General features: G+C 47.0%; 5 protein-coding genes across 6 annotated transcripts; all 5 read left to right on the forward strand.

Moving 5' to 3' along the window:
- Window positions 1–528: 528 nt before the first annotated feature.
- Window positions 529–62703, forward strand: LOC133361791 (zinc finger protein 180-like). Of its 2 annotated transcripts, XM_061580787.1 has the most exons (8): window positions 529–1238; window positions 4212–4818; window positions 11455–11883; window positions 18499–18892; window positions 31976–32981; window positions 41525–41860; window positions 49182–50203; window positions 60730–62703. In XM_061580787.1, the coding sequence occupies exons 1-8, from the start codon at window positions 588–590 to the stop codon at window positions 62027–62029; spliced, it is 5745 nt and encodes a 1914-aa protein (XP_061436771.1). In that variant the 5' UTR covers window positions 529–587; the 3' UTR covers window positions 62030–62703. The 2 variants fall into 2 exon arrangements, with proteins under 2 accessions (XP_061436771.1, XP_061436772.1); XM_061580788.1 differs by lacking the exons at window positions 529–1238; window positions 4212–4818; window positions 11455–11883; ... (2 more) ...; window positions 41525–41860; window positions 49182–50203 and adding exons at window positions 52154–52210; window positions 52975–53059 and having other exon boundaries at window positions 60652–62690.
- An 11536-nt stretch (window positions 62704–74239) lies between these two features.
- On the forward strand, window positions 74240–87780 carry LOC133361788 (zinc finger protein 93-like). Its single transcript, XM_061580784.1, has 2 exons — window positions 74240–74736; window positions 87777–87780. The coding sequence occupies exons 1-2, from the start codon at window positions 74240–74242 to the stop codon at window positions 87778–87780; spliced, it is 501 nt and encodes a 166-aa protein (XP_061436768.1).
- On the forward strand, window positions 87750–94714 carry LOC133361789 (zinc finger protein ZFP2-like). The gene is made up of 2 exons (XM_061580785.1): window positions 87750–88980; window positions 94709–94714. Exons 1-2 carry the CDS (start codon window positions 87805–87807, stop codon window positions 94712–94714), a joined length of 1182 nt encoding a protein of 393 aa, XP_061436769.1. The 5' UTR covers window positions 87750–87804.
- LOC133361785 (zinc finger protein 260-like) lies at window positions 91240–106661 on the forward strand. Its single transcript, XM_061580778.1, has 3 exons — window positions 91240–91308; window positions 94709–95655; window positions 105046–106661. Exons 2-3 carry the CDS (start codon window positions 94739–94741, stop codon window positions 106160–106162), a joined length of 2034 nt encoding a protein of 677 aa, XP_061436762.1. The 5' UTR covers window positions 91240–91308; window positions 94709–94738; the 3' UTR covers window positions 106163–106661.
- Window positions 106662–127065: 20404 nt separating this feature from the next.
- On the forward strand, window positions 127066–130504 carry LOC133361790 (E3 ubiquitin/ISG15 ligase TRIM25-like; the record flags this gene model as incomplete). Its single annotated transcript, XM_061580786.1, has 2 exons — window positions 127066–127677; window positions 130402–130504. Coding segments are annotated over exons 1-2 (661 nt in total), but the record flags the coding sequence as incomplete, so codon positions are not given.
- Between the last annotated feature and the right edge of the window lie 1717 nt (window positions 130505–132221).

Genomic DNA, 132221 nt, shown 5'->3' on the forward strand with positions numbered 1-132221 from the left:
TTGTATTTGCTGTAAAGTATATTAACTCGATTGAACACAGAGGTTAAATCAAAACAATAGTTTATTTTAGTTTTCCTTTGGAACTTTTTACGAGAATGGAAACAGGAAATTAACACAGCACATATGCAGCTGAAATTAGATCTGTTCATCCCAGCATTCAAGGAAATCGGAGCCTGGCTTCACACCTTTACGTTGTGATTGAACATTAATTTATGCATTTCTGCATAATACAAATAGTATTATTTTCAACACCCTTTATGACGTTAGCTGCATTTTGCTTTCATAAATATTCCTTTTGTAGCCAGACAACTGAAATTGTGTGCTTGGAGTTTTAGGTTAACAGTCATTTTTAAGATACTAGGGCTTCCAGGCTGTCATTTGCCCTCATTGTGTGCCCATGTGATGAATTTGGGAATCTTTTTCACTCTTATCATGAATATATGAATGAGTATAGACGTGCAAGTCATGTGTGACTGTGTATATATGCATTCTTTTGTGCCTCTATACTGACATAGATGGTCTGGATATTATTTTTTTCTGTCTGCAGCTGATGCTTCTTCTGGCACTTCCTCTGCAGAATTGGTCTGATGGAGCAAAGGCACTCAGCACAGCTCGGTGCAAAAAGGCAACAATGCAACCAGTGTGCATACAGCACGGATCATGTTCAACATCTGATACAGCACCAGAGAACTCACGCAGGAGAGAAACCCTTCAAGTGCAGTCTGTTGCGGAAGGCGTTTTCACAGTCATCTGCTCTTGTATTATATCAGATAACTCACACGGGAGAGAAACCCTTCAGTTGCACTTTGTGTGGGAAGGCGATTGCACAATCATCACATCTTCAAGCACACCAGAGAACACACACGGGAGAGAAACCCTTCAGTTGCACTCTGTGTGGGAAGGCGTTTGCACAATCACCATATCTTAAATTACACCAGAGAACACCCACGGGAGAGAAACCCTTCAAGTGCACTGTGTGTGGGAAGGCGTTTGCACATTCACAACATCTTCAATTACACCAGAGAACACACACGGGAGAGAAACCCTTCAAGTGCACTGTGTGTGACAAGGCATTTTCATATCCATCAGTTCTAAGGAACCACCAGAGAACACACACAGGAGAAAAACCCTTCAAGTGCAGTGTGTGTGGGAAGGCATTTTCACATTCATCTGCTCTTAAAAAACACCGGAGAACACACACAGGAGATAAACCCTTCAAGTGCAGTCTGTGCGGTGTTGTATGTGTTGGTATGGTGAAATTTTGATAAAAAGAATAAATATTAATATTTTTTCCAAAAATGCGCAAATCGCATCAATTATGTTAATGCGTGTAATTATATGCATAAATTATGATAATCACGGAGATAATCATAGTAATTTATGCGGAGGCTTGCGATTATGTTAATGTGTGCAGTTATGATAATTTGCTTAGTTTCGTTTATCCAGAGTTATCAATCAGGATAACACGATTATCATGGATTCATTTACCGATTATCCTAGTGTGTGTTATAATATTTTAGGTCTCCATTTTCATATCTCATCGCAGGTAACAGCTCTTATGAATAAGACAGTTTTGCATGGACTTGGAAGGAACACTCGATATGCTTCTGTGATAACAATTTTATTCTAACAAGCACGTGACATTCTATCATGTAGGTCAAACATGCGTCAATAAATTCATGAGCAAGATTATGCCATCACAATCGGCGACTGGCCGAGTTTGAAAACAAGCATGACACACTTCATTTTGCGGTAATAAAAAGCACTTATTATACCCAAGAGGCGAAAGTATATGTCAATAGATTCATCGGCAAGTGTAAAATCCTTTTAACGGAATCTTTGAGTCAATGGTGGGTGAGGCGTGTGTGGGGGAGAGCGAATTTGGCTCTGTTTTAATTAATTCTTCGGCGAGACTCTATAACAAAGGAAACTGGTTTGACAAGATTTTCTCTGTTCTTCCTTGAGTCTGTATGTGGGGAGCGATACGACCTCTGTCCGTGCGGGTTGCAGCCGAGACTTTCTCCGCGGTGAGGTGAGCGGCGGCGCTCGGCGGCGCTCGGTGGCGATCGTTGTCGCTCGTTGTCGCTCGGTGTCGCTTGACGGCGCTCGGTGGCGCTCGACGGTGCTCGGCGGCGCTCGGCGGCGATCGTTGTCGCTCGTTGTCGCTCGGTGTCGCTCGACGGCGCTCGGTGGCGCTCGGCGGCGCTCGGCGGCGCTCGGCGGCGCTCGGCGGCGCTCGGCGGCGCTCGGCGGCGATCGTTGTCGCTCGTTGTCACTCGGTGTCGCTCGACGGCGCTCGGTGGCGCTCGACGGCGCTCGGTGGCGCTCGGCGGCGCTCGGTGGCGCTCGTTCGGAAGACTTTGACTCTCTGCTTTGCTCGCTTGGCGATCTCCGCCTTTCCTGCGGGTTGTTCGCTGGTCGTCACTCTGACGAGGAGCGATGCTTCGTTCGTGGCAGGGTGGACGTTGGCGTCTTTGTTGGCTTCACTCGCAGCTCGGCGACACAGGGTAGCGATTCTTCTCAGGTGGTGCAGACCTCGGCTTGTAGCTGCGCGTCGCTACTCCGCGAACCTCGTCATTCTGGATGACGAAAACTTCTTCGTTGTCGGCGTTGATATGAGATGGGGCCCATGGCCCGGACGATCTCTGGTGGGGCCCGTGGCCCGGACGATCTGTGGTGGAGTCGAAGCCCTGGCGACGAGATGGGGCTCAGAGTCCTGGCGATCTGCTTTGAATGGATTTTCCTTCGGTTTATATCTGGACATTCCACTCAGTTTCCCGAGTTGTTCAAAGTCTGTCATAAAACATTCCTGTGGGTGTGAACCATCTGCGTTCGTGTGTGTGTGTGTGCGTGTCCGTCCGTGTGTTTCGCGTGCGTGTTTGTCCGTGTGTTTATTAGCTTTGAAGACACAGCTGTGTGTCGTTCTGGAAGAAAGGGGTGGGGGGGGGGGCCTTGTGACGGCGCCACCTAAGTTTATCCATTAACCAGACCGATGATTCGCGTTCGCATTGAGTTATATATAAAAAAAAGTATTCGAATCCATGTTTTTGTTACTGAATAATATTTCTCGCGAAAACCTATGTGTTAAGCGAGCTTAATTATTCCCTCCCTTGCTCGGGGATCATATCTTTTGTCTCACACAGCTTAAGTTGTTTTTGGTTTGGAAGTTGAAATGCGACTTATTTCCATTATGCCCAGTTATGCCGAAACCGTGTTCACGATGTTTCATCGTGACCCGATCTCCCATGGAAATGTTATTTCCTCGCGTGTGCAATTTTTGCTGTCCGTGTTGTGGGGAGACAAAGACGGTTGTTTCCACGGTGGGAGCACCCGGCGCATGCGCCTATTTATTTATTTCCGAAGACGTGTTAATTCCCTTTGAGCCATTGCCCCAACCTTTATGGGTGTCATTTCCTGGCTTTGTGCCTGCGTGTGGAGATCCTCTCGGAAAGACAAAGGCGGCCGTGTTGCTCGCTTCCCATGGGGTGTTGTGTTTGGTTAATTTTGAGAGCCTTCTCTGCCCTTGATTCCTCTTCTACTTTAATTCCGTACTTATTATTTGACTTCTTGTGATTATTTAATCTGATATCCCGGCTAGGGATCTTTGTTTTGGAGCGAAATAGATGCCATAATTATTCTTCGATGCTTCGGCCCGGCCGTGTAGAAATTCTTTAAAGGTAAATAATGTCAGTATTTAATTAACAATGATGAGTCGCGATTCTGGTGCAGACTGTAGTCTGATTTCCAATTGGAGTGAGGATGGATACTGTTTGCTTAATCTTCATGGCTAAGTTGGTAACTTTGTGCATCTAACATGGTTCAAATACCCGTATGTGCTTTTTGTCGTCAATGCTGTTTCTTTGTTAAGAATATAATTATCTCTTCCTCCGTGGTGCCTGGTTTTGTATTTATCAAAGGGTTTTTTTTTTAACAAAAGGATGTCCTCCTGACCCCCCCCCCGCTTGCAATTCCCCCCTCCCTTGTTCCTCTTGTGTGAAATTCGGGGAGTTTTATGACCTTGATTGCTCTCTTTCATGCCCTCTTTCCTTTGAAATGAGGTATGACCGCATCTGTGGAAGTGTGGGGGCGTGTTCGTTCCACGTTGCCCCGTGTCTATTAAAAAAAACGATTATATATGTTGGCAGAATAATTCTTAAAAAAATTAATATTACAAATATTAAAAAAGGGGGTACATACACAACAGCGGGAAGGCGTTTTCACAGTCATCTGCTCTTGTATCACACCACAGAACACACACAGGAGAAAAACCCTTCAGTTGCACTGTGTGTGGGAAGGCGTTTGCACATTCACAACATCTTAAAATACACCAGAGAACTCACACGGGAGAGAAACCCTTCAAGTGCACTGTGTGTGACAAGGCATTTTCACATTCATCAGATCTTAGGAACCACCAGAGAACACACACTGGAAATAAACCCTTCAAGTGCAGTGTGTGTGGGAAGGCATTTTCAGATTCATCTACTCTTAAACAACACCGGAGAACACACACAGGAGAAAAACCCTTCAAGTGCAGTCTGTGCGGGAAGGCGTTTTTACAGTCATCTGGTCTTGTATCACACCAGAGAACACACACGGGAGAAAAACCCTTCAAGTGCACTGTGTGTGACAAGGCATTTGCATGGTCATTAGGTCTTCATAGACACCAGAGAACACACACAGGAGAGAAACTCTTCAGGTGCAGTCTGTGCGGGAAGGCGTTTTCACAGTCATCTGGTCTTGTATCACACCGGAGAACACACACGGGAGAGAAACCCTTCAGTTGCACTCTGTGTGGGAAGGCGTTTGCACAGTCATCAAATCTTAAAAGACACCAGAGGACACACAATCATCAGAAGATCCCCAAGAAATGGAGTCTGAAATCGGCTTGTGAAAGTCAAAGTGCTGCAATGAGCCCATCCCTCATGAAACCAGAAGTGAATCCCAGCTTGGACACTTTTAAAGGTATCAAGGTGAAATGTGAAGAAATGATGAAGAGCGAAGAAGTAAAGGTGAAATGTGAGAAAGTGATGGTGAAAAGCGAAAAAGTGACGGTAAACTGTGAAGATGAAGATTCAACTCCAAAATCGTACCTTCACATCGATGGAGGCAACGTGAAGCAGGAGGAGAATTCAGACTTCGAGGCAGAGCTAGGCAACTCCCAGCAGTTTGTGGAAGTGGAGGTGTGGGTGGACTTCTTAGACAATACAAAGTCAAATGGAGACCCGGTAGATGGGTAGGCTTGAGATAATGAAGCTCCAATAGATGCACCTTTGTCACAGGCCTTTAATGAAAAGAACGTGAATTTGAACACTGAATTCCTGGGTTCAACCTGCAGAGTAAGAGCGGCGAGTATTTGTTGACCTGTGGTTGGGTAGATGAATAATCAGGAGCAAGACCCAATAAGCTTCCAAGTATTCCACTGTTATATTTATATTTGCATTGATATGGTGCTTGCTTAATTGCCTCAGCAACTCAGTTTCATATTTCATCACAAACACTCGAAGAGCACCTTCAAGTGGCAGCTGCCTCTGTGTCATAAGGTGACACTGCTGTCAACTGCATGTGGGCATGAGTCTGTCAGTAGGGGGTGATGATTGATGTGTAGTCTTCATTATGTAATTTCTGGATAATGTTTGAAATTGCCCAAATATTGACCATGACACCAACATGCAATGACCTATGCGTTTTGAATGACACAATCGTATGTTTTACATCCACTGTTAAGCAGACGGTGCATATTTTGTTTAATGTTACTGAAGTAGCCAGACGTGCCTGTCGGATTTGAACCTTGAACCTCTGCAATAAATAGAGAATGTGCTTCTTCTTGGATTCCCTCAATCTGAGTGTAGGCATGACAGCCTGAATGTTTCTAACTGGCGCAGATGTTCCATTTAGAGGGGTCCACGTTTCACATGCCTACAGAAGGGAGGGCAAAACTGGCCGAGAAGAACCGAAGCTTCATGCGGAGCGACAGACCAGGTAGCTTCCACAGCATAGCGCAGCCGATGTAAAGATAATGCCACCCGACTGATTCGGACCACCCACACACTGTACACACGCAGTGTACCGACAAGGTCTACACAAACCATGTACACAGCGTACACACAGTTTACCCACACAGTATACAGTCTGTACACGCACAGTGTATACACACACAGTAACAACCGTCATTCGCCACTAAGTGGCGGTGATGTCACCACGGCGCTTGTGCCAGGCTATGTGCACGGGGCAGATCCAGGTGTCATGGGTCGACTGACTTAAATGACTGGCCAATGCACCACCTGTGCCCCCGACTGCGCCAACAAACAGTGTCCACACACAATGTTCACGTTGTTGTTGAGCTCACGCACCCAATGGGTTTCTGTTCAAGAGAGGGAGCCACAGAAATGGAATCTAAATAAACTTGAACTCTAACCCTGGTCTCTCTCTCTGACGTCACCCCTCATTAACTCGGCGTAATATGCGAGGGGGAGGTGTCCCCCACTAGTGACGTCATGTCACCGAGGTAATTACCCCCCCACCGGGATTTTGTGCGTGACGTCACGTCTACCGATTTCCGTTCCAGTAAAATGCTTATTTGGGACCGGGACAGCAGCCAAGCACCATCACCTGACATGGGCCCCTCTCATTAACATAATTTATTCAGTTAACCTGCTGCTCGTTGGGGGAGGGGATTGTGTGAACCCCGCAAGTGACGTCATGTCACCTCATGCTGCCGCATGACGTCACGAGTTACCAGGTCGCTTCTGCTTCGCGCACGCTCGCTCACTGAGATCCGAGGTGAGAAGTTTACATCGTGGTGGTTGTTGTGGTGGTTGTTGTTGTAAGCCCAGGTAGAGCCTCGCTCCTTCTCCCTCGTAGGGATATCAATTGAGTAGCAGCGAGTATGGAATCGATGTCCAGGTTGGAACATTACAACGCGGGGCCTAGCCATGTGGGGCCTTGCCTCCTGCCCTCGCCTGATTGCATTTGCTTTAATTCTCTGCTTAAGTTTAATTTGTCTTCACCTGGCTCACTACTTTGAAACTTTGTTTTACTTTAAATATTTCTACGTTTTTTTTATTTTACCAGGCATAGGCCACTTGAGCTACACCGCTCGTTTTCAGAAGCGACCTGCCCACAACACAGTGGGCTTATCAACGTGTGGAAATCGTCTTGGTTCTTTCGGTAAAGTCACGTAGAAGGGAAGTAATAAAATAATAAAAATAAAACATAATAAAATAATTCTCACGACGTTTCGGCCACAACGCAAGCAGCCGTTCTCAGGTGAAAACCAGGTCTGTCGACACCTGGTTTTCACCTGAGGGACGGGTGCTTGCGTTGCGGCCGAAACGTCGTGAGAATTATTTTATTATGTTTTATTTTGATTAGTTTATTACTTCCCTTCTATGTGACTTTACCGAAAGAACCAAGAAGATGAATCCCTGCAGTCACGAAAGCTTTAAATCGAAATTTAACGTGTGGAAATGTTTATCGGTCAAATACTCTAAATGCGTAGTGATGTTGACTCTAAATGTGCAGGGAAAACCGCAGGATCCGGAGGAGAATCCACGCGACCACGGAGAGAGAGGAACACGCAAACTCCAAATATACAGGCATAAAACAGGTTTGTTTGTGTGAGATCGCGTAAATAAATAAATGCGTCGTTCACCCCGCCACCACCCGACACAGCCAATTAGTAAGGGGTTTGTCACGTAAACAGAACGTGGCCAATGCGTCACTAGTACAGCACTAGTGTGTAGTTTATAGTGTAGTGTATAGTAGTGTATAGTGTAGTGTACTAGTACAGCACATCGGTGTGTTGAAGAGCCAAGCCACAACATTTACAATCTGAGTACAACGTTTTGACACTAATTCCAACCAGCTTCATCAGACGACAGCCAAATGTTGTGGCTTGGCTCTGTGGGAATATAAATCGGCTCGCTGGGTTAATAGCGCAGCACGCTAACCGTTGCACTACCGCTCCCCACTCACGCACAAACTTTATCGGAAGTATAGTATCCAGTAATAACTAAGTTTCCCGGCTAAGCTCAGGTCTCGGTAATCAAACATTAAAAGTAATGTCTTGCCATGCTGGCTTTATTAGAATAATTTAATTCTGCCAAAGAAAGCTGTAAATGTGTATATTGTCACGGTTTTGTGGTTGTGTTATACAATAGCGGGGCTTGTTTGTTTCATGAGGACAGCTTTTAAATACGTTGCCCTTGGATAGCTTCAGGATAGACAATGTTGGATTTTTGCCATCTGGTGGTGTTGGCACAATTTGGTTCCCAAAAAAACGTTCATGTGCACAAAGTTTGCTTTATTTATATAGATTTTTCCCATATTTTGTCTTGTGTATGGTTTCTCAATGTTCATTTTAATTGTTTAGTTTTTTTATTTTCCTTTTACCTCATGCCATTATTTAGGTAAGGCTTAAGTATTGAATATCGCACTTTTGGCTTTGCGAGGCACTTTCCCAGATCGTAACCTCTATATTCAAGGGGCTGAGGAGTGCCGATTTTCAGCAGAAACTATATCTCTGCTTTATTGATGCAATTAAGGCATATAGTACCATATAGAGGCTTGGGGCTTTGGGTTCTTTGTTTTTTACGTCTCTGCCTCTGCTCACATTCTTTGATGATTTTTATGATTTTGGGAAAGCCCGTCTAAAGCTGCGTGACCAGGAGTCGGAGTCATTTCCTGTTCAACTTGGCTTGTGACAAAAATTCACTCTGGCCACATGCATTACATTACAGAGCATCTTAAATAATTATGTCGTTTGAGAAGCTCTCAATGGCCATAGAAATAAATAGCATTTGTTACGGTTAAAATGATACGCGCATCGATGCCTGGTTATAGTTAAGGGATCGTTCCCTGGTCAACCATGTTATATCTGCTGATGATCTGGAAATGGCTACTCAATGAGATCGGGTTAGATAATCTCGTTCTGTGCCCGGATAATTCCATCATGAAAGGTGGCCTTGCGTATGTTCCACCAAAATAAATCACCTGCCTGGGAATTTCATGTCATACAACAACTGTACCTGCTCAACTTTCCATGAGTAATCAGGCAGTTCTGCAAGTAATGGAGGAGCTCCCATACCTGGTTAATGTGTTCACGACCAGCTCTGGTTTGGCAGCCAAAGTCTCACTTTAAATTTGTCTAGCAGCATTCTTTCATTAGACTGTGTAACACTGTGTGGAAGCTGCCTGGACTTTTGCGCCATACAAAGCTGTGAGTGTCCATCACCAAGGTCTAGTCTGTCTGAGACCATCCCTCTCCCTGCCATACTGGCATCGCACCCGCCTCTCACTCTTCGTACTGTGGATGGTGGGCGCACAGGACGGTGCCACGCAGCCATTCCAGGCTGGGTCCAAATGGGTTACGTGGGTCACCGAGCCACCAGGCCTCATTCCACGAGTGATATCAATATACAATATCTGTAACGAGGCCCCCCAATAGACTGCCCCTGGAACTCTATCGGGCACGTCCCACTGAGGGAAGTCCCCGGGGCCCGGGCCTGGACTTGCTGGTGGGAATATGCCGCTTGGCTGATTTGGGAATGCCTGGGAATTCCCCAGGAAGATCCAGAGTCTGTCGCCAGGGAAAGGGAAGTCTGGACTGCCCTACTAAATCTGCTGCCGCTACAACCCTCACCAAGACAAGAGGATTTAGAAATAAACGAACAAACAAAGCTGCGAGTCTTCTTGGCCACAGATATTACTCCTTTCTCTGTAGATGCAAAATATTAACTTATTTAAAGGACCGTCTGTTCTGGCTTATAATTAAGACTGGCCAGCCTATGATCCCCTCTATTGAACCAAACAAGATTGTATTATAACCTTACAGAGCCCTAAAATATCAGTACAGAATATAATCTGAGACTTTGGCAGGGGAGGCTGCATTGGTTGGGTCATGAATTCCGCATAAACAGACAGCATGCACAATCATCTTCTGTTAGTCCAGATGTTACGGGCTAAACGGGCATGGCATTGGCTAGAGAAGAGATTGGAGGATGTGGAGTTGATCAGACCTGCTGTCAAGATCGGCCTCTCGAAGAGGCCCATGACGTATGCTGCAGGGGAGTTGGAGGTATTTGCTCTGCAACAACAATGAGGTTGGAGTAGCAACGATCACATGAATGGGTGGAACGCTGGGTGCCTCAAATGCAGCAAGACAGCAGGAAGCACAGCTGGTGCGTCTGTTAATCATCTCAGTCAGTCATCCCTTGACACCTGGATCATTCTCATGACATGCTGACAAGTGATCCACACTTACATGGCATTCATGTGAAATATATGTGTATGTAAGAGTTTATCTATGTGGGGAGCGGTGGCGCAGTTTTTCCACTGTGTAACAAAAAAAATGTCTTGTTCCTGTATGTGTTATTTCCTAATTGCTTTTGCCTCTTAAGTACAAAAAATGGCTATTCCCCACAAACTTTGCTTTTGTGACCAGGACAGTGATATTTAGAAATGTACCTCTTTTCAATGAAAAAACAGGTGAATTTGTTATTTTCGTTCATGTACAATTCTGGTCACAAAAGCAAAATTTGTGGGGAATAATAGCCAATTTCTAGACTCTTAGGCATAAGCAATAAAAAAAATAACACTTAGTACCCAGGAACAAAAATTGTGTTACATAGTGTTATCACAATTAAAGTTTGATTATCTCTGACAACAAACGTGATTGATTCATGAAAACTTAACTTATTGTGGGGAAGCATTAATAATGAGCATATGAAGGTGGCCAGGCATGATTCTGAACACACCACCACCTTTTTTCCATGCCAGTGTGTGTTACAGTGTCAAGTTTGTATTTGCAGTAAAGTATATTAACTCGATTGAACACGGAGGTTAAATCAAAACAATAGTATATACTTTTTTTCCTCTGGAAATTTTTAGGAGAATGGAAACAGGAAATTAACACTGCACATATGCAGCTGAAGTTAGATCTGTTCATCCCAGCATTCAAGGAAATCTGAGCCTGGCTTCATGCCTCTAAGTTAGCGATTGAACATTAATTTATGCATTTCTGTATAATAAAAATAGTATTATTTTCAACACCATTTTCTATGTTAGCTGCATTTTTCTTTTATAAATATTCTTTTTGTAGCCAGAAAACTGAAATTGTGTGCTTGGAGTTTTAGGTTAACATTCATTTTGAAGATACTAGGGCTTCCAGGTTGACCATTGGCCCTCTGATTGTGTGCCCGTGTGATGAATTTGGGAATTTTTTCATATTATCATGAATATATGAATGAGTATAGACATGCAAGTCATGTGTGACTGTATATATGCATTCCTTTGTGCCTCAATACTGACGTAGATATTGTGGATATTCTCTTTTTTCTGTCTGCAGCTGACGCTTCCTCTGCAGAATTGGTTTGATGGAGCAAAGGCACTCAGCGCAGCTCGGTACAAAAAGGCAACAACGCGACCAGCGTGCATACAGCACGGATCGTGTTGGACATTTAACACAGCACCAGAGAACTCACACAGGAGAGAAACCCTTCAAGTGCACTGTGTGTGACAAGGCATTTTCATATCCATCATTTCTAAGGAACCACCAGAGAACACACACTGGAGAGAAACCCTTCAAGTGCACTGTGTGTGGGAAGGCGTTTGCACATTCACAACATCTTCAATTACACCAGAGAACACACACGGGAGAGAAACCCTTCAAGTGCTTTTTGTGTGACAAGGCATTTGCACAGTCATCAGGTCTTCATAGACACCAGAGAACTCACACGGGAGAGAAACCCTTCAGTTGCACTTTGTGTGGGAAGGCGTTTGCCCAATCATCACATCTTCAAGTACACCAGAGAACACACACGGGAGAGAAACCCTTCAGTTGCACTCTGTGTGGGAAGGCGTTTGCACAGTCATCAATTTTTAAACATCACCAGAAGACACACAAGCATCAGAATATCCCCAAGAAATGGAGTCTGAAATCGGCTTGTGAAAGTCAAAGTGCTGCAATGAGCCCATCCCTCATGAAACCAGAAGTGAATCCCAGCTTGGACACTTTTAAAGGTATCAAGGTGAAATGTGAAGAGGCGAAGGTGAAAAGTGAAGAAGTGATGAAGAGCGAAGAAGTGAAGGTGAAATGTGAAGTGATGGTGAAGAGCGAAAAAGTGACGGTAAACTGTGAAGATGAAGATTCAACTCCAAAATCGTACCTTCACATCGATGGAGTCAACGTGAAGCAGGAGAATTCTGACTTTGAGGCAGAGCTAGGCAACTCCCAGCAGTTTGTGGAAGTGGAGGTGTGGGTGGACTTCTTAGACAATACAAATTAAAATGGAGACCCGGTAGATGTGTAAGCTTAATAAAGCTCCAATAGATTCACCTTTGTCATTGGCCTTTAATGAAAAGAACGTGAATTCGACCACTCAAATTCCTGGGTTCAACCTGCAGAGTAAGAGCGGCGAGTATTTGTGGACCTGTGGGTTGGGTAGATGAATAATCAGGAGCAAGAGCCAATAAGCTTCCAAGTATTCCACTGTTATATTTATATTTGCATTGATTTGGTGCTTGCTTAATTGCCTCAGCAACTCAGTTTCATATCTCATCACAAACGTTCGAAGAGCACCTTCAAGTGGCAGCTGCCTCTGTGTCATAAGGTGACACTGCTGTCACCTGTGTAGAGGTGTTACATAGGGGGTGTTATAGAGTTGATACGGATGGGAAACAAACACACTGGGCGTGGCTATGTCTGTACGCGAGCAGGTGCTTATATTGACGTCCGCGCCGTTTAGCCTGGGAGGCTAATACGGCGCTGGGATCCCCCACGGCCCCACCCCTCAGGGGGGAATTGCTATATAAGGCGGTTAGCCAGAGGGCTCGGGGTTGAGTGTTCAGCTTTAACCAGAGACGCAAGAAGACCTGCTAGATAAGCCCTGGGACTCCCTTGGATCGCTGTCCTTCTCAGGACCGACCAAGGCCAGCCAGTGGCGTGGCCCCAAGAGCCCAGAGCCGATGCTCTTGTAAGAGCCGGTCTGGGAACTCAGGGTGCCGTAATCCCAGCTTAACCAGGGCTGGGTTAGCTAGCCTCCCCTAGCCCGATAGTGGAGGACCTAGGAATAGGCTAGCTGTAACATAGGTTGTCGATCTCCCAGTTAGACGGGTGGAGGGGCCGATACCTCTCCGAGTGTTGTATATCTCGGCCTGTAGATACAACTGTGTTGAATAAATAAGTGTGCCTCCGACTACGTCGTCCAAGCCTCCTTGAACCACATTACACCTGCATGTGGGCATGAGTCTGTCAATAGGGGGTGATGATTGATGTGTAATCTTCATTATGTAATTTCTGGATCATGTTTGAAATTGCCCAAATATTGACCATGACACCAACATGCAATGACCTATGCGTTTTGAATGACACAATCGTATGTTTTACGTCCACTGTTAAGCAGACGGTGCATATTTTGTTTAATGTTACTGGAGTAGCCAGACGTGCCTGTCGGATTTGAACCTTGAACCTCTGCAATAAATAGAGAATGTGCTACCACATTGCTTCCCTCAATCTGAGTGTAGGCATGACAGCCTGAATGTTTCTAACTGGCGCAGATGTTCCATTTAGAGGGGTCCACGTTTCACATGCCTACAGAAGGGAGGGCAAAACTGGCCGAGAAGAACCGAAGCTTCATGCGGAGCGGCAGACCAAGTAGCTTCCACACAGCATAGCGCAGCCGATGAAAAGATATTGCCGCCCGACTGATTCGGACCACCCACACACAGTGTACCCATGCAGTGTACCCACAAGGTCTACACACGCCATGTACACAGCATACACACAGTTTACCCACACAGTATACAAACAGTCTGTACACGCACAGTGTATACACACAGTAACAACCGCCATTCGCCACTAAGTGGCGGTGACGTTACCACGGCGCTTATGCCAGGCTATGTGCACGGGGCAGATCCAGGTGTCATGGGTCGACTGACAGATGACTGGCCAATGCTCCACCTGTGCCCGCGACTGCGCCAACAGACAGTGTACACACAATGTTAACGCACACAATAATGTTCACGTTGTTGTTGTTGAGCTCACGCACCCAAGGGGTCTCTGTTCAAGAGAGGGAGCCATCGAAATGGAATCTAAATAAACTTAAACTCTAACCCTGATTTCGCTCTGACGTCACCACTCATTAACTCGGCGTGATGCGCGAGGGGGAGTTGGCCCCCACTAGTGACGTCATGTCACCGAGGTATATACCCCCCCAAATCCCCCTCCACCGGGATTTTGGGCGTGACGTCACGTCTGCCTATTTCCGTTCCAGTAAAGTGCTTATTTGGGACGGGGTCAGCAGCCAAGCACCATCATCTGACATGGGCCCCTCTCATTAACATAATATATTCAGTTTCCCTGCTGCTCGTTGGGGGAGAGATTGTGTGAACCTCGCAAGTGACGTCATGTCACCTCCTGCTGCCGCATGACGTCACGAGTTACCAGGTAGCTGCTGCTCCGCGCACGCTCGCTCACTGAGATCGGAGGTGAGAAGTTTACATCGTGGTGGTCGTTGTCGTGGTGGTTGTTGTGGTGATTGTTGTTGTGAACCCAGGTAGAGCCTCGCTCCTTCTCCCTCGTAGGGATATCAATTGAGTAGCAGCGAGTATGGAATGGATGTCCAGATTGGAACATTACAACGCGGGGACTTGCCTCCTGCCCTCGCCTGATTGCATTTGCTTTAATTCTCTGCTTAAGTTTAATTTGTCTTCACCTGGCTCACTACTTTGAAACTTTGTTTTACTTTAAATATTTCTACGTTTTTTTTATTTTACCAGGCATAGCCCACTTGAGCTACACCGCTCGTTTTCAGAAGCGACCTGCCCACAACGCAGTGGGCTTATCAACGTGTGGAAATGTTTATCGGTCAAATACTCTAAACGCGTGGTGATGTTGACTCTAAATGTGCAGGGAAAACCGCAGGATCCGGAGGAGAATCCACGCGACCACGGAGAGAGAGGGACACGCAAACTCCAAATATACAGCCATAATACAGGTTTGTTTGGGATTGATCGCGTAAATAAATCGGTGTCGTTAACCCCGCCACCACCCGACACAGCCATTTAGTAAGAGGTTTGTCACGTAAACAGAACGTGGCCAATGCGTCACTAGTACAGCACTTGTAGTGCATAGTAGTGTATAGTGTAGTGTATAGTGTAGTGTATAGTGTAGTGTATAATGCAGTGTATAGTTGTGTATAGTGTAGTGTATAGTTGTGTATAGTGTAGTGTATAATGTAGTGTATAGTTGTGTATAGTGTAGTATATAATGTAGTGTATAGTGTAGTGTACTAGTACAGCACATCGGTGTGTTGAAGAGCCAAGCCACAACATTTACAATCTGAGTACAACGTTTTGACACTAATTCCAACCAGCTTCATCAGACGACAGCCACATGTTGTTGCTTGGCTCTGTGGGAATAGAAATCGGCTCGCTGGGTTCATAGCGCAGCACGCTAACCGTTGCACTACCGCTCCCCGCTCACGCACAAACTTCATCGGATGTATAGTATTTATCCAGAAATAACTAAGTTTCCCGGCTTAGCTCAGGTCTCAGTAATCAAACATTAAGAGTAATGTCTCTGCTTTTTTATGTAATTAAGGTCTATCGTACCATATCGAGGCTTGGGGCTTTGGGTTGTTATTTGTTTTTTATGTCTGCCTCTGCTCACATTCATTGACGATTTTTATGATTTTGGGCAAGCCCGTCTAAAGCTGCGTGACCAGGAGTTGGAGCCATTTGCTGTTCAATTTGGCTTGTGACAGAAATTCACTCTGCCCCCATGCATTACATTACATAGCAGCTTCATTAATTATGTAGTTTGAGAAGCTTACAATAGCCATATAAATAATTGCATTCGTTACAGTTAAAATGATACGCGCATCGATGCCTGGTTATAGTTAAGGGATCGTTCCCTAGTCAACCATGTTATATCTGCTGATGATCTGGAAATGGCTACTCAATGAGATCGGGTTAGATAATCTCGTTCTGTGCCTGGATAATTCCATCATGAAAGGTGGCCTTGCGTATGTTCCACCAAAATAAATCACCTGCCTGGGAATTTCATGTCATACAACACTGTACCTGCTCAACTCTCCATGAGTAATCAGGCAGTTCTACAAGTAATGGAGGAGCTCCCATACCTGGTTAATGTGTTCACGACCAGCGCTGGTTTGGCAGCCAAAGTCTCACTTTAAATTTGTCTAGCAGCATTCTTTCATTAGGCTGTGTAACACTGTGTGAAAGCTGCCTGGACTTTTGCTCCATACAAAGCTGTGAGTGTCCATCACCAAGGTCTAGTCTGTCTGAGATCATCCCCTCTCCCTGTCATATTGGCATCGCACCCGCCTCTCACCCTTCGTCCTGTGGATGGTGGGCACACAGGACGGTGCCACGGAGCCATTCCAGGTTGAGCCCAAATGGGTTACGTGGGTCACCTAGCCACCAGGCCTCATTCCACGAGTGATATAAATATATAATATCTGTAAGGAGGCCCCCCAATAGACTGTCCCTGGAACTCTACCAGGCACGTCCCACTGGGGGACTTCCTAGGGGCCTGGCCCAGGACATTCTGGTGGGAATACGTCGCTTGGCTGGCTTTGGGAACGCCTGGGAATTCCCCAGGAAGAGCTCGTCTGTCGCCAGGGAAAGGGAGGTCTGGACTGCCCTACTGAATGTGCTGCCACCACAAACCTCACCAAGACAAGAGGATTTAGAAATAAATGAATAAAGCTGTGAGTCTTCTTGGCCACAGATATTACTCCTTTGTAGATGCAAAATATGAACTTATTTTAAGGACTGTACTGGCTTTTTATTAAGGCTGGCCTCCCTATGATCCCCTCTATTGAACCAAACAAGATTGTATTATAACCTTACAGAGCCCTAAAATGTCAGTACAGAATATAATCTGAGACTTTGGCAGGCGAGGCTGCATTGGTTGGGTCATGAATTCCGCATTAACAGACAGCATGCACAATCATCTTCTGTTAGTCCAGATGTTATGGGCTAAACGGGCATGGCTTTGGCTAGAGAAGAGATTGGAGGATGTGGAGTTGATCAGACCTGCCTCTGGAAGAGGCCCGTGATGTATGCTGCAGGGCAGTTGGAGGTATTTGCTCTGCAACAACAATGAGGTAGGTGTAGCAACGCTCACATGAATGGGTGGAGCGCTGGGTGCCTGAAATGCAGCAAGACAGCAGGAAGCACAGCTGGTGCATCTGTTAATCATGTCAGTCATCCCTTGACACCTGGATCATTCCCATGACCTGCTGACAAGTGATCCACACTTACATGGGGCATTCATGAGACATATATGTGTATGTAAGAGTTTATCTATGTGGGGAGCGGTGGCGCAGTTATTCCACTGTGTAAAAAAAAAAAAAAAAATTGTTCCTGAGTAGTATGTGTTATTTCCTAATTTCTTTTGCCTCTAAAGTACAAAAATTGGCTATTCTCCACAAACTTTGCTTTTGTGACCAGGACAGTGATATTTAGAAATGTACCTCTTTTCAATGAGAAAACAGGTCAATTTGTTATTTTCGTTAACGTAAAATGATGGTCACAAAAGCAAAGTTTGTGGGGAATAATAGCCATTTTCTAGACTCTTAGAAATAAGAAATAAAAAAAATAACACTAAGTACCCAGGAACAAAATTTGTGTTACATAGTGTTATCACAATTAAAGTTTGATTATCGCCGACAACAAACGTGATTGATTCGTGAAAACTTAACTCATTGTGGGGAAGCATTAATACGTAGCATATGAAGGTGGCCAGGCATGGTTCTGAACACACCACCTTTTTACCATGCCAGTGTGTATTACAGTGTCAAGTTTGTATTTACAGTAAAGTATATTAACTCGATTGAACACGGAGGTTAAATCAAAACAATAGTTTATTTTTGTTTTTCTCTGGAACTTTTTATGAGAATGGAAACAGGAAATTAACACTGCACATATGCAGCTGAAGTTAGATCTGTTCATCCCAGCATTCAAGGAAATCTGAGCCCGGCTTCACACCTTTAAGTCGTGATTGAACATTAATTTATGCATTTCTGCATAATTCAAATAGTATTATTTTCAACACACTTTGCTATGTTAGCTGAATTTTGCTTTCATAAATATTCCTTTTGTAGCCAGACAACCGAAATTGTGTACTGGGAGTTTTAGGTTAACATTCATTTTGAAGATACTAGGGCTTCCATTTGCCCTCTCATTTTGTACCCGTGTGATGAATGTGGGAATCTTTTTCACTCTATCATGAATATATGAGTGAGTATAGACGTGCAAGTCATGTGTGACTGTGTATATATGCATTCCTTTGTGCCTCGATACTGACGTAGATGGTCTGGATATTGTTTTTTTCTGTCTGCTGCTGACGCTTCCTCTGACACTTCCTCTGCAGAATTGGTCTGATGTAGCAAAGGCACTCAGCACAGCTCGGTACAAAAAGGCAACAATGCAACCAGTGTGCATACAGCACGGATCATGTTAAATATCTGATACAGCACCAGAGAACTCACACAGGAGAGAAACCCTTCAAGTGCAGTCTGTGCGGGAAGGCGTTTTCACAGTCATCTGGTCTTGTATCACACCAGAGAACACACACGGGAGATAAACCCTTCAAGTGCAGTGTGTGTGGGAAGGCATTTTCACCTAAATCTACTCTTAAAAAACACCGGATAACACACACAGGAGAAAAACCCTTCAGTTGCACTCTGTGTGAGAAGGCATTTGCACATTCACAACATCTTAAAATACACCAGAGAACTCACACGGGAGAGAAACCCTTCAGTTGCACTTTGTGTGGGAAGGCGTTTGCACAATCATCACATCTTCAAGCACATCAGAGAACACACACGGGAGAGAAACCCTTCAGTTGCACTCTGTGTGGGAAGGCGTTTGCACAGTCATCAATTCTTAAACATCACCAGAAGACACACAAGCATCAGAAGATCCCCAAGAAATGGAGTCTGAAATCGGCTTGTGAAAGTCAAAGTGCTGCAATGAGCCCATCCCTCATGAAACCAGAAGTGAATCCCAGCTTGGACACTTTTAAAGGTATCAAGGTGAAATGTGAAGAGGCGAATGTGAAATGTGAAGAAGTGATGAAGAGCGAAGAAGTGAAGGTGAAATGTGAAGTGATGGTGAAGAGCGAAAAAGTGACGGTAAACTGTGAAGATGAAGATTCAACTCCAAAATCGTACCTTCACATCGATGGAGGCAACGTGAAGCAGGAGGAGAATTCTGACTTTGAGGCAGAGCGAGGCAACTCCCAGCAGTTTGTGGAAGTGGAGGTGTGGGTGGACTTCTTAGACAATTCAAATTAAAATGGAGACCCGGTAGATGTGTAAGCTTAATAACGCTCCAATAGATTCACCTTTGTCATTGGCCTTTAATGAAAAGAACGTGAATTCGACCACTCAAATTCCTGGGTTCAACCTGCAGAGTAAGAGCGGCGAGTATTTGTGGACCTGTGGGTTGGGTAGATGAATAATCAGGAGCAAGAGCCAATAAGCTTCCAAGTATTCCACTGTTATATTTATATTTGCATTGATATGGTGCTTGCTTAATTGCCTCAGCAACTCAGTTTTCTATCTCATCACAAACGTTCGAAGAGCACCTTCAAGTGGCGGCTGCCTTTGTGTCATAAGGTGACACTGCTGTCACCTGCATGTGGGCATGAGTCTGTCAGTAGGGGGTGATGATTGATGTCTAATCTTCATTATGTAATTTCTGGATCATGTTTGAAATTGCCCAAATATTGACCATGACACCAACATGCAATGACCTATGCGTTTTGAATGACACAATCAAATGTTTTACATCCACTGTTAAGCAGACGGTGCATATTTTGTTTAATGTTACTGGAGTAGCCAGACGTGCCTGTCGGATTTGAACCTTGAACCTCTGCAATAAATAGAGAATGTGCTACCACTTGGCTTCCATCAATCTGAGTGTAGGCATGACAGCCTGAATGTTTCTAACTGGCGCAGATGTTCCATTTAGAGGGGTCCACGTTTCACATGTCTACAGAAGGCAGGGCAAAACTGGCCGAGAAGAACCAAAGCTTCATGCGGAGCGACAAACCAGGTAGCTTCCACACAGCATAGCGCAGCCGATGAAAAGATGTTGCCGCCCGACTGATTCGGACCACCCACACACTGTACACACGCAGTGTACCCACAAGGTCTACACACACCATGTACACAGCGTACACAGTTTACCCACACAGTATACAAATAGTCTGTACACGCACAGTGTATATGTAGTGGGTTCCAGGGAGACTGACGACGGAGTCGAGGCACACTCTTTTATTAACCTCAAGGGCAGTACAATACTTGAAGGGGTAACGGCCCCTTCACCCGTACTAAATGGAAAAATACCCCTAGCACTATTCCCCCTGTCCTGTTCCCAGTCCTCTAATAGTGCTATGGGAGGCTGTCTGATCCGGCCCTGGTAAAGCACATCCCGGCACCCAGCTAACCCGGCCTTGCTCTTACAAGAGCAGAGGTCCGGAAGCTCTTGGGGCCGCGCCACTGGCTTGCCCAGCTCAGCCCTGACAAGGGCAGCGAGACAGGGGAGTCCCAGGGCCTATTCTGCCGGTCTTCAGACTTCACTGCTTCTTCCACACTGGCCCCGAGCTTTCTGGCTCCCCGCCTTTTATAGGAATTCCCTCCGAGGGGCGGAGTTATGGGGGATCACAGAGCCCCCATGGCCCCCCAGTGGTTAACGGATGCGGACGTGGATGTAGACACCCGTGTGTGGGTGCAGACACCCTGTGTTTTCTGTCCGCCCTTCTCCCCGTAATAACCCCTACATCACCCCCCCTATACAGCCCGCAGCCGTCCCGGCTGCAACAAAACCCCTCAAAAACCAACAATAAAGACTTAACACAGTCAACATGCGTGTGCCCCATAACAATAACAAGAGTAACAAACAACCGACGGTCCCCTATAAATACCCCAGCCCCAACATGCAACATATGTACAGAGTGTGATTCACTCCCCCCAAAAAAGAACGGTGAGCGAGCCCCACGGCAGCGGAACACGCGCGGGAAGCAATTCATAACAACCAGCGCGTTTTGGCGCGTGTCCGTGCAGCGGGCCCGTCACAAGGGCCCGACCCGGTCGGGCCGGCGGCGGGTGTTGACAGTTCAGGCGCACGGCCCTCCGGCTTCCCGGACGAGTCTGCGCCGACCCCCTCGGGAGAGGCTGGCGGCCGAGAGGGCGTTAATCCTTGGACCCCTGAAGGCGGAACAGCTAGCAGCGGATCAGAGGCTGGTGGTGAACCCACCCTCCAGGAGTCAGTGGACCCCCCACATGTTCGGCCATAGTTGTGAGAGGAAGCATGTGGCGCAAAGAACGGCTTCAACCGTGAAGGGTGGACGAACCACCGACGCTTCCCCCATTTAATGCGAACACATTGGGGTCGCACAACCTGCACAATTTCCATGGGGCCTCTCCATGGTCGCAACAGTTTAGACGAGGTAGCCAATGGCACCTGGGGACAGTGTAGCCACGCTCTGTTGCCCGGGTGCCATTCGTCCGTGTGTGACCGGCGCAATCGCAACCTTTCATTCGCCTTCTGGCGAGAGTCAGAGTTTTGAATAGCCGCCTCCCGCACCTCAGCCAACTTGAGGATATTAAATTTAACATTGTCAGCCAACTTGGACTTAGCGTGTGGAGTGGAAATTCTCAGCTGGGCCGCGACAGGCGGGTCAACTTCGCGGCCATACATAAAAAAAATGGCGAGAATCCGGTCGCTGTGTGAGGAGCCATCCTGTAAGCTGCCAGAACTCCTGGGATCTGAAGGTCCCAATCAGTTTGGGACTCAGATACCTGGTGTGATAGCATGGACGTAATAGTCCTATGCAGGCGTTCTACCATCCCATCCGTTTGTGGGTGGTAAGGGGAAGTACGAATTTTCTTCGTACCGAGAAGCTCACACACCTCGTGTAAAAGGGAACTAGTGAAGTTCTTTCCCTGATCGGTCAACAACCGTTCCGGAGCGCCCTTGTCGAGGACATAGCCCTGGACAAAAGCCTCCGCAACGGCTGCTGCCGACTGGTTGGCGAGGGGCCAAGCCATAGGCCATCGCGTGAAATATTCCACGCCAACCAGTAGGTACTTATTACCCCTAGGCGTGGAGGGAAACGGCCCCCAAATATCAAGAGCGACCAGCTCATTAACCCGGGAGACCGAAATAGACTGGAACGGTGGGCTGGCTCCCCTTGCTGGCGGCTTCCGTTGAGCACACTGGGTACAAGACTGCAAGAGATCGTCCACATCCCTTGCCATGCCCGGCCAAAAGAAATTAAGCTGGAGCATGGCAAGGGTTTTGTGGGTGCCCAGGTGCAGGGGCCGCTCATGAGCAGCCCATACAGCCCTACACCTCAACGTGGAAAGCACTACCAGCCTGTGGCGGCGGATCGTCCCGTTTCAATGCATGAGGAGGCCCTGGCACAACCTCCATGAGTCAACGCCCGACTTTTCCTGACCGGATCCTTCCGCACGACGCCGTAGCACCAGGAGGGAAGTATCCTCCAATTGGAGGCGCCCCCACTCCGCACCTGACAAGCCCAGTAGGGAATCCTTCCCTCCCATATCAATAGGGCCAACGCCCGAAGGAGCCTCAACGGCGGCCGCAAGGACCCGATCCTGGCCGTCGCTCGCCGATTTGCAACGCCCCGAGCCCAAGAAACAAGTGCAATCTGAAGTGGCCGGCAGGCGCGACAGGGCATCGGCATTAGTGTGGCGAATCCCCTTGCGATATGTTGTTTCGAAATCGAAATCCTGAATGATCTCCAGCCATCGGGACAACTGCCCCGACAACTGCCCCGATGGCTGGTGAATACGCAGGGCATACTGCAATGCCGCATGATCTGTACGGACGGTGAAATGCCGGCCGTACAGATATGGCCGGTACTGTTGAATAAAGAAAACAATAGCCAACAGTTCACGGCGGGTGACGCAGTATCTTTGCTCGGCAGGAGACAATACTCTACTACCGTAAGACACAACGTGCTCCACGCCACCAACAACTTGGGAAAGCACGCCCCCAATCCCTGTGTTGCTCGCGTCAGTGTCGAGCACGAAAGGTAGTGAAAAATCGGGGTAACTCAACGGCGGGGCCCCCACCAAGGCATCACGAAGAGAGTTAAATGCGGCCTCCTCTTCCGGCCCCCAATGAAACTTCACCCCCTTCGCCGTTAAGGCATGTAACGGCTTAGCGATGGAAGCGAACTCCGCGACAAACCGCCGGTAATATGAAGCAAAACCGATGAAGCTCCTAACCTCCCCCACCGAGGTGGGAGTCGGCCAGGAGCTGACACAACGCGTTTTGGCGGGATCGGTTGAGATACCTGACCGTCCGACGATGTGACCCAAATATCTCACAGATTCGTGGAGCAAATGGCACTTTTGCGGTTTAAATTTCAAATTAGCTGTGCGCATTTTGAGAAAGACGGCCCGAAGCCTATCAAGATGTTCCTCCAATGTCCTACTAAATACGATCACGTCGTCCAGGTAAATCAAACAGACCTCCCATTGCAAGCCAGCGAGAACCAATTCCATTAGGCGCTGGAACGTTGCGGGAGCTGAGTGGAGCCCCATAGGCAAACGATTGAATTGGAAGAGGCTGTGCGGCGTTCGAAAAGCCGTTTTGGGCTTCGATTCGTCATCCAAAGGAAGTTTCCAAAACCCTGACAGCAAATCCAAGGTGGAGAAGAATCGTGATCCAGCCAGGGCATCCAGAGATTCGTCCATTCGAGGAAGCGGGTAAGCATCGGCCACAGAGATTTTATTCAAACGCCGAAAATCAACGCAGAACCTTAGGGACCCATCCTGCTTTTTAACCAACACTATGGGTGCACCCCAAGGGCTGGTTGAGGGAGAAATAATGTCAGAAACCAGCATGTAATCTACAGCCAATTTGACATGATCCTTTTCGGCGGGACTTAACCGAAAAGGATTTTGGCGGATAGGAGCGTTGTCACCGGTGTCAATATGGTGGCGCAGCAATTTCGTACATCCGATATCATATTTGTGCTTACTAAAGACGTCGGAAAATTCTCGCAAAAGGGTACGCAATTTAGCACGTTGTGAGTCAGATAGGTCAGGTGTCTCAGCACAAAGCGCCTCTAGCCAACCCTCGTCATGGTCTGACTGCAGTTGCGGCTGAGAAGCGGTGGCCACCTGGCCAATGATCGGCGTTTCCGCAGGTACCGGAATCGCATGTGCGAACACGGTTCCCTGGGAAACCACCGCCGTCCGTGTCCCGACATTGAGGACCGCGATAAACGGGTCCTCATCCCCTTTAACAATTGTCTGGGCCGTCACCAAATCTGGCCCATTCACCCCGGCCCTAGACGGCCCCAGCAAAATACCCTGGTCTAAGACCCCTTTAGCGAACGGTCGACGCAACCGCAGGGGCATGAGCATCTGTGCCCCCGGGGGTACGCGCACCGTTCGAGCAATGAGCGCCTGTACCATTGCACAGGCTGTACGCAAGGCAGGGGTGGAGGGCAAGAACGTTATACGTCGGCCCAATGGAAGTTCGATGCATCCCTGGTCAATAAAAATTTTGACAGGCATTTTGGCCAAAAAGTCTGTCCCCAACAGGCACGGAATTGCCAGAGAGGAGGAGACCAACACCGGCCCAGATAATTTAATGTCCCCGATAGAAATTTGCTGTCGAATTTGGCCGACGATACCTAACGAGCCCCCGTTTGCAGCGTAACAAGGTATGTCGACGGGGAGCAACGGCCGACTTTGAACGGGCAGGATATTATAAATTAAATCGGAAATGATAGTCGCCGATGCTCCTGTGTCGATCAATACCCGTACTTCCACCCCATCAATGTGCCCCGTGACAACGGACGACCCCGCCGACGCAGCCACAATCCGGTGAGCCAACTAGGACCATTGGCCCGGTTGGAGCGCTCCCCATCAAGCCGCGACCTGACGCACCAGCACCCGAACCCTGAGAATCGTGTGTCGGGGCATGTGAAAAAGAAGTGGGTGTGCGTGCAGGCCGAACATGTGGGGTGCCACGACTTGCCGGAGGATGTTGTGTGGAGGCTTTTGAAGAGGGCCGTCCTCAGTCCCAGTTCTTGCTCCACGCTGTCGAGGAACCCGGCATCCCGATGCCACGTGGCCCCGGAGGCCACAGTTGTAGCACACGACGAGTGCTCCAGAAGACTTGGGCTGCTCTCGATGGCTCGGCGCGTCCCGAGCCGGTCGCCCGCCAGACCGCCATCCCGCAGAACGCCCCGCAGCGAAGACCCCCTCGGATTCGGAGGTGGTTGCTGCCACGGTGTGTCCCGCAGCTGCCTTGTTGGCCTTCCTCCGTTGGGAAATCAGGTTGGCATGGATGTGCCTTGCAGCCCACAATGAATACATATCCGCATCATCCTGCGCCAGGATGACGAAGTTCAAGTCGTCGGCCAACAGCAAAACATTTTTCGGCCACCATCGCATCCACCCCTTCCTCGTCCATACGCGGGAAAGCCGCCAACGCCAACAGGGCCGTGCGGTACGCGAGTGGTGACTCCTTGTCGCCTCTCTGCCGCTCGTAGAAAAGCTGGCGACAATCGGAAAGCGGCCGATAAACCGTGGCCAGCACTTGCAGCGCCGACCGAAGTGTGGAGCGTTTTGACCTGGGTGCAGCGGTGAGGGTGCCAAGGGCGTCGCTATCCAGCATCGCCGGAAGAGCACGCAGCGCCTCGTTGTCCGTCCACCCAGCCATCTTTTGGTGGGCGAGGAAACGGCGCTGAAACCCACCCCAGTCGCCGCCGCTCGATACGAACTCCTGCAGGGCCGGCAGGCGTTGCTGAAATGTCGGCTTCGTCTCCGACGATCGCCCAGCTCGCGTACTGTCTCCATGGACTGTATGGGAAGCAATGGCGGACCCTAATGGAGGTCACGCCGTTGGTGACGCGCTGGTTTCGGCTTGGTCGGTGCAGTTATCCACTGTTGATGACCCGGCGACTGCTGATAGGTAGCCACTGCGACCCGCCCCCACCGATTATGTGGTGCTTGCTGGTTGGGCCCTGCCGCCCGCGTGACGTGCTGGGGCCCCTCCCTCGGCTCCTACTGTACCCGTGGCGGGAAGTTCAAGCCTCCGGCCCATCGCAAAGGCGGGAGTTTCTGGCGGGCGCTGTCCGTCTTCACGCTGCGCCGCTCCCCCCGGCCCCAGGCGAGTTTTCTGCTCAAGCGTGGCGGCCGCTGCATACAGGAGCTCCGCCAGTCGCGAGTGGGCCAATGCCAACTCATCAACCGACGTCCCGGCTCTCTCCAACTGCCCTGCAGGTGGTGGAGTCGGCAGCGGTTGCTCAGGTACGTCGGCAGCGATATCTTGCACCGCCTCTCCCTCGCTGTCGTCCTCTCCGGGGTCTTGGGTACGAGTTGTCCGTCTCGTATCCATTCTTTCGACCACTTCTGACGCCAGATGTAGTGGGTTCCAGGGAGACTGATGACGGAGTCGAGGCACACTCTTTTATTAAACTCAAGGGCAGTACAATACTTGAAGGGGTAACGGCCCCTTCACCCATACTAGATGGGAAAACACCCCTCGCACTATTCCCCCTGTCCTGTTCCCAGTCCTTTTCTAATAGTGCTATGGGAGGCTGTCTGATCCGGCCCTGGTAAAAGCACGGATCCCGGCACCCAGCTAACCCGGCCTTGCTCTAACAAGAGCAGAGGTCCGGAAGCTCGTGGGGCCGCGCCACTGACTTGCCCAGCTCGGTGGTGACAAGAGCAGCGAGACAGGGGAGTCCCAGGGCCTATTCTGCCGGTCTTCAGACTTCACTGCTTCTTCCACACTGGCCCCGAGCTCTCTGGCTCCCCGCCTTTTATAGGAATTCCCTCCGAGGGGCGGATTTATGGGGGATCCCATGGCCCCCCAGTGGTTAATGGATGCGGACGTGGATGTAGACACCCGTGTGTGGGTGCAGACACCCTGTGTTTTCTGTCCGCCCTTCTCCCCGTAATAACCCCTACATATACACACAGTAATAACAACCGCCATTCGCCACGAAGTGGTGTTGACGTCACCACGGCGCTTATGCCAGGCTATGTGCATGGGGCAGATCCAGGTGTCATGGGTCGACTGACAGATGACTGGCCAATGCACCACCTGTGCCTCCGACTGCGCCAACAAACAGTGTCCACACACAATGTTAACGCACACAATAATGTTCACGTTGTTGTTGTTGAGCTCACACACCCAAGGGGTCTCTGTTCAAGAGAGGGAGCCATAGAAATGGAATCTAAATAAACTTAAACTCTATCCCTGATCTCGCTCTGACGTCACCACTCATTAACTTGGCGTGATGCGCGAGGGGGAGGTGTCCCCACTAGTGACGTCATGTCACCGAGGTATTTACCCCCCCCCTTCCCCCCAACGTGATTTTGAGCGTGACGTCACGTCTGCCGACTTTCCGTTCCAGTAAAGTGCTTATTTGGGACGGGGACAGCAGGCAAGCACCATCACCTGACATGGGCCCCTCTCATTAACATAATTTATTCATACTCTTAGGTACCTCTCCATAATAAAGGCTCAGTCTTTTGTTATGCAGTCTATTCCTAGTCTTAAGCCTCACCTTACCATATTAATAAAAAGTGTGCCGTACTTGGCCCTTCCCCTCTTCAACCATTACATATACAGAGTGGTAGCTCTTGTAATCTCTCATTTACTTGATACAGCTGTCGTGGCTGTGACGGTTCCACCTGAAGACGGAAGCTTGTGTTGCCTCCGAAAAGTCGTGATTTTAATTTTATTTTACTTTTATTAATTTAAATTTTTACCTACGTGACTTTACCGAAAAATCTAAGAGTATGAATCCTTGCAGTCACAAAAGCTTCAAATCTAGAAATAATATATTCAGTTACCCTGCTGCTCGTTGGGGGAGGGGATTGTGTGAACCCCGCAAGTGACGTCATGTCACCTCCTGCTGCCGCATGACGTCACGAGTTGCCAGGGAGCTGCTGCTCCACGCACGCTCGCTCACTGAGATCCGAGGTGAGAAGTTTACATCGTGGTGGTCGTTGTTGTTGTGGTGATTGTTGTTGTAGTTGTTGTTGTGAACCCAGGTAGAGCCTCGCTCCTTCTCCCTCGTAGGGATATCAATTGAGTAGCAGCGAGTATGGAATCGATGTCCAGGTTGAAACATTACAACGCGGGGCCTAGCCATGCGGGGCCTTGCCTCCTGCCCTCGCCTGATTGCATTTGCTTTAATTCTCTGCTTAAGTTTAATTTGTCTTCACCTGGCTCACTACTTTGAAACTTTGTTTTTACTTTAAATATTTCTACGTTTTTTTTATTTTACCAGGCATAGCCCACTTGAGCTACACCGCTCGTTTTCAGAAGTGACCTGCCCACAACACAGTGGGCTGATCAACGTGTGGAAATGTTTATCGGTCAAATACTCTAAACGCGTGGTGATGTTGACTCTAAATGTGCAGGGAAAACCGCAGGATCCGGAGGAAAATCCACGCGACCACAGAGAGAGAGGGACACGCAAACTCCAAATATACAGCCATAATACAGGTTTGTTTGGGATTGATCGCGTAAATAAATCAATGTGCCGTTCACCCCGCCACCACCCGACACAGCCAATTAGTAAGGGTTTGTCACGTAAACAGAACGTGGGCAGTGCGTCACTAGTACAGCACTAATGTGTAGTGTATAGTTGTGTATAGTAAAGTGTAGTGTATAGTTGTGTAAAGTGTAGTGTATAGTTGTGTATAGTGTAGTGTACTAGTACAGCAGATCAGTGTGTTGGAGAGCCAAGCCACAACATTTACAATCTAAGTACAACGTTTTGACAGTAATTCCAACCAGCTTCATCAGACGACAGCCAAATGTTGTGGCTTGGCTCTGTGGGAATAGAAATCGGCTCGCTGGGTTCATAGCGCAGCACGCTAACCGTTGCACTACCGCTCCCCACTCACTCACAAACTTAATCGGAAGTATAGTATTTATCCAGCAATAACTAAGTTACCCGGCTTAGCTCAGGTCTCAGTAATCAAACATTAAGAGTAATGTCTCTGCTTTTTTATGTAATTAAGGTCTATCGTACCATATCGAGGCTTGGGGCTTTGGGTTGTTCTTTGTTTTTTATGTCTCTGCCTCTGCTCACATTCATTGACGATTTTTATGATTTTGGGCAAGCCCGTCTGAAGCTGCGTGACCAGGAATTGGAGCCATTTGCTGTTCAATTTGGCTTGTGACAGAAATTCACTCTGCCCCCATGCATTACATTACATAGCATCTTCATTAATTATGTAGTTTGAGAAGCTCACAATAGCCATATAAATAATTGCATTCGTTACAGTTAAAATGATACGCGCATTGATGCCTGGTTATAGTTAAGGGATCGTTCCCTGGTCAACCATGTTATATCTGCTGATGATCTGGAAATGGCTACTCAAGGAGATGGGGTTAGATAATCTCGTTCTGTGCCTGGATAATTCCATCACGAAAGGTGGCCTTGCGTATGTTCCACCAAAATAAATCACCTGCCGGGGAATTTCATGTCATACAACACTGTACCTGCTCAACTCTCCATGAGTAATCAGGGAGTTCTGCAAGTAATGGAGGAGCTCCCATACCTGGTTAATGTGTTCACGACCAGCTCTGGTTTGGCAGCCAAAGTCTCACTTTAAATTTGTCTAGCAGCATTCTTTCATTAGACTGTGTAACACTGTGTGTAAGCTGCCTGGACTTTTGCGCCATACAAAGCTGTGAGTGTCCATCACCAAGGTCTAGTCTGTCTGAGACCATCCCTCTCCCTGCCATACTGGCATCGCACCCGCCTCTCACTCTTCGTACTGTGGATGGTGGGCGCACAGGACGGTGCCACGCAGCCATTCCAGGCTGGGTCCAAATGGGTTACGTGGGTCACCGAGCCACCAGGCCTCATTCCACGAGTGATATCAATATACAATATCTGTAACGAGGCCCCCCAATAGACTGCCCCTGGAACTCTATCGGGCACGTCCCACTGAGGGAAGTCCCCGGGGCCCGGGCCAGGACTTGCTGGTGGGAATATGTCGCTTGGCTGATTTGGGAATGCCTGGGAATTCCCCAGGAAGATCCAGAGTCTGTCGCCAGGGAAAGGGAAGTCTGGACTGCCCTACTAAATGTGCTGCCGCTACACCCTCACCAAGACAAGAGGATTTAGAAATAAACGAACAAACAAAGCTGCGAGTCTTCTTGGCCACAGATATTACTCCTTTCTCTGTAGATGCAAAATATTAACTTATTTAAAGGACCGTCTGTTCTGGCTTATAATTAAGACTGGCCAGCCTATGATCCCCTCTATTGAACCAAACAAGATTGTATTATAACCTTACAGAGCCCTAAAATATCAGTACAGAATATAATCTGAGACTTTTGCAGGGGAGGCTGCATTGGTTGGGTCATGAATTCTGCATAAACAGACAGCATGCACAATCATCTTCTGTTAGTCCAGATGTTACGGGCTAAACGGGCATGGCATTGGCTAGAGAAGAGATTGGAGGATGTGGAGTTGATCAGACCTGCTGTCAAGATCGGCCTCTCGAAGATGCCCGTGACATATGCTGCAGGGGAGTTGGAGGTATTTGCTCTGCAACAACAATGAGGTTGGAGTAGCAACGATCACATGAATGGGTGGGAACGCTGGGTGCCTCAAATGCAGCAAGACAGCAGGAAAAACAGCTGGTGCATCTGTTAATCATCTTGGTCAGTCATCCCTTGACACCTGGATCATTATGACATGCTGACAAGTGATCCACACTTACATGGCATTCATGTGAAATATATGTGTATGTAAGAGTTTATCTATGTGGGGAGCGGTGGTGCAGTTTTTCCACTGTGTAACAAAAAAAAATGTCTTGTTCCTGGGTAGTATGTGTTATTTCCTAATTGCTTTTGCCTCTTAAGTACAAAAAATGGCTATTCCCCACAAACTTTGCTTTTGTGACCAGGACAGTGATATTTAGAAATGTACCTCTTTTCAATGAAAAAACAGGTGAATTTGTTATTTTCGTTCACGTACAATTCTGGTCACAAAAGCAAAATTTGTGGGGAATAATAGCCAATTTCTAGACTCTTAGGCATAAGCAATAGAAAAATAACACTTAGTACCCAGGAACAAAAATTGTGTTACATAGTGTTATCACAATTATCTCTGACAACAAAAGTTTGATTATCTCTGACAACAAACGTGATTGATTCATGAAAACTTAACTTATTGTGGGGAAGCATTAATAATGAGCATATGAAGGTGGCCAGGCATGGTTCTGAACACACCACCACCTTTTTTCCATGCCAGTGTGTGTTACAGTGTCAAGTTTGTATTTGCAGTAAAGTATATTAACTCGATTGAACACGGAGGTTAAATCAAAACAATAGTATATACTTTTTTTCCTCTGGAAATTTTTAGGAGAATGGAAACAGGAAATTAACACTGCACATATGAAGCTGAAGTTAGATCTGTTCATCCCAGCATTCAAGGAAATCTCAGCCTGGCTTCATGCCTCTAAGTTAGCGATTGAACATTAATTTATGCATTTCTGCATAATAAAAATAGTATTATTTTCAACACCCTTTTCTATGTTAGCTGCATTTTTCTTTCATAAATATTCTTTTTGTAGCCAGAAAACTGAAATTGTGTGCTTGGAGTTTTAGGTTAACATTCATTTTGAAGATACTAGGGCTTCCAGGTTGACCATTGGCCCTCTAATTGTGTGCCCGTGTGATGAATTTGGGAATCTTTTTCATATTATCATGAATATATGAATGAGTATAGACATGCAAGTCATGTGTGACTGTATATATGCATTCCTTTGTGCCTCAATACTGACGTAGATGGTGTGGATATTCTCTTTTTTTCTCTCTGCAGCTGACGCTTCCTCTGCAAAATTGGTTTGATGGAGCAAAGGCACTCAGTGCAGCTCGGTACAAAAAGGCAACAACGCGACCAGCGTGCATACAGCACGGATCGTGTTGGACTTTTAACACAGCACCGGAGAACACACACAGGAGAAAAACCCTTCAAGTGCAGTCTGTGCGCGAAGGCGTTTTCACGGTCATCTGCTCTTGTATTACATCAGAGAACACACACGGGAGAGAAACCCTTCAGTTGCACTCTGTGTGGGAAGGCGTTTGCACGTTCACAACATCTTAAAATACACCAGAGAACACACACGAGAGAGAAACCCTTCAGTTGCACTTTGTGTGGGAAGGCGTTTGCACATTCACAACATCTTAAAATACACCAGAGAACACACACGGGAGAGACACCCTTCAGTTGCACTCTGTGTGGGAAGGCGTTTGCACAATCACCATTTCTTAAATTACACCAGAGAACACACACTGGAGAGAAACCCTTCAAGTGCACTGTGTGTGACAAGGCATTTGCACAGTCATCAGGTCTTCATAGACACCAGAGAACACACACGGGAAAGAAACCCTTCAGTTGCACTCTGTGTGAGAAGGCATTTTCATATCCATCAGTTCTAAGGAACCACCGGAGAACACACACGGGAGATAAACCCTTCAAGTGCAGTGTGTGTGGGAAGGCATTTTCAGATTCATCTACTCTTAAACAACACCGAAGAACACACACAGGAGAAAAACCCTTCAAGTGCAGTCTGTGCGGGAAGGCGTTTTCACATTCATCTGCTCTTGGATTTCACCAGATAACTCACACAGGAGAGAAACCCTTCAAGTGCACTGTGTGTGGGAAGGCGTTTGCACATTCACAACATCTTAAATTACACCAGAGAACACACACGGGAGAGAAACCCTTCAAGTGCACTGTGTGTGGGAAGGCGTTTGCACATTCACAACATCTTAAATTACACCAGAGAACACACACGGGAGAAAAACCCTTCAAGTGCACTGTGTGTGACAAGGCATTTGCACAGTCTTCAGGTCTTCATAGACACCAGAGAACACACACGGGAGAGAAACCCTTCAGTTGCACTCTGTGTGGGAAGGCGTTTGCACAGTCATCAATTCTTAAAAGACACGAGAGGACACACAATCATCAGAAGATCCCCAAGAAATTGAGTCTGAAATCGGCTTGTGAAAGTCAAAGTGCTGCAATGAGCCCATCCCTCATGAAACCAGAAGTGAATCCCAGCTTGGACACTTTTAAAGGTATCAAGGTGAAATGTGAAGAGGCGAAGGTGAAATGTGAAGAAATGATGAAGAGCGAAGAAGTGAAGGTGAAATGTGAGAAAGTGATGGTGAAAAGCGAAAAAGTGACGGTAAACTGTGAAGATGAAGATTCAACTCCAAAATCGTACCTTCACATCGATGGAGGCAACGTGAAGCAGGAGGAGAATTCTGACTGCGAGGCAGAGCTTGGCAACTCCCAGCAGTTTGTGGAAGTGGAGGTGTGGGTGGACTTCTTAGACAATACAAAGTCAAATGGAGACCCGGTAGATGGGTAGGCTTGAGACAATGAAGCTCCAATAGATGCACCTTTGTCACAGGCCTTTAATGAAAAGAATGTGAATTTGAACACTGAATTCCTGGGTTCAACCTGCAGAGTAAGAGCGGCGAGTATTTGTTGACCTGTGGGTTGGGTAGATGAATAATCAGGAACAAGAGCCAATAAGCTTTCAAGTATTCCACTGTTATATTTATATTTGCATTGATATGGTGCTTGCTTAATTGCCTCAGCAACTCAGTTTCATATCTCATCACAAACGTTCGAAGAGCACCTTCAAGTGGCAGCTGCCTCTGTCATAAGGTGGGTGACACTGCTGTCACCTGCATGTGGGCATGAGTCTGTCAGTAGGGGGTGATGATTGATGTGTAATCTTCATTATGTAATTTCTGGATCATGTTTGAAATTGCCCAAATATTGACCATGACACCAACATGCAATGACCTATGCGTTTTGAATGACAATCGTATGTTTTACATCCACTGTTAAGCAGACGGTGCATATTTTGTTTAATGTTACTGGAGTAGCCAGATTGGAAACTTGAACCTCTGCAATAAATAGAGAATGTGCTACCACATGGCTTCCCTCAATCTGAGTGTAGGCATGACAGCCTGAATGTTTCTAACTGGCGCAGATGTTCCATTTAGAGGGGTCCACGTTTCACATGCCTACAGAAGGGAGGACAAAACTGGCCGAGAAGAACCGAAGCTTCGTGCGGAGCGACAGACCAGGTAGCTTCCACACAGCATAGCACAGCCGATGAAAAGATAATGCCGCCCGACTGATTCGGACCACCCACACACTGTACACACGCAGTGTTCCCACAAGGTCTACACACACCATGTACACAGCGTACACACAGTTTAACCACAGTATACAGTCTGTACACGCACAGTGTATACACACAGTAACAACAACCGCCATTCGCCACTAAGTGGCGGTGACGTCACCACGGCGCTTTTGCCAGGCTATGTGCATGGGGCAGATCCAGGTGTCATGGGTCGACTGACAGATGACTGGCCAATGCACCACCTGTGCCCCCGACTGCGCCAACAAAGTGTACACACAATGTTCACGCACACAGTAATGTTCACGTTGTTGTTGAGCTCACTCACCCAAGGGGTCTCTGTTCAAGAGAGGGAGCCATAGAAATGGAATCTAAAACAGGACCCTGCGGGGTGGCCTGGTAGGAATAATAATTAGTAACCGGGAGGAGCGATGCACGCCAGAGGCTCCAAGTCCCCGCCCTTTAGCAACGCGCCCTGCTTAAGTGGTGAGGGCGGCGTGTGGTGATCGTGGTGATTGTGGGTGGCCGAGGAGTCGTGTGGACGCCGCTGTGTCGACTGTCCCCCGTCTTCAACTACTTGGGGGCGAAGTGGTCGTTTGCAGACTTCTCGGCGACCGACTTCAGCGAGGAGGCGCTTTTATCTCAGCGACGCCATCAAATCGAGGACGCCGTGACGAAAAAACGCAGCGATTTTCGCGCGCAGTTGACAGCCCCCCCCCCCAACACCACCCTCAACACCACCCCTCCCACCAGCCCTCACCACCCCCCCACCACCCCCCACCACCACCCAACCCCACCACCACCCCCCACCACCACCTTCTGCACCAGGCCTCGCGAAGCCTCCCGCACTAGGCCTCGCTAAGCCTCCCGCACTAGGCCTCGCGAAGCCTGCCGCACTAGGCCTCGCGAAGCCTGCCGCACTAGGCCTCGCGAAGCCTCCTGCACTAGGCCTCGCGAAGCCTCCTGCACTAGGCCTCGCGAAGCCTTCTCTGCAGTAGGCCTCGCGAAGCCTTCTCTGCAGTAGGCCTCGCGATGCCTTCTCTGCAGTAGGCCTCGCGAAGCCTGCCACACTAGGCCTCGTGAAGCCTTCTGCACTAGGCCTCGCGAAGCCTTCTCTGCACTAGGCCTCGCGAAGCCTTGTCTGCAGTAGGCCTCGCGAAGCCTTCCCTGCAGTAGGCCTCGCGAAGCCTTCCCTGCAGTAGGCCTCGCGAAGCCTTCTCTGCAGTAGGCTTCGCGATGCCTTTTCTGCAGTAGGCCTCGCAAAGCCTTCTGCACTAGGCCTCGCGAAGCCTTCTCTGCAGTCGGCCTCGCGAAGCCTTCCCTGCAGTAGGCCTCGCGAAGCCTTCTCTGCAGTAGGCCTCGCGATGCCTTTTCTGCAGTAGGCCTCGCGAAGCCTGCCGCACTAGGCCTCGCGAAGCCTTCCGCAGTAGGCCTAGCGAAGCATTCTCTGCAGTAGGCCTCGCGAAGCCTTCCCTGCAGTAGGCCTCGCGATGCCTTTTCTGCAGTAGGCCTCGCAAATGAGGCGATTAAATGTATCTCGTGTCTGTGTTAATATAAATGTATCTTGTCTCTGTGTTAAAAAAACGTGCTGCGTTTCAGTAAAGTAAATTTGAAGCGAAGTTTAAAGTTTCGCCGTGAGGCGCTGGAAGTGACGGCCATCTTGTTTAGTTCACAGATCGCAGGGGGAGCGGGCGGCCATCTTGTCGGACAGACGGACGGACGGACACATTAATCTATTGGTGTTCTGGTTCACTTCGTTCCTACCAGTATAAACTTAAACTCTAATCCTGATCTCGCTCTCTGACGTCACCACTCATTAACTTGCCGTGATGCGCGAGGGGGAGGTGTCCCCACTAGTGACGTCATGTCACCGAGGTATTTACCCCCTCCAACGTGATTTTGAGCGTGACGTCACGTCTGCCGACTTTCCGTTCCAGTACAATGCTTATTTGGGACAGGGATAGCATCCAAGCACCATCACCTGACATGGGCCCCTCTCATTAACATAATATATTCAGTTACCCTGCTGCTCCTTGGGGGAGAGATTGTGTAAACCCCGCTAGTGACGTCATGTCACCTCCTGCTGCCGCATGACGTCACGAGTTCCCAGGTAGCTGCTGCTCCGCGCACGCTCACTGAGATCCGAGGTGAGAAGTTTACATCGTGGTGGTCGTTGTTGTTGTGGTGGTGATTGTTGTTGTGGTTGTTGTTGTGAACCCAGGTAGAGCCTCGCTCCTTCTCCCTCGTAGGGATATCAATTGAGTAGCAGCGAGTATGGAATGGATGTCCAGGTTGGAACATTACAACGCGGGGCCTAGCCATGCGGGGACTTGCCTCCTGCCCTCGCCTGATTGCATTTGCTTTAATTCTCTGCTTAAGTTTAATTTGTCTTCACCTGGCTCACTACTTTGAAACTTTGTTCTATTTTAAATATGTCTACTATTTTACTTTACCAGGCATAGCCCACTTGAGCTACACCGCTCTTTTTCAGACGCGACCTGCCCACAACGCAGTGGACTTATCAACGTGTGGAAATGTTTATCGGTCAAATACTCTAAACGCGTGGTGATGTTGACTCTAAATGTGCAGGGAAAACCGCAGGATCCGGAGGGGAATCCACGCGACCACGGAGAGAGAGGGACACGCAAACTCCAAATATACAGCCATAATACAGGTTTGTTTGGGATTGATCGCGTAAATAAATCAATGTGCCGTTAACCCCGCCACCACCCGACACAGCCAATTAGTAAGAGGTTTGTCACGTAAACAGAACGTGGCCAATGCGTCACTAGTACAGCACTAGTGTGTAATGTAGTGTATAGTGTAGTGTGTAGTAGTGTATAGTGTAGTGCATAGTAGTGTAGTGTGTAGTGTATACTAGTGTTTGGTGTAGTGTATAATAAGCACGTGTGCTGTTTCATTCAGACGCTGTTGCCTCGACAGACCTGGTTTTCACCTGAGGACGGCTGCTTGCGTTGTGGCCGAAACGTCGTGAGAATTGTTTTATTTTTATTATTTTATTACTTCCCTTCTACGTGACTTTACCGAAAGAACCAAGAAGATGAATCCCTGCAGTTACGAAAGCTTTAAATCGAAATGTAGTGTACTAGTACAGCATATCAGTGTGTTGGAGAGCCAAGCCACAACATTTACCATCTGAGTACAACGTTTTGACAGTAATTACAACCAGATTCATCAGGCGACAGCCAAATGTTGTGGCTTGATTCTGGGAATATGAATCGGCTCACTTGGTTCATAGCGCAGCACGCTAAATGTTCCACTACCACTCCCCACTCACGCACAAACTTAATTGGACGTATAGTATTTATCCAGTAATAACTAAGTTACTCGGCTTAGCTCAGTTCTCAGTAATCAAACATTAAGAGTAATGTCTTGCCATGCTGGCTTTATTAGAATTATTGAATTCTGCCAATGAAATCCATAAATGTGTGTATATCGTCACGGTTTTTAGGTTGTGTTATACAATCGCAGGGCTTGTTTTTTCATAATGAGGACAGCTTTAAAATGTGTTGCCCTTGGAGAGCTTCAGGATAGACAACGTTGTATGTTTTTCCATCTGGTAGGTTTAATCAAATGATGCTTCCATTTTGGCATACATGTCGACAGCAAATTTGTGGAAGAGCTCTTTGCATCTCAAGAAGAGATTGAAGTTGCCATTCGCACCATTATCCTGAAGGCAAAGCAGTCCATGGCGGAAATCTTCTTTTGTGTTGGCAAGCCTGTTGCTGGGTCAGTTTGACCATGTGGAGTTTAGTTTGCATGGATGACAACATTGTACTCTGAAGTAATCTTCTCCATGGCACACTTGAAACTGTGATTGTAAGAGTTTTCCTTATGGAGCATGTCTTGCAATAGGACTGGCATCTTGGTGTTGATGACATTTTTGCAATGCTGGTGAGCATGTCTGGTATTGTCAGAGATGCAAGTAGATCTGTGGTAATGTAGGTAGGTTATTAGGTAGTGGCAGCAGACTGCCAATGAGATTATGTACCTGGCCCTGAACTTGAAATGTGGGCATGTAGCCAGATGTTAGGATGAGTTGCTCGATGCCAGAACATGATTATTTGGAACCATGAGTTATATCTTATATTGTTGTTTCGGAAATGGCTTGTCAGGTATCAATACATAAATAGGCTCGGTATGGTCATTAAATGTAGGCAGCTGAACCATGGTACTGTTGCAGCATAGCCCTAGAGTGTCTCCTTTCCATATCATTGCATGGCAGTAGCTGCAAGAAGTAGACATTGAACCAGTGGCATCTAATGGATCAGAAGTGTAAATGAAGTGAGGAATGTATGGAAAAAAAATGCTTATCTTTGTGGCTGCAGGGTAGGCACCTGGTTGCAGCCATTGTCGTACTGTTTGCAAGCTGCCGTGCTTGTTGGCGGACTGGAGTTTGATTAGCTGTGGCAGCAGCCATTTGTGCTGTGTTAGTTTTGTGTAGCCTATTGCTGTTGATGAGATGCATTCACTATTGGTGCAGTCATAGCAGCACTGGCAGCATGCCGTCTTGCTTCTTGGGTGTTCAGAAGTGTCCTCAATAGATGCAGCCATGGCAGCACTTGTACGAATGGCATCAGTTATTGTAATCAGCTTTGGTGAAGAAAAGTGCGCGTTTTCTGCAAGGAACGTTATAGGTGGAGGTAAAAATTAGTAAGCAGAATAAGCATAAATAGTGAGTGTGTGAGTGAATGCTGTGGTGAGATTGTTAATGAACTGATAGTTGAATGTGTAATCGTTGTAGGAATGTGAAGACAAAGCTGCAGAGGAATGAAGTATAAGGATGTAAGTTGTTGAAGGGAGTAATTGTTTGCAGTGCTTGAAGTGGGTATGAATAGTATGTGTTTGGTGGTGCTGACAAGTGATCCACACTTACATGGCATTCATGTGAAATGTATGTGTAGTGAGTTCATCTGAGTCGCAGATGTACACTTGGAGGCAACACATTTATTTAACACCAACACACGGGGTAACTGCCCCTTAACAGAATAACAACCTATGGTGGTGACCACCAGGCTAACTACACTAATTACAACGTAAATATCTATGACGGACAGGCTCGGGTCCAGGTCCACTTGTTGGAGACTCGGTGGAACGTAGAACGTATACGAAGGTTTCTTCAGGATGAACAACAACGCCGGTCCCTCTGGGGGACCCGCCTTATATTCTCTGCGGTGTGGCTGGCTCCACCCTTGGCCACGACCACCTTCCAGAATCTTCGAGCAGGATCTGGACCCCAACCACGTGACCACCCCTAGCCCCCACTTGGGGCCCCTTTGTAGACTTAACTGGTCACGTGTCCTCTAGGTCAACAAGAGTGCCATGGCCTTTAGTAACCTCATTCCTACGGCTGGCACTCCCACACCCTATCCTGTAGGGCCGGTACTACACGCCAAGCGTGGTGCCATCCAGCGATATCAATCAGCGCTCACGGAGCCCCTCTAGGGCCGGTACTACACCCACCATCGTGGTATCCGTGATGTCGTTACACCGCACGCCGTGCCTCTCTAGGGCCGGCACTACACAGTAACATCCTGCTATGTCACTACATCTGTAAGAGTTTATTTACGTGGGGAGCGGTGGCGCAGTTATTACACTGTGTAACAACAAAAATTGTTCCTGGGTAGTGTTATTTCCTAATTGCCTATGCCTCAAAAGTACAGAAAATTGCTATTATACCCAACAAACTTTGCTTTTGTGACCAGGATATTGATATTTAGAAATTTACCTATTTTCAAAACGGGCCTGGTTACAAAAGCAAAGTTTGTGGGGAATAATAGCGATTTTCTATACTTTTTAGGCATGAGCAATAAAAAAATAACACTTAATACCATGAACAAAAATTGTGTTTCATAGTGTTGTAATGCGGGCGTAAATGGCCTCGCGGATGTGACGTCACGGGGGGAGGAGTTAGGTCACGTGGGAGAGAGGGATCAAGTCTTAAGGGGGAGAAACCGGAAGAGCAGGGGGGAGAGTTGGAGAGAGATAGAGAGTGAGGCCACGCAGGGCGGAGGTTGGAGGGTGGCGAGATCGCCACACAACCCAGGATAAGACTCGGCACCGTCGGCCAGCGGTGACCGAGCACGGAGGAACGGGGAGCCGGTTGAGGCTGCAGTGAGGGCAGCCGGAGGCCTGCACGAGGAGATCAGCAGCGGAGCTGCATCAGAGTGGAGTGAGAGGCTACGGGAGCGACGGCAGCATCGGGCTGCCAAGCGGGGGAGTTTCGGAGAGAGAGCCGTGTGGGACAAGTCTAAAGAACCCGAATAAAGGACAACGAAGACAGACACAGTGGTCGAGTCCTTTATTACAGTGTTATCACTGTATTATGAACTCAATAATTAGATTTTGATTATCGCCGACAACAAACGTGATTGATAAGTGAAAACTTCACTTCTTGTGGGTCTCGGCTATGTTGATTGATCCTCAATTAATTACTTGGTGAAGTGAGAGAAGCATTAATACTGAGCAGATGAAGGTGGCCATGCATGGTTCTGGACACACCACCACCTTTTTACCATGCCAATGTGTGACAGTGTAAAGTTTGTATTTGCAGTTAAGTATATTAACTCTTTTGAACACGTAGGTTAAATCAAAACAATAGTTTATTTTAGTTTTCCTTTGGGGCTTTTTATAATAATGGAAACGGGAAGTTAACACAGCACATATGCAGCTGAAGTTAGATCTGTTCATCCCAGCATTCAAGGAAATCTGAGCCTGGCTTCATACCTCTAAGTAAGCGATTGAACATTAATCTATGCATTTCTGCATAATACAAATAGTATTATTTTCAACACCCTTTGCTATGTTAGCTGCATTTTTTTTTATAAATATTCCTTTTGTAGCCAGACAACTGAAATTGTGTGCTTGGAGTTTTGGGTTAACATTCATTTATTAAATTAAAGGGCTTCCAGGCATATTTCTGACCATTTGTCCTTTCATCGTGTGTCATAACAGCCATGTGATTAATTTGGGAATCTTTTTCACTATATCATGAATATATGAATAAGTATAGACGTGTAAGTATGTGTGACTGTATATATGCATTCCTCTGTGCCTCGATACTGACGTAGATGGTGTGGATATTCTTTTTTTCTGTCTGCAGCTGACGCTTCCTCCGCAGAATAGATCTGATGGAGCAAAGGCACTCGGCGCAGCTCGGTACAAAAAGGCAACAACGCGACCAGTGTGCATATAGCACGGATCGTCCTGAACATTTGACACAGCACCAGATAACTCACACAGGAGATAAACCCTTCAAGTGCACGGTGTGTGACAAGGCATTTCCATGGTCATCAGATCTTCATAGACACCAGAGAACACACACGGGAGAGAAACCCTTCAGGTGCACTTTGTGCGAGAAGGCGTTTGCTGAGTCAACACATCTTAAACTACACCAGAGAACACACACGGGAGAGAAACCTTTCAAGTGCACTGTCTGTGAGAAGGCATTTGCATGGTTATCATGTCTTAATTGCCACAAGAGAACACACACAGGAGAGAAACTCTTCATGTGCACTCTGTGCGGGAAGGCGTTTTCTGAGTCATCACATCTTAAACTACACCAGAGAACACACACGGGAGAGAAACCCTTCAGGTGCACTGTGTGCGGGAAGGCGTTTGCAGGTTTATCAAATCTTAAAACACACCAGAGGAGATACAATCATCAGAACATCCCCAAGAAATTGAGTCTGAAATCGGCTTGTGAAAGTCAAAGTGCTGCAATGAGCCCATCCCTCATGAAACCAGAAGTGAATCCCAGCTTGGACACTTTTAAAGGTATCAAGGTGAAATGTGAAGAGGCGAAGGTGAAATGTGAAGAAGTGATGAAGAGCGAAGAAGTGAAGGTGAAATGTGAAGTGATGGTGAAGAGCGAAAAAGTGACGGTAAACTGTGAAGATGAAGATTCAACTCCAAAATCGTACCTTCACATCGATGGAGGCAGCGTGAAGCAGGAGGAGAATTCTGACTGCGAGGCAGAGCTTGGCAACTCCCAGCAGTTTGTGGAAGTGGAGGTGTGGGTGGACTTCCTAGACAATACAAAGTCAAATGGAGACCCGGTAGATGGGTAGGCTTGAGACAATGAAGCTCCAATAGATGCACCTTTGTCACAGGCCTTTAATGAAAAGAACGTGAATTTGAACACTGAATTCCTGGGTTCAACCTGCAGAGTAAGAGCGGCGAGTATTTGTTGACCTGTGGTTGGGTAGATGAATAATCAGGAACAAGAGCCAATAAGCTTCCAAGTATTCCACTGTTATATTTATATTTGCATTGATATGGTGCTTGCTTAATTGCCTCAGCAACTCAGTTTCATATCTCATCACAAACGTTCGAAGAGCACCTTCAAGTGGCAGCTGCCTCTGTCATAAGGTGGGTGACACTGCTGTCACCTGCATGTGGGCATGAGTCTGTCAGTAGGGGGTGATGATTGATGTGTAATCTTCATGTAATTTCTGGATCATGTTTGAAATTGCCCAAATATTGACCATGACACCAATGCGTTTTGAATGACAATCGTATGTTTTACATCCACTGTTAAGCAGACGGTGCATATTTTGTTTAATGTTACTGGAGTAGCCAGATTTGAACCTTGAACCTCTGCAATAAATAGAGAATGTGCTACCACATGGCTTCCCTCAATCTGAGTGTAGGCATGACAGCCTGAATGTTTCTAACTGGCGCAGATGTTCCATTTAGAGGGGTCCACGTTTCACATGCCTACAAAAGGGAGGGCAAAACTGGCCGAGAAGAACCGAAGCTTCATGCGGAGTGACAGACCAGGTAGCTTCCACACAGCATAGCGCAGCCGATGAAAAGATAATGCCGCCCGACTGATTCGGACCACCCACACATTGTACACACGCAGTGTTCCCACAATGTCTACACACACCATGTACACAGCGTACACACAGTTTACCCACAGTATACAGTCATTACACGCACAGTGTATACACACAGTAACAACAACCGCCATTCGCCACTAAGTGGCGGTGACATCACCACGGCGCTTTTTCCAGGCTATGTGCACGGGGCAGATCCAGGTGTCATGGGTCGACTGACAGATGACTGGCCAATGCACCACCTGTGCCCCCGACTGCGCCAACAAAGTGTACACACAATGTTCACGCACACAGTAATGTTCACGTTGTTGAGCTCACTCACCCAAGGGGTCTCTGTTCAAGAGAGGGAGCCATAGAAATGGAATCTAAAACAGGACCCTGCGGGGTGGGCTGGTAGGAATAATAATTAGTAACCGGGAGGAGCGATGCGCGCCAGAGGCTCCAAGTCCCCGCCCTCTACCCCGCCCCTTAGCAACGCGCCCTGCTTAAGTGGTGAGGGCGGCGTGTGGTGATCGTGGTGATCGTGGGTGGCCGAGGAGTCGTGTGGACGCCGCTGTGTCGACTGTCCCCCGTCTTCAACTACTTGGGGGCGAAGTGGTCGTTTGCAGACTTCTCGGCGACCGACTTCAGCGAGGAGGCGCTTTTATCTCAGCGACGCCATCAAATCGACGACGCCGTGACGAAAAAACGCAGCGATTTTCGCAGGAGCCGACGACTTGGTGATGCGCAGTTGACAGCCCCCCCCCCCCCCCAACACCACCCTCAACACCACCCCTCCCACCAGCCCTTACCACCCCCCCACCACCCCCCACCACCACCTGCACCAGGCCTCGCGAAGCCTCCTACACTAGGCCTCGCGAAGCCTTCTCTGCAGTAGGCCTCGCGATGCCTTCTCTGCAGTAGGCCTCGCGAAGCCTGCCACACTAGGCCTCACGAAGCCTTCTGCACTAGGCCTCGCGAAGCCTTCTCTGCACTAGGCCTCGCGAAGCCTTCTCTGCAGTAGGCCTCGCGAAGCCTTCCCTGCAGTAGGCCTCGCGAAGCCTTCTCTGCAGTAGGCCTCGCGAAGCCTGCCGCACTAGGCCTCACGAAGCCTGCCGCACTAGGCCTCGCAAAGCCTTCTGCAGTAGGCCTCGCGAAGCCTTCCCTTTAGTAGGCCTCGCGACGCATTCTCTGCAGTAGGCCTCGCGAAGCCTTCCCTGCAGTAGGCCTCGCGAAGCCTTCCCTGCAGTAGGCCTTGCGATGCCTTTCTGCAGTAGGCCTCGCAAATAAGGCGATTAAATGTATCTCGTGTCTGTGTTAATATAAATGTATCTTGTCTCTGTGTTAAAAAAAACGTGCTGCGTTTCAGTAAAGTAAATTTGAAGCGAAGTTTAAAGTTTCGCCGTGAGGCGCTGGAAGCGACGGCCATCTTGTTTAGTTCACAGATCGCAGGGGGAGCGGGCGGTCATCTTGTCGGACAGACGGACGGACGGACACATTAATATATTGGTGGTCTGGTCCACTTCGTTCCTACCAGTATAAACTTAAACTCTAATCCTGATCTCGCTCTCTGACGTCACCACTCATTAACTTGCCGTGATGCGCGAGGGGGAGGTGTCCCCACTAGTGACGTCATGTCACCGAGGTATTTACCCCCTCCAACGTGATTTTGAGCGTGACGTCACGTCTGCCGACTTTCCGTTCCAGTACAATGCTTATTTGGGACAGGGATAGCAGCCAAGCACCATCACCTGACATGGGCCCCTCTCATTAACATAATATATTCAGTTACCCTGCTGCTCGTTGGGGGAGGGGATTGTGTGAACCCCGCAAGTGACGTCATGTCACCTGCTGCTGCCGCATGACGTCACGAGTTACCAGGTAGCTGTTGCTCCGCGCACGCTCGCTCACTGAGATCCGAGGTGAGAAGTTTACATCGTGGTGGTCGTTGTTGTTGTGAACCCAGGTAGAGCCTCGCTCCTTCTCCCTGTCGTAGGGATATCAATTGAGTAGCAGCGAGTACGGAATCGATGTCCAGGTTGAAACATTACAACGCGGGGCCTAGCCATGCGGGGCCTTGCCTCCTGCCCTCGCCTGATTGCATTTGCTTTATTTCTCTGCTTAAGTTTAATTTGTCTTCACCTGGCTCACTAGTTTGAAACTTTGTTTTTACTTTCAATATTTCTACGTTTTTTTTATTTTACCAGGCATAGGCCACTTGAGCTACACCGCTCGTTTTCGGAAGCGACCTGCCCACAAAACAGTGGGCTTATCAACGTGTGGAAATCGTCTTGGTTCTTTCGGTAAAGTCACGTAGAAGGGAAGTAATACAATAATAAAAATAAAACATAATAAAATAATTCTCACGACGTTTCGGCCACAACGCAAGCAGCCGTCCTCAGGTGAAAACCAGGTGTCGACAGACCTGGTTTTCACCTGAGGGACGGGTGCTTGCGTTGTGGCCGAAACCTTCGTGAGAATTATTTTGTTTTATTTTGATTAGTTTATTACTTCCCTTCTACGTGACTTTACCGAAAGAACCAAGAAGATGAATCCCTGCAGTCACGAAAGCTTTAAATCGAATTTTTACGTGTGGAAATGTTTATCGGTCAAATACTCTAAACGCGTGGTGATGTTGACTCTAAATGTGCAGTGAAAACCGCAGGATTCGGAGGAAAATCCACGCGACCACGGAGAGAGAGGGACACGCAAACGCCAAATATACAGCCATAATACAGGTTTGTTTGTGTGAGATCGTGTAAATAAATAAATGTGTCGTTCACCCCGCTACCACCCGATACATCCAATTAATAAGGGGTTTGTCACGTAAACAGAACGTGGCCAATGCGTCACTAGTACAGCACTAGTGTGTAGTGTATAATACTGTAGTGTATAGTAGTGTGTAGTGTATAGTGTAGTGTACTAGTACAGCACATCGGTGTGTTGAAGAGCCAAGCCACACCATTTACAATCTGAGTACAACGTTTTGAAACTATTTCCAACCAGCTTCATCAGACGACAGCCACATGTTGTGGCTTGGCTCTGTGGGAATAGAAATCGGCTCGTTGGGTTAATAGCGCAGCACGCTAACCGTTGCACTACCGCTCCCCACTCACGCACAAACTTTATCGGAAGTATAGTATCCAGTAATAACTAAGTTTCCCGGCTTAGCTCAGGTCTCGGTAATCAAACATTAAAAGTAATGTCTTGCCATGCTGGCTTTATTAGAATAATTTAATTCTGCCAAAGAAAGCTGTAAATGTGTATATTGTCACGGTTTTGTGGTTGTGTTATACAATAGCGGGGCTTGTTTGTTTCATGAGGACAGCTTTTAAATACGTTGCCCTTGGAGAGCTTCAGGATGGACAATGTTGGATTTTTGCCATCTGGTGGTGTTGGCACAATTTGGTTCCCAAAAAAACGTTCATATGCACACAGTTTGCTTCATTTATATAGATTATATATATGCTCCAAGCTCGTGTGCTGTTTCATTCAGACTCTGTCGCCTCGACGGACCTGGTTTTCACCTGAGGACGGCTGCTTGCGTTGTGGCCGAAACGTCGTGAGAATAATTTTATTATGTTTTATTTTTATTATTTTATTATTATTTATCTTTATACGTGACTTAACCGAAAGAACCAAAGAGTGATCAGGCAGTTCTACATGTGGTGGAGGAGCTCCCATGCCTGGTTAATGTGTTCACGACCAGCTCTGGTTTGGCAGCCAAAGTCTCACTTTAAATTTGTCTAGCAGCATTCTTTCATTAGACTGTGTAACACTGTGTGGAAGCTGCCTGGACTTTTGCGCCATACAAAGCTGTGAGTGTCCATCACCAAGGTCTAGTCTGTCTGAGACCATCCCTCTCCCTGCCATACTGGCATCGCACCCGCCTCTCACTCTTCGTACTGTGGATGGTGGGCGCACAGGACGGTGCCACGTAGCCATTCCAGGCTGGGTCCAAATGGGTTACGTGGGTCACTGAGCCACCAGGCCTCATTCCACGACTGATATCAATATACAATATCTGTAACGAGGCCCCCCAATAGACTGCCCCTGGAACTCTATCGGGCACGTCCCACTGAGGGAAGTCCCCGGGGCCCGGGCCAGGACATAATGGTGGGAATGTCGCTTGGCTGGCTTGGGAACGCCTGGGAATTCCCCAGGAAGATCCAGAGGCTGTCGCAAGGGAAAGGGAGGTCTGGACTGCCCTACTGAATGTACTGCCGCTACAACCCTCACCATGACAAGAGGATTTAGAAATAAACGAACAAAGCTGCGAGTCTTCTTGGCCACAGATATTACTCCTTTCTCTGTAGATGCAAAATATTAACTTAATTAAAGGACCGTCTGTTCTGGCTTATATTAAGACTGGCCAGTCTATGATCCCCTCTATTGAACCAAACAAGATTGTATTATAACCTTACTTAGCCCTAAAATATCAGTACAAAATATAATCTGAGACTTTGGAAGGGGAGGCTGCATTGGTTGGGTCATGAATTCCGCATAAACAGCATGCACAATCATCTTCTGTTAGTCCAGATGTTACGGGCTAAACGGGCATGGCATTGGCTAGAGAAGAGATTGGAGGATGTGGAGTTGATCAGACCTGCTGTCAAGATCGGCCTCTCGAAGAGGCCCGTGACATATGCTGCAGGGGAGTTGGAGGTATTTGCTCTGCAACAACAATGAGGTTGGAGTAGCAACGATCACATGAATGGGTGGAACGCTGGGTGCCTCAAATGCAGCAAGACAGCAGGAAAAACAGCTGGTGCATCTGTTAATCATCTCAGTCAGTCATCCCTTGACACCTGGATCATTCTCATGACATGCTGACAAGTGATCCACACTTACATGGCATTCATGTGAAATATATGTGTATGTAAGAGTTTATCTATGTGGGGAGCGGTGGCGCAGTTTTTCCACTGTGTAACAAAAACAAATGTCTTGTTCCTGGGTAGTATGTGTTATTTCCTAATTGCTTTTGCCTCTTAAGTACAAAAAATGGCTATTCCCCACAAACTTTGCTTTTGTGACCAGGACAGTGATATTTAGAAATGTACCTCTTTTCAATGAAAAAACAGGTGAATTTGTTATTTTCGTTCACGTACAATTCTGGTCACAAAAGCAACATTTGTGGGGAATAATAGCCAATTTCTAGACTCTTAGGCATAAGCAATAAAAAAATAACACTTAGTACCCAGGAACAAAAATTGTGTTACATAGTGTTATCACAATTAAAGTTTGATTATCTCTGACAACAAACGTGATTGATTCGTGAAAACTTAACTTATTGTGGGGAAGCATTAATAATGAGCATATGAAGGTGGCCAGGCATGGTTCTGAACACACCACCACCTTTTTTCCATGCCAGTGTGTGTTACAGTGTCAAGTTTGTATTTGCTGTAAAGTATATTAACTCGATTGAACACGGAGGTTAAATCAAAACAATAGTATATACTTTTTGTCCTCTGGAAATTTTTAGGAGAATGGAAACAGGAAATTAACACTGCACATATGCAGCTGAAGTTAGATCTGTTCATCCCAGCATTCAAGGAAATCTGAGCCTGGCTTCATGCCTCTAAGTTAGCGATTGAACATTAATTTATGCATTTCTGCATAATAAAAATAGTATTATTTTCAACACCCTTTGCTATGTTAGCTGCATTTTTCTTTTATAAATATTCCTTTTGTAGCCAGAAAACTGAAATTGTGTGCTTGGAGTTTTAGGTTAACATTCATTTTGAAGATACTAGGGCTTCCAGGTTGACCATTGGCCCTCTAATTGTGTGCCCGTGTGATGAATTTGGGAATCTTTTTCATATTATCATGAATATATGAATGAGTATAGACATGTAAGTCATGTGTGACTGTATATATGCATTCCTTTGTGCCTCAATACTGACGTAGATGGTGTGGATATTCTCTTTTTTCTGTCTGCAGCTGACACTTCCTCTGCAGAATTGGTTTTATGGAACAAAGGCACTCAGCGCAGCTCGGTACAAAAAGGCAACAACGCGACCAGCGTGCATACAGCACGGATCGTGTTGGACATTTAACACAGCACCAGAGAACTCGCACAGGAGAGAAACCCTTCAAGTGCACTGTGTGTGACAAGGCATTTTCATATCCATCAGTTCTAAGGAACCACCAGAGAACACACACAGAAGAAAAACCCTTCAAGTGCAGTGTGTGTGGGAAGGCATTTTCACATTCATCTGCTCTTAAAAAACACCGGAGAACACACACAGGAGAAAAACCCTTCAAGTGCAGTCTGTGCGCGAAGGCATTTTCACAGTCATCTGCTCTTGTATTACATCAGAGAACACACACGGGAGAGAAACCCTTCAGTTGCACTCTGTGTGGGAAGGCGTTTGCATGTTCACAACATCTTAAAATACACCAGAGAACACACACAGGAGAGAAACCCTTCAAGTGCACTGTGTGTGGGAAGGCATTTTCAGATAAATCTCCTCTTAAAAAACACCGGATAACACACACGGGAGAGAAACTCTTCAGGTGCAGTCTGTGCGGGAAGGCGTTTTCACAGTCATCTGGTCTTGTATCGCACCAGAGAACACACACGGGAGATAAACCCTTCAAGTGCAGTGTGTGTGGGAAGGCATTTTCAGATAAATCTCCTCTTAAAAAACACCGGATAACACACACGGGAGAGAAACTCTTCAGGTGCAGTCTGTGCGGGAAGGCGTTTTCACAGTCATCTGCTCTTGTATTACATCAGAGAACTCACACGAGAGAGAAACCCTTTAGTTGCACTTTGTGTGGGAAGGCGTTTGCACATTCACAACATCTTAAAATACACCAGAGAACACACACGGGAGAGAAACCCTTCAGTTGCACTCTGTGTGGGAAGGCGTTTGCACAATCACCATATCTTAAATTACACCAGAGAACACACACTGGAGAGAAACCTTTCAAGTGCACTGTGTGTGGGAAGGCGTTTGCACATTCACAACATCTTCAATTACACCAGAGAACACACACGGGAGAGAAACCCTTCAAGTGCACTCTGTGTGGGAAGACGTTTGCACAGTCATCAGGTCTTCATAGACACCAGAGAACACACACGGGAGAGAAACCCTTCAGTTGCACTCTGTGTGGGAAGGCGTTTGCACAGTCATCAATTCTTAAAAGACACCAGAGGACGCACAAGCATCAGAAGATCCCCAATAAATGGAGTCTGAAATTGGCTTGTGAAAGTCAAAGTGCTGCAATGAGCCCATCCCTCATGAAACCAGAAGTGAATCCCAGCTTGGACACTTTTAAAGGTATCAAGGTGAAATGTGAAGAGGCGAAGGTGAAATGTGAAGAAGTGATGAAGAGCGAAGAAGTGAAGGTGAAATGTGAAGTGATTTTGAAGAGAAAAAAAGTGACGGTAAACTGTGAAGATGAAGATTCACCTCCAAAATCGTACCTTCACATCGATGGAGGCAACGTGAAGCAGGAGGAGAATTCTGACTGCGAGGCAGAGCTAGGCAACTCCCAGCAGTTTGTGGAAGTGGAGGTGTGGGTGGACTTCTTAGACAATACAAAGTCAAATGGAGACCCGGTAGATGGGTAGGCTTGAGACAATGAAGCTCCAATAGATGCACCTTTGTCACAGGCCTTTAATGAAAAGAACGTGAATTTGAACACTGAATTCCTGGGTTCAACTTGCAGAGTAAGAGCGGCGAGTATTTGTTGACCTGTAGGTTGGGTAGATGAATAATCGGGAGCAAGAGCCAATAAGCTTCCAAGTATTCCACTGTTATATTTATATTTGCATTGATATGGTGCTTGCTTAATTGCCTCAGCAACTCAGTTTCATATCTCATCACAAACACTCGAAGAGCAGCTTAAAGTGGCAGCTGCCTCTGTGTCATAAGTTGACCCTGCTGTCGCCTGCATGTGGGCATGAGTCTGTCAGTAGGGGGTGGTGATTGATGTGTAATCTTCATTATGTAATTTCTGGATAATGTTTGAAATTGCCCAAATATTGACCATGACACCAACATGCAATGACCTATGCGTTTTGAATGACACAATCGTATGTTTTACATCCACTGTTAAGCAGACGGTGCATATTTTGTTTAAAGTTACTGGAGTAGCCAGACGTGCCTGTCGGATTTGAACCTTGAACCTCTGCAATAAATAGAGAATGTGCTACCACTTGGCTTCCCTCAATCTGAGTGTAGGCATGACAGCCTGAATGTTTCTAACTGGCGCAGATGTTCCATTTAGAGGGGTCCACGTTTCACATGCCTACAGAAGGGAGGGCAAAACTGGCCGAGAAGAACCGACGCTTCTTGCGGAGCGACAGACCAGGTAGCTTCCACACAGCATAGCGCAGCTGATGAAAAGATAATGCCGCCCGACTGATTCGGACCACACTGTACACACGCTGTGTACCCACAAGGTCTACACACACACCATGTACACAGCGTACACACAGTTTACCCACACAGTATACAGTCTGTACACACACTGTATACACACACAGTAACAACCGCCATTCGCCACTAAGTGGCGGTGACGTCACCACGGCGCTTGTGCCAGGCTATGTGCACAGAGCAGATCCAGGTGTCATGGGTCGACTGACTTAAATGACTGGCCAATGCACCACCTGTGCCCCCGACTGCGCCAACAAACAGTGTACACACACAATGTTCACGCACACAGTAATGTTCACGTTGTTGTTGAGCTCACGCACCCAGTGGGTGGGTGTTAAAGAGAGGGAGCCATAGAAATGGAATCTAAATAAACTTAAACTCTAACCCTGATCTCGCTCTCTGACGTCACCACTCATTAACTTGGCGTGATGCGCGAGGGGGAGGTGGCCCCCACTAGTGACGTCATGTAACGGAGGTATTTACTTCCCCCCCCCCCACCGAGATTTTGAGCGTGACGTCACGTCTACCGAATTCCGTTCCAGTAAAATGCTTATTTGGGACGAGGTCAGCAGCCAAGCACCATCACCTGACATGGGCCCCTCTCATTAACATAATTTATTCAATTACCCTGCTGCTCGTTGGAGGAGGGGATTGTGTGAACCCCGCAAGTGACGTCATGTCACCTCATGCTGCCGCATGACGTCATGAGCTACCAGGTTGCTGCTGCTGCGCGTACGCTCGCTCACTGCGATCCGAGGTGAGATGTTTACATCGTGGTGGTTGTTGTTGTTGTTGTGGTGATTGTTGTTGTAGTTGTTGTTGTGAACCCAGGTGGAGCCTCGCTCCTTCTCCCTCGTAGGGATATCAATTGAGTAGCAGCGAGTATGGAATCGATGTCCAGATTGAAAAATTACAACGCGGGGCCTAGCCATACGGGGCCTTGCCTCCTGCCCTCGCCTGATTGCATTTGCTTTAATTCTCTGCTTAAGTTTAATTTGTCTTCACCTGGCTCACTACTTTGAAACTTTGTTTTTACTTTAAATATTTCTACTTTTTATTTTATTTTACCAGGCATAGGCCACTTGAGCTACATCGCTCGTTTTCAGAAGCGACCTGCCCACAACACATGGGGGCTTATCAGCGTGTGAAAATCGTCTTGGTTCTTTCGGTAAAGTCACGTAGAAGGGAAGTAAGAAAATAATAAAAATAAATCAATAAAATAATTCTCACGACGTTTCGGCCACAACGCAAGCAGCCGTCCTCAGGTGAAAACCAGGTGTCGACAGACCTGGTTTTCACCTGAGGGACGGGTGCTTGCGTTGTGGCCGAAACCTTCGTGAGAATTATTTTATTATGTTTTATTTTGATTAGTTTATTACTTCCCTTCTACGTGACTTTACCGAAAGAACCAAGAAGATGAATCCCTGCAGTCACGAAAGCTTTAAATCGAATTTTTACTTGTGGAAATGTTTATCGGTCAAATACTGTAAACGCGTGGTGATGTTGACTCTAAATGTGCAGTGAAAACCGCAGGATTCGGAGGAAAATCCACGCGACCACGGAGAGAGAGGGACACGCAAACGCCAAATATACAGCCATAATACAGGTTTGTTTGTGTGAGATCGCGTAAATAAATAAATGTGTCGTTCACCCCGTTAAAACCCGATACATCCAATTAATAAGGGGTTTGTCACGTAAACAGAACGTGGCCAATGCGTCACTAGTACAGCACTAGTGTGTAGTGTATAATACTGTAGTGTATAGTAGTGTGTAGTGTATAGTGTAGTGTACTAGTACAGCACATCGGTGTGTTGAAGAGCCAAGCCACAACATTTACAATCTGAGTACAACGTTTTGAAACTATTTCCAACCAGCTTCATCAGACGACAGCCACATGTTGTGGCTTGGCTCTGTGGGAATAGAAATCGGCTCGTTGGGTTAATAGCGCAGCACGCTAACCGTTGCACTACCGCTCCCCACTCACGCACAAACTTTATCGGAAGTATAGTATCCAGTAATAACTAAGTTTCCCGGCTTAGCTCAGGTCTCGGTAATCAAACATTAAAAGTAATGTCTTGCCATGCTGGCTTTATTAGAATAATTTAATTCTGCCAAAGAAAGCTGTAAATGTGTATATTGTCACGGTTTTGTGGTTGTGTTATACAATAGCGGGGCTTGTTTGTTTCATGAGGACAGCTTTTAAATACGTTGCCCTTGGATAGCTTCAGGATAGACAATGTTGGATTTTTGCCATCTGGTGGTGTTGGCACAATTTGGTTCCCAAAAAAACGTTCATGTGCACAAAGTTTGCTTTATTTATATAGATTTTTCCCATATTTTGTCTTGTGTATGGTTTCTCAATGTTCATTTTAATTGTTTAGTTTTCTTATTTTCCTTTTACCTCATGCCATTATTTAGGTAAGGCTTAAGTATTGAATATCGCACTTTTGGCTTTGCGAGGCACTTTCCCAGATCGTAACCTCTATATTCAAGGGGCTGAGGAGTGCCGATTTTCAGCAGAAACTATATCTCTGCTTTATTGATGCAATTAAGGCATATAGTACCATATAGAGGCTTGGGGCTTTGGGTTCTTTGTTTTTTACGTCTCTGCCTCTGCTCACATTCTTTGATGATTTTTATGATTTTGGGAAAGCCCGTCTAAAGCTGCGTGACCAGGAGTCGGAGTCATTTCCTGTTCAACTTGGCTTGTGACAAAAATTCACTCTGGCCCCATGCATTACATTACAGAGCATCTTAAATAATTATGTCGTTTGAGAAGCTCTCAATGGCCATAGAAATAAATAGCATTTGTTACGGTTAAAATGATACGCGCATCGATGCCTGGTTATAGTTAAGGGATCGTTCCTTGGTCAACCATGTTATATCTGCTGATGATCTGGAAATGGCTACTTAATGAGATGGGGTTAGATAATCTTGTTCTGTGCCTGGATAATTCCATCATGAAAGGTGGCCTTGCGTATGTTCCACCAAAATAAATCACCTGCCTGGGAATTTCATGTCATACAACACTGTACCTGCTCAACTCTCCATGAGTAATCAGGCATTTCTACAAGTGGTGGAGGAGTTCCCATGCCTGGTTAATGTGTTCACGACCAGCTCTGGTTTGGCAGCCAAAGTCTCACTTTAAATTTGTCTAGCAGCATTCTTTCATTAGACTGTGTAAAACTGTGTGGAAGCTAAATTTCGATTTAAAGCTTTCGTGACTGCAGGGATTCATCGTCTTGGTTCTTTCGGTAAAGTCACGTAGAAGGGAAGTAATAAAATAATAAAAATAAAACATAATAAAACAATTCTCACGACGTTTCGGCCACAACGCAAGCAGCCGTCCTCAGGCGAAGAATGAAACACCTCTAACCCAGCTTAAATATATGCTCCAAGCTTGGTGGTGTTTCATTCTTCGCCTGAGGACGGCTGCTTGCGTTGTGGCCGAAACGTCGTGAGAATTGTTTTATTATGTTTTATTTTTATTATTTTATTACTTCCCTTCTACGTGACTTTACCGAAAGAACCAAGAAGATGTGTGGAAGCTGCCTGGACTTTTGCGCCATACAAAGCTGTGAGTGTCCATCACCAAGGTCTAGTCTGTCTGAGACCATCCCTCTCCCTGCCATACTGGCATCGCACCCGCCTCTCACTCGTCGTACTGTGGATGGTGGGCGCACAGGACGGTGCCACGCAGCCATTCCAGGCTGGGTCCAAATGGGTTATGTGGGTCACCGAGCCACCAGGCCTCATTCCACGAGTGATATCAATATACAATATCTGTAACGAGGCCCCCCAATAGACTGCCCCTGGAACTCTGTCGGGCACGTCCCACTGAGGGAAGTCCTCAGGGCCCAGGCAAGTACATGCTGGTGGGAATATGTCGCTAGGCTGATTTGGGAATGCCTGGGAATTCCCCAGGAAGATCCAGAGTCTGTCGCCAGGGAAAGGGAAGTCTGGACTGCCCTACTAAATGTGCTGCCGCTACAACCCTCACCAAGACAATAGGATTTCGAAATAAACGAACAAACAAAGCTGTGAGTCTTCTTGGCCACAGATATTACTCCTTTCTCTGTGGATGCAAAATATTAACTTAATTAAAGGACCGTCTGTTCTGGCTTAAAATTAAGACTGGCCAGCCTATGATTCCCTCTATTGAACCAAACAAGATTGTATTAGAACCTTACAGATCCCTAAAATATCAGTACAGAACATGATCAGCGAGTTTCTTTGGGAGGCCAAGCTGCATTGGTTGGGTCATGAATCCCGCATAAACAGACAGCATGCTCAAGCATCTTCTGTTAGTCCAGGTGTTACGAGCTAAACCAGGAATGGCATTGGCTTGAGAAGAGATTGGAGGATGTGAAGTTGATCACACCTGCTGATGACTGGTACCAGGAGTGTCATGATCAGCCTCTGTGGAGGAGGCCCGTGATATATGCTGCGGGGCAGTTGGAGATATTTGCTCTGCAACAACAGTGAGATCGGAGGAGCAACGCTCACATGAATGGGTGGAACGCCGGGTGCCTAAAATGCAGCAAGACAGTGTGAAGCACAGCTGGTGCATCTGTCAAACATCTCAGTCATTCATCCCTTGACACCTGGATCATTCCAATGACCTGCTGACAAGTGATCCACACTTACATGGCATTCATGTGAAATGTATGTGTAGTGAGTTCAACTGAGTCGCAGACGTACACTTGGAGGCAACACATTTATTTAACACCAACACACGGGGTAACTGCCCCTTAACAGAATAACAACCTGTGGTGGTGACCACCAGGCTAACTGCACTAATTACAACGTAACGAGCTACTACGGACCGGGACCACAGCTCGGGTCCAGTTCCACATGTTGTAGACTTGGTGGAACGTAGACGAACGTTTCTTCAGGTTGAACAACAACGCCGGTTCCTCTGGGGGACCCGGCTTATATTTTTAGCGGTGTGGCTGGCTCCGCCCTTGGCCACGACCACCTTTCAGAATCCTCGAGCAGGATCTGGACCCCGACCACGTGACCACCCCTAGCCCCCACTTTGGGCCCCTTTGTAGACTTAACTGGTCACGTGCCCTCTCGGGTCAACCAGAGTGCCATGGCCTTTAGTAACCTCATTCCTACGGCTGGCACTCCCACACCCTATCCTGTAGGGCCGGCACTACACGCCAAGCGTGGTGCCATCCGGCGATATCAATCAGCGCTCACCGAGCCCCTCTAGGGCCAGTACTACACTCACCATAATGGTATCCGCGATGTCGTTACACCGCACGCCGTGCCTCTCTAGAGCCGGCACTACACAGTGACATCCCGCAATGTCACTACATCTGTAAGAGTTTATTTATGTGGGGAGCGGTGGCGTAGTTATTACACTGTGTAACAAAAAAACATTTTTGTTCCTGGGTAGTGTTATTTCCTAATTGCATATACCTTAAAAGTACAGCAAATGCTATTATTCCCCACAAACTTTGCTTTTGTGACTAGGACAGTGATATTTTGAAATTTACCTATTTTCAATGATAAATTTGTGTCTTTTCGTTCACATAAAGTCCTGGTCACAAAAGCAAAGTTTGTGGGGAATAATAGCGATTTTCTATACTTTTTAGGCATAAGCAATAAAAACAATAACACTTTGTACGCAGGAACAAAAATTGTGTTTCATAGTATTATAATTGTACTAGCGGTTAGTACCCGGCGTTGCCCGGGCAAAAAAGGCAGACACATGTAGTTACACACGCAAATCGACTCACACACACAGAGTTACACGCACAAATCGACTCACACATACATACATAGACTGAACAAAAACCGCCATTCACCACTAAGTGGCGGTGACGTCACGACAATGCTTGTGCCAGGCTATGTGCACCTTGAGGCCACATGAAGTGTCGAACGCCCGCTGGCAGGAGGTCAGGGGGCAAACCCAGATGGCACAGATCGACTGACTGAGACGACTGGCTGATGCACCACCTGTGGCCCCTACTGTGGCAACTTTCTGTGCTTTAGCCACCCGGCGCTCCGCTCATTGTTGTGAGCGTCACTCCTCCGCCCTCCGTTGTTGTTGGAGGGTGACTGATTCCAACTGCCCAGTAGCGTCCTTCAGGAGCCTGCTCCAGAGGCCGATCTTGACACCGTTGGTACCAGTCATCCGCAAGTGGACTCAGCTCCAAGTCATCCTGTACCAGATCACTAAATGTCTTCTCCAGCCCGTGCCGCGCCCGCTTAGCCCCCTCGATCCGGTCGGACAAAAGCTGTTTAGGCATGCGGTGGCTGGCCATGCGGGCTACATGACTCGGGCAACGCAGCCTTGCCTGCTGGAGGTCACCGATGGGACTTTGTCCACATCTTTCAAGGATTTGTGAGCTCCTCACACAATGCAGCCTGGTTAAACCCAGGATGGATCGTAGGCAAGCCATCCTAAATGTTTATAATTGGCGAAGATGTTCCATTAGGGGGTCCAAGTTTCGCAAGCATCGAGAAGGGAGGGAATGACCGTGGCCGAGAAGACCTGAAGCTTCGTACGGAGTGATAGACCAGGTAGCTTCCACACAGTGTTACGCAGCCAATGAAAAGATAATGCAGCTTGACTGATTCGGAGTGAGACCTTTGCTGTTAAACCAGAGCCGGTCATTAGCACACTGGCAAGGTATGGGAAATTCTCCACTGTCTCCACAAATGCCCCATCACCAATTGGGAGTTGTGGGGGTGGAGTGTCCAATGGTACAAAATAGCCAGGAAGGTGCTTAGTTTTGGTGGGGCTGATGGTAAGGCCCCCACCTCTTGGTGGCAAGCTCCAGGTTCAGCAGCAGCACCTCGAACTCCTCCTCCAAGTGAGTTGCAATTAGCAGATCATCGACATACATAACGTGGTTGAACAATAGAGTGCCATCCCTTGACCGCACCCGGGCATCGATCAGCCTCCCATTGTTTCTGTAGCAGATGGGAATTCTTCCGGTACAGGCATTGAAGGCTTGATGAACTACGTGGTCCAAATATATGTAAAATAATGTGGGAGCCAGAGGACATCCCTGTTGCACCCCAAGGTGGAAAGGGAATGGCTCTGACTCACGGCCACGTATTTAGACGCGGGGCGGCTCGCCATCATGAAGGTCCTTAAGGATGGTGATTAGTGGGTCAGGGACTCGGAAAGCACAAAGAGCAACCCAGAGGCCAGGCCTACTGATGGTATCATAGGCCTTGAGCAGGTCAATAAAGCACACGCATGGACTAAGATGCACACATGGACCTACAGACACGCAAAGAAATGGAGTTACACTGACTAACACGCACATGGACTGAGACACACACATATCGACTCACACAAACACATCGACTTACAGACATACACACATATGGACTCACACACACATAGACATGCACTTAAGATACACACACATATATGGATGTACACACATACAGCGACTCACACACACACCGACTCACACAGCAATACATGGACTCACACACACATTGACGTAAACACACATGGACTTACACACACAGCGACTGATACGCACACAAATGGACTGACACGCACACTTGGACTGACACACACACATAACCACTTTGACATACACACACATGGGGCATTGTCCGTTAGAAAAAGACAGACACACACATGGAGTTAAAGACACGCATGGCTCTACACGCACACACATATGGACTCAAAGACACACACATCGACGGGCACAGCAATCCCCGATGATGGCACAGCTATCAGTATGGCAGTACTACGTATGAGGAAATAGCGTGACGTGAGCGATGGAAACAATATAAATTTATTGAAGAAATAATCAAATCACAGACTGGCAGTAGACCGTGGCAGCGTCATAAAAGACAGCAAAAAAGGGAAAAATGAGCAACCTAAAAATCCAAAAAGAGTTTTGTGTACACAAACATAATTATTGTAACATGTCAACTTGTTTCGTAATGGTAAACAATGAACCTGAGTTGTTATCTGCACACAATATCTGGCAACGTATTGTTTAAATAATAATAAGCAATCAACGTGAGTTCTTATCTGGACACAAACATTATTATAGTAATGTTTGTCAACTAATGTGTTTAACAATAGTAAACAATGGACTTGAGTTGTTAGCGTAAGAAGCAATGGACTTTGTACTTACCATAGCCATGTTGAGGCCTTGTGCCATGCGTAGCCCCCGTCCTGGCCTACATTGGCGAGGCAGCAGAGTTGTCACATTGGCAGGCTAGGGGCTGGTCCACTACCCCTCCCCCCAGCATCCCCCGGGCGTGCATGAATAATGGTATGCAAGCACTGAAATATGATCTACGGAGTCTGCAGTATAAACTGGACGCATCGTGTTGGGGGGGGCAAGAGGACATGACACTGTGAATAAATATCCGCAGCGTTATGTGTGTATGTATTGCCTGTAAAACGCGTAAAAGGAAATGTCCCCCGTGAGCTGGAGCGAATGCGCAGCACTTGGTAGGGTCCGCCCCATCACGCAATTGGCGTCAGTTGGTACGGTCGATGTGCAATAAGTAAATAATGAATTATAGAAACGGCACAAATGTGTTAATTAAACTACTTTAACGTTTACGGATGGAAAAATGGAATAGCCTATTCCCACCGCGGGGCTTAGGGCGTGTCGCTCGGCAAATTTTTTTCTACGTGAAGGCCACCGTCCGAGAGCCAAATCCCCCGCAAGTGCGACGTTTCGACTTCAAAACAAGCAATCATCATCAGGTGTGTTTTTTTCCACACCTGATAAAGATTGCTTGTGTTGCAGTTGAAATATCATGAGAATTGTATTGTTTTATATTTTTTATTTTTTTATTGTTTCCCTTCTACGTGACTTTACCGAAAGAACCAAGAATATGAATCCCTGCAGTCACGAAAGCTTTAAATCAAAACAAATAGTATTATTTTCAACAGCCTTTGCTTTGTCAGCTGAATTTAGCTTTCATAAAGATTACTTTTGTAGCCAGACAGCCGTTTTGTGTGCTCGGAGTATTGGGTTAACATTCATTTTGAAGATACGAGGGCTTCTAGGCATGTTTGTGACCATTTGCCTTCTCATTGTGTGCCATAACAGCCCGTGTGATGAATTTCGGACACTATTTCACTATATCATGAATATATGAATAGGTATAGACATTTGTCTGTGTAAATATGCATTCCTCTGTGTATCGATACTGACGTGTAGATGGTGTTGATATATTTTTTTCTGTCTGCAGCTGTCACTTTCTCTGCAGAATTAGTCTAATGGAGCAAAGGCACTCTGCGCGGCTCGGTGCTTTCAGCATGGATCGTACTGGAAATTTGACACGGCACCAGAGAACTCGCACAGGAGAGAAACCCTTCAAGTGCAGTGTGTGTGAGAAGGCGTTTGCACTTTCATCTCATCTTGTAGCACACCAGAGAACACACACGGGAGAGAAACCCTTCAAATGCAGTGTGTGTGGGAAGGCATTTGCACGTTCATCTTGTCTTGTAATACACCAGAGAACACACACGGGAGAGAAACCCTTCAAGTGCAGTGTGTGTGGGAAGGCGTTTGCACAGTCATCTACTCTTGCAATACACCAGAGAACACACACGGGAGAGAAACCCTTCAAGTGCAGTGTGTGTGGGAAGGCATTTGCACATTCATTTTCTCTTGTAGCACACCAGAGAACGCACACAGGAGAGAAACCCTTCAAATGCAGTGTGTGTGGGAAGGCGTTTGCACAGTCAACTACTCTTGTAGAACACCAGAGAACACACACAGGAGAGAAACCTCTCAAGTGCAGTGTGTGTGGGAAGGCGTTTGCACAGTCATCTACTCTTGCAAAACACCAGATAATACACACGGCAAAGAAACCCTTCAAGTGCAGTGTGTGTGGGAAGGGGTTTGCACGCTCATCTACTCTTGTAGACCACCAGAGAACACACACAGGAGAGAAACCCTTCAAGTGCAGTGTTTGTGGGAGGGCGTTTGCACTTTCATCTCCTCTTGTAGCACACCAAAGAACACACACGGGAGAGAAACCCTTCAAATGCAGTGTTTGTGGGAAGGCGTTTGCACAGTCATCTACTCTTGGAATACACCAGAGAACACACACGGGAGAGAAACCCTTCAAGTGCAGTGTGTGTGGGAAGGCGTTTTCACGTTCATCTCCTCTTGTAGCACACCAGAGAACACACACGGGAGAGAACCCCTTCAGGTGCACTCCTTGCGGGAAGACGTTTGCACTTTCATCAATTCTTCACGCACACCAGAGAACACACAAGCATCAGAAGATCCAGAAGGAGTGGAGTCTGAAATCAGCTTGTGAAAGTCAAAGTGCCGCAATGAGCCCATCCCTCATTAAACAAGAACCGGAAGAAAATCCCAGCTTAGACACTTTTAAAGGTATCAAGGTGAAATATGAAGAGGTGAAGGTGAAACGTGAAGAAGTGATGGTCAAGAGCGAAGAAGTGAAGGTAAAATGTGAAGATGAAGATTCAACTCCAAAATCAGACCTTCACATCGATAGAGGCAACGTGAAGCAGGAGGAGAATTCTGACTGTGAGGCAGAGCGAGGCAACTCCCAGCAGTTTGTGGAAGTTGAGGTGTGGGTGGACTTCCTCTGAAACAATACAAAGTCAAATGGAGACCCGGTAGATGTGTAGCTTGAGATGATGTCGCTCCAATAGACGCACCTTTGTCACAGGCCTTTAATTACAAGAATGTGAAGTTGAACGCTCAATACCTAGGTTCAACCTGCAGGGCAAGAGCGGCCAGTCTTTGTGGACCTGTGGGTTGCGTAGATCTCTAACCAGGAGTGAGAGCCAATAAGCTCCCAAGCATTCGATATGTAATCATAATTGCATTTACATGGTGCTTGCTTAATTGCCTCAGCAACTTGGAGTTTTGTATCGTATCTTGTCTCAAACACTCGAAGAGCATCCCCAAGTAGCAGCTGCCCCTGTGTGGCACAAGGAGGTGGCCCTGCACCGGCCTGCATGTGGACAAGAGCCTGTCAGTAGGGGGCGGTGGTTGATGTGGCATCTTAGTTGTGGAGTTTGTCGGTAATGTTTTAGAATTTGATCAATTTTGACCCAGACGTCAGAATGCAATGGCCTACTCGTTTTGAATTACACTATTATGTTGTACATTCACTTCGATTTAAAGCTTTCGTGACTGCAGGGATTCATCTTCTTGGTTCTTTCGGTAAAGTCATCACGTAGAAGGGAAATAATAAAATAATAAAAATACAGCATAATAAAATAATTCTCACGACGTTTCGGCTACAACGCAAGCAGCCGTCCTCAGGTGAAGAATGAAACACCACCAAGCTTGGAGCGTATATTTAAGCTGGGTTGGAGGGGGAAGAAGAGCGCCTTGACAAATTAATTTGCATATCAAGAGGAATTTAACATTCCTTCCCTTTGTTAATTCTACCCCCCTGTCCCCTCCCTTTGATGCTGCTAATCCTGCATAATGCACGGGCATAATATGACTTTGAAACCCCCCGCCCACCTCCTATGCATTTACCATAAATATGCTAAATTCCTCTTGATATGCAAATAATTTTGTCAAGGCGCTCTTCTTCCCCCGCCAACCCAGCTTAAATATTCGCTCCAAGCTTGGTGGTGTTTCATTCTTCACCTGAGGACGGCTACTTGCGTTGTAGCCGAAACTTTGTGAGAATTATTTTATTATGTTTTATTTTTATTATTTTCCCTTCTACGTGACTTTACAGAAAGAACCAAGAAGATGTACATACACTTAAGCAGACGGTGGGTATTTTTTAAAATAACTCATTGTTAATACGATGTAACCTGATGCAGCATAATTAGGTGCAGTAATTAAATTTTGTTAAAATGACTCAATAATTTAGAATTAATACTTGTATGATTGTGTGTGTACATGTAACATTTTGTCTATAAGGGTTAAACATTGATTAAGTGATGTTAGGACAAAGTGTGTGTTTTGGAAGTAACCTGGACAGATCACTCTGGTGAGACCCGTTGTTTTTGTGATACAGGTCAAAGGGTACTTTTGTGTTTTCAGGAAGCATCTCCCTTTGGAGCAACTCATTGTCTTTGAAATAGGGAGTGCATTCGGATCATTCATCAGTTGCAAGGCATACCACTCAAAAGTTACACGAATAGGAGGTACATTCTCTACAACACGAATTATAATTTTGTATTACGTGTTGACGTAGATTTTGTCGAACTAGGACTAGAAATTATCCTTGCTGATTAACGTCTGAATGTTCACAACCATGGGTTGAAGCAAGCCCCTCAGAACCATTTACGGCCTTGGGCCAGGAAAGTCATGAATAAAAGCTGCGCACCAACGACGCATCCACGCAAGCTCCTGATGGTCCGTTTTAAAGTTTGAAAATGAAACAACGTTGAATTGTATTATGTTTTGAATTAGATAATTGTATTTCTTCATTAAAAGCTTATATCATTTTACATCTGGTAGACTTAATTGAAAACGACATTTCGTGTAAATTTCCTTTCGTTGTTAAGTAGATGGCCTTGCCGGGGATTTGGTTCCATGCGGAGCTTCACCTTTTCGGGATTGCGGGATCGAAATAAGGCGGCACAGAGCTGGCTGTACGAGAAGACCGCCGTCCGTAGATCGATTCCAACATGATCGAACGTCTGTCCCTGCGCCTCCGTCGTTCATACAGGGGGTGCGTATGTTTGCAGCGCCCCCTGCATGAAAACGACGGAAAGTGCAGCGTTCGTCATAGGTAGATGAAGTTGTGTGCTTATATAAGAGTATAGCCAGTGGGTTTCAAAGTACCTTTGTCTTACAGAAATCAATTTCGCGTGAGCCCACCGCATTAAAACAATGCTCAGCTGAGCGGGACAAGTCACAGTGGGGGGGGGGGGTCACCTTATATATGTCACGTGCCGTAGCTCACATGACTTCTGCCGCGAAAATGTCTAGATGTTTTCGCCTGAGGACGACCGCTTGTAGTGATCGAAACGTCGCGATTTATTTTATTTTTTCTACCTACGTGACTTTACCGAAAGAACCGATGAGTATGAAAGACGTCTCGTCTGCTGATCTTGTTCATATCTGTGTACATAGATATCCCACATTGCTTACATGTGTAGTGACATAAGAAGGGAGGGGCTGCTGGGGGCTCTGGGACCTGGGTGGGCCAGGCGCTTAAGCCTCTTGGCACCAGGCGTTGGGTTCTCAGGCGGGTCCAGACGCTTAAGCCTCTTGGCGCCGCCAACGGGGAGGGGGGGGGGGGCTGTGTGTGCTCTGTGGGATGTCTGGTGGCGCACACGGCCCCACCCCTCGTTGGACCAGGCATAAAAGGAGAGCTCCCTGGACAATCAGGGCCCAGTTGTAACTCAAGACCCAAGACCCACGACCAGCCATCTGAAGACCCTGGGATGCTGTGAGAGCCAGTGGTGGGACTCTGGAACTCCCGACTCGACGACCTTCTGAGGCGAGTTCCAGAGCGTAGCCAGAGTAGAGTATCTAGGCTGTGTACCTAGGCTGTGTACCTAGGCTGTAACAGAGTATCAGGACTGTTGGAGTGTTGTATTGTAATAAAGAAGTTACCTCTACAAGCACCAAATGTAACGGGTTCCGGAGACACTTGTAGAGGTAACTTCTTTATTACAATACAACACTCCAACAGTCCAACTCTCCAACAGTCCTGACTCTCCAACACTGGTGGTGTGGAACCCTGCCATCCATGCGGTGGTTGTGCATCCAAGGCGTCGGAATCTGTATATTTGTTGTTGTTAATTCCCCGTTTTCTATGCGGATCCCGAGGAGGGCTAGGTGTGCCGCGGGTCGTTTGTTCACGTATCATTGCTTCACCTTTTTGTTGATTGATGCTTGTATATAGTGTAGAGCTGTACAGGTTGGTTATGGTATTTATGGTTGCTTTCTTGTTCTCTTTTCTTTTCCTGTTGAGGCTCGCGTATTTTTTTTCTCTCTCTCCCTTTCGTTAATTTAAACTTTCTAATTATTGACAGCCGGGACGGCTGGAGGCTACATAGAGGGGGTAATGTAGTGACATAAGAAGGGAGGGGCTGCTGGGGGCTCTGGGACCTGGGTGGGTCAGACGCTTAAGCCTCTTGGCACCAGGCGTTGGGTTCTCAGGCGGGTCCAGACGCTTAAGCCTCTTGGCGCCGCCAACGGGGGTGGGGGGGGGCTGTGTGTGCTCTGTGATATGTCTGGTGGCGCACACGGCCCCACCCCTCGTTGGGGACTGGGCATAAAAGGAGAGCTCCCTGGACGATCAGGGCCCAGTTGTAACTCAAGACCCAAGACCCACGACCAGCCATCTGAAGACCCTGGGATGCTGTGAGAGCCAGTGGTGGGACTCTGGAACTCCCGACTCGACGACCTTCTGAGGCGAGTTCCAGAGCGTAGCCAGAGTAGAGTATCTAGGCTGTGTATCTAGGCTGTGTACCTAGGCTGTAACAGAGTATCAGGACTGTTGGAGTGTTGTATTGTAATAAAGAAGTTACCTCTACAAGTGTCTCCGGAACCCGTTAAACATGTACACGCCACACTGAAATAAATATAAACTAGAACGACTTCCGGGGATGGGCAAAGATCGAGGAAACTCTTTCCATGGAGCGAGTTAAGTGTGTTCGATTCAACATCTCTGTCCGCCTCTGTGTGTCTCTCTCTGTCTCTGTCGTCTCTATCTTTCTCTGTCTCTGTGTTCCTCTTGTCTGTGTCTGTCCGCCTGTCTTGTCTGTCTGTGTGTGTCTTGTCTATCAGCGTCTGTCCAACCATAGTCAATGACTGTAGCGGCATGCACCCGTTTAACTCCCATGGCTACACGCCACTCAAACTTGCTCCGAACACACAGACACAGATCCCCCGTATAGCCTGGACAGAATGTTGGGGCAAGTGCCCAAGCCTTGTCCCTAGTTTTCATGAGCTTAGTAATCAAAGGATCAAACCATGGTGGGCGGTTGCCTTTAGTTTTAAATCTAACCAACGGAGCATGTTTGTCAAGAATTTGGAGAAACGTGTACCTGAAGGTCTCCCAAGCCGTAGTCGGGTTAGTGATTTCAGAGACCTTGTCAATATCCAAGTGAAGCACATCATTAGTAAATGCCTGAATGCTCAAGTATCTCATGGAGTGCTTCTCAACCAATTTAGGGGGGGCTTTGGGTCTGGCTGATGATTTCACCCCAAATATGAAAGAGTGATCACTAAGGTTATTATCCAGAACACAAGTCAGTGCGAAATTGTGAGGGGCATTTGTCAATAGGACGTCAAGCAGACATGACTCCCTGATTTTTTAGGTTGGGTCTTGTGGGAACATTTATTCATTGAAACAGGTTACATCTATCTGCAAAATTTGTGGCCACGGCCGGCAATTTTAGCCTATTCCAATTTAGATCACCTACTAAAACTATTTCACCTTTAGGGAGGCCCCCAAGAAGCTCTCTCAGTGCAGACGCAGCTTCAACATCCTTCCCACTAGGCGGTCTATAGCAGGACACTACCAATATCTGTTGATTATTTGGGAGAGTTATTCTGAGAACAAGACCTTCAATACAATTTTTTTAAACGAGTGAGCTGGTGAACATGCAATAGTATTACAAACATAGATGGCAATTCCACCTCCTTTAGATCCTCGGTCAAGCTCAAAAAGGTTATAGTTGTCAATCGTAATCTGCAAGTCATTTACAGCAGGAGTGAGAAATGTTTCTGTTAGGCAAAAAATATCCGGGTCCAGGCTTGCCACTTCTAATTTTAGTTGACTTAATTTAATCACAAGCCCTCTGATGTTGACGTGTAGAACACCAACACCTTTTCTGCCAGAAAAATCTATAGAATTATACGATTTCTTTACATTTGGGCCAGGATGAAGCTCAATACCACCCAGAAATAAGAAAAGTAGAATTAATAGTTTGCACAGGTATTTTCTGTGAAAGGATGAAGAGCGGCGAACCTTGGATGAATATCAGCAGCTTGCAGGTGGTGATATTCTTAAGAGCAGAATGAAGTTTGAAAGGAGTGCTGGTGAAGTAATGGGACAAAGATAAGGTTGAAAAGGATTCAATGATGGAGTGTAGAATTGTCTATAAGCTGTTTAATTAGCAGGTGTAGTGGCAAATTGAACAACAAGTATGGATGCGAAGTAACGAGGGTAGCCGTTTGTAGAGTTGAGTGTGGCACTAGATATGGCCGGGAGAGACAGCAGTAGAATATACAGCAGGAGAATTGCCATCTTTAAAACATCAGGGGTACACACAGTTTAACACATGTAGGCCGAGCGCGAGAAACGTCTTGCCACACTCGCCACACATACACGGCTTCTCACCCGTGTGCACTATTGGTCACAGCATTGGAGGTGACGCAGAAGAGGTTGGCGCGCTCATTTATGGCCTTGAGCTTCTCGCTGCACTCGGGCGGCAGCTGAAGGTTTTCCAGGTCGTTGAGCGAGCGCTGGAGGGCGGCTCCGTGCTTGCCGATCAGGTCGTTGCATGTGCTCATATCCTCGAGCTTGGAGGACAGCGAGCGGAGCGTGGTCTGCAGTTCCCTCTTTGCCGGCCTGTGTGCCTGATTTCTCATCGCCCGAGTCACAAGCTTGCAGCACGCTTGTAGAGCCAGCCCTCCTTCACCTCTGCCATGGCGTCGTAGTCCTGCCTTGGCTCTCTCGGTCTGCTCAAGCACTCCGCCACAGACTCTCCGTGCACTTCACACGAGCATGAGCGACGCATCACTCCTCACCGCCACGACCACGGCGGTCCGCATGGCCCTGGGTGCTGCTCCCTGTGACTTCGGGTGACAAAGGCGGCCGGCCTGGTTCTACCCACACACCTCCTCCTGTGCCATGCCGGCCCCCATTTATACTGCTCGGGAACAGCACGTTAAGGCTAAATGTGGGTCTTCGTCTGAGTGTGGTTGTGTGCAAGTCAACCCGTGGCACCTGGGTCGTGCACATAGCCTGGCACAAGCGTCGTGGTGACGTCACCGCCACTTAGCGGCAAATTGCGGTTGTCACCATTTGTGTGTGGGTCTTTGTGAGTGTTGAGTTCAATATCTGCGCTTTTTGTTACGTCCTGGGAGTCCTGCCTACGACCCGTCATGGGTGTCACCAGGCCGCCTCGTGTGAGCAGCTCACAACTCTACGTTGAACTTCTTTCGCACCGTACACAGCTGACCGCGATAATCGGAGGTGCGGGGGAAGGACAACAAACTAAGCACGCAAACAAACTGTTCTAGAGAAAATATTTTTCAATTTGCCCCAGTGGCTTCCTCATTCATTCATAAACCGTAAAGGATAATAAATACACAATACGAAAAGCTTGTAGCCTAGGGCTTTAGACAATGCGCTGGCGAACTAGCTGTTTTAGACTAATTTCAGGGTGCTGATTCCAAATCTGATCTCAGATTTGCTCTATCACATCTCATTTTTATGCTATCGGCATACCCCATTTTCATTGATTTTACCCGAAATTAGCTCTGTCACTTGTGATTTCAAGTTGTTGCGAGTTAGTGTAAAAATATGGTGCTGTATTTTTAGGATAGTGTGTTTTATAATACCATTTTATGTAGATATCCACATTTATTTAATATTTTTCTTCTGCAGGGCGTGATCTAACAATGGCTACAACATCCGAAAGAAGGTAATGCAGTAATGGCCCAGATATCTTCTGCTACATCTGTGGCAGCTTCACTTTTCAGGATCAAAGGCACAACATCAATACCTTTGTCAAGAAGGTTTATCTTGCCTACTTTAAAGTACGACTTGGAGACCAAGACAAAAATTGGGCTCCTCACAAAGTGTGTAAAACCTGTGTTGAAACTTTGCGATCATGGTCTAAAGGAAAGAATGCTAAGCTGAAGTTTGGTGTGCCAATGGTTTGGAGAGAACCTACAAACCATTTGGATAACTGCTACTTCTGCCTTGTGAATGTAAAAGGTTTCAATAAGAAAAACAAACAACACTTACAATACCCAGATATCCCATCTGCCAGACGACCAGTTGAGCACTGTGAGGAAATACCTGTGCCTGTATTTACTGAGCTACCAGAGATTGATTTTGAATCCCTCAGTTTACCTGCTTCTACAGATGATGATGATGCTCAGATCGAATTTACGCCATCTGATGCAGATTGTGATAACATTTATCTGTTTAGTCAGCCTGAATTGAATGATCTTGTAAGATATTTGGATTTGCCAAAGCAGTCTGCTGAATTGTTGGCTTCCAGGCTGCAAGAGAAAGGACTACTCAGACCTGTCACTACTGTCCCCTTTTATCGTAACAGAGAAGCAGTACTTCCATTCAGATGGTCAACTTGTTTATTGTAATGATGTTGAAGAGCTTCTTCTCAATATGGGACTGCCCGCATATGATTCAAGTGAATTGAGACTTTTTATTGACAGTAGTAAAAGGAGTTTGAAATGTGTGTTACTTCACAACAGAAATATATATGGTTCAATCCCAATAGGACACTCTGTAAAAATGAATGAAGAGTATGCCAACATCAAGATTGTTCTGGATAGATTGGAATACCATGTTCATGGATGGCTAGTTTGTGTTGCTTTGAAAATGGTTAATTTTCTGCTGGGTCAGCAAGGAGGTCACACCAAATACCCTTGTTTCCTGTGCTACTGAGACAGTAGGGCTACATTAGAACACTGGGTTAAAAAGAACTGGCCACCAAGAATGAGTTTGACGCCTGGTGACAAGAACATCAAGAATGAGCCTCTGGTTGATAGGAAAAAAATTGTATTTCCCCCACTGCACATAAAACTTGGATTAATGAAGCAATTCGTCAAAGCTCTTGATCACACTGGAGACTGCTTTAGCTATATATGTTCAACCTTTTCAAGTCTCAGTGCCGAGTAGAAAAGGCAGGAATATTTGATGGCCCTCAAATAAGAACACTCATCAGGGATCCACACTTTGTTATAACAATGACTGCGGCAGAGGCTAGAGCTTGGAATGCATTATCTGATGTGGTGCGGATTTTCCTTGAGAACAGGAAAGCGGACAACTATCGCGAGATTGTGGAGGAGCTGCTCTTGAGTTTCCAAGCACTTGGATGTAGAATGAGCATCAAGATTCACTACTTACATAGTCACTTGGACCAGTTTCCAGAGAACATGGATCACGTGAGCGAAGAGCAAGGTGAATGCTTTCATCAAGACATTAAAGTTTTGGAAGAACGTTACCAAGGCCGATGGGACTCAAACATGATGGCAGATTACTGCTGGTCCTTGATGAGAGACATTCCACAAGCTGTACATCGGAGATCATCAAAGAAGAGGTTGTTTATGCAGATGTAACATCACTATTGTGAATGACCTTTTTGTACATATTTTTCTTATCTTCACAATTCAATTCTTACATGGTAATATGCATTCACCCACATTGATATGCAGTCACTCTCACAACTTTGTGCTACGGCTCATTAAATGTTTGTTTCATTATTATTGTATGTTATCTTATTCTTGTATGGATGTTTGTTTAGCTATTCGTATATGAGCATACATTTGCTGTTTTTATTGAAAATGCAATATTTGATATCTTAAAAACCTGAAAACTGATGCCAGATTTGGAATCAGCACCCCAAAATAACCTTAAAACCGTTAGAATACCTTATGCCAGAAAAAGTGTGACCGGTGTCATTTTTAACTCAATAAACAAATAAAATAAACCCAACATTTGAATAAATATCCTTGTAATTGTATTACAATAAATATAGACACGTACATTTATATTTTAAAGTGCATAAATGTACACAAATTACCAAAAAAACAATACAAAAGCTGAGTGCTTTAGTCAAAGCACTAACAGACTAGGCCCTTAATCACATTCAAACTCATTAACACAAAATAAACGTAGTTAATAAACCTTACAATTAGAATAAATAAACATTCATTTGTATTGTAATGAATACAAACACGTACATTTATATTGACACTAGCGGTGAGTACCCGGCGTTGCCCGGGCCAAAAAGGCAGACACACACACATGTAGTTACACACACAAATCGACTGACACATACACATAGAGTTACACGCACATATCGACTCACACATACATACATAGACTGAACAACAACAACCGCCATTCGCCAGTAAGTGGCGGTGACATCACCACAACGCTTGTGCCAGGCTATGTGCACCTTGAGGCCACGTAAAGTGTCGAATGCCCGCTGGCAGGAGGTCACGGGGCAGACCCAGATGGCACAGGTTGACTGACTGAGACGACTGGCTCATGCACCACCTGTGCCCCCTACTGTGGCAACTTGCTGTGCTTTAGCCACCCGGCGCTCCGCTCGTTGTTGTGAGCGTCGCTCCTCTGCCCTCCGTTGTTGTTGGAGGGCGACTGCCTCCAACTGCCCAGTAGCGTCCTTCAGGAGGCTCGTCCACAGAGGCCGATCTTGACACGGCTGGTACCAGTCATCGGCAAGTCGACTCAGCTCCACGTCCTCCTGTACCACATCACTCCATGTCTTCTCTAGCCCGTGCCGGGCAACGCAGCCTTACCTGGCGCAGGAGCTCACTGATGGGACTTTGTCCACATCTTTCAAGGATTTGTGAGCTCCTCACACAATGCAACCTGGCTAAATTCAGGATGGATCGTAGGCAGGCCATCCTAAATGTTTGCAACCGGCGAAGATGTTCCATTAGGGGGGCGCAAGCGTAGAGAAGGGAGGGAATGACCGTGGCCGAGAAGACCTGAAGCTTCGTGCGGAGTGATAGACCAGGTAGCTTCCACACAGTGTCACGCAACCAATAAAAAGATAATGTGGCTCGACTGATTCGGAGACCTCTGCTGTTAAACCAGAGCCGGTCATTAGCACACTGGAAAGGAATGGGAAACTCTCCACTGTCTCCACAACTGGCCCATCACCAATTGGAAGTTGTGGGGGTGGAGCGTCCGATGGTAGAAAATACCCAGGCAGGTGCTTAGTTTTGGTGGGGCTAATGGTAAGGCCCCACCTCTTGGTGGCAAGCTCCAGGTTTAGCAACAGCACCTTGAACTCCTCCTCCGAGTGAGCAACAATTAGCAGATCATCGGCATACATAACGTGGTTGAGCAATAGGGAGCCATCCCTTGACCGCACCCGGGCATCGATCAGCTTCCCATTGTATCTGTACCAGATGAAAATTTTAGCGGTACAGCCACTGAAGGCTTCACGATCGACGTGGTCCAAATATATGTAAATAACGTGGGAGCCAGAGGATATCCCTGTTGCACCCCAAGGTGTATAGGGAATGTCTCTGACTCACGGCCACGTAGTTTGACGCGTGGCCGCTCACCATCATGAAGGTCCTTAAGGATGGTGAGCAGTGGGTGAGGGACTCGGAAAGCACGAAGAACATCCCATAGGCCAGGCCTACTGATGGTATCATAGGCCTTGAGCAGGTCAATAAAGCACACACATGGACTAAGACGCACACATGGGCCTACAGACACGCAAAGAAATGGACTTACACTGACTAACATGGAGGCATGCATACAGCAACTAACACACACGCACATGGACTCAGACACACATATGGACTAACACACACATAGACATCCACTTGAGATATACACACATGGAGTTACACACACATATCGACGTACACACATACAGCGACTCACACACACATTGACGTAAACACACATATGTACTTACACACATATGGACTAAGATACACACACATGGACTTAGACACACATAGATAGACTGACACACACAGCCCTACACACATACACATGTGACACACAGACATCTACTTGAGATACACAGACATGGATGAACACACACATATGGACTCACACAAACGCATTGACTTACACACACACATCGAGTGACACACACATGTATAGACTTACACACATATGTGGACTAACACACACACATATGGACTGACACACACATACACATGGACGTACATGGCCACATCACAGACTGGCAGACCGTCGCAGTGTCATAAAAGCGCAGCAAAAAAAGGGAAAATGCATAATACAAATAGTATTAATTTCAACAAGCTTTGCTTTGTTAGCTGAATTTAGCTTTTATAAATATTCGTTTTCTAACCAGACAACCGAAATTGTGTCCTTGGAGTTTTGGGTTAACATTCATTTTGAAGATACTAGGGCTTCCAGGCATGTTTATGACCATTTGCCCTCTCACTGTTTGTCATAACAGCCCCTGTGATGAATTTTGGAATATTTTCACTATATCATGAACATATGAATAAGTATAGACGTGTAAGTCATGTGTAACTGTGTATATATGTATTCCTCTGTGCCTCGATACTTACGTAGATGGTGTGGATATTCTCTTTTTAAATCCTTTATATTAAGTTCGCTTGCTTGCGTGCTTGCTTGCTTGCTTATGACCGTGCAAACCTTTCGGTCGTTTTTTAACCCACTTCCCGTGATCCAATCGAGCTGACATTTTGCACACAGACTCGTTGTGCGAGACAATTAATGTTCGTGAAATTTTTTTTTTAAATCCTTTATATTAAGTTCGCTTGCTTGCGTGCTTGCTTGCTTGCTTATGACCGTGCAAACATTTCGGTCGTTTTTTAACCCACTTCCCGTGATCCAATCGAGCTGACATTTTGCACACAGACTCGTTGTGCGAGACAATTAATGTTCGTGAAAATTTTTTTCAAAAATTTTACACTGTTTAGGGAAAACTAATTAAATATTTAATTACCAATTGTTTAATACTGCAGACAATCATCTGACCCATAGGTGGCAGCCATCTCAAGCCAGATGACGAGAGGACTCTAGCCACCACGCATATAAAGGATTTAGAGTGAAAAACTTTGTTTTTACGGGTTATACTTATTTCTGTCTGCAGCTGACGCTTCCTCTGCAGAATTGTCTGATGGAGCAAAGGCACTCAGCGCAGCTCGGTACAAAAAGGCAACAACGCGACCAGCGTGCATACAGCACGGATCGTCCTGGCCATTTGACACAGTACCAGAGAACTCACACAGAAGATAAACTCTTCAGGTGCACTCTGTGTGACAAGGCATTTGCATGGTCATCAGGTCTTCAAATACATCAGAGAATACACACGGGGGAGAAACCCTTCAGGTGCACTTTGTGCGGGAAGGCGTTTGCAGGCTCATCAAATTTTAAAAGACACCAGAGGACACACAATCATCAGAAGATCCCCAAGAAATGGAGTCTGAAATCGGCTTGTGAAAGTCAAAGTGCTGCAATGAGCCCATCCCTCATGAAACCAGAAGTGAATCCCAGCTTGGACACTTTTAAAGGTATCAAGGTGAAATGTGAAAAGGCGAAGGTGAAATGTGAAGAAATGATGAAGAGCGAAGAAGTGAAGGTGAAATGTGAGAAAGTGATGGTGAAGAGCGAAAAAGTGACGGTAAACTGTGAAGATGAAGATTCAACTCCAAAATCGTACCTTCACATCGATGGAGGCAACGTGAAGCAGGAGGAGAATTCTGACTGCGAGGCAGAGCTAGGCAACTCCCAGCAGTTTGTGGAAGTGGAGGTGTGGGTGGACTTCTTAGACAATACAAAGTCAAATGGAGACCCGGTAGATGGGTTGGCTTGAGACAATGAAGCTCCAATAGATGCACCTTTGTCACAGGCCTTTAATGAAAAGAACGTGAATTTGAACACTGAATTCCTGGGTTCAACCTGCAGAGTAAGAGCGGCGAGTATTTGTTGACCTGTGGGTTGGGTAGATGAATAATCAGGAGCAAGAGCCAAGAAGCTTCCAAGTATTCCACTGTTATATTTATATTTTCATTGATATGGTGCTTGCTTAATTGCCTCAGCAACTCAGTTTCATATCTCATCACAAACACTCGAAGAGCACCTTCAAGTGGCAGCTGCCTCAGTGTCATAAGGTGACACTGCTGTCACCTGCATGTGAGCATGAGTCTGTCAGTAGGGGGTGATGATTGATGTGTAATCTTCATTATGTAATTTCTGGATCATGTTTGAAATTGCCCAAATATTGACCAAGACACCAACATGCAATGACCTATGCGTTTTGAATGACACAATCGTATGTTTTATATCCACTGTTAAGCAGACGGTGCATATTTTGTTTAATGTTACTGGAGTAGCCATCAGACGTGCCTGTCGGATTTGAATCTTGAACCTCTGCAATAAATAGAGAATGTGCGACCACTTGGATTCCCTCAATCTGATGTTCCATTTAGAGGGGTCCACGTTTCACATGCCTACAGAAGGGAGGGCAAAACTGGCCGAGAAGAACCGAAGCTTCATGCGGAGCGACAGACCAGGTAGCTTCCACACAGCATAGCGCAGCCGATGAAAAGATAATGCCGCCCGACTGATTCGGACCACCCACACACTGTACACACGCAGTGTTCCCACAAGGTCTACACACACCATATACACAGCGTACACACAGTTTACCCACACAGTATACAGTCTGTACACCCACAGTGTATACACACAGTCACAACAACCGCCTTTCGCCACTAAGTGGCGTGGACGTCACCACGGCGCTTGTGCCAGGCTATGTGCACGGGGCACATCCAGGTGTCATGGGTCGACTGATATAGATGACTGGCCAATGCACCACCTGTGCCCCCGACTGCGCCAACAAACAGTGTCCACACACAATGTTCACGTTATTGTTGAGCTCACGCACCCAATGGGTCTCTGTTCAAGAGAGGGAGCCACAGAAATGGAATCTAAATAAAATTGAACTCTAACCCTGATCTCGCTCTCTGACGTCACCCCTCATTAACTCGGCGTGATATGCGAGGGTTAGGTGTCCCCCACTAGTGACGTCATGTCACGGAGGTAATTACCCCCCCACCGGGATTTTGAGCGTGACGTCACGTCTACCGATTTCCGTTCCAGTAAAATGCTTATTTGGGACGGGGACGGCAGTCAAGCACCATCACCTGACATGGGCCCCTCTCATTAACATAATTTATTCAGTTACCCTGCTGCTCGTTGGAGGAGGGGATTGTGTGAATCCCGCAAGTGACGTCATGTCACCTCCTGCTGCCGCATGACGTCACGAGTTGCCAGGTAGCTGCTGCTCCGCGCACGCTCGCTCACTGAGATCGGAGGTGAGAAGTTTACATCGTTGTTGTTGTTGTTGTGGTGGTTGTTGTTGTTGTTGTGAACCCAGGTAGAGCCTAGCTCCTTCTCCCTCGTAGGGATATCAATTGAGTAGCAGCGAGTATGGAATCGATGTCCAGGTTGGAACATTACAACGCGGGGCCTAGCCATGCAGGGACTTGCCTCCTGCCCTCGCCTGATTGCATTTGCTTTAATTCTCTGCTTAAGTTTAATTTGTCTTCACCTGGCTCACTACTTTGAAACTTTGTTTTACTTTAAATATTTCTACGTTTTTTTTTATTTTACCAGGCATAGCCCACTTGAGCTACACCGCTCGTTTTCAGACGCGACCTGCCCACAACACAGTGGGCTTATCAACGTGTGGAAATCGTCTTGGTTCTTTCGGTAAAGTCACGTAGAAGGGAAGTAATAAAATAATAGAAATAAAACATAATAAAATAATTCTCACGACGTTTCGGCCACAACGCAAGCAGCCTTCCTCAGGTGAAAACCAGGTGTCGACAGACCTGGTTTTCATCTGAGGGACGGCTGCTTGCGTTGTGGTCGAAACGTCGTGAGAATGATTTTATTATGTTTTATTTTGATTATTTTATTACTTCCCTTCTACGTGACTTTACCGAAAGAACCAAGAAGATGAACCCCTGCAGTCACGAAAGCTTAAATCGAAATTTAACGTGTGGAAATGTTTATCGGTCAAATACTCTAAACGCGTGGTGATGTTGACTCTAAATGTGCAGGGAAAACCGCAGGATCCGGCGGAAAATCCACGCGACCACGGAGAGAGAGGGACACGCAAACGCCAAATATACAGCCATAATACAGGTTTGTTTGTGTGAGATCGTGTAAATAAATAAATGTGTCGTTCACCCCGCTACCACCCGATACATCCAATTAATAAGGGGTTTGTCACGTAAACAGAACGTGGCCAATGCGTCACTAGTACAGCACTAGTGTGTAGTGTATAATACTGTAGTGTATAGTAGTGTGTAGTGTATAGTGTAGTGTACTAGTACAGCACATCGGTGTGTTGAAGAGCCAAGCCACAACATTTACAATCTGAGTACAACGTTTTGAAACTATTTCCAACCAGCTTCATCAGACGACAGCCACATGTTGTGGCTTGGCTCTGTGGGAATAGAAATCGGCTCGTTGGGTTAATAGCGCAGCACGCTAACCGTTGCACTACCGCTCCCCACTCACGCACACACTTTATCGGAAGTATAGTATCCAGTAATAACTAAGTTTCCCGGCTTAGCTCAGGTCTCGGGAATCAAACATTAAAAGTAATGTCTTGCCATGCTGGCTTTATTAGAATAATTTAATTCTGCCAAAGAAAGCTGTAAATGTGTATATTGTCACGGTTTTGTGGTTGTGTTATACAATAGCGGGGCTTGTTTGTTTCATGAGGACAGCTTTTAAATACGTTGCCCTTGGAAAGCTTCAGGATGGACAATTCATAATCAACGTTTTTGGGTTTAGATCGCGTTTATTTATAAATGTGTCGTAACCCTCCACCACCCGACACGGCCAATCAGTAAAAAAGTGTCACGTTGACAAAGACAAATAGTTCACTGCTTTAGCCCACCGGTGTGTTGAAGCCACAACATTTACAATTTGAGTACGACGTTTCGCTGGTAATTGCAACCAGCATCATCGGGCAATTGCCCGATGATGCTGGTTGCAATTAAAGCAGTGAACTATTTGTCTTTGTCAACGTGACACTTATTTACTGATTGGCCGTGTCGGGTGGTGGAGGGTTACGACACATTTATAAATAAACGCGATCTAAACCCAAAAAGTTGATTATGAATAACATTGGTCGCGAAAGCCTACGTGTTAAACTGAGGATGGACAATGTTAGATTTTTGCCATCTGGTGGTGTTGGCACAATTTGGTTCCCAAAAAAGCGTTCATATGCACAAAGTTTGCTTTATTTATATAGATTATATATATGCTCAAAGCTCGTGTGCTGTTTCATTCAGACTGTCGCCTCGACGGACCTGGTTTTCACCTGAGGACGGCTGCTTGCGTTGTGGCCGAAACGTCGTGAGAATAATTTTATTATGTTTTATTTGTATTATTTTATTATTATTTTATCTTTAGACGTGACTTAACCGAAAGAACCAAAGAGTAATCAGGCAGTTCTACATGTGGTGGAGGAGCTCCCATGCCTGGTTAATGTGTTCACGACCAGCTCTGGTTTGGCAGCCAAAGTCTCACTTTAAATTTGTCTAGCAGCATTCTTTCATTAGACTGTGTAACACTGTGTGGAAGCTGCCTGGACTTTTGCGCTATACAAAGCTGTGAGTGTCCATCACCAAGGTCTAGTCTGTCTGAGACCATCCCTCTCCCTGCCATACTGGCAACGCACCCGCCTCTCACTCTTCGTACTGTGGATGGTGGGCGCACAGGACGGTGCCACGTAGCCATTCCAGGCTGGGTCCAAATGGGTTACGTGGGTCACCGAGCCACCAGGCCTCATTCCACGACTGATATCAATATACAATATCTGTAACGAGGCCCCCCAATAGACTGCCCCTGGAACTGTATCCGGCACGTCCCACTGAGGGAAGTCCCCGGGGCCCGGGCCAGGACATGCTGGTGGGAATGTCGCTTGGCTGGCTTGGGAACGCCTGGGAATTCCCCAGGAAGATCCAGAGGCTGTCGCAAGGGAAAGGGAGGTCTGGACTGCCCTACTGAATGTGCTGCCGCTACAACCCTCACCAAGACAAGAGGATTTCGAAATAAACGAACAAAGCTGCGAGTCTTCTTGGCCACAGATATTACTCCTTTCTCTGTAGATGCAAAATATTAACTTATTTAAAGGACCGTCTGTTCTGGCTTATAATTAAGACTGGCCAGTCTAGGATCCCCTCTATTGAACCAAACAAGATTGTATTATAACCTTACAGAGCCCTAAAATATCAGTACAGAATATAATCTGAGACTTTGGCAGGGGAGGCTGCATTGGTTGGGGCATGAATTCCGCATAAACAGACAGCATGCACAATCATCTTCTGTTAGTCCAGATGTTACGGGCTAAACGGGCATGGCATTGGCTAGAGAAGAGATTGGAGGATGTGGAGTTGATCAGACCTGCTGTCAAGATCGGCCTCTCGAAGAGGCCCGTGACATATGCTGCAGGGGAGTTGGAGGTATTTGCTCTGCAACAACAATGAGGTTGGAGTAGCAACGATCACATGAATGGGTGGAACGCTGGGTGCCTCAAATGCAGCAAGACAGCAGGAAAAACAGCTGGTGCGTCTGTTAATCATCTCAGTCAGTCATCCCTTGACACCTGGATCATTCCCATGACATGCTGACAAGTGATCCACACTTACATGGCATTCATGTGAAATATATGTGTATGTAAGAGTTTATCTATGTGGGGAGCGGTGGCGCAGTTTTTCCACTGTGTAACAAAAACAATGTCTTGTTCCTGGGTAGTATGTGTTATTTCCTAATTGCTTTTGCCTCTTAAGTACAAAAAATGGCTATTCCCCACAAACTTTGCTTTTGTGACCAGGACAGTGATATTTAGAAATTTACCTCTTTTCAATGAAAAAACTGGTGAATTTGTTATTTTCGTTCACGTACAATTCTGGTCACAAAAGCAAAATTTGTGGGGAATAATAGCCAATTTCTAGACTCTTAGGCATAAGCAATAAAAAAATAACACTTAGTACCCAGGAACAAAAATTGTGTTACATAGTGTTATCACAATTAAAGTTTGATTATCTCCGACAACAAACGTGATTGATTCGTGAAAACTTAACTTATTGTGGGGAAGCATTAATACTGAGCATATGAAGGTGGCCAGGCATGGTTCTGAACACACCACCACCTTTTTTCCATGCCAGTGTGTGTTACAGTGTCAAGTTTGTATTTGCAGTAAAGTATATTAACTCGATTGAACACGGAGGTTAAATCAAAACAATAGTATATACTTTTTTTCTTCTGAAAATTTTTAGGAGAATGGAAACAGGAAATTAACACTGCACATATGCAGCTGAAGTTAGATCTGTTCATCCCAGCATTCAAGGAAATCTGAGCCTGGCTTCATGCCTCTAAGTTAGCGATTGAACATTAATTTATGCATTTCTGCATAAAAAAAATAGTATTATTTTCAACACCCTTTGCTATTGTAGGGATGTTAGAGAGAGGGCCGTTATGCATGGCAGCCTATGGGAAAGAAACACAGTGGGCGGGGCTACGTGTGTGCACAGGGAGATGCCCTCTGCGACGTCCGAGCCAGACACCCTGGGGGGGGGCTGGTTCGGCGTTACGATCCCCCGGGGCCCCACCCCTCAAGGAGGGTTGGGTATAAAAAGGGGTCGTTATATGGGCTTAGTCAGTTATGTTATAGTTAAGCTAAGAAGTCGGAAGACGTCGTAGCTAGAGCCCTGGACTCCCCCTGATCGCCGCCCTTATCAGGGCCCCACGGGATCAGGCTCGAGCCAGCGGCGTGGTCCCGTGAACCAGAGCCAGTGCTCTGGGACTCCGGGTACCGTAGCCCGATTACCAGTGTCGGGCCAGACAGCCTCCCCTAGCTCTTTAGTGGAGGACTCAGGGGATAGGCTATGGATAGCTAGGGGTATTCCCTGAGTTATACGGGTGAGGGGGCCGCTACCCCCTCTAGTGCTGTCCTGTACTGGCAACTTGTTAAATAAATATACGTGTGCCTCAACTCCGTTGTCAAGCGTCCTCGACGGGTACTTCATCTGGCGTCAGAAGTGGTAAAAATGGAAACGCGCCATACAGCTCGGACCAGGGTACCACGAGAGGAGGACGCCGCGGAAATCGCCGAGCCCGAGACAGAGCAACAAGATGGGGTGCAGCCGGAGCCTGGCGCCTTCTCACCGGGACGTCAGCATGGAGAGGGGCCGCAGCCAGATGCACTACGACTGGCTCACGAACGGCTGGCGGAGCTACTTTATGCCGCTGCCGCCACACTGGAAGGCATTACGCGGTTGGGGGCTGGTGGTCCACCGCAGGGCGAGGAGAACCGGCGGCCGGAGCACTTTCCCGCCATTTCAGCGACTTCAAAATTTGAATTTCCCGCCATGGACGCCGCGGCTGTTCGGGGCGTGGCCAGCTTAGACATCGGCTCCGACATCGCCGTCGCCGGGGCTGCAGCGTCATCGCAGCCGAAGGATGCGTCATCGCTGCCGCGACAGGCGATGCCATCGGCCAGTCGCGCCGAGGCACCGCCAAAGGGAGGTGAAAGCAACCTGCGGGAGTCCACATCGACCGCTGCGCTTCACCAAAGACTGCCCCCGCTGAAAGAATTCATCGGTGCGGAGGGTGACTGGGGCGGCTTCCGGCGACGCTTCCTCGCCCATCAGGAGATGGCGCGGTGGTCCGACGAGGAGGCCCTTTGCGCGCTGCCGGCGCTCCTCGATGGGGACGCGCTCGCCGCACTCACGTCGGCGCCAAAAGAGAAGCGGGCTACACTACCAATGGCGCTACAGCTGCTGGCCGGGGTCTATGGACCTTCAGCCGAATGCCGTCAGCAGTTCTACGATCGCAGGCGGGGTGAAAAAGAGTCGCCTCTGGCTTTCCGGACAAGTCTTCTGGCGCTGGCAAAAACAGCCTTTCCCCGCATGGACGACGACGGCGTGGACGCAATGGTCGCGGAGAAGATCCTCCTCTTGGCGGACGACCTCGACATCGTCGTCATCGCACAAGGGGATGCAGAAATGACCTCCCTCCAGGCTGCGCGACTCCTCCACGCCAACCTTCTGCAGCAGCGGCGAAAGGCAAACAGGGCATCGGCTGGGCGTGCGGTGGCTGCAGCCACCCTTCCGTCAGAAGAACTTTATGCCGTCGACCATCGACGGCAACAGACGACGGGGGCGCGGCCGGGTCGGGACGGGTCGAGGCGTTTCGACCGTCCATCGTCTCCATCGGCGCTCCCGCGGTGCTTCAACTGCGGCATCCGGGGCCATGTCGCCTCGGGGTGCCGTTCTCCTCGACAGCGGGGGACGACGCCTCGACAGGACGCCGGCCCTCCTCTTCCTCCTCCCAAGCTCCAGCACCATGATCCGGCGAGTCGCGGCACCTCACATGTTTGGCCAACGCACCCACCTGTCGCACACTCTCGCACCGTAACGAACGGGGGGCCGGTGGGGCGCTGCGATGGACCGGCGCGGATCACTGCGGGGACTCAAATCGAGCCCGAGCGGTGGTCCGTGTTGGCCCATCGCGTGGTGGCCGCGGCGTCGGGATCGTCGGCCGTGGTCGGTTACATTGATGGGGTGGAGGTACGCATCATAGTCGATACAGGGGCATCGGCGACAATTATTTCGGAACTAATTTACAATATTCTACCGGTGCAGAGCCGTCCTTTGCTACCGGTTAATGTCCCTTTCTATGCCGCTAACGGGGGCTCTCTCGGCATCGTGGGACAGATTCGAGCGCAAATTTCTATCGGGGACATCAAATTGTCGGGGCCGATTTTTGTCTCCTCCTCACTGGCAGTTCCGTGCCTGCTGGGGACGGACTTCTTGGGCAGGATGCCAATTCGTATTTTGATCGACCAAGGATGCATTGAGCTTCCGTCGGGGCGACGTATGGCGTTCCTGCCTTCCCCTGTAGCGACTCGGACGGCGTTCGCGACGGTACCGGCGTTTGTCGTAAAAACAGTGCGTGTGCCGCCGGGGGCACAAATGCTGGTACCTCTTAAACTTCGTAGGCCCTTCGCTAAGGGTGTTGGGGATCAGGGTGTTGTGCTGGGGCCGTCTAGGGCCGGGGTTAATGGGCCTCATTTAATTCCGGCCCAGACCATCGTAAGGGGGGACGAGGATCCCTTCATCGCGGTCCTCAATGTCGGGTCGCAGACAGTAGTGGTTCCCCAAGGGACTGTGCTCGCTCACGCGACGCCGGTGCCCTGCGAGGAACCTGCCGTGAACCACATTGACACTGCTGCTCGGACGCACCCGCATTCGGACGGCGATGAAGGGTGGCTCGACGCGCTTTGTGCGGGATCGACGAACCTGTCCAATTTAGAGCGCCAACGGCTTAGATCGCTGCTAAAGGAATTTTCCGACGTTTTCAGTCGGAATAAATACGATTTGGGTTGTACTCACCTGCTGCGTCACCATATTGACACGGGTGACAGCGCGCCTATTCGCCAAAATCCTTTTCGGTTGAGTCCCGCCGAAAAGGACCATGTCAAATCGGCTGTCGATGACATGTTAGCCGCCGACATTATCTCTCCCTCTACCAGCCCTTGGGGAGCACCGATTGTCCTGGTTAAGAAACAGGATGGCTCGTTGCGGTTTTGCGTAGATTTCCGTCGCCTTAATAAGGTTTCGGTTGCCGACGCATACCCGCTCCCACGGATGGACGAATCGCTGGACGCCTTGGCGGGAGCGCGATTCTTCTCCACACTAGATTTACTTTCGGGATTCTGGCAGCTTCCTCTGGACGATGACTCGAAGCCTAAAACCGCTTTCCGTACACCGCACGGCCTGTTCCAATTCAACCGGTTACCGATGGGCTTACACTCAGCGCCGGCAACCTTCCAGCGGTTGATGGAATTGGTTTTGGCTGGATTGCAATGGGAATCGTGCCTGATTTATTTGGATGACGTAATTGTTTTTGGAAGAACCTTTGACGAACATCTCCAGAGGCTGCGGGCGGTTTTCCAAAGGATGCGGGCTGCTAATTTGAAATTTAAGCCCCAAAAATGCTATTTGTTTCGCGAGTCAGTGCGTTATTTGGGGCACATCGTGGGGCGCTCGGGTATTGCTACCGATCCCGCCAAAACGCAGTGTGTCAGCTCCTGGCCAATTCCGACCTCGGTGGGGGAGGTGAGGAGTTTTATTGGCTTCGCTTCATATTACCGACGGTTCGTCGCTAATTTTGCTACAATTGCCAAACCCCTACATGCTTTGACATCAAAAGGGGTTCGGTTCCACTGGGGTCGGGATGAGGAAGTAGCTTTCTGCTCCCTTCGGGATGCATTGGTGAAGGCTCCTCCTTTGACTTACCCCGATTTTTCGAGGCCGTTTTTGCTCGACACCGACGCGAGCAACACAGGTATCGGAGGCGTGCTTTCCCAGGTGGTTGATGGCGTGGAACGGGTGGTTGCGTACGGCAGTCGGGTGTTGTCTCCAGCGGAGCAAAAATATTGTGTCACCCGTAGAGAACTGTTGGCAATTGTTTTCTTCATCCAACAGTACCGCCCATATCTGTACGGTCAGCATTTCACTGTCCGTACGGATCATGCGGCACTGCAGTACGCCCTGAAGGTTCAACAGCCATCGGGACAATTGTCCCGATGGCTGGAGGTCCTCCAGGAATTCGATTTTGACACCACCTATCGTAAGGGCATTCGCCACACAAATGCGGACGCTCTGTCGCGCATGCCAACCACCTCCGAATGCGCATGCCTCCTGGGGTCGGGGCGTTGCAAGCCAGCTGGGGACATGACGGTTCCAGTCCTGGCGGCCGCCGCCGATGTTGACACATCGCTCCCCGATGAGATCGGGAAACAGGGAAGGGATTCCCTGCTTGGGTTGCCTGTGATTGAGTGGGGACGCCTCCAGATGGAGGACGCCTCCCTCCTCGCGCTGCGTCGTCGCGCCAGGGAGAGGGGGTGTGGGACGGGTGATGCCGACAATTGGGAAATACACGCAGGCTTGCTCATGCATTGGGACGGTAAATCCCACCGTCACCGGCTGATAGTTCCTGCGGGGTTACGGGGTAAGGTGGTGTGGGCTGCTCATGAGCGCCTCCTCCACCTGGGTACCCAAAAGACCCTCGCCTCGCTCCAGCTGGATTTTTTTTGGCCGGGCATGACACGGGATGTCACGGATCTGCTGGCAGCATGCCCCCGGTGTGCGCAACGCAAACCACCAGCTCGGGAGTCGAACCCGCCATTGCAGTCCATCACAGTCTCCAGGGTGAACGAACTCGTAGCGTTGGATATCCTGGGGCCGTTTCCCGCCACCCCTAGGGGCAATAGATATTTGCTAACAGGGGTCGAATACTTCACACGCTGGCCTATGGCCTGGCCCCTGGCAAATCAGTCGGCAGCAGCCATCGTGGACGCCTTTGTCCAAGGCTACGTCATGGACAAAGGTGCTCCGGAGCGGCTGCTGACCGACCAGGGTAAAAATTTTTCCGGGAACCTCCTCAAACAAGTCTGTGATCTCCTAGGTACAAAGAAGATTCGTACCTCTCCCTATCACCCACAAACTGACGGGATGGTCGAGCGTCTGCATCGTACCATCACGTCTATGTTGTCGCACCTGGTTTCGGAGTCACAGACCAATTGGGACTTGCAAATTCAAGGGGTCCTGGCAGCATATCGATTGGCCCCCCATGCTGCCACGGGATTTTCACCCTTCTTTCTCATGTATGGTCGCGAACATGACCCACCTGTTCGGGCACAGCTGCAGATCCCCGCGCCTCTAGGTAAAATAAAATTGGACGAGCACGTTAAATTTAACCTTCAAAAGCTAACTGAGGCGCGGGATGCTGCCATGCTCAATTCCCGCATGCGCCAAAAGGCGAATGAGCGCCTCAGACTCGCGCGCGCGCACGTGCTGCAGTGGAAGCCAGGGGACAGGGCATGGCTGCACTGTCCCCAGGTACCGCTTGCGACCTCCTCGAAACTGGTACGGCCATGGCGGGGCCCCGTCGAGGTGGTCGAGGTTTTGCGACCGCAGTGCGTTCGTATCAAGTGGGGGAGGCGCCGGTGGTTCGTTCACCCCTCTAGACTAAAACCCTTCGTTGCGGTGCGGGGCTCTGCTCCACACGCGCAGGGCCAAGCATGTGAGGGGTCGACCGACCCGGAGGGTCCGCCTCTGTTGATCTCACCTGACGTCTTGCCGGTTGCCCCGCCCCCAGGTTCTCCCGGAATGACGGGCTCGCGCACATCCCTCACGGGGGATGCCGAGGGTCCCGCCACTCCAATTGCGGACTCGCCTCGGATGGGACAGCGGCCACCGAATGGTCCGCCATCTGAGGTTGGCCCTTGTGACGGGCCTGCGGCAAGGACGCGCGCTAAAATGCGCAGACTCTTATAAAAACACTGGAACGCGAACAAGAAGTGAAAACGAAACGAAAATAAGAAAAATTTTTTTTATTTTTTTTGCGTTTTCTGGTACACTTTCGTGTGCTATTGTTACTGGACGCTGCGTTCGTGTGGCGCTCTTGGCGCGTTGTTGTATTATGGCTGTGTGTGTGTGTGCGTCTTGTGTGCGTGTTGTGTGTGCGCTGAGGGTTCCGGGAAATGTACATATCTTGCCTCTACGGATTTCGTATTTATTCGGGGGGGGGGGGGCGCGTCGGTTTGTTCTCCCTTTAGGGGCATTGTTAGTGTTGTTGTTCAATTCTCGTTCTGTTAAATGAAAAAATGGGCACACACGGGGGGAGTCAAGGTGTAAAGATTCATTTGTTGAAATTGTTGCAGCCGGGACGGCTGCGAGCTATGCGGGGGGGAGTGATGTAGGGATGTTAGAGAGAGGGCCGTTATGCATGGCAGCCTATGGGAAAGAAACACAGTGGGCGGGGCTACGTGTGTGCACAGGGAGATGCCCTCTGCGACGTCCGAGCCAGACACCCTGGGGGGGGGCTGGTTCGGCGTTACGATCCCCCGGGGCCCCACCCCTCAAGGAGGGTTGGGTATAAAAAGGGGTCGTTATATGGGCTTAGTCAGTTATGTTATAGTTAAGCTAAGAAGTCGGAAGACGTCGTAGCTAGAGCCCTGGACTCCCCCTGATCGCCGCCCTTATCAGGGCCCCACGGGATCAGGCTCGAGCCAGCGGCGTGGTCCCGTGAACCAGAGCCAGTGCTCTGGGACTCCGGGTACCGTAGCCCGATTACCAGTGTCGGGCCAGACAGCCTCCCCTAGCTCTTTAGTGGAGGACTCAGGGGATAGGCTATGGATAGCTAGGGGTATTCCCTGAGTTATACGGGTGAGGGGGCCGCTACCCCCTCTAGTGCTGTCCTGTACTGGCAACTTGTTAAATAAATATACGTGTGCCTCAACTCCGTTGTCAAGCGTCCTCGACGGGTACTTCACTATGTTAGCTGCATTTTTCTTTCATAAATATTCCTTTTGTAGCCAGACAACCGAAATTGTGTGCTTGGAGTTTTAGGTTAACATTCATTTTGAAGATACTAGGGCTTCCAGGTTGACCATTTGCCCTCTAATTGTGTGCCCGTGTGATGAATTTGGGAATCTTTTTCATATTATCATGAATATGTGAATGAGTATAGACATGCAAGTCATGTGTGACTGTATATATGCATTCCTTTGTGCCTCAATACTGACGTAAATGGTGTGGATATTCTCTTTTTTCTCTCTGCAGCTGACGCTTCCTCTGCAAAATTGGTTTGATGGAGCAAAGGCACTCAGCGCAGCTCGGTACAAAAAGGCAACAACGCGACCAGCGTGCATACAGCACGGATCGTGTTGGACATTTAACACAGCACCAGAGAACTCACACAGGAGAGAAACCCTTCAAGTGCACTGTGTGTGACAAGGCATTTTCATATCCATCAGTTTTAAGGAACCACCAGAGAACACACACAGGAGAAAAACCCTTCAAGTGCAGTCTGTGCGCGAAGGCGTTTTCACGGTCATCTGTTCTTGTATTACATCAGAGAACACACACGGGAGAGAAACCCTTCAGTTGCACTCTGTGTGGGAAGGCATTTTCAGATAAATCTGCTCTTAAAAAACACCGGATAACACACACAGGAGAAAAACCCTTCAAGTGCAGTCTGTGCGGGAAGGCGTTTTCACAGTCATCTGCTCTTGTATTACATCAGAGAACTCACACGAGAGAGAAACCCTTCAGTTGCACTTTGTGTGGGAAGGCGTTTGCACATTCACAACATTTTAAAATACACCAGAGAACACACACGGGAGAGAAACCCTTCAGTTGCACTCTGTGTGGTAAGGCGTTTGCACAATCACCATATCTTAAATTACACCAGAGAACACACACTGGAGAGAAACCCTTCAAGTGCACTGTGTGTGACAAGGCATTTGCACAGTCATCAGGTCTTCATAGACACCAGAGAACACACACGGGAAAGAAACCCTTCAGTTGCACTCTGTGTGAGAATGCATTTTCATTTCCATCAGTTCTAAGGAACCACCGGAGAACACACACGGGAGATAAACCCTTCAAGTGCAGTGTGTGTGGGAAGGCATTTTCAGATTCATCTGCTCTTAAACAACACCGGAGAACACACACAGGAGAAAAACCCTTCAAGTGCAGTCTGTGCAGGAAGGCGTTTGCACAGTCATCAATTCTTAAAAGACACGAGAGGACACACAATCATCAGAAGATCCCCAAGAAATTGAGTCTGAAATCGGCTTGTGAAAGTCAAAGTGCTGCAATGAGCCCATCCCTCATGAAACCAGAAGTGAATCCCAGCTTGGACACTTTTAAAGGTATCAAGGTGAAATGTGAAGAGGCGAAGGTGAAATGTGAAGAAATGATGAAGAGCGAAGAAGTGAAGGTGAAATGTGAGAAAGTGATGGTGAAAAGCGAAAACGTGACGGTAAACTGTGAAGATGAAGATTCAACTCCAAAATCGTACCTTCACATCGATGGAGGCAACGTGAAGCAGGAGGAGAATTCTGACTGCGAGGCAGAGCTTGGCAACTCCCAGCAGTTTGTGGAAGTGGAGGTGTGGGTGGACTTCTTAGACAATACAAAGTCAAATGGAGGCCCGGTAGATGGGTAGGCTTGAGACAATGAAGCTCCAATAGATGCACCTTTGTCACAGGCCTTTAATGAAAAGAACGTGAATTTGAACACTGAATTCCTGTGTTCAACCTGCAGAGTAAGAGCGGCGAGTATTTGTTGACCTGTGGGTTGGGTAGATGAATAATCAGGAACAAGAGCCAATAAGCTTCCAAGTATTCCACTGTTATATTTATATTTGCATTGATATGGTGCTTGCTTAATTGCCTCAGCAACTCAGTTTCATATCTCATCACAAACGTTCGAAGAGCACCTTCAAGTGGCAGCTGCCTCTGTCATAAGGTGACACTGCTGTCACCTGCATGTGGGCATGAGTCTGTCAGTAGGGGGCAGAGGTGTGGACTCGAGTCATGTGACTTGGACTCGAGTCAGACTCGAGTCATGAATTTGATGACTTCAGACTCGACTTGGACTTGCATAACAATGACTTTGTCCCACCTCTGGTAGGGGGTGATGATTGATGAGTAAACTTCATTAGGTAATTTCTGGATCATGTTTGAAATTGCCCAAATATTGACCATGACACCAACATGCAATGACCTATGCGTTTTGAATGACAATCGTATGTTTTACATCCACTGTTAAGCAGACGGTGCATATTTTGTTAAATGTTACTGGAGTAGCCAGACGTGCCTGTCGGATTTGAACCTTGAACCTCTGCAATAAATAGAGAATGTGCTTCTACTTGGCTTCCCTCAATCTGAGTGTAGGCATGACAGCCTGAATGTTTCTAACCGGCGCAGATGTTCCATTTAGAGGGGTCCACGTTTCACATGCCTACAGAAGGGAGGGCAAAACTGGCCGAGAAGAACCGAAGCATCATGCGGAGCAACAGACCAGGTAGCTTCCACACAGCATAGCGCAGCCGATGTAAAGATAATGCCGCCCGACTGATTCGGACCACCCACTGTACACACGCAGTGTACCCACAAGGTCTACACACCATGTACACAGCGTAGACACAATTTACCCACACAGTATACAGTCTGTACACGCACAGTGTATACACACAGTAACAACCGCCATTCGCCACTAAGTGGCGGTGACGTCACCACGGCGCTTGTGCCAGGCTATGTGCACGGGGCACATCCAGGTGTCATGGGTCGACTGACTGAGATGACTGGCCAATGCACCACCTGTGCCCCCGACTGCGACAACAAACAGTGTCCACACACAATGTTCACATTATTGTTGAGCTCACGCACCCAATGGGTCTCTGTTCAAGAGAGGGAGCCATAGAACCAGATGACACCAGAAGGCGTACTACTCAAACACAGTGCAGTATCAGGGAAAGCCGTCTCGGGTGTGGACCAATCAACTTCAAGGACAGTGCATATTATCATTATCAGAGTTGCTTTTTTTGTTTGCATTTTTGACTACTTGTGTTGTGGTTATTGCAAACATGATGCCTTGTATAAAGGTGTCAGTTTAGTACCAGTTTAAAAGGGTAAAAACCTATTACTATAATATACTGTATTCAGTTACCCTGCTGCTCGTTGGGGAAGAGGATTGTGTGAACCCCGCAAGTGACGTCATGTCACCTGCTGCTGCCACATGACGTCACGAGTTATCAGGTCGCTTCGCGCACGCTCGCTCACTGAGATCCGAGGTGAGAAGTTTACATCGTGGTGGTTGTTGTTGTTGTGGTGGTTGTTGTTATTAACCCAGGTAGAGCCTCGCTCCTTCTCCCTCGTAGGGATATCAATTGAGTAGCACCGAGTATGGAATCGATGTCCAGGTTGAAACATTACAACGCGGGGCCTAGCCATGCGGGGCCTTGCCTCCTGCCCTCGCCTGATTGCATTTGCTTTCTCTTCTTAAGTTTAATTTGTCTTCACCTGGCTCACTACTTTGAAACTTTGTTTTTACTTTAAATATTTCTACGTTTTTTTTTATTTTACCAGGCATAGCCCACTTGAGCTACACCGCTCGTTTTCAGAAGCCACCTGCCCACAACACAGTGGGCTTATCAACTTGTGGAAATGTTTATCGGTCAATTACTCTAAACGCGTGGTGATGTTGACTCTAAATGTGCAGGGAAAACCGCAGGATCCGGAGGAAAATCCACGCGACCACGGAGAGAGAGGGACACGCAAACTCCAAATATACAGCCATAATACAGGTTTGTTTGGGATTGATCGCGTAAATAAATGTGCCGTTAACCCCGCCACCACCCGACACAGCCATTTAGTAAGAGGTTTGTCATGTAAACAGAACGTGGCCAATGCGTCACTAGTACAGCACTAATTTGTAGTGCATAGTGTAGTGTATAGTTGTGTATAGTGTAGTGTATAGTTGTGTATAGTGTAGTGTATAGTGTAGTGTATAGTTGTGTATAGTGTAGTGTATAGTTGTGTATAGTGTAGTGTATAATGTAGTGTATAGTTGTGTATAGTGTAGTGTACTAGTACAGCACATCGGTGTGTTGAAGAGCCAAGCCACAACATTTACAATCTGAGTACAACGTTTTTACACTAATTCCAACCAGCTTCATCAGACGACAGCCACATGTTGTTGCTTGGCTCTGTGGGAATAGAAATCGGCTCGCTGGGTTCATAGCGCAGCACGCTAACCGTTGCACTACCGCTCCCCACTCACTCACAAACTTAATCGGAAGTATAGTATTTATCCAGCAATAACTAAGTTACCCGGCTTAGCTCAGGTCTCAGTAATCAAACATTAAGAGTAATGTCTCTGCTTTTTTTATGTAATTAAGGTCTATCGTACCATATCGAGGCTTGGGGCTTTGGGTTGTTCTTTGTTTTTTATGTCTCTGCCTCTGCTCACATTCATTGACGATTTTTATGATTTTGGGCAAGCCCGTCTAAAGCTGCGTGACCAGGAATTGGAGCCATTTGCTGTTCAATTTGGCTTGTGACAGAAATTCACTCTGCCCCCATGCATTACATTACATAGCATCTTCATTAATTATGTAGTTTGAGAAGCTCACAATAGCCATATAAATAATTGCATTCGTTACAGTTAAAATGATACGCGCATCGATGCCTGGTTATAGTTAAGGGATCGTTCCCTGGTCAACCATGTTATATCTGCTGATGATCTGGAAATGGCTACTCAAGGAGATGGGGTTAGATGATCTCGTTCTGTGCCTGGATAATTCCATCATGAAAGGTGGCCTTGCGTATGTTCCACCAAAATAAATCACCTGCCGGGGAATTTCATGTCATACAACACTGTACCTGCTCAACTCTCCATGAGTAATCAGGCAGTTCTGCAAGTAATGGAGGAGCTCCCATACCTGGTTAATGTGTTCACGACCAGCTCTGGTTTGGCAGCCAAAGTCTCACTTTAAATTTGTCTAGCAGCATTCTTTCATTAGACTGTGTAACACTGTGTGGAAGCTGCCTGGACTTTTGCGCCATACAAAGCTGTGAGTGTCCATCACCAAGGTCTAGTCTGTCTGAGACCATCCCTCTCCCTGCCATACTGGCATCGCACCCGCCTCTCTTCGTACTGTGGATGGTGGGCGCACAGGACGGTGCCACGCAGCCATTCCAGGCTGGGTCCAAATGGGTTACGTGGGTCACCGAGCCACCAGGCCTCATTCCACGAGTGATATCAATATACAATATCTGTAACGAGGCCCCCCAATAGACTGCCCCTGGAACTCTATCGGGCACGTCCCACTGAGGGAAGTCCCCGGGGCCCGGGCCAGGACTTGCTGGTGGGAATATGTCGCTTGGCTGATTTGGGAATGCCTGGGAATTCCCCAGGAAGATCCAGAGTCTGTCGCCAGGGAAAGGGAAGTCTGGACTGCCCTACTAAATGTGCTGCCGCTACAACCCTCACCAAGACAAGAGGATTTAGAAATAAACGAACAAACAAAGCTGTGAGTCTTCTTGGCCACAGATATTACTCCTTTCTCTGTAGATGCAAAATATTAACTTATTTAAAGGACCGTCTGTTCTGGCTTATAATTAAGACTGGCCAGCCTATGATCCCCTCTATTGAACCAAACAAGATTGTATTATAACCTTACAGAGCCCTAAAATATCAGTACAGAATATAATCTGAGACTTTGGCAGGGGAGGCTGCATTGGTTGGGTCATGAATTCCGCATAAACAGACAGCATGCACAATCATCTTCTGTTAGTCCAGATGTTACGGGCTAAACGGGCATGGCATTGGCTAGAGAAGAGATTGGAGGATGTGGAGTTGATCAGACCTGCTGTCAAGATCGGCCTCTCGAAGAGGCCCGTTGACGTATGCTGCAGGGGAGTTGGAGGTATTTGCTCTGCAACAACAATGAGGTTGGAGTAGCAACAATCACATGAATGGGTGGGAACGCTGGGTGCCTCAAATGCAGCAAGACAGCAGGAAAAACAGCTGGTGCATCTGTTAATCATCTCAGTCAGTCATCCCTTGACACCTGGATCATTCTCATGACACGCTGACAAGTGATCCACACTTACATGGCATTCATTTGAAATATATGTGTATGTAAGAGTTTATCTATGTGGGGAGCGGTGGCGCAGTTTTTCCACTGTGTAACCAAAAAAAAAGTCTTGTTCCTGGGTAGTATGTGTTATTTCCTAATTGCTTTTGCCTCTTAAGTGCAAAAAATGGCTATTCCCCACAAACTTTGCTTTTGTGACCAGGACAGTGATATTTAGAAATTTACCTCTTTTCAATGAAAAAACTGGTGAATTTGTTATTTTCGTTCACGTACAATTCTGGTCACAAAAGCAAAATTTGTGGGGAATAATAGCCAATTTCTAGACTCTTAGGCATAAGCAATAAAAAAATAACACTTAGTACCCAGGAACAAAAATTGTGTTACATAGTGTTATCACAATTAAAGTTTGATTATCTTCGACAAAAAACGTGATTGATTCGTGAAAACTTAACTTATTGTGGGGAAGCATTAATACTGAGCATATGAAGGTGGCCAGGCATGGTTCTGAACACACCACCACCTTTTGTCCATGCCAGTGTGTGTTACAGTGTCAAGTTTGTATTTGCAGTAAAGTATATTAACTCAATTGAACACGGAGGTTAAATCAAAACAATAGTATATACTTTTTTTCTTCTGAAAATTTTTAGGAGAATGGAAACAGGAAATTAACACTGCACATATGCAGCTGAAGTTAGATCTGTTCATCCCAGCATTCAAGGAAATCTGAGCCTGGCTTCATGCCTCTAAGTTAGCGATTGAACATTAATTTATGCATTTCTGCATAATAAAAATAGTATTATTTTCAACACCCTTTTCTATGTTAGCTGCATTTTTTTTTCATAAATATTCTTTTTGTAGCCAGAAAACTGAAATTGTGTGCTTGGAGTTTTAGGTTAACATTCATTTTGAAGATACGAGGGCTTCCAGGTTGACCATTGGCCCTCTAATTGTGTGCCCGTGTGATGAATTTGGGAATCTTTTTCATATTATCATGAATATATGAATGAGTATAGACATGCAAGTCATGTGTGACTGTATATATGCATTCCTTTGTGCCTCAATACTGACGTAGATAGTGTGGATATTCTCTTTTTTCTGTCTGCAGCTGTGACGCTTCATCTGCAGAATTGGTTTGATGGAACAAAGGCACTCAGCGGAGCTCGGTACAAAAAGGCAACAACGCGACCAACGTCCATACAGCACGGATCGTGTTGGACATTTAACACAGCACCAGAGAACTCACACAGGAGAGAAACCCTTCAGTTGCACTCTGTGTGGGAAGGCGTTTGCACGTTCACAACATCTTAAAATACACCAGAGAACACACACAGGAGAGAAACCCTTCAAGTGCACTGTGTGTGACAAGGCATTTTCACATTCATCAGTTCTTAGGAACCACCAGAGAACACACACGGGAGAGAAACTCTTCAGGTGCAGTCTGTGCGGGAAGGCGTTTTCACAGTCATCTGGTCTTGTATCGCACCAGAGAACACACACGGGAGATAAACCCTTCAAGTGCAGTGTGTGTGGGAAGGCATTTTCAGATAAATCTCCTCTTAAAAAACACCGGATAACACACACAGGAGAAAAACCCTTCAAGTGCAGTCTGTGCGGGAAGGCGTTTTCACAGTCATCTGCTCTTGTATTACATCAGAGAACTCACACGAGAGAGAAACCCTTCAGTTGCACTTTGTGTGGGAAGGCGTTTTCACATTCACAACATCTTAAAATACACCAGAGAACACACACGGGAGAGAAACCCTTCAGTTGCACTCTGTGTGGGAAGGCGTTTGCACAATCACCATATCTTAAATTACACCAGAGAACACACACTGGAGAGAAACCCTTCAAGTGCACTGTGTGTGGGAAGGCGTTTGCACATTCACAACATCTTCAATTACACCAGAGAACACACACGGGAGAGAAACCCTTCAAGTGCACTGTGTGTGACAAGGCATTTGCACAGTCATCAGGTCTTCATAGACACCAGAGAACACACACGGGAGAGAAACCCTTCAGTTGCGCTCTGTGTGGGAAGGCGTTTGCACAGTCATCAATTCTTAAAAGACACCAGAGGACACACAAGCATCAGAAGATCCCCAAGAAATGGAGTCTGAAATTGGCTTGTGAAAGTCAAAGTGCTGCAATGAGGCCATCCCTCATGAAACCAGAAGTGAATCCCAGCTTGGACACTTTTAAAGGTATCAAGGTGAAATGTGAAGAGGCGAAGGTGAAATGTGAAGAAGTGATGAAGAGCGAAGAAGTGAAGGTGAAATGTGAAGTGATGGTGAAGAGCGAAAAAGTGACGGTAAACTGTGAAGATGAAGATTCAACTCCAAAATCGTACCTTCACATCGATGGAGACAACGTGAAGCAGGAGGAGAATTCTGACTGCGAGGCAGAGCTAGGCAACTCCCAGCAGTTTGTGGAAGTGGAGGTGTGGGTGGACTTCTTAGACAATGCAAAGTCAAATGGAGACCCGGTAGATGGGTAGGCTTGAGACAATGAAGCTCCAATAGATGCACCTTTGTCACAGGCCTTTAATGAAAAGAACGTGAAATTGAACACTGAATTCCTGGGTTCAACCTGCAGAGTAAGAGCGGCAAGTATTTGTTGACCTGTGGGTTGGTTAGATGAAGAATCAGGAGCAAGAGCCAATAAGCTTCTAAGTATTCCACTGTTATATTTATATTTGCATTGATATGGTGTTTAATTGCCTCAGCAACTCAGTTTCATATCTCATCATAAACACTCGAAGAGCACCTTCAAGTGGCAGCTGCCTCTGTCATAAGGTGACACTGCTGTCACCTGCATATGGGCATTAGTCTGTCAGTAGGGAGTGATGATTGATGTGTAATCTTCATTATGTAATTTCTGGATAATGTTTGAAATTGCCCAAATATTGACCATGACACCAACATGCAATGACTTATGCGTTTTGAATGACACAATCGTATGTTTTACATCCACTGTTAAGCAGACGGTGCATATTTTGTTAAATGTTCCTTGAGTAGCCAGACGTGCCTGTCGGATTTGAACCTTGAACCTCTGCAATAAATAGAGAATGTGCTTCTACTTGGCTTCCCTCAATCTGAGTGTAGGCATGACAGCCTGAATGTTTCTAACTGGCGCAGATGTTCCATTTAGAGGGGTCCACGTTTCACATGCCTACAGAAGGGAGGGCAAAACTGGCCGAGAAGAACCGAAGCTTCATGCGGAGCGACAGACCAGGTAGCTTCCACAGCATAGCGCAGCCGATGAAAAGATAATGCCGCCCGACTGATTCGGACCACCCACACACTGTACACACGCAGTGTACCCACAAGGTCTACACACACCATGTACACAGCGTACACACAGTTTACCCACACAGTATACAAACAGTCTGTACACGCACAGTGTATACACACAGTAACAACAACCGCCATTCGCCACTAAGTGGCGGTGACGTCACCACGGCGCTTGTGCCAGGCTATGTGCACGGGGCAGATCCAGGTGTCATGGGTCGACTGAATTAAATGACTGGCCAATGCATCACCTATGCCCCCGACTGCGCCAACAAACAATGTACACACACTGTTCACGCACACAATAATGTTCACGTTGTTGAGCTCACGCACCCAATGGGTCTCTGTTCAAGAGAGGGAGCCATAGAAATGGAATCTAAATAAACTTGAACTCTAACCCTGATCTCGCTCTGACGTCACCACTCATTAACTCGGCGTGATGCGCGAGGGGGAGGTGGCCCCACTAGTGACGTCATGTCACCAAGGTATATACCCCCAAAATCTCCCTCCACCGAGATTTTGGGCGTGACGTCACGTCTACCGATTTCCGTTCCAGTAAAATGCTTTTATGGGACGGGGTCAGCAGCCAAGCACCATCACCTGACATGGGCCCCTCTCATTAACATAATATATTCAGTTACCCTGCTGCTCGTTGGGGGAGGAGATTGTGTGAACCCTGCTAGTGACGTCATGTCACCTCCTGCTGCCACGTGACTTCACGAGTTACCAGGTAGCTGCTGCTCCGCGCACGCTCGCTCACTGCGATCCGAGGTGAGAAGTTTACATCGTGGTGGTTGTTGTTGTTGTGGTGATTGTTGTTGTGGTTGTTGTTGTGAACCCAGGTAGAGCCTCGCTCCTTCTCCCTCGTAGGGATATCAATTGAGTAGCAGCGAGTACGGAATCGATGTCCAGATTGAAACATTACAACGCGGGGCCTAGCCATGCGGGGCCTTGCCTCCTGCCCTCGCCTGATTGCATTTACTTTAATTCTCTGCTTAAGTTTAATTTGTCTTCACCTGGCTCACTACTTTGAAACTTTGTTTTACTTTAAATATTTCTACGTTTTTTTTTATTTTACCAGGCATAGCCCACTTGAGCTACACCGCTCGTTTTCAGAAGCGACCTGCCCACAACGCAGTGGGCTTATCAACGTGTGGAAATGTTTATCGGTCAAATACTCTAAACGCGTGGTGATGTTGACTCTAAATGTGCAGGGAAAACCGCAGGATCCGGAGGAGAATCCACGCGACCACGGAGAGAGAGGGACACGCAAACTCCAAATATACAGCCATAATACAGGTTTGTTTGGGATTGATCGCGTAAATAAATCAATGTGCCGTTAACCCCGCCACCACCCGACACAGCCATTTAGTAAGAGGTTTGTCAGGTAAACAGAACGTGCCCAATGCGTCACTAGTACAGCACTAGTGTGTAGTGTAGTGTACTAGTACATCTCACCGGTGTGTTGGAGAGCCAAGCCACAACATTTACAATCTAAGTACAACGTTTTGACAGTAATTCCAACCAGCTTCATCAAACGACAGCCAAATGTTGTGGCTTGGCTCTGGGAATAGAAATCGGCTCGCTGGGTTCATAGCGCAGCACGCTAACCGTTGCACTACTGCTCCCCACACACACAAACTTCATCGGAAGTATAGTATTTATCCAGCAATAACTAAGTTACCCGGCTTAGCTCAGGTCTCAGTAATCAAACATTAAGAGTAATGTCTCTGCTTTTTTATGTAATTAAGGTCTATCGTACCATATCGAGGCTTGGGGCTTTGGGTTGTTCTTTGTTTTTTATGTCTCTGCCTCTGCTCACATTCATTGACGATTTTTATGATTTTGGGCAAGCCCGTCTAAAGCTGCGTGACCAGGAGTTGGAGCCATTTGCTGTTCAATTTGGCTTGTGACAGAAATTCACTCTGCCCCCATGCATTGCATTACATAGCATCTTCATTAATTATGTAATTTGAGAAGCTCACAATAGCCATATAAATAATTGCATTCGTTACAGTTAAAATGATACGCGCATCGATGCCTGGTTATAGTTAAGGGATCGTTCCCTGGTCAACCATGTTATATCTGCTGATGATCTGGAAATGGCTACTCAATGAGATCGGGTTAGATAATCTCGTTCTGTGCCCGGATAATTCCATCATGAAAGGTGGCCTTGCGTATGTTCCACCAAAATAAATCACCTGCCTGGGAATTTCATGTCATACAACACTGTACCTGCTCAACTCTCCATGAGTAATCAGGCAGTTCTGCAAGTAATGGAGGAGCTCCCATACCTGGTTAATGTGTTCACGACCAGCTCTGGTTTGGCAGCCAAAGTCTCACATTAAATTTGTCTAGCAGCATTCTTTCATTAGACTGTGTAACACTGTGTGGAAGCTGCCTTGACTTTTGCGCCATACAAAGCTGTGGGTGTCCATCACCAAGGTCTAGTCTGTCTGAGACCATCCCTCTCCCTGCCATACTGGCATCGCACCCGCCTCTCACTCTTCGTACTGTGGATGGTGGGCGCACAGGACGGTGCCACGCAGCCATTCCAGGCTGGGTCCAAATGGGTTACGTGGGTCACCGAGCCACCAGGCCTCATTCCACGAGTGATATCAATATACAATATCTGTAACGAGGCCCCCCAATAGACTGCCCCTGGAACTCTATCGGGCACGTCCCACTGAGGGAAGTCCCCGGGGCCCAGGCAAGTACATGCTGGTGGGGATATGTCGCTTGGCTGATTTGGGAATGCCTGGGAATTCCCCAGGAAGATCCAGAGTCTGTCGCCAGGGAAAGGGAAGTCTGGACTGCCCTACTAAATGTGCTGCCGCTACAACCCTCACCAAGACGAGAGGATTTAGAAATAAACGAACAAACAAAGCTGTGAGTCTTCTTGGCCACAGATATTACTCCTTTCTCTGTGGATGCAAAATATTAACTTACTTAAAGGACTGTCTGTTCTGGCTTATAATTAAGACTTGTCAGCCTATGATCCCCTCTATTGAACCAAACAAGATTGTATTAGAACCTTACAGATCCCTAAAATATCAGTACAGAACATAATCAGCGAGTTTATTTGGGAGGCCAAGCTGCATTGGTTGGGTCATGAATCCCGCATTAACAGACAGCATGCTCAAGCATCTTCTGTTAGTCCATGTGTTACGAGCTAAACAGGCATGGCATTGGCTTCAGAAGAGATTGGATGATGTGAAGTTGATCACACCTGCTGATGACTGGTACCAGGAGTGTCATGATCAGCCTCTGTGGAGGAGGCCCGAGATATATGCTGCGGGTCAGTTGAAGATATTTTCTCTGCAACAAGTGAGATCGGAGGAGCAACACTCACATGAATGGGTGGAACGCCGGGTGCCTAAAATGCAGCAAGACAGTGTGAAGCACAGCTGGTGCATCTGTCAAACATCTCAGTCATTCATCCCTTGACACCTGGATCATTCCAATGACCTGCTGACAAGTGATCCACACTTACATGGCATTCATGTGAAATGTATGTGTAGTGAGTTCAACTGAGTCGCAGATGTACACTTGGAGGCAACACATTTATTTAACACCAACACACGGGGTAACTGCCCCTTAACAGAATAACAACCTGTGGTGGTGACCACCAGGCTAACTGCACTAATTACAACGTAACGAGCTACTACGGACCGGGACCACAGCTCGGGTCCAGTTCCACATGTTGTAGACTTGGTGGAACGTAGACGAACGTTTCTTCAGGTTGAACAACAACGCCGGTTCCTCTGGGGGACCCGGCTTATATTTTTTGCGGTGTGGCTGGCTCCGCCCTTGGCCACGACCACCTTTCAGAATCCTCAAGCAGGATCTGGACCCCGACCACGTGACCACCCCTAGCCCCCACTTTGGGCCCCTTTGTGGACTTAGCTTGTCACGTGCCCTCTCGGGTCAACCAGAGTGCCATGGCCTTTCGTAACCTCATTCCTACGGCCGGCACTCCCACACCCTATCCTGTAGGGCCGGCACTACACGCCAAGCGTGGTGCCATTCGGCGATATCAATCAGCGCTCACCGAGCCCCTTTAGGGCTAGTACTACACTCACCATAATGGTATCCGCGATGTCGTTACACCGCACGCCGTGCCTCTCTAGAGCCGGCACTACACAGTGACATCCCGCAATGTCACTACATCTGTAAGAGTTTATTTATGTGGGGAGCGGTGGCGTAGTTATTACACTGTGTAACAATAACACATTTTTCTTCCTGGGTAGTGTTATTTCCTAATTGCATATACCTCAAAAGTACAGTAAATGCTATTATTCCCCACAAACTTTGCTTTTGTGACTAGGACAGTGATATTTTGAAATTTACCTATTTTCAATGATAAATTTGTGTCTTTTCGTTCACATAAAGTCCTGGTCACCAAAGCAAAGTTTGTGGGGAATAATAGCGATTTTCTATACTTTTTAGGCATAAGCAATAAAAAAAAATAACACTTTGTACGCAGGAACAAAAATTGTGTTACATAGTATTATCATTGTACTAGCGGTTAGTACCCGGCGTTGCCCGGGCGAAAAAGGCAGACACATGTAGTTACACACGCAAATCGACTCACACACAGAGTTACACGCACAAATCGACTCACACATACATACATAGACTGAACAAAAACCGCCATTCACCACTAAGTGGCGGTGACGTCACGACAATGCTTGTGCCAGGCTATATGCACCTTGAGGCCACATGAAGTGTCGAACGCCCGCTGGCAGGAGGTCAGGGGGCAAACCCAGATGGCACAGATCGACTGACTGAGACGACTGGCTGATGCACCACCTGTGGCCCCTACTGTGGCAACTTTCTGTGCTTTAGCCACCCGGCGCTCCACTCGTTGTTGTGAGCGTCACTCCTCCGCCCTCCGTTGTTGTTGGAGGGTGACTGATTCCAACTGCCCAGTAGCGTCCTTCAGGAGCCTGCTCCAGAGGCCGCTCTTGACACCGTTGGTACCAGTCATCCGCAAGTGGACTCAGCTCCAAGTCATCCTGTACCAGATCACTCCATCTCTTCTCCAGCCCGTGCCGCGCCCGTTTAGCCCCCTCGATCCGGTCGAACAAAAGCTGTTTAGGCATGCGGTGGCTGGCCATGCGGGCTACATGACTCGGGCAACGCAGCCTTGCCTGCTGGAGGTCACCGATGGGACTTTGTCCACATCTTTCAAGGATTTGTGAGCTCCTCACACAATGCAGCCTGGTTAAACCCAGGATGGATCGTAGGCAGGCCATCCTAAATGTTTATAATCGGCGAAGATGTTCCATTAGGGGGTCCAAGTTTCGCAAGCATCGAGAAGGGAAGGAATGACCGTGGCCGAGAAGACCTGAAGCTTCGTACGGAGTGATAGACCAGGTAGCGTCCACACAGTGTTACGCAGCCAATGAAAAGATAATGCAGCTCGACTGATTCGGAGTGAGACCTTTGCTGTTAAACCGGAGCCGGTCATTAGCACACTGGCAAGGTATGGGAAATTGTCCACTGTCTCCACAACTGCCCCATCACCAATTAGGAGTTATGGGGGTGGAGTGTCCAATGGTACAAAATAGCCAGGCAGGTGCTTAGTTTTGGTGAGGCTGATGGTAAGGCCCCCACCTCTTGGTGGCAAGCTCCAGGTTCAGCAGCAGCACCTCGAACTCCTCCTCCGAGTGAGTTGCAATTAGCAGATCATCGGCATACAGAACGCGGTTGAACAATAGAGTGCCATCCCTTGACCGCACCCGGGCATCGATCAGCCTCCCATTGTTTCTGTAGCAGATGGGAATTCTTCCGGTACAGGCATTGAAGGCTTGACGAACTACGTGGTCCAAATATATGTAAAATAATGTGGGAGCCAGAGGACATCCCTGTTGCACCCCAAGGTGGAAAGGGAATGGCTCTGACTGACGGCCACGTATTTAGACGCGGGCGGCTCGCCATCATGAAGGTCCTTAAGGATGGTGATTAGTGGGTCAGGGACTCGGAAAGCACAAAGAGCAACCCAGAGGCCAGGCCTACTGATGGTATCATAGGCCTTGAGCAGGTCAATAAAGCACACGCATGGACTAAGATGCACACATGGACCTACAGACACGCAAAGAAATGGAGTTACACTGACTAACACGCACATGGACTGAGACACACATATCGACTCACACAAACACATCGACTTACAGACACACACATATGGACTCACACACACATAGACATGCACTTAAGATACACACACATATATGGATGTACACACATACAGCGACTCACACACCGACTCACACAACAATACGTGGACTCACACACACATTGACGTAAACACACATGTACTTACACACACACATATGGACTAAGACGCACACACATGGACTTACACACACACACAGCGACTGATACGCACACAAATGGACTGACACGCATACTTGGACTGACACACACACATAACCACTTTGACATACACACACATGGGGCGTTGTCCGTTATAAAATGACAGACACACACATGGGGTTAAAGACGCATGGCTCTACACGCACACACATATGGACTCAAAGACACACACATCGACGGGCACAGCAATCCCCGATGATGGCACAGCTATCAGTATGGCAGTACTACGTATGAGGAAATAGCGTGACGTGAGCGATGGAAACAATATAAATTTATTGAAGAAATAATCAAATCACAGACTGGCAGTGAACCGTGGCAGCGTCATAAAAGACAGCAAAAAAGGGAAAAATGAGCAACCTAAAAATCCAAAAAGAGTTTTGTGTACACAAACATAATTATTGTAACATGTCAACTTGTTTCATAATGGTAAACAATGAACCTGAGTTGTTATCTGCACACAATATCTGGCAACGTATTGTTTAAATAATAATAAGCAATCAACGTGAGTTCTTATCTGCACACAAACATTATTATAGTAAAGTTTGTCAACTAATGTGTTTAACAATAGTAAACAATGGACTTGAGTTGTTAGCGTAAGAAGCAATGGACTTTGTACTTACCATAGCCATGTTGAGGCCTTGTGCCATGCGTAGCCCCCGTCCTGGCCTACATTGGCGAGGCAGCAGAGTTGGCACATTGCCAGGCTAGGGGCTGGGCCACTACCCCTCCCCCCAGCATCCCCCGGGCGTGCAAGAATAATGGTATGCAAGCACTGAAATATGATCTACGGAGTCTGCAGTATAAACTGGACGCATCGTGTTGGGGGGGGCAAGAGGACATGACACTGTGAATAAATATCTGCAGCGTTATGTGTGTATGTATTGCCTGTAAAACGCGTAAAAGGAAATGTCCCCCGTGAGCTGGAGCGTATGCGCAGCACTTGGTAGGGTCCGCCCCCCCACGCAATTGGCGTCAGTTGGTACGGTCGATGTCGTGCAATAAGTAAATAATGAATAATAGAAACGGCACAAATGTGTTAATGAAACTACTTTAACGTTTACGGATGGGAAAACGGAATAGCCTATTCCCACCGCGGGGCTTAGGGCGTGTCGCTCGGTAAATTTTTTTCTACGTGAAGGCCACCGTCCGAGAGCCAAATTCCCCGCAAGCGCAACGTTTCGACTTCAAAACAAGCAATCATCATCAGGTGTGTTTTTTTCCACACCTGATAAAGATTGCTTGTGTTGCAGTTGAAACATCGTGAGAATTTTATTGTTTTATATTTTTTTTTATTTTATTGTTTCCCTTCTACGTGACTTTACCGAAAGAACCAAGAATATGAATCCCTGCAGTCACGAAAGCTTTAAATCAAAACAAAAAGTATTATTTTCAACAGCCTTTGCTTTGTCAGCTGAATTTAGCTTTCATAAATATTACTTTTGTAGCCAGACAGCTGTTTTGTGTGCTCGGAGTATTGGGTTAACATTCATTTTGAAGATACGAGGGCTTCTAGGCATGTTTGTGACCATTTGCCTTCTCATTGTGTGCCATAACAGCCCGTGTGATGAATTTGGGACACTTTTTCACTATATCATGAATATATGAATAGGTATAGACGTTTGTCTGTGTAAATATGCATTCCTCTGTGTATCGATACTGACGTGTAGATGGTGTTGATATTTTTTTCTGTCTGCAGCTGTCACTTCCTCTGCAGAATTAGTCTAATGGAGCAAAGGCACTCTGCGCGGCTCGGTGCTTACAGCATGGATCGTACTGGAAATTTGACACGGCACCAGAGAACTCGCACAGGAGAGAAACCCTTCAAGTGCAGTGTGTGTGGGAAGGCATTTGCACGTTCATCTTGTCTTGTAATACACCAGAGAATACACACGGGAGAGAAACCCTTCAAATGCAGTGTGTGTGGGAAGGCATTTGCACGTTCATCTTGTCTTGTAATACACCAGAGAACACACACGGGAGAGAAACCCTTCAAGTGCAGTGTGTGTGGGAAGGCGTTTGCACAGTCATCTACTCTTGCAATACACCAGAGAACACACACGGGAGAGAAACCCTTCAAGTGCAGTGTGTGTGGGAAGGCATTTGCACATTCATTTTCTCTTGTAGCACACCAGAGAACGCACACAGGAGAGACACCCTTCAAATGCAGTGTGTGTGGGAAGGCGTTTGCACAGTCAACTACTCTTGTAGAACACCAGAGAACACACACAGGAGAGAAACCTCTCAAGTGCAGTGTGTGTGGGAAGGCGTTTGCACAGTCATCTACTCTTGCACAACACCAGATAATACACACGGCAAAGAAACCCTTCAAGTGCAGTGTGTGTGGGAAGGGGTTTGCACGCTCATCTACTCTTGTAGACCACCAGAGAACACACACAGGAGAGAAACCCTTCAAGTGCAGTGTTTGTGGGAGGGCGTTTGCACTTTCATCTCCTCTTGTAGCACACCAAAGAACACACACGGGAGAGAAACCCTTCAGGTGCACTCCTTGCGGGAAGACATTTGCACTTTCATCAAATTTTCATGCACACCAGAGAACACACAAGCATCAGAAGATCCAGAAGGAGTGGAGTCTGAAATCGGCTTGTGAAAGTCAAAGTGCCGCAATGAGCCCATCCCTCATTAAACAAGAACCGGAAGAAAATCCCAGCTTAGACACTTTTAAAGGTATCAAGGTGAAATATGAAGAGGTGAAGGTGAAATGTGAAGAAGTGATGGTCAAGAGCGAAGAAGTGAAGGTAAAATGTGAAGATGAAGATTCAACTCCAAAATCAGACCTTCACATCGATAGAGGCAACGTGAAGCAGGAGGAGAATTCTGACTGTGAGGCAGAGCGAGGCAACTCCCAGCAGTTTGTGGAAGTTGAGGTGTAGGTGGACTTCCTCTGAAACAATACAAAGTCAAATGGAGACCCGGTAGATGTGTAGCTTGAGATTATGTCGCTCCAATAGACGCACCTTTGTCACAGGCCTTTAATGACAAGAATGTGAAGTTGAACGCTCAATTCCTAGGTTCAACCTGCAGGGCAAGAGCGGCCAGTCTTTGTGGACCTGTGGGTTGTGTAGATCTCTAACCAGGAGTGAGAGCCAATAAGCTCCCAAGCATTCGATATGTAATCATAATTGCATTTACATGGTGCTTGCTTAATTGCCTCAGCAACTTGGAGTTTTGTATCGTATCTTGTCTCAAACACTCGAAGAGCATCCCCAAGTAGCAGCTGCCCCTGTGTGGCACAAGGAGGTGGCCCTGCACCGGCCTGCATGTGGACAAGAGCCTGTCAGTAGGGGGCGATGGTTGATGTGGCATCTTAGTTGTGGAGTTTGTCGGTAATGTTTTAGAATTTGATAAATTTTGACCCAGACGTCAGAATGCAATGGCCTACTCGTTTTGAATTACACTACTATGTTGTACATTCACTTCGATTTAAAGCTTTCGTGACTGCAGGGATTCATCTTCTTGGTTCTTTCGGTAAAGTCACGTAGAAGGGAAATAATAAAATAATAAAGATACAACATAATTAGATAATTCTCACGACGTTTCGGCTACAATGCAAGCAGCCGTCCTCAGGTGAAGAATGAAACACCACCAAGCTTGGAGTGTATATTTAAGCTGGGTTGGAGGGGGAAGAAGAGCGCCTTGACAAATTAATTTGCATATCAAGAGGAATTTAACATTCCTTCCCTTTGTTAATTCTACCCCCTGTCCCCTCCCTTTGATGCTGCTAATCCTGCATAATGCACGGGCATAATGACTTTGAAACCCCCCGCCCACCTCCTACGCATTTCCCATAAATATGCTAAATTCCTCTTGATATGCAAATTATTTTGTCAAGGCGCTCTTCTTCCCCCGCCAACCCAGCTTAAATATTCGCTCCAAGCTTGGTGGTGTTTCATTCTTCACCTGAGGACGGCTGCTTGCGTTGTAGCCGAAACTTTGTGAGAATTATTTTATTATGTTTTATTTTTATTATTTTCCCTTCTACGTGACTTTACCGAAAGAACCAAGAAGATGTACATACACTTAAGCAGACGATGCGTATTTTTTAAAATAACTCATTGTTAATACGATGTAACCTGATGCAGCATAATTAGGTGCAGTAATAAAATTTTGTTAAAATGACTCAATAATTTAGAATTAATACTTGTATGATTGTGTGTGTACATGTAACATTTTGTCTATAAGGGTTAAACATTGATTAAGTGATGTTAGGACAAAGTGTGTGTTTTGGAAGTAACCTGGACAGATCACTCTGGTGAGACCCGTTGTTTTTGTGATACAGGTCAAAGGGTACTTTTGTGTTTTCAGGAAGCATCTCCCTTTGGAGCAACTCATTGTCTTTGAAATAGGGAGCGCATTTGGATCATTCATCAGTTACAAGGCATACCACTCAAAAGTTACACGAATAGGAGGTACATTCTCTACAACACGAATTATAATTTTGTATTACGTGTTGACGTAGATTTTGTCGAACTAGGACTAGAAATTATCCTTGCTGATTAACGTCTGAATGTTCACAACCATGGGTTGAAGCAAGCCCCTCAGAACCATTTACGGCCTTGGGCCAGGAAAGTCATGAAAAAAAGCTGCGCACGAACGCCGCATCCACGCAAGCTCCTGTGATGGTCCGTTTTAAAGTTTGAAAATGAAACAATGTTGAATTGTATTATGTTTTGAATTAGATAATTGTATTTCTTCATTAAAAGCTTATATAATTTTACATCTGGTAGACTTAATTGAAAACGACATTTCGTGTAAATTTCCTTTCGTCGTTAAGTAGATGGCCTTGCCGGGGATTTGGTTCCATGCGGAGTTTAACCTTTTCGGGATTGCGGGATCGAAATAAGGCAGCACAGAGTTGGCTGTGCGAGAAGACCGCCGTCCGTAGATCGATTCCAACATGATCGAACGTCTGTCCCTGCGCCTCCGTCGTTCATACAGGGGGTGCGTATGTTTGCAGCGCCCCCTGCATGAAAACGACGGAAAGTGCAGCGTTCGTCATAGGTAGATGAAGTTGTGTGCTTATATAAGAGTATAGCCAGTGGGTTTCAAAGTACCTTTGTCTTACAGAAATCAATTTCGCGTGAGCCCACCGCATTAAAACAATGCTCAGCTGAGCGGGGCAAGTCACAGTGGGGGGGGGGGGGGGGCACCTTATATATGTCACGTGCCGTAGCTTACGTGACTTCTGCCGCAAAAATGTCTAGATGTTTTCGCCTGAGGACGACCGCATGTTGTGATCGAAACGTCGCGATTTATTTTCTTTTTTCTACCTACGTGACTTTACGGAAAGAACCAATGAGTATGAAAGACGTCTCGTCTGCTGATCTTGTTCATATCTGTGTACATCGATATCCCACATTGCTTACATGTGTAGTGACATAAGAAGGGAGGGGCTGCTGGGGGCTCTGGGACCTGGGTGGGCCAGGCGCTTAAGCCTCTTGGCACCAGGCGTTGGGTTCTCAGGCGGGTCCAGACGCTTAAGCCTCTTGGCGCCGCCAACGGGGGGGGGGGGGGGGGGGGGGGCTGTGTGTGCTCTGTGGGATGTCTGGTGGCGCACACGGCTCCACGCCTCGTTGGACCAGGCATAAAAGGAGAGCTCCCTGGACGATCAGGGCCCAGTTGTAACTCAAGACCCAAGACCCACGACCAGCCATCTGAAGACCCTGGGATGCTGTGAGAGCCAGTGGTGGGACTCTGGAACTCCCGACTCGAGGACCAGAAATATTACTGGGAGTGGAGCCGAGGGGCAAGTGAGGGAGCTGAGGGAGGGAGAGCCAGTCAAACACAGCCAGGGGAGGGCTGGCAGCCTTAGGCCTGGGGGGCAAGTCCAGTCAATTAGCCCATTGAACCATTCACCAGCGCAGCCCAATGAGTGCCCACCGTCGCAGCTCAATCAGTGCTCACCAGCGCAGCCAAATCAGTGCTCGCCACCGCAGCCCAATCAGTGCCCACCACCGCAGCCCAATGAGTGCTCACCAGCGCAGCCCAATTAGTGCTCACCAGCGCAGCCCAATTAGTGCTCACAAGCTGCAGCCCAATTAGTGACCATGGGCCGGATAAATGTCCTCGGCGGGCCGCATGTGGCCCGCGGGCCGTAGTTTGAGGACCCCTGATCTAGGCTGTGTACCTAGGCTGTGTACCTAGGCTGTAACAGAGTATCAGGACTGTTGGAGTGTAGTGAGTTGGACTGTTGGAGTACTGTTGGAGTGTTGTATTATAATAAAGAAGTTACCTCTACAAGTGTCTCCGGAACCCGTTACACCTATCTAAAGCCTGAATCCCACCACCATCCAGCCCAGAAGAATTCCCTCATCAAAACACTACACCATAGGGCCCGTTGCATCTCCGACCAGCACCACCTAACAAGTGAGCGGGAGCACGTACACCAAGCCCTCAGGATGAATGGATATTCTGACCGTACAATCCGCGGGGGCTGATCCGCACCTTGCATTGTGAACAACTTTTCCATCTCGGCGTTCAGAAAACTTTGCTTATTATTATTGGCCAGGCATGACATCCGATGTCACTAGGGCGCTTCGGTCGTGCACCGAGTGTGCACAACACAAGTCACCCTGGCAGCGTTATGTTCCGCCCTTGCAATCAATTTCCGTCACGCGTGTCAATGAATTGGTCGCGTTGGATGTGTTAGGACCGTTCCCTGTCACGCCTCGTGGCAATAAATATCTCCTCGTCGGGGTTCAATATTTCTCCCGTTGGCCTGTGGCGTGGCCCTGGCCCTATCAATCTGCTGTATCCATTGTTGATGCCTTTGTGAACGGCTATATCATGGATAAGGGGGCGCCAGAAAAGTTGCTCACCGATCAGGGTAGAAATTTTTCATCTAAACTGTTGTGGGAGGTGTGTGCTGCTTTGGGGACCAGGAAGATTTTTACGTCCCCCTACCACCCTCAGACTGATGGTATGGTGGAGCGGTTAAATCGTACCTTGTCCGCTATGTTGTGCCAGACAGTCGATGAGCGACAGGCCGACTGGGATATCCAGATACCCAGCGTCCTCTGTGCCTACTGGATGGCGCCTCACGCTTCTACGGGATATTCCCCATTTTTCCTTGTGTATGGAAGGGAAAGCACGCCGCTGGTGGATGTCCAATTGGGCTCCCCAGTTGGACCTCTTAAATCGACTCTTCCCAATTACATTCAACAATCCCTTCGGCGGGTCTTGGAGGCGCATGAGGCTGCCAGGGTGAATGCCTCCAAGACTCAAGCTCGGAATGAGCGTTGCGCACGGCGGTCGAAATGGACATGCCATGGTAGGTTGGAGATGAAGCGTGGCTTCATTGCCCACAGGTGCCTATGGGCACCTCTGCTAAACTTCACAAGCCATGGCAGGGCCCTGTGACGATTGTGGAGGTTTTGCGGCCTCAGTGTGTTCGTGTTCGTTACGGTCGCCAGCGCTGGTTTGTCCACCCATCGCGGTTGAAACCGTTTGTTGCTCCTGTGCCGCCATCGTCATCTCCAAATCCCGGAATCCCGGTGCCTGACGTGGCCAACAGACCTGTCACCTCTGTTAGGGGTGATCTTCCGCAGCCTGTTCCTTTGCCATCCACAGCGCCCCTGAAGGTGACGGCGGGTCCAGAGGACATCGCCAATTCCCCGTGCCCATCTGCGGGGGATCAGGCCGGACCACCCATTGTTGGGCCACTACCTCCACCAGCCGATGTTCCTGTTTCGCCATTGGCGGATGGACCGGCTATGCGGACACGCTCTAAATAGTCGCAATTTTTTAAAGCCGTTCTTGGATTCGGGTTGCGTGTTCTGTCCGCTGTGGTGTGTTGCGTTGGGGGGGGGGGGGTCCAACATTCCGTTATATTTCTCTTTCCAGTTTTGTTTGGGTCACAGGGCTGATGGCGCTCTGTTGTGTTGCCCTTCCTTAGCCAGGACGGCTACATTTTTTTACACAAGGGGGGTGATGTAATGAGAGCGCCATTGCCTGGATTATCAGGGGGCATATATATTAATTCTACAGTCCATGCTTATCCATAGTGGGGTTTACATCTAGGTGAAAGGTGAGAGGCGGTTCCACCAGGGAAGCCTCTGGAATGTTCGGGAAGATTCCAGGAGGGGTGTGGCCAGAGGCAGGGCTTAGACCCGGATAGGGGGATATAAGCGGGACCCCGAGCAACGCAAAGGGTTGGTGCTGAAGAACTGAAGAGGAGCCATGCCACTGCTGCCCCGCCATCTCCATCCACCACGTGGCGGCTCGTCCAGCAGCACCATCAGCCGCTCCCTATAGTGCACCGTCAGCCAGCAGTGCGTTGGAGAGCGGGTGGGCGCCACGTGGCACGGGGCAGCGTAGCCACACGAGTGGACGGCCGCAAAGAGGAAGAGACGGAGACACATGGCTGTACCGAGCTTTTATTGAATGAACAACTCAGTTATAATTGTTTTTTTCACCCTTCTATCTGGCAACAAAACTGACACCTTTTTACAAGGAGACATGTTTGCATAGACCACAATACCTGCAGTCATAATGCAAACGAAAAACACAACTCTGATAATGTATGCACTGTCCTTGAAGTTGATTGGTTCCAATGGTGTAAACTCACAGTTACTTACCGTGTCGGAGACCACTCATTACACCTACGTGACTTTACCGAAAGAACAAAAGAGTAAGTTTATGAATGATAAACAATGAAGGCTTTCGCTGGTGGAGTAAAAAGGGGTAAATTGTTGAGAGAGATGGGTAAATTTGGATATTTCTGCTATGGACGGAGCTATTAATCTACGAGCCACCCATTACAACGCACGCAGTAATTCAGAATAAATAATTTATAATATCCACAGGCCGTGCGGATCCTGGGGGTTGTTTGCCAATACTTCACGACGCCAGCCAGTACGGGTTGGTGGTAGACGTGGGATCTTTAGACAGAGGTACAAATTGCAGTAAAACATTGGATTGTTGTGCTCTTCCGTCTTCAATTTACAACGGTGTCCAACCTACAGTGAGGGAAAACAGTATTTGATCCCCTGCTGATTTTGTACGTTTGCCCACTGACAAAGAAATGATCAGTCTATAGTTTTTATGGTAGGTTTATTTGAACAGTGAAAGACAGAATAACAACAACAAAATCCAGAAAAACCCATGTCAAAAATGTTATAAATTGATTTGCATTTTAATGAGGGAAATAAGTATTTGACCCCTCTGCAAAACATGACTTAGTACTTGGTGGCAAAACCCTTGTTGGCAATCACAGAGGTCAGACGTTTCTTGTAGTTTGCCACCAGGTTTGCACACATCTCAGGAGGCATTTTGTACAAAATCAGCAGGGGATCAAATACTTTTCTACCTTCACTGTGATAACTGAAAAATAACTGATTGACAGAGGCAAGGCACATAGATGGCCACACAGAAGGTTTAATGAACCCGCTTCATGTACAACATCTGACTAATTCTAGATTTTAAGCTTTCGTGACTGCAAGGATTCATATTCTTGGGTTTTTCGGTAAAGTCACGTAGGTAAATTTTTTTTTATAAAAGTAAAATAAAATAAAAATCACGACATCTGGCTACTTTGCACCCTCCGCTATTTTTGAGTTTCATAAATGTGATCCAGCAACCCCCCCCCCCCCCTCAAAAGGCTTCCACAAGATGGTGGTGAAGCCTCTTCAGTCTGTGCGCGTGTTCTACTGCCAATGCGCTGTGCTTTACGAATTAAAATCTTTATCGTTTTTTTAAAACATCTCAACACATCAATAACACTGCCATATAAAGAAATGCGTCTATACACAAAATACGCGACGTTTATAGCAATTGCCATTTGTCTTATACCCATCATGTATATGCTGTCAAGAAGCGCCATTGCCTGAAACATCACCAGTTACGCGTTTTCTATTATCTGGCAATAGTTGACGAATGTGTTGCGAGTTTGTTATCTTTGCTTCTGGATAACTGCCAACGCAGCGCCACTAAATGAAACATTTAAATCTACAAGTTAAATAAGAAGTTTGTTTTGCGTTGAGACTAACCCCAGAAATCAGAAACGGTTTTAATCGCCATGTAAGTTTGCACAGACAAGGAATTCACTATGGCTGGACGGTGCATACATTTAACAAGTATGAATCTTAAAAACTTATATAAAAGGTATACACTCTAACTATACTAACGTCACAAAGTTTAAGTAATACTTAAGGTCTAAAATCTATAAAATTATGAATAAGTAGACCTTATAAAATGCGAAATGTAAAATGTTAATTAGCCGTATTAAACAATCTTAAAATACAAAAATACAAATAAGATTACACGTTGTAAGTATGGAAAAGTGTAATTAAGTAGATAAAATGTTATAGTAAGTGTAACAGTCATTTTTCACGCAGTAGACTAGAAGTGGAATGATTGGGCAAAGACTGGCTCAACGCTCAGCAGCATTCCAAACATGAGCGCCTCATCTCTTGAACAGCGACAATGCGAATAGTTGAAGTACGAGTTATCATTCCATTGTGCACTTTAAACAAAAGCAAACTATTCACGTGACATGTTTCAGGCTTTTTGGGGACAAAATAAGGGTACGGTCTATCGTCTCAAAAGTAATCTAGACTGCCTGAAAACACAGATATAGTAAGTTCAGCATGCATAGTAACCATGCATCTTTGTTGATATTCCTTGAAGTCTGCCTGACATTTTTCAGATGTCCATGAATTTCCAGATGTTTTTTAAAATCTTTTATATTAAGTTCGCTTGCTTGCGTGCTTGCTTGCTTACGACCGTGCAAATCTTTCGGTCGTTTTTTAACCCACTTCCCGTGATCCAATCGAGCTGACATTTTGCACACAGACTCGTTGTGCGTGACAATTAATGTTCGTGAAATTTTTTTTCCAAAATTTTACACTTTTTAGGACAAAAATATTATATTTAATTACCAATTGCTTAATGGTGCCATGCAATCATCTGACCCATAGGTGGCAGCCGTCTGAAGCCAGAGGACGAGAGGACTCTAGCCGCCACGCATATAAAGGATTTATAGTGAAAAACTTTGTTTTTACGGGTTATACTTGTTGTTATCGTCTGTGTGAATGAGGTGCACTAAGCCCCATCAAATACTCCACGTGTGGCTGTCTGGGTTGGGCTGCGTGTTGACCGTCACGTCTCTCAAGCATTCTCCAGGTGCTAAAGTGGCCATTTACAGGCGTTCAATACGAAATACAAAAGTTACTTCTACTGTGACTCCTTAAGATGTCAGTAGTGTGTTCTTCAACGCGCAGCCAAACCGAAGACAATGCACTTGGATAGCGAGCGGATGTGACCACTTGAACGTTAAAATGAACGAAAATTGATTTCTCGCGATGAATACGATGTTTCGATTTAAAGCTTTCGTGACTGCAGGGATTCGTCTTCTTGGTTCTTTCGGTAAAGTCACGTAGAAGGGAAGTAATAAAATAAAACATAATAAGGCACCCTTTCCCCCCCCTTCCAACCCAGCTTAAATATAAGCTCCAAGCATGGTGCTGTTTCATTCAGACGCTGTCGCCTCGACAGACCTGGTTTTCACCTGAGGACGGCTGTTTGCATTGTGGCCGAAACGTCGTGAGAATTATTTTATTATGTTTTATTTTTATTATTTTATTACTTCCCTTCTACGTGACTTTACTGAAAGAACCAAGAAGATGAATACAATATGAGCATAAAAATACTATCCGGATTGGTGAAGTAGGGTCGAGGCCCATTTAATGATCAACTCATCAATAATGTTTCACGTGGCCAGATATTTAAATCACATCACCAGATTCGCCTTGACATATCTTCACCATGGACACTTAAATTTCGATGTAAAGCTTTCGTGACTGCAGGGATTCATCTTCTTGGTTCTTTCGGTAAAGTCGTCACGTAGAAGGGAAGTAATAAAATAATAAAAATAAAACATAATAAAATAATTCTCACGACGTTTCGGCCACAACGCAAGCAGCCGTCCTCAGGTGAAGAATGACCTGAGGACGGCTGCTTGCGTTGTGGCCGAAACGTCGTGAGAATTATTATATTATGTTTTATTTTTAAATCCTTTATATTAAGTTCGCTTGCTTGCTTAGGACCGTGCAAATCTTTCGGTCGTTTTTTAACCCACTTCCCGTGATCCAATCGAGCTGACATTTTCCACACAGACTCGTTGTGCGTGACAATTAATGTTCGTGAAATTTTTTTTCCAAAATTTTACATTTTTTAGGACAAAAATATTATATTTAATTACCAATTGCTTAATGGTGTAATGCAATCATCTGACCCATAGGTGGCAGCCATCTCAAGCCAGAGGACGAGAGGACTCGAGCCGCCACGCATATAAAGGATTTATAGTGACAAACTTTGTTTTTACGGGTTATACTTATTATTATTTTATTACTTCCCTTCTACGTGACTTCACCGAAATCACCAAAAAGATCATGGGCACTGTTAGCCACTCTCATCCCTTCATTGGCCTCCCGGAATGTCACTTCATTATCAGCGGTCCAGCCCCACGGTAGATGACGTCCGACTGCTCAGGCTGCCGGAGTTTCTCGGTCAAAGTGGGGAGTCTTTGTCTGCGGAAACCGAGCTCCCATGGAGAGGCTCTCACGATTCTGACCTCGTGCCGTTCACGGCCTACTCATCTCCTATTGGCCGCCTCATTAAGAGCTAAGGCGTCAAATACACTGGTCAACACACTTTTTCTGGCTTAAGGTATTCAAACGGGTTTAAGGTAAGTTTGGGGTGCTGATTCCAAATCTGGCATCAGTTTTTTTTCTATCACATCAGGCTTTTGAGATATCAAACATTGCATTTTCAATAAAAACTGCAGAAGAAAAATATCAAATAAATGTGGATATCTACATAAAATTATATTATAAACACACTATCCTAAAAATACAGCACCATATTTTAACACTAAAGCAGTCACTGACTCGCAACAACTTGCAATCATAAGTGACAGAGTTAATTTCAGGTAAAATCAATGAAAATGGGGTATGCCGATAGCATAAAAATGAGATGTGATAGAGCAAATCTGAGATCAGATTTGGAATTAGCACCCTGAAATTAGTCTAAAACAGCTGCAAAAGTCCAGGCCAGAAAAAAAGGTTTTTTTTGTTGACCAGTGATATCATCGCGACGCAGACGGCACCAGACTCTGAAGAATAAAAGTAACAATATAGAAAAGCATATTCTTAGGTTTTTTCGGTAAAGTCACGTAGGTAAAAAAAATTATAAAAGTAAAATACGCGTTTTCCGCATTCATTGACATGTTAATTTTTTATCTAACCCCCTCCATCTCTCTGCCCCCGCCCCCTCTGCCTATTTAAGGCCACTCAACAGAGACGATCTCCCTCTCTGTACCTGTGTTACTCTCTCTCTCTGTGTATCTTGGTGATGTCTGTCTGCTTATATGTCTGTCTATAGTTTTTCTGGTTGGAATTTTTTGTTGCTATTTCATTTATACCTGATGATGATTGCTTGTGTTGCAATCGAAACGTCGTGATTTTTATTTTATTTGACTTTTATTAATTTTAATTTTTTTACTTACGTGACTTTACCGAAAAACCTAAGAATATGAGTCCTTGCAGTCACGAAAGCTTCAAATCTAGAATTATAGAAAAGCAGTCACTACGACCCGTTATTACAGTGGTTCTTAACCTCCGGTGCGCGCATCCCCTGAGGGTGCGAGACATGGCCAAGATTTTTTTAAAGGTAAATAAAAAAGCAAATTAAACACAGAAATGTACAATTACCTTGTTACATCAAACCCCATTTTTTAATCGATCATTTATATGTTTTTCTCTTAATGTTATCAGGGTGCGTTTAGCCAGGTGAGTAGTCACAAGACCATGATCGATTCTCAGGCTCCACCTAACACATTGTCCTGCGGATGGGGCTGGTAGGAACGTTGGGTTGCTCGGTCAATGGCCAGGGTCAACGGCGGCGTGGTGTATTCCGCAAATATGGCCGACTGCGAGGGCGGGCACAAGCCGGCGTGAGTAGGTGAAACGTTGAGTTTTATAAGGGCACCACGGGGTGACCAGCCCCTCCCCACCCAGCCCCTCCCCACCCAGCCCCACCCCTTCCACCCCCACCCAGCCTCTCCCCATCCAGCCCCACCCCTCCCACCCAGCCCCACCCAGCCCCACTCTCCCCACCCAGTCCCTTCCCACCCTTCCCACCCAGCCCCTCCCCACCCAGCCCCTCCCCACCCTCCCCTCCCCACCCACCTCCTCCCTCCCCTCCCCACCCAGCCCCTCCCTCCCCTCCCCACCCAGCCCCTCCCTCCCCTCCCCACCCAGCCCCACCCTCCCCTCCCACCCAGCCCCACCCTCCCCGCTCCACCCAGCCCCACCCTGCCCACCTAGCCCCTCCCCACCCTCCCCTCTCCACCCAGCCCCACCCCTCCCATTTTTGGACGCACGACGGACGGACGGACACAATAATCCCCTGTGGGCTGGTGTAACCAGGAGGTTCCTACCAGTAAAAGAATCCTCACCACAGAAATGTTGACTGAGGGCATCGCTGAGAGCCGGGACCGGGAGGCAGTGGTCAGCTCCTCCAGCCTCGTCTCCCACCGTCGCCTTGTAGGAGCAGTAGAATGCACTCGTGAGTACTTGTCTCATTCTTCACCTGAAGACGGCTGTTTGCGTTGTAGCCGAAACGTCGTGAGAATTATTTTATTTTATTATGTTTTATTTTTATTATTTTATTACTTCCCTTCTACGTGACTTTACCGAAAGAACCAAGAAGATACTTTAATACTTATTTACGTGATTAAACTATTTTTTTTTGTTAAATAATATTTACCATCTGTGTGAGTTTAGTGTTCGCGATGCCATTTCATACTCTAATATAACAATAGTTTGTAAATCTGAAGCTAAATCTACAGCACAGTCACCAATGACTGCACAAAAATACCCGTCACATTGAATGTCGGCACTTAACTTGACTAAATTCCATTTCATTGAAGTAAAAACAAGTATAACCCGTAAAAACAAAGTTTTTCACTATAAATCCTTTATATGCGTGGCGGCTAGAGTCCTCTCGTCCTCTGGCTTGAGATGGCTGCCACCTATGGGTCAGATGTTTGCATTGCAGCATTAAGCAATTGGTAATTAAATATACATTTTTTGTTCTAAAAAGTGTAAAATTTTGGAAAAAATGTTTTCACGAACATTAATTGTCACGCACAACGAGTCTGTGTGGAAAATGTCAGTTCGATTGGATCACGGGAAGTGGGTTAAAACACGATCAAAAGATTTGCACGGTCCTAAGCACGCAAGCGAACTTAATATAAAGGATTTTTAAAAAACCCAACACCAGTTGGCTTTTGTGCAACGAACATTCTTCTCACATGGAGAGTGGATGGCAAAACTCTGCGTCTACTGTGCCGGTCGACCAGAGGTCTCCACTTTGTTGAAGGTGTCTCAGAGGTGCCTCTGTGAAGTCCACTTCCGTGGGTCGTTATCTAGCACAGAGCGGCCGCACTGCTCGACGAAGAGACCCAAGACTCTATTCCAGTGGCGGCTCCTGCAAAATCTCTCAGGGGGGGGGGGGCAAATGTCTGGATGATTGATAAGGATAAGGTCCACCCATGCAATGGATAAATTAACAGCTTAAGCATGTAAAGGCAACTTCACTTCTTTAATATTAATGAAAAATAAAGTGACTCTTACAATACATCTTGTTTGTTTCTATACTCACTATTATTACAATCCACTCAGTTTCTTTTATTAAAGATTCCACTAGGTGGCCACAAATTATATTGTTGACTGAAACGTGCTGACGTGTGATGACGTCAGCACGTTAGTGCGAGCCCTCCCGGAAGCCGTAGAGAATGCATTGGAGCGCCCGCCGTTCGAAAAAAAACATCTTTGAATGTAAGTCTATGGGAATCCGAACAGTGCTTCCGAGCTTTTTCCTCTCCAACGTACGTTCACTATGTAACAAAATGGACGAACTTCAGCTACTGATGGTGAAAAACAGAGACTTTATTTTATCTTCTATTTTATGCTTCACAGAGACATGGCTGTGTGATTTGATCCCAGACACTGCGTTACAACTGGCAGGCTTCCAACTCGTAAGATCGGATCGGGACATAGCACTCTCCGACAAGACGAAAGGCGGTGGTATATGTTTTTACATTAATAGTGGCTGGTGTGTAGATGTCACAGTGATTCTGCAACATTGTTCTCCGTTCTTTGAATCATTTTTTATAAACTGTAAACCATTCTACTCGCCTCGCGAGTTCGCGTCGTTCATTTTGGTCGGAGTATATTTGCCGCCGGGACCTCAGGTTAAAGAGGCCCAACGCATGCTCGCTGACCAGATTCTAAGTGTGGAGCGAGCAAATCCAGATTCGCTGGTTATTGTACTTGGCGACTTTAACAAAGGTAATCTCAGCCACGAACTCCCCAAATACAGACAATTCATTAAATGCCCTACCAGAGAAGGGAACACTCTGGATCACTGTTACACTACAGTCAGTATAGCCTACCACGCCGTCCCCAGAGCAGCACTGGGACACTCTGACCATGTCATGGTCCACCTAATTCCTGCATACAGGCAGAAACTAAAGCTCTGTAAACCTGCTGTGAGGACATTTAAACAGTGGACTAGTGAGGCTATAGAGGAATTGCGGGCGTGCTTGGACTGTACTGACTGGGATATGTTCACGACTGCTACCAATAGTCTGGATGAACTCACAGAGGCTGTGACGTCGTACATCAGCTTCTGTGAGGACTGCTGCATTCCAACACGCACCAGGGTGAACTTCAACAACAACAAGCCCTGGTTCTCAGCAAAGCTCAGAAGGTTGAGGTTGGAGAAGGAGGAAGCGTTTAGAAGTGGGGATAGAGACAGATTCAAGGAGTTGAAGAACAGGTTTAGCAAGTCGGTGAGAGAGGCTAAACGACTGTACTCAGAGAGACTAAAACACCAGTTCTCTGCTAACGACTCTGCTTCTGTCTGGAGAGGGCTCAGGCAGATCACCAACTACAAGCCCAGAGCCCCCCACACCACTAACGACTCCCGCCTAGCCAACGACCTGAACGAGTTCTACTGCAGATTTGAAAGACAATTGGACTGTCCTGAACTACCCCTTCCCACCCAAGAGGCCCCTATCCCACCCCACACTACAGGGACAACTATCTCCATTCAGGAGGGAGAAGTTAAAAAACTTTTCAAGAGGCAGAACCCACACAAAGCAGCTGGGCCGGACTCTGTCTCTCCAGCCACCCTCAGGCACTGCGCGGACCAGCTGTCTCCAGTGTTCACCAACATCTTTACCACCTCCATGGAGACATGTCATGTACCAGCCTGTCTCAAGTCCTCCATCATCATTCCAGTGCCCAAAAAGCCAAGGCCAACAGGATTAAATGATTACAGACCCATCGCCCTTACCTCCGTGGTAATAAAGTATTTTGAGCGCCTGGTCCTGGCACACCTCAAAGCCATCACAGACCCTCTACTGGACCCCCTTCAGTTTGCCTACAGAGCCAACAGGTCTGTGGATGACGCAGTTAACATGGCCCTCCACTTCACCCTACAGCATCTGGACTCCACAGCATCCTACGCCAGGATCCTGTTTGTGGACTTTAGCTCGGCTTTTAACACCATCATTCCTAGCCTGCTTCAGGACAAGCTCTCCCTGCTGAACGTGCCAGACTCCACCTGCAGATGGATCACAGACTTCCTGTCTGACAGGAAGCAGTGTGTCAAACTGGGATCACAAGTTTCTGCCGCCAGGTCAATCAGCACCGGATCTCCTCAGGGCTGCGTCCTTTCCCCTCTGCTGTTCACCCTGTACACCAACAGCTGCACCTCCAGTCACCCGTCCGTCAAACTCTTGAAGTTTGCGGACGACACCACCCTCATTGGGCTCATCTCTGATGGGGATGAGTCTGACTATAGGAGGGAAGCTGACAACCTGGTGACCTGGTGTAGCCAAAACAACCTGGAGCTTAATGCTCTTAAGACCGTGGAGATGGTTGTGGACTTTAGGAAGAATACAGCCCCACTCACCCCCATCACCCTGTGCGACTCCCCAGTCACCAATGTTGAGTCCTTCCGCTTCCTGGGCACTATTCTTTCCCAGGACCTCAAGTGGGAACTGAACATCAGCTCCCTTATCAAGAGAGCTCAACAGAGAATGTACTTCCTACGGCAGCTGAAGAAATTTAATCTGCCAAAGACAATGATGGTGTGCTTCTATACAGCTATCAATCAGTCCATCCTCACCTCCTCCATCACCGTCTGGTACGCTGCTGCAACTGCCAAGGACAAGAGCAGACTGCAGCGTATCATCCGCACTGCTGAGAAGGTGATTGGCTGTAATCTACCAACCCTTGAGGACCTGCACACTTTGAGGACCCTGAAGCGAGCGAGGAAGATTGCGGACGATTCCTCGTACCCTGGATACTCTCTGTTCCAGCTACTCCCCTCCGGCAGAAGGCTGCGGGTCCATCAAGACCAAAACCTCACGTCATAAAAACAGTTTTTCCCATCTGCTGTTGGCCTCCTCAACAAGGCCAAGGGCTTAAAATGACTTTTACACTTAAAATGACTGTTACACTTACTATAACATTTTATCTACATAATTACACCTTTCCATACTTACGTGTAATCTTATTTGTATTTTTGTATTTTAAGATTGTTTAATACGGCTAATTAACATTTTACATTCGCATTTTATAAGGTCTACTTATTCATAATTTTAAAGATTTTAGCCCTTTGGTATTACTTATACTTTGTAACGTTAGTATAGTTAGAGTGTATAACTTTTATATAAGTTAAGATTCCTACTTGTTCAATGTATGCACCGTCCCGCCATAGTGAATTCCTTGTTTGTGCAAACTTACATGGCGATTAAAACCGTTTCTGATTCTGATTCTGAACACTCTGGGCGATTCTCAGCCAGAGTGAAATCGCCCAAAACGAGGCGGTACTCCACAGAACGTGACATGACGCTGATTGGACTATATCCAGAGGCACAGTGACGGCTGAGATTGGTGGTGCGTCGCCCAATCGCCCTAATGAAGAAACCGCCCCTGCTCCATTCACTCATTAATGGCGTGACAACGACAGCACAAATGGGTTAATGTGAGTGGGGGAAATAGATAGCAATGGTGACGTCACCAAGCGGCGTGGTGACGTCGCCGAGCGGCGTGGTGACGTCGCCGAGCGGCGTGGTGACGTCGCCGAGCGGCGTGGTGACGTCGCCGAGCGGCGTTGTGACGTCGCCGAGCGGCGTGGTGACGTCACCGAGCGGCGTGGTGACGTCATGCGCGTTCAATAACCGCGCGTGCGTATGAATGTGAAACAACAACGCAGGTGAAATAAGCAGTGGGTGGGGGGTGCTGTGATTGAGTGGCACGGGGATCGCCAGTCTCGGTAAAGTTGAGAGACGGTGACATCCCCAGCAGTGGGTGACGGAGGCAGGTAGAGTTGGTGAGAGATTCACGCTGCAAGGAAAAGGCTCATTCAGACGCTGTCTTTCCGACAGACCTGTTCTTCACCTGAGGACGGCTGCTTGCGTTGTGGCCAAAACGTCGTGAGAATTGTATTTTATAATGTTTTATTTTATTATTTTATTATTTCCCTTCTACGTGATGACTTTACCGAAAGAACCAAGAAGATGATTCCCTGCAGTCACGAAAGCTTTAAATCGAAATTCCAGGATGGGTCACAGGAGTCTAGAGGCAAATTCCATATCGGATGCCACAATGACATTTAAGTAACCCGTCAGGTTGGGGGTAATTACACTGAGATGGAGTTACAGAACATCATGAGATATCTACAACTACACCAACTACTTTTATTTGACCAGGTAAAACCCACTCAGCTATGTAGCTCTTTTTCAGAAGCAACCTGGCATAAATTGTAGCACAATGAAGTGGCTTATCACGTGGAAATGTATTGTCGCCGAGTACTCTTAAACATTGTAGATTTGAAGACGGAAGCTTGTGTTGCCTCCGAAACGTCGTGATTTTTTTTATTTTATTTTACTTTTATTAATTTTAATTTTTAAAAAATCCTTTATATTAAGTTCACTTGCTTGCTTGCTTACGACCGTGCAAATCTTTCGGTCGTTTTTTAACCCACTTCCCGTGATCCAATCGAGCAAGCACGCAAGCAAGCAAGCAAGTGAACTTAATATAAAGGATAAAAAAAAAACGCATTTCTTTAAGTGTTTTTTTTCTTTTCACGTCGTTTTTTTAAAGTGTAGGTTCCTTTGATATATTATGTTAATTAAAGTAAAATCCCAACATGTGTGTACAGTAGCCGTGTGCATTGTGTTTGTGCACATATGATGCAGGTTCACATTCCAGGCAGTGTCTCATAATGTCAATAACGACAATGCATTTTTTAAAAGTATTTTCACTTCCTTCTTTACCGTCGCTATAAGAGAAAGGTCATGGTCAAGCGTCTCTCTGAGCAACACAGCGAACTGTCCGAGTGAAGCCAACCACCCTTGCCCTGAGCCTGTTTATTCCACTCCAATAACTCATTGCTCCCAGCATGCGCTGCTGCTCCATTGCAGTGTTCGTTAATGGGTCTCTACAATCACTACGAGACCTCCTTTACCAGTGGCAAAATATAGTAGTAGGTTTTTACCCTTTAAACTGGTACAAACTGACACCTTTATACAAGGCATCATGTTTGCAATAACCGCAACACAAGCAGTCAAAATGCAAAGAAAAAGAAACAACTTTGATAATGGTAATGATATGCACTGTCCTTGAAGTTGATTGGTCCACACCCGAGACAGCTTTTCTTAGAGCCTAGTCTCCATTGGTGTTGGACCAGATGACGCCAAAAGGCGGACAACTCAAAGACAGCGCACTATCAGAGTATTGAGAGCTCGGGTTAAGCATTTACACTGAGACCTCCTTTACCAGTGGCAAAATATAGTAGTAGGTTTTTACCCATTAAACTGGTACAAACTGACACTTTTATACAAGTCATCATGTTTGCAATAACCGCAACACAAGCAGTCAAAATGCAAACAAAAAGAAACAACTCTGATGATGATAATGATATATTTTGACTGCTTGTGTTGCGGTTATTGCAAACATGATGCCTTGTATAAAGGTGTCAGTTTGTACCAGTTTAAAGGGTCTCTACAAGTCTACGGGTTCCTCTGAGTGGGTATTGGAGACTCGTTCTGTTCTATGGGTCTCTTGTACGTGTGGGTGTCTACGTCAGTCTAGGTTGGTGGCTACTCGTAGCCTCTATACCCACAATATCTGGAACTATTCAGGCAACTTCACCTGTCACCTGCCTAATATATTGTTAGAACCTCATATTCTTAGGTTTTTTTCGGTAAAGTCACGTAGGTAAATTTTTTAAAATAAAAATAAAATAAAAATCACGACGTTTCGGAGGCAACACAAGCTTCCGTCTTCAGGTGGAACCATCACAGCACGACTGCTGTATCAAGTGAGAGAAATTCCAAGAAACAGTCCTTGTATATATACTGGTTGAGGGTGGGAGGAGCCAAGGTAGGCCTTGGATATTATTTTTGTGAGGTTCGGTGCGGCTGAAGCACGCTGTTAAGAATGAGCCTTTGTTGTGTAAACTAGGTGTTGAGTGAGTGAGTGGGTGAGTAGGTGAGTGAGTGAGTGGGTGAGTAGATGAGTGGGTGAGTAGGTGAGTGAGTGAGTGGGTGAGTAGATGAGTTGGTGGGTGAGTGAGTGAGTGGGTGAGTGAGTGAGTGGGTGAGTAGGTGAGTGAGTGAGTGGGTGAGTAGATGAGTTGGTGGGTGAGTGAGTGAGTGAGTGGGTGAGTGAGTGAGTGGGTGAGTGAGTGAGTGGGTGGGTGAGTAGGTGAGTGAGTGAGTGGGTGAGTAGATGACTGGGTGAGTGAGTGAGTGGGTGGGTGAGTGAGTGCGGATGAAGCACGCTGTTAGGAATGAGCCTTTGTTGTGTAAACTAGTTGCGGATGATGTTAGAACCTCCCTCATCAACTCTGCCTCGGTAACCCCCTTGATTTATTTCTGATCGCCAATAGGTGGGTACATTCTAGATTTGAAGCTTTCGTGACTGCAAGGATTCATACTCTTAGGTTTTTTCGGTAAAGTCACGTAGGTAAAAAATAAAATTACCAAAAGTAGTAATAGAAATAAAATAAAATAAAAAAAATATTTTATTATTTTATTTTATTTATATTATAGAAATAATATAAAATGTACATTTTTTTAAATTTATATTATAGAAATAAAATAAAATGTACATTTATTTTATTATTTTATATTATTACTTTCAGTAATACCTACGTGACTTTACCGAAAAAAACCTAAGAGTATAGTTGGGTACATGAATAGGCATTCAAAGTTGAACCTGTCGAGAACTGTAGAGACCAGAATGTGTCTAATCTGCAAGCTTAAACTGGTGCAGGAGTCTGACAGCAGCAGGCGATGATTGCAGCTGCACAATTGAGATAACATCTCGCCAAGGTGGTAGCCAGGTTGCTTCTGACAAAGAGCCACACAGCACAGTGAGCCTTACCTGGTAACATTCAAAAGAGTTTGTGTTGTTGTAGATATCTCAGGTCCGGGTAATTCCCCCAATGCACCAACTTGCTTTAATGTCATCGTGGCATCTGAGATGGAATTTGTCTGCAGACCTTACTTAGTAAATAAAAAATTGTATAAATTTGCGGTGTCATTTTTGGAATTTGGATAGTGACACTCGTCCGAGGATGGTGAACGTCTACTGTGCAGTAGACAGAGCAGTGGCGGTGACAGCACCCGCAGTCGTGGAACTGCAGAAACGAAGTGGCAAGCACTGCCACAAGGCCACCTCGATGCTCCAAAACGTGGGCCAATCGAACTTTATCCTACTTTTCGATTTAAAGATTTCGTGACTGCATGGATTCATCTTTTTGGTTCTTTCCACGACCCAATGGGAGAGAAAGACGAAAACTTTAAATACAAAGCAGCCGTAAGTCGAACAAGGTAACATCTCATAGCCACGGTCGGTGGTACCCAATCGATAGCTCTGTCTTAGCATAGACACCAACTTGTGCGCTGAGCTCTGCAAGGACGAGTTTATCTCTCGATACTCATCTCATGAATGAGCCACCGCAGCTGAGCCTCACCGATTTATATTAACACTCATTTTATAAAAAGAATATATTTGTTAAAATATTAGATTCCTTTGATGCATTTTGTTCACGTCAGGGTGTGTAGAGTAGCCTAGTTCATACTCTTAGTTTTTTCGGTAAAGTCACGTAGGTAAAAAATAAAATTAAAATAATAAAAATCACGACGTTTCGGAGGCAACACAAGTCTCCGTCATCAGGTGGGACCGTCACAGCCAGATTTTCTACGTGACTTTACCGAAAAATCTAAGAGTATGAATCCTTGCAGTCACGAAAGCTTCAAATCTATAATAGCCTAGTTCACTCTAGATTTTAAGCTTTCGTGACTGCAAGGATTCATATTCTTAGGTTTTTTCGGTAAAGTCACCATGTAGGTAAAAAAAAATTAAATTTATAAAAGTAAAATAAAAAATAAAATAAAAATCACGACGTTTCGGAGGCAACACAAGCTTCCGTCTTCAGGTGGAACTGTCACAGCACGATAGCTGTATCAAGCTATCGTGCTGTTACTTTAATTATTTTTAATTTAACTTTTATTTAACTTTTATGAATTTTTATTGTTTTGCCTAGTTCACCTTGAGGCTGATGTTTGTGCACCTTGGGCGCGGGTTCACATTCCGGGCATTGTGTCTCGTCATGTCAGTGACGACAATGAAAATATTTAAAGTATTTTACTTCCTTCTTCACCGTCGATATAAGAGAGAGAGAGGTCCTGGTCCAGCGTCTCTCTGAGCCATACAGCGAGCGATCCCAGCAGAGCCCATGAGCCATGGCGAGCGCGACTCCCAGTGAGAGTGTGGACAGTGAGCTGCGCTGCTCCATCTGCCTGGGCACGTTCGTCTGCCCCTCCACGCTGAGCTGCGGACACTCGTTCTGCCTGTGGTGCCTGGAGGCCGCCTGGGAGACGGCGAGCAGCTTCAGCTGCCCGCAGTGCCGAGCGACCTTCCCTGTGCGACCCCAGCTGAGGAGGAACGTGGCCCTCGCCAACCTGGCCGAGCAGCTCAGAGTTGGAGACGGGATGGCCACGGCCGTCGTGTGTGACAACTGCAGTGATGGCCACACTCCTGCAGTGAAGACCTGCCTGAAATGCGAGATGTCCTTCTGTGCGACGCACTTGAAGCCTCACTTGGAGAATCCCAGGTTGAGAGGCCACGCTGTGGTGGAGCCCAATGCGAGATTGGACAAGAGAAGATGCCCTAATCACAGCAGGGAGCTGGAGTTCTACTGCACAGTAGACAGCGGCCTGCTCTGCTCAGCTTGCACTATCGCAGGTGAACACACAGGGCACGAGGTGCTGACGCTGCAGGACGAGCACGAGACACGGAAGGTGAGGCCCTCAGAGCGAGAAACCGTAACACGATCTTATTCTTAGGTTTTTTCGGTAAAGTCACGTAGGTAAAACATCAAAAATAATAAAAATAACGACGTTTCGGAGGCAACACAAGTCTCCGTCATCAGGTGGGACACACGATCTCACCAATTCTCTCACTCAGCTGCACATCTGATGACAACAAAAAACTATCGTGTGTTCATGTTCTCCATTTTGAATCTCACTCTGCCTTTGCATTTCAGGAAAGTGCCTCAGAATGTATTGAATCCTAGGGTTTCATTAAACACTAGCAGGAAGTACCCGAACAAGTAAACCCGTAAAAACAAAGTTTTTCACTCTAAATCCTTTATATGCGTGGCGGCTAGAGTTCTCTCGTCCTCTGGCTTGAGATGGCTGCAATCTATGGGTCAGATGATTGTCTGCCAGTATTAAGCAATTGGTAATAAAATATTTAATTAGTTTTCCCTAAACAGTGTAACATTTTGGAGAAAAAAAATTCACGAAAATTAATTGTCACACACAACGAGTCTGTGTGGAAAATGTCAGCTCAATTGGATCACGGGAAGTGGGTTAAAAAACGAGCGAAAGATTTGCACGGGTTAAGCAAGCAAGCGAACTTAATATAAAGGATTTAAAAATATATTCGCCTGTGGAGGACGCGGGGATCGGTCCCGCGACCTTTGGCATGGGAAGCGAGGGCGCTACCAACTGCGCTACTCCGCCACGGCCTGTGGAGGGGTTACGCTCTGGGCTCTTACACTCTGACGTTCAGCCAAAGCCATGAATGCGTTCTATTTGAATATATGTAAAATACATTTTTTTTGCCTAAAAAGTGTAACATTTTGGGAATATTTTTTCACGAACATTAATTGTCTGGCACAACGAGTCTGTGTGGAAAATGTCAGCTCGATTGGATCACGGGAAGTGGGTTAAAAAACGACCGAAAGATTTGCACGGTCCTAAGCAAGCAAGCAAGCACGCGAACTTAATATAAAGGATTTAAAAAGGAATAGCGCTTGCTGACCGCGGGGCTTACGGTGTGGTGCCTGGCTATTTTTTTTTACGTTAACCCCACATTCCGTCTTCAGTTGGAACCGTTACAGCCAAACTTTGGCTGTAACGGTTCCACCTGAAGACGGAAGCTTGTTTTGCCTCCGAAACGTCGTGATTGAATTTAGTTGTTTTCATTTATTTTATTTTTTACCTACGTGACTTTACCGAAAAAAAACAGAGTATGTTAACCCCACCGTTGGAGTGCCAAGCGCGCGACCACACACGAACCCACAATTTTTTACTTTTATATAGATAGATAGACAATTGCTGTATAAAGTAATTAAGTGGGCAGATATTTGAGACTGATATCACAGCCAGCCGAGAAACAATTCTAGTAGATGTATCTTCTAAACGAGACAGCTGTGGTCATCTGGTCGAACACCATATGAGACTAGGCTCCAAAGAAAGCTGTCTCTGGTGTGGACCAATCAGTTTCAAAGACAATGCATACATTATCAGAGTTGTGTTTTTTGTTTGCATTTGACTGCAAGTATTGTGGTTAATGTAAGCATGATTCCTTGCAAAAGGTGTCAATTTTGTTGCCAGAAAAAAGGGGAAACCCCTATTAGTATATTTTGGTACTGGCAAAGGAGGTCCCATGATATTAGTATTAGAGACAGCTGTGGTCACGTGGGCCCGTGTGTCCGAGACGGTAGGGACACCAAGCCAGCACGGCTCCCACTGGCTGCTGCTACAACGAGGCATCAGCTTGCCCCCTCCCCGTGCCCACCGCTTCAGTCGCCGCACAGAGGCAGCATGGAGATGAAAGCCTTCACTGTGGAGGGGTCCATCTTCTTGGTTCTTTCGGTAAAGTCATCACGTAGAAGGGAAATAATGAAATAATAAAATTAATTCTTCTTTTGTTCTTTCGGTTAAGTCACGTCTAAAGATAAAATAATAAATTAAAATATTATTTTATCTTTAGACGTGACTTAACCGAAAGAACCAAAGAATAATTCCTGCAGTCACGAAAGCTCCAAAATTAAGATTAATAAAAATAAAACATAATAAGATAATTCTCACGACGTTTCGGCCACAACGCAAGCAGCCGTCCTCAGGTGAAGAACAGGTCTGTTGAGAAGACAGCGTCTGAATGATACACCACCAGGCTTGGCAGCGTATATTTAAGCTGCTGGGTTGGAGGGGGAAGAGCGCCTTGACAAAATAATTTGCATACCGAAAGAACCAAGAAGATATCTCTCTTCTTGGTTCTTTCGGTAAAGTCACGTAGAAGGGAAATAATAAAATAATAAAAATAAAACATAATAAAATACAATTCTCACGACGTTTCGGCCACAACGCAAGCAGCCGTCCTCAGGCGAAGACCAGGTCTGTCGGAAAGACAGCGTCTGAATGAGCACCACCAAGCTTGGCAGCGTATATACTTAAATATATACTTAAATATACGCTGCCAAGCTTGGTGGTGTTCAGAAGAACGGGGCTGTCGGAAAGACAGCGTCTGAATGAGCACCACCAGGCTTGGCAGCGTATATTTAAGCTGCTGGGTTAGAAGGAGGAAGAGCGCCTTGACAAAATAATTTGCATATCAAGAGGAATTTAGCATATTTATGGGAAATGTGGAGGGGTCGTTGTGGAGGGAAGGGCGCTGTGAGGGGTGTCTCAGGGGGCTGGAGTCTCCCCCTGGTGACGTCTCGTCTCTCACTACAGACGCGCATAGGGGAGGAGACGCGAGCGGTGGAGGAGAAGAGGAAGAAGGCGGAGGAGTCCGTGAAGCGGATGGAGGCCGCACGCAAGGGGGCGCAGGTACCGTGTCCGGGTCTCGCTCTTTGGCCCCCGTGACCTCCACCCGGCACGGAAGTCGTGAAGGTCAAAATGTTATTCAAGTAAACTTTTGCGCAAGCAGCTGCAGCTTCATAACTTTGATGCCTCTCATACTCTGATGGTGCATTGTCTTTGAGTTGTGCGCCTTTTGGCATCATCTGGTCCAACCCATGTGAGACTAGGCTCTAAGGAAAGCTGTCTCGGGTGTGGACCAATCAACTTCAAGGACAGTGCATACATTATCAGAGTTATGTTTTTTGTTTGCATTACGACTGCAGGTATTGTGGTCTATGTAAACATGACTCCTTGTAAAAAGGTGTCAGTTTTGTTGCCAGATAGAAGGGTAAAAAACAATTATAATTTGATGCCTCTTCTTGATTCTTTCGGTAAAGTCACGTAGAAGGGAAGTAATGAAATAATAAAAATAAAACATAATAAAATAATTGTCCTGAGGACGGCTGCTTGCGTTGTGGTCGAAACGTCGTGAGAATTATGTTATTATGTTTTATTTTTATTATTTTATTATTTCCCTTCTACGTGACTTTACCGAAAGAACCAAGAAGATTAATCTCTGCAGTCACGAAAGCTTTAAATCGAAACTTTGATGCCTCTTAACTATATCATTTACTTTGGAACTCAACATTAACTACAAGGGGATTGCACGTTTACGATAACCGCATTGGCGAGTCTGACACGAGGTCGGCTTACTCGGCATTGCGTCTTCCACTCCTGTAGCAAAACAAACACGTTCCTTCGGAGTGGGCAGGTAGGAACTTGGTTGGACAGCGCATTCGTGCACGACAGACAGACAAATAATCCCTGGTGGGCAAGTGTGGAACCTGTTGTTCCTCTACCTGTGTACAAGCTTACGTGACTTGAGGTAGTCAGGCAGACAGCCCCCTCCACTATCGGCCCCTCCCCCTCCCTTAGGCCCCTCCCCTGACCCCCCCTCCCCTAGGCCCCTCCCCCGACCCCCCCATATCCTTAGGCCCCTCCCCTGAACCCCCCCCTCCCTTAGGCCCCTCCCCTTACCCCCCCTCCGTTAGGCCCCTCCCCTTACCCCCCCTCCCTTAGGCCCCGCCCCCGACCCCCCCCTCCCTTAGGCCCCTCCCCTTACCCCCCCTCCCTTAGGCCCCTCCCCTTACCCCCCCCCTCCGTTAGGCCCCTCCCCCGACCCCCCCCCCCCTCCCTTAGGCCCCTCCCCTTACCCCCCCTCCATTAGGCCCTTCCCCTTACCCCCCCCTCCCTTAGGCCCCTCCCCCGACCCCCCCCTCCCTTAGGCCCCTCCCCCCTTAGGCCCCTCCCCTGACCCCCCCATATCCTCAGGCCCCTCCCCTGACCCCCCTTCACTTAGGCCCCTCCCCTCTCCGTACCCGGAAGTAGGTCTCCACCAATCAAAGAGCTGTGTGTATTATATATTTATTTATGCACGACAGACAGTCAGACAGACAAATAATCCCTGGTGGAAGTAATCTATATATATAAAATCGTTCATGTCTGTCTGTCTGTGTGTGTGTGTGTGTATTTCGGCCCATACGCACTTTCATTGGACGGCGGTTGCCCCTGGCAACGGCTAGCCACGCCTTCGCCGCTTTCATTGGACCTGGCAACGGCTAGCGACGCCTTCGCCAAGGGCTGCAGTTTCATTGGACGGCGGTTGCTTCTGCCAACGGCTAGCCACGCCTTCGCCACTTTCATAAGCTCCG

This window comes from Lethenteron reissneri, unplaced genomic scaffold (genome assembly GCF_015708825.2).
Source record: "Lethenteron reissneri isolate LAM-NWPU_2019-01 unplaced genomic scaffold, ASM1570882v1 scaffold_124, whole genome shotgun sequence".
In the NCBI taxonomy this organism is placed as follows: Eukaryota; Metazoa; Chordata; class Hyperoartia; order Petromyzontiformes; family Petromyzontidae; genus Lethenteron; species Lethenteron reissneri.

Coding starts and splice junctions, on each gene's coding strand:
- LOC133361791 (XM_061580787.1), top strand. CDS start 588: ATGGAGCAAAGGCACTCAGCACAGCTCGGTGCAAAAAGGCAACAATGC. Junction 1,239..4,211: donor AGTGCAGTCTGTGCGGTGTT/GTATGTGTTGGT, acceptor AACAGCGGGAAG/GCGTTTTCACAGTCATCTGC. Junction 32,982..41,524: donor GTTGCACTCTGTGTGGGAAG/GCGTTTGCACAG, acceptor GTGTGTGACAAG/GCATTTCCATGGTCATCAGA.
- LOC133361788 (XM_061580784.1), top strand. CDS start 74,240: ATGGAGCAAAGGCACTCAGCGCAGCTCGGTACAAAAAGGCAACAACGC.
- LOC133361789 (XM_061580785.1), top strand. CDS start 87,805: ATGGAGCAAAGGCACTCAGCGCAGCTCGGTACAAAAAGGCAACAACGC.
- LOC133361785 (XM_061580778.1), top strand. CDS start 94,739: ATGGAACAAAGGCACTCAGCGGAGCTCGGTACAAAAAGGCAACAACGC. Junction 95,656..105,045: donor GGGAAGGCGTTTGCACAGTC/ATCAATTCTTAA, acceptor CATGGATCGTAC/TGGAAATTTGACACGGCACC.